At 37.8% G+C, this 144,179-nt stretch overlaps 2 protein-coding genes across 4 annotated transcripts in view; both read left to right on the forward strand.

The window, feature by feature from the left end:
* The first annotated feature begins 28,861 nt into the window (after positions 1–28,861).
* PLEKHA1 (pleckstrin homology domain containing A1) lies at positions 28,862–95,446 on the forward strand. Of its 3 annotated transcripts, none has more exons than XM_027839759.1 (13): positions 28,862–28,968; positions 47,554–47,714; positions 53,706–53,762; positions 63,491–63,536; positions 70,084–70,181; positions 77,154–77,285; positions 78,580–78,723; positions 83,480–83,548; positions 86,285–86,349; positions 87,204–87,267; positions 90,354–90,443; positions 92,193–92,263; positions 93,544–93,851. In XM_027839759.1, the coding sequence occupies exons 2-13, from the start codon at positions 47,574–47,576 to the stop codon at positions 93,752–93,754; spliced, it is 1,188 nt and encodes a 395-aa protein (XP_027695560.1). In that variant the 5' UTR covers positions 28,862–28,968; positions 47,554–47,573; the 3' UTR covers positions 93,755–93,851. The 3 variants fall into 3 exon arrangements, with proteins under 3 accessions (XP_027695560.1, XP_027695561.1, XP_027695559.1); XM_027839760.1 differs by having other exon boundaries at positions 92,193–92,233; XM_027839758.1 differs by lacking the exon at positions 92,193–92,263 and having other exon boundaries at positions 93,544–95,446.
* A 37,110-nt stretch (positions 95,447–132,556) lies between these two features.
* HTRA1 (HtrA serine peptidase 1) overlaps positions 132,557–144,179 on the forward strand; it is a 71,669-nt gene continuing 60,046 nt past the window's right edge. Inside the window, exon 1 of the mRNA XM_027839895.1 lies at positions 132,557–133,064. Within this exon, the coding sequence (XP_027695696.1) occupies positions 132,575–133,064 (490 nt within the window). The 5' untranslated portion in view covers positions 132,557–132,574. The remainder of the gene's footprint in view (positions 133,065–144,179) is intronic.

Here is a 144,179-nt window from a genome sequence, read left to right on the forward strand (position 1 = left end):
CCCTGAGCTTGGCATAACAACAATCCCTTGAGCTCACCCTCTGGATGAACACTGCTACAACTAAATCACGGAACGAATGGTCCCTGAGCTCAGGCAAGCACCAACAGACCCTGACGTGAAGCCTTGCTATGAATGGGCTTTTTGTCACTAGACAACCTTGCCTCACTGTCGCTGCTGCTGTTGCTACACCACACTGTTTGATTCTTTATCTAGCCACAAATATATAAATCAAAGTTTGGCTCCACTGCCTCAGCTCTCCTATTAGAGGAGGCCCCAACACACGTGTCTAATGTCTGTCTCCCCCAGTGGAATAAAGAAAGCTTTTTGCTTTTGACCTGTGTGAGCAATTTGGTATATTTGGAGTTAACAGTGGTTGCAAAACCTCAGTGATGCTTTGGTCATTTGTTACCAGAGTTGACAGAAGCCAAATCAATACAAGATAGGGCAATAGTTATTGGCTCCCAACTGATACTGGGAGATTTCCCATGAAGCCATCCTCCCGTTTTATGTAAAACTGGCCTAATGAGAACATTATATCCAGTTCTATCTAGAATCTGAAATGAAGAAAAGACAACGACAAATTGCAGAGAGTCCAGGTAACACAAAGGTGATCTTGGGGTTGGAAATGAAGATCTATAAGAAAAGGTTAGTGGGAATCTCTTATTTTGGAGGAATGAAAGACAAGACACTGATTTGATAATATGTCTTCAAGTGTATGAAAAGCTCTCATGCTGAAAACCAGTTTTCCATTTCCATTGAGGGTGGAATATGACAATTCAGTGGTATGAGGACTTTGAGTTACAGACAGGAAAGGACTTCTTAAGAGCAAACATTGATAAACCCTGGAAAGGGTAACCAAAACCAGGATAACTTTACCTGAAGCTGCATAGAACTGTGGGCTGCCTAGGTGAATAAATGAGTGAATGGAAAAAAAACCCAACATTTATCAAGCTGTTAACAGCTATTTGCCAAGCATTGTGCTAAACGTCTCCTTGCCTGCCTACCACTCTCAACTCTTTCAATGTTATCTATTTGCCCTATCCTCTTGTGTCCCTATCCCACTCTCTTCTTCCTCTCTACTCTCCTCTCTACTCTATGACAAAGTTAGAACTTGAAACCAAGTCCTCTCTCTTCTTTCTTATTCTGGAAGGTTCTGTATCTACTGTGCCAATGGTTCTTAAAGTGTAGTCCCCAAACCTTTTGAGGGCATCCACAAGGTCAAACCCATTTTCATAATAATACTAAAATATTTAAATTTCTAGTACAGTAAATATTGGTAGCTATGACCCATAAAACTTTTCTTTGGGGGGAGGGGATTCTCAATCATTTTTAAGAGTATAAAGTAGCCCTGAGACCAAAAAGTTTGAGAACTACTACAGAGTGTACCATATTGCCTCTCATATTTTATCTATTCTTTGTATTTACTTACTTGTATGCATGTTTTATTCTTCCAGTAGGGGAGAAAGTTATGTTTCATCATCAGTTCCCTAAGACCAAGACTGTTCATTATAATTAATTAAAGTTTGATTGCATTTTAGTGTTGTTATAGTTTACATTTTTAATGTAACCATTGTGTATTTTGTTCTTTTGAATCTACCATCTTTCCTTTGAATCACATCATACCAGTCTTCCCAAGCTTCTATGAATTCCTCATTTGTTCTATCTTATGGTTTTATAAACATATATATATATATATTCCATTATACTCATATACTATAATTTGTTCAGTCATTTCCCAATTAGTGGACACCTATTTTGTTTCAAGTTTTTGCTGCTGAAAAGAATATCCCTACAAACACACATATATATATTTATGTTATTATTATTATTATTATTAATTATCCCTCGGAATATTAGGCCAATAGTGGGTTGTCTGGGTTGAAGGGTATGAATAGTTACTGATTTGATTCATGTAATTTCCAAATTGCTTTCCAGGGCTTTTAGATCAATTTGCAGCTACACTAACTGTGCATAGGTACTAAGCTATAGTGATTTTTACATGCATAGGGCCTATGAATCAGTCAAATGCTTATGGATCCAAGGCTTTTGTAATACTTCATAAGGATATTGATTTAAGCCTTAATTTTTTCAACCATAGGGAATTCTTTTTTTCTTTTCTCCCCAAAGGCATGAAACTTTTGAGTTGACTATTGCAATATGAAAAAGTTCACTTCCACTTAAAAGTTCATTCATTAAGCATTTTATAAGAGACTATGCTAAGTACTGGGGATACAGTGACCAAAAACAAAACAAAACAAAAGAAAAGGAACAATCCTTGCCTTTGAGATTGTTGTTCAGTTATTCAGTTGTGTCAGATTCTTTGTGACCCCCTATAGGTTTTCTTGGCAAAGATACTAGAGCGATTTGCCATTTCCATCTCCAGTGGATCAGGCAAACAGCGTTAAATGATTTGCCCACAGTCACACAGCTAGTGAGTGTCTGAGGTCAGATTCAAACTCAGTTCTTCCTGACTCCAGGCCCAGTGCACTATCCACTGAGCTACCTAGCTGCCTCTAATCTACCTTAATCATTTGTGAAATCAAAGGGGTTTTGGTAAATTCACAATGGTCCCACATCAACTCAATTTGCCCACCAGCAGATGGAGATTATAAACTAACTGGCTCAAATCAAAGCATCTGGATTTAAATCCCAGCTCTGCCACTTACTATTTGTTTGACCTTGGACAAGGCAATTAACTTTCCTGTGTTTCAGTCTCCTTATCTGAAAAATGAGGATCTTGGACTAGATACCCTCTGAGGTCCTTTCCAACTTTAAATCTGTGTGACTCTGCCATCCTCCTCTTTGACTTCCAGGAATGTCTAAAGAAAAAGCAGCTTGCAAGGAACTGTGGGCTCCTTCTGAAACCACTCTTTAAGCGAATGCTGAATTTATATGTAAACAACCACTGTTGCCAGCTTGACAAGCCATTGTCCTAATTGGGTAGGTTGCCCTGGTTATATGGATACAACCCATACATTATATACTGCAGACGGGTGTGTATGCCTTCTCAGGCAAAGTCCAAGTTAGGAATGGTGTTATTTCCTGATGTGGATTCTCACAATTAGCAGGATGGGAGCTACATCCCGTCTCCCCTCTCTATTTCCTACTCCTTGGGTTCAAAGTACCCTCCCCAAGCCTGATGACGTCATTGCTTCTCCAAACAGGAGCATCTTGAGACAAACAAAGCCAGAGTCTGAAGATGGTAATGTGCTAATATCAGCTGTTCCTCTTCCATGAACATTTTTGACATACATTTATATATAGAAGATTAGCTGATTGCCTGGCTGATGAATGTAATATATTCAAGTCATGACATTGGGCAAGAACAGTGCAGTGACAGGGACCTTTAACTGGAAAACTTTGAAAATGGCTTTGTTTATAAGACATTTAGGATGGAATATACTTTGATAAGTATTTCAATGAGCCTAGTTTAAGGCAACTGAAATATCATGCATTCCATTGATTATTGGATAATGTTGGATAACTCCCAGACCCACCTCACTTGGGAACACCCAGTGTTCCCTTCTCACTGAAAGCACCTCATTATCTTTCCACCAGTGATTGGTTTCCTGCTAGGCATTATGAGGTAGAGCCTGGCCAAGACCAGTCAATAAACATCTGTTATATGCAAGGTACAATATTACTGTAGGTGAGAAGAGGGCTCTAAGCAGCTTAAAGCACTGTCCCTGTTCTTAAAAGGGGTTACAGTTTAGTTGAGATAAGATCCATGTCTGTAACAAAGAATAGTACCAGCCAAGATGGAGGCAGTGCTTGGATCACTCCAAATCACTCGCTCTCTTCTCTGAACTATAGCTCAGTGTAGAAGACAGCAGGTGATTTGGAGTGATCAAAGAAGGCTTCCCAGGGGAGACCGGCTTTGAACTGAGTGTTGAAGGAAGCCTTGAAAGATTTCAGTAGGTGAATAGAAAGGTGGAGAGCATCGTAAGGAGGGGAAATGGTGTAAACAAAATTGTGGAACAGGGAAATTGCAAGGCACACTTACAAAGAATGGTCACTAGAATCAATGGGTCACATTGACCTCTGGAGAAACAGCAGGAGATAAATTTGGAAGCAAAGGTTGAGAATCTGCCTTCCCAATAGTTTAAACAAGACAGGGTAGAGAGGAATTAGCAGTGAGTTTAGAAATAGAATACCTGAGTTTCAGTCTCCTTTCTGCTATTTATTGTGTAAGTGGCCTTGGACAAGTCCCTTCCCAGCTCTGGACTCATCAGTAAAAATGAAGAGATTAGATTAGACGATTTCCATGTCCCTTTCTAGTTCTGCAACCCAGGATTCTAGAACAGGTGAATAGAGAACTCTGGTGAATAAATGCCCACTGAATTCAATAGAAATATAAATGTAGGTTGTTGTTGTTGTTGTTTTTACTTTAGAGCTGGAAGGGATATTACAGATATTAGCCATAAAAACTTTTCCTTCCATCCCTATTGAGCCTGCAATTAAATTTAATTCAGTGACTTTCAATGAATCTTCTTATATGATATTAGTGGGTGTGGGAGAGAGGACCTTCACAACTTTATGAAATAGACACACCCCAGGAGTTGGAAACCATTTAACTATGAAACTCAGCAATATTGTATGTAATTGCAAGCACCTCTTTAAGATCAGAATCACTAGTTTATTTGGAAGCAGGTAGTATTCTTTTGCTGACAGGTTGGAGCAATGGAGAACACAATCCTTCCCTCTGAATACTCCCCTTTATGGGGTGAATGCTTATAAACTTGGGTGCCCTGTGTGCGGGCGGGATGACTCAAGGACACACGCATTGTTCGAGAGAGTAGAATAGATAGACCTGTTATTTCTTGGCCAGGCCTTCTTTAACCTAAAACAAACAATGGGCTGGTACTGTTATGTGTGGGTGCTGGGGGAAAGAAAAAGTTTATAACAGATTTCAGAATAACGAGACAGGAGCACTCCAGGCCACCATAGAAAACTGAATTTGGATTTGAGAAGATAAGAATGAGGGGGAGGAGGGTGGAGAGGAGGGCTCCCTGTGGCTGTTGAACCAAGAAGCCCTAGATCACAGAGATAGGAATAGTCACTTGCTTCAGAACAGTGCACTTTGTGACTTTAAAAGAGAGACTTTTTTATGTAATATTTGGAAGGTTTTTATTTTCTAATAATTAGTGGCTACATCTTTAAGATCAATCAATCTCTCATTCAGGATTTATTAAGGGCCTACTATGTGCCAGACCCTCTGCTATGCAGAGACTTGTCTGATGAGGCAGACAAAAGTGAAATAGTCGGCAATGTAGCCAGGGGAGATTAGGTGTACATATTTAGAGAGATACAAAATAACTTTGTCGCCGTAGGCTCTAGCAGCTGGGAAGATCCTGAAAGTTTTATGTAGAATCTAGCACTTGAGCTGATCTTGAGGGAAATGAAGGATTTTTTTTTTATATTATAAGTTTTTTGAACTTAAATACTAAATAAAATAAAATTTTGTATAAATGCAGCAGAACATAAAATGAGAATTGAATATGAAACCATGACTTTCTATTTCATACTGCTGGCTTTAGAAAGAATTATATAATAAATTTCTCATTTTATTTTCAAAACTCTACTTGTCTTTACTTCTTTCTGAAATTCTTTCTATTTTCTTCTGTGAACTAAAAACAAACAAACAAAAAACAACATTTCAATGGATGGGGGTGGGGGTGGAGGAGGAGTGTCACTAATGCTAACCTTCTTCCTCAAATAAAAACTGAAAGAAAAAAATGTAAACTCATAATAAATAAGCATATTTAAGCAAATTAAATTTACCCACTAGCCACATACAAAAATGTACATTTCTTTCTACATTTGGAGTGGATGAGTTTTCTGTCACGAAGCGGTTCCTCTGGAGACATGGTCAGTCATTATGCTGATGAGAGTTCTTGAGTATTCCAAAGTTGTTTTTCTTTACAATATTGTCATCCTGATAAAAGTTGTTCTCCCAGATCTGTTCATTTCACTGTGCATCAGTTCATACTACCAGGATTCTCTGAAATTATCTCTTCCTTCATTTCTTGTAGCTCAATAACATTCTACTGCATTGTAATAAATCACAATTTATTCAGTCATTCCTCAGTTAAGGACACCAGCCCCCTTAGATTTTAATTCTTTGCTTTTCTTCTACCCTCCCCTCTTAGATCCCTTCTTCTCTTTTTTTTTATTTCCCAATGAAGTTTTATTAGTAGTGAAATTGGATCTATTGATAATATAGCTTAAGATAATGTTATTTTCTAAGTCACATTCCTCTCCTCTGCTCAAGACTTTTTTTAAATTAACTTATTCTGAGTTATCAACAATCAATTCCATAATCTTTTGAGTTTTAAATCTTTCTCCCCCTCCTTCCCCACTTCCCTCCCCAAGATGGCACACAATCTGAAATAATCATACATATATATTCCTATTAAACATATTTTCACATTAGTCATGTTGCAAGGAAGAATTAGAACCAATAGGAGGAACCACCAGAAAGAGGAAACAAAACACAACAGAAGAAAAAAATAGCAAATAGCATGCTTCGATCTGCATTCAAACCCCATAATTCTTTCTTTGGAGGTGGATAACATTTTCCATCATGAGGCCTTTGGAAATGTCTTAGATCCTTGTATTGCTGAGAAGGGTTAAGTCTATCAATATTAGTAATCGCACAACATGGCTGTTACTGTGTATAACGTCCTCCTGGTTCTGCTCATTTCACTCAGCATCAGACCATACAAGTCTTTCCAGGTTTTTGTGAGGTCAGCCTGTTCATCATTTCTTACAGCACAATTAACCTTCCCTTTCCCAATCACCAATTATTTCCCCAACGAGTTTGGCATATTTTTATACCAAATTGTGTATATGTATCCAATGCTCCAGTTAGAGGTATTTTAAAGCAGTCAGAGTTGTGAGTCTAGGGCTCAGAGATAGAGAAAAATAGATTTGGGAGTCATCAGCATAGAGATTGTGACTAAAGTCAAGGGAGTAAATAACTGAAAAGAAGAAAGAAGAAAAGAGGTCTAAGGATAGAAACTTCGTGTACACTTGCTTCAGTCAGCAGAAAAAGAATAAAGAATAAGGAACCAATTGAGGAGACAGGGAAAGGTCAATTCTAGTCTATTCAAAACAGACTACTTGCTGTCCCACAAGCACACTCTATTCTTTCCTGATTCTATCCACACTCTACCTTTCCCTTACCCTCAACTCTGCATATCTAATTCTTACCATCCCTTAGGGCCCAACTTGAAAGCATCCTTTTCCACCAAACTTTCACTGATCTCCAAGCTGGAAGGGACCTCTCTCTCCTTTGAACTGCCCTGGTATTTTATTATATTTACTTTTGCATATATCTTGTCTCCAATATAGAATATGCCTCATTCAACCCTATACCTTTCAAAGAACTTAGCACAGAGTCTTAAACAAAGTAGATGCTCAACAAATATTTGTTTCAATGAATGACAGGAGCAAGAGAGTAAGAAGACATGAGGGGACTCAGCAATGGGGGAAGAATTGAGAACATGAAACAGAATTCTTATCATTTGTATGTTTTGTTTTGTTTTGGTTTTTTTTTTTTAATACGTGCCCAGGCTTGGAAAAGCAAACCAGGAAAAGATGGGGAATGTCAAGCATTCTTGTACTCAAGTGAGTTGGGAGAACTCAGCTGAGCTTATAATAGTCCCCACAGCACATAATACAGTACTGTAGCCCTGAAACAATCACGAGTCTTTTATTGAAAGGAAATCTTGCATGAAATGCCGGTGCCAAAGACGACTATATTTAAGTCTCCCAGCCTCAGGGGTGGTCCTGCTCAGCGAGGCTTGATATTTCGAATGCTCCATGTGGTGCTGCCCCTGCCGTGCACACCTGCACTGGTTGCCTTTGGCAGGCAAAGCAGCTTTTGATCTCTTCTTGTCCCCTCAAGAAGGCAAAGGAAAAAGGGAAGGAGTTAAACAAGCAAGTCTCATTAAAATGGAGCGAATAATTGTGAATGGAGTTCAGGCTGGAAACTTCTGGGTCACACAGCTGTGGATTGTGTGGCCCATTGAGGGTTGATAGGAAAAAAATTACCCTGGGAATTCTAAGTATTGTTCAGAACTGACTGCAGCTTTCATTGTTAGACTCTTATTACAGCTTTTGTTTTGATATAAAGTACAGTTATTAAATGCCAGGCTGGAACAAAGATGTATTTACATGCAAGGAGTGAATAAAAGCACTCTATTTTGGGAGATGTCACAGCTTTAAGCCTGGGAGATGAGGCTCAGTGGAACTGGAGAGAATTGATGTTTAAATGACATTTAGGTTTTAAGTGAAAGCAATATGGGATGGGAACTCAAGATATTAGAATTTAGTACTGATTCAGACACTAAATAGCCGGCCAATCTTGGCCAAGTTATTTTGCTTCTATGAAACCTTACTTTTCCTCCTTTGTTTAAAGAAAAAAAAATGGCTAAACCAGATGACTTCTCAGTCTTCTTTGAGCTCTTGCATTCTGTGATTATTTGATTTTAACCAATACTAGGAACTTTGGTACAGTGTAATGAGAAGAAAACTGGAAGAAGACCTAGGTGCTAGTCCTAGCTCTTACACTAATTTATGTGATCTTGAGCAAATTACCTTACCATTCTGGGCCTTGCTAATTTCCCTATATGCCATTTGATTGGTTTGGACTAGTGAACTAGTTCCAAGGTGCCAAACATCCAGCCAGTGGGCCATGCAGCACAAGAACATCGGTAATGTTAATATGTACTTTTCTAAATCAATATTCGGCAACAAGGGACCCTTATGCACGGTTTTTTGTTTAGTCATTTTTCAGTCATGTCCAAGTCTTCATTCTCCCTTTTGGGATTTTCTTGGGAAAGATACTAGGGTGGCTTGCCATTTCCTTCTCCAGCTCATTTTAGAGATGAGGAAACTGAAGTAAACAGGGTTAAGTGACTTGCCCAGGGGCACACATCTAATAACACTAGATTAGAACTCAGGTCTTCCTGACACCAGGCCCAGTGTTCTATCTGCTGCATCATCTAGCTGCCCTATGTATGGTTTAGTGGTCCCCACTTCTATTTGAGTTTGACACCACTGGGGTAGATCATCTCTACAGTTTCTTTCAGATTTAACATGTGATATGATTCAGAATGTGAGTAGGTAATCACTATACTATGACAAAGTCTTATTCCTTACTCCTAAAATTAATCACCTGTAGTATGTCTATATGTTTGAGAGTCATGTTTGTCATTTTGGATTTTCCTTCTTAAAAACTCAGAGAGAATTTTACATTGAAATCAATTAAGCAAGCAATATTGATTGTAAAATTATGAACCTAATAGACACACTCCATACATATTCTTGAATAATGAGAATAATGTATTGTCTTTAGATTCACTGAAGATTTTAGTTTCTAGTTGTTCTTTGACAAATGATTTTTTAAAATTCCTTTTTCTTTGTCAAGAGGAATCCCTTGATTCCCGTACCTCCTGGTTCTATACTATAACTCTAAGCGATAAAAGTAAGATACATCTGTTTATGTTTTTAGCTTCTGGTACTATGCAGCATGTCCCCAAAGTCTTGGTGTAGTTTTAAGCTTTGATAACATCAAAAGTGTAAGGAGAAAGGAAAAATGAGAAAACTGAGACAAACAGATTAAGTGACTTGACCAGGGTCACACAGCTATCAATGTCTGAGGCTTGATTTAAACTTAGGTCTTCTAACTCCATGTCCACGGCTCTATCTACTGCGCTACTGACTGCCTAAAGCATAAGTATAAATGCTATAAATTTATAAAGAGCAACCTTTGAAAAGTTAATTATTTAAAATTTTAAAATATTTATGTGTTTCTTGTTAAAATTCAACATAACACTGTTGAGCTATATATCACTCTGGTTGATTTTTGAACTAGGTAAAAACTTTCATCAGCCGTTGCTCAGTGACTGAAAGGACTGCATTTGTAATCATAGCCTTAAGTCATCCAAAGAACAAGGTTTTGATGTATACATGGCTGTTTTGATGTGCTCTGACAAGGACAAAGTCTAATGGAGATAGAGCAGGTGACTGAAGTTGCTGTAGAAGACCTCTTCTACTGATCTATACTTCTGTTGAAATGTCATCCAGAAACTGTCACATACTCAATGAATAATGACAGGGTACCCCATCTTGTTAAAAAATTTTAAAATGTATTATTCAAAACTCACAAACTAGATAAGTGTAAAAGAAATATAAATAATTCCGCTTTCAAAAGATATTCTTGTAAGTTTGTAGCATTTGAATTTCTGAAGTTATGAAAGCTTAAAACCGTACTAAGGCTTTTGGGACATGCTGTGTGTATGCATTATAACATATAATATATATTTCTGAGAACTGTTCATAGCAAAGTGGCTTGCACAGAAGGTGTTTAATAAATATTGGTTGAATTGAAGAATGTTAATGAGATGTATAAATAACTGACATTTATATAGCAATTTAAAATTTACAAAAAAAACCTTTTTATTTACTGTATCTTATTTGAGCCTTGTAATAGATACTATTATCCCCATTTTAAAGATGAGGAAACCGAGGCTCATGGTCCCACAGCTAAGAAGGTATGAGAGGAGGCATCTGCATCTAAGTTCAATATTGTAGCCACTATACAGCACTGTCATCCTTCATCTTTTCAACTGTAGCTGTTGACATTCAACCATTAGAACAGGAACTCTCACAACTAGAAGGGAGTTAAGGTCAGTCCAACCCCTCATTGACAGATAAAGCCAGGAGTGAAAGTAATGAGCGATGCAATGAATAGGGCACTGGACCTGGAGCCAGGAAGATCTGATTCAGATCCCTCTGACACTTTTTTTGTGATCCCGGGCCAGTCGCTAACGGCTCTATGCCTCAGCCTCTCATCTGTAAAACAATGGTTGGACACCGTGGCCTGTAAGTTTCTATCCAGTTATAAAGCTACAATGGTGATATCTTGACCCAAGTCTTCCTAACTCCCTTCATCACTCTCTTCTTTACTCCATCTATTGATACGAGGTGAGAACAAAATAGTAAATGAGTTGCTTGTTTATTAAAGCAAATGGTTGGAAGATCCAGGACTGGATCTCCTGGCTCTCTCAGTCCACTGCTTTTTTTCACCATGCTAGCCTTCAGGAATAGGTAGGATTCAGCCATCAAGAACTCTATTCTAATAATTCACCTAGTGAGAAACATTTAACTATGCATCCCACTTCTCAATTTTGAAATGGAAAATCAGAATAAATCCCAACTCAGTATTTCCTCTCACCTCCTCCCTATCCAACCTTCTCTCCCACAGCTCCCCAACATAAATCTATCTCCTCAACCTCTCACACCATGTCTATTCTCGCCTTTACTCCTGCTGTTTCCCTTTGCAAGACATTATTGCTTGGTAAAAATGAACTCTTATGGCAAATGGTAAAAAGAGAGCACATTAAATATTAATGAAAAACCTGGTGACCATTCATGCATTCAAGAAATATTTATTGACTGCCCACTAGGCTTAAGACTTTTGAAGTAAAAGTTCATATGGGGAGCTAGAAGAGTCTGGAGATGAAAGACATACAGCAGAAATTAACATGGGTATAGAAAGGAATTGAGCTAAAAACAACAGCCACAAATCTTCAGAGATTGTAAACTATGAACCTGGGTTTTCTAGGACCCTCTCCTGGGCCCATTAGGGAGTGGCCATCATAACCTCAAATTGTAAACCAGCAAGCTGTGGCCCCGATGAGTAGCCTGGATTCAGAAAATCTTGCCTTTCAAGTTTTCAGGCCACTGGAGCAAGAGTTTACATGTTTGGATGATAACAGACATTCTGTGCAGGGCAACTGGAGGGTTTACAAGCAGTGAGTGAGAATTAAACAAGGAGGCTTCGGATAATTAAAGTCTGATCTAATGAGAGAGCGTTTAATGAGTCTGTGACCCTCACTCACCAGGACCCAGAGACCATCTCAAGCCCGTCTCCTGTTATAACCAGGGCCTTCTCAGCCGGCCAATGGATTTTGTTACATACTTTCAGCCTTAGCCTGTATCATGTGCTACGTGGCAGATTAGAGTCCTAGTGAGAGTAAAGAGAGAGAGGCAAAGCCAATTCTCTAGAATTCTAGGACAGAATTATCTCCTCTACATTTCTTAAAGCTCTAGGAATTTGGGCCGTCGGCTGGCCTGATGAGAATTCCTTTCCCTTGGCTTTAGGGAGCATGGATTGGGAATGATTTTCCATATTCCCAGGAAACTGACGTAGCTGCTTCTTTGCTGTTTCCTCAGGGCAGGTCGCATTCCCAGCCTGACTGCCACAGGCATTAGTAATGCTTATGGGAGACACTTCAGTCTCCTGATTGGCTCTGTAATCTGGGCAGGTCACTTAATTACTCCCTACCCTGCAAATAACTGAGGAAGGCAATGTGGGGGGAGTCCCTTTCCCTATCTTAAAACAGCTCACATTTACATAATGCTTAAATTCCTAGAATCATAGACTTACAGCTGCATTTTAGTTCAACACGCATTTTTTAAGCACAGACTATGTGCCAGGTACCATGCTGAAGGTCATAGATCATAGATCATAGGTCAAGAACAGGAAGGACTTTAGAAGCCTTGTAGTCTAAGCCCCTCATTTTATAGACAAGGAAACTGGGGTGAAATAAGGTAGTGTAAGGGGCAGGATAAGAACCCAAGTCCCTTTGATTCCTGAGCTAGTGTTCTCCTCTGCACTATACACAAAGATAAGCTCAGTCAGTCAGTCAGTCAACAAACATTTATTAAGTGCCTATGATGAGCTAAGTGCTAGGGATAAAAAAAAAAAACAAAACCAAAACACAGCCCATGCCCTCAGGGAGCTCACAGCCCTAAGAGAGAGACAATAAACAAGCTATACACAGGATGAATAGAAAATAATTTCAGAGATTAAATTTGCATTCCCTTTGGGCACAGCACAGATAAGGGGTGTGATATCCTATGTGGAGAGAGAAGGAAGGAAGAAAGGAAGGAAGGGAAGAAGAAAGAAAGAAAGAAAGAAAGAAAGAAAGAAAGAAAGAAAGAAAGAAAGAAAGAAAGAAAGAAAGAAAGAAAGAAAGAAAGAAAGAAAGAAAGAAAGAAGAAAAAGCAGTCCCTAGTGGGCAGCTCCTTCTCTACTCACAGAAGTTGCTGTTTGTCCTTCAGTCTTGAAGAGGACTGTGACGTCAGGGAGGTGATGCCATGACATGCAAGTGAATTGGATTGAAGTTTTGTTTTTTGTTTTTTTTCTTCAAGACCATCCTTAACCCCAAATCATTCTGGTTCCAGACCAAGCGCTACTTGGTCACTGTTTGGGCCCTTGATTGGCTCAAATGAACGTAAAAAGCCAATTGTTTCTGCTGTTTTGGCCAGAAACCCTGAGGGTCTTTCCCTCCCAGATCTTTTTTTTTTTTTAAGAGGCTATTCTTGGCCTTATTTTTTAGTAAGCCTTAATTACTGAATGGACCCTGACTCAGTCAAACTGAGACCTGTTAAAGACCTTAGCTTGAAAAAGTCAAGGTCCCCCACTGCATCCTGGGCCATCTCCAGTCGTCCTGATCTATATCTGGCCACTAGACCCAGATGGCTCCAGAGGAGAGAATGAATCTGGTGACTTTGTACAGCCCTCCCTCACTTTAATCCAATTCACTTGCATGTCATGGCATGACCTCTGTGATGTCATGGTCTTCTTCCAGAATAAAAGACAAATAGAAAATAATTAAGAAAGGAAAGGCACTAGAATTAAGAGGGATTTGACCAGGCTTCCTGCAGAAGATAAAAACAAAAACAAAAACAAAAAACCCAGATGCTTAATAAATTCATGTTGATTGCTTGATTTAAAGAAGTTTCATCATTCTGTGTACTCAGAGTAGGGTGGAGATTCCAGTCTTGCCATTTCATTTGTGTAGGGGTCTGCAAATTAAGGAATCCCCTCTAGCAATGTAGGTTTGCAACTGTGCTACAATTTAGTCTTGAGTTGTCTGGGGCACTGAGAGGTCAAGTGATTTGGCTGGTGTGACTTAAACCCAAGTCTTCCTAACTCCTAGGTCATCACTCTCTCCATTACTCCATCTGTTAATACAAGGTGGGGAGGGGAACATTTAACAACATTTAAAAAGAAGAAAATAGTAAATACATGAGTAAATAATCTGCTCAATCCCTCTATTCATTCCGCTATAGCATAGTCACATGATGAATGATCATAAGCAGAAGGGCTACTGGAGCTGGCTTGCACCAACCAACTCTTGAGAGCCAATCTTTAGATTTTTCAGTCTGAGTATTTACACCTCAGAAATTAACAGACTTCAAATCAGGACTGATTTGTTGTTTTATTCATTGTCTAGATTTAAGAAAGTGATGGGAAAATGTAAATAATGAATATTAATCTTAAAAGTGTGCTGTGGATACATCTTTGTTTATCTAATAGAGTTGCACCTGGCATTTTCCTAAATTGAAGTGAAGACACAAAATCAAATCTGTGTCTGAGAATTTGGGAAAGAAAATCAGAACACTCATTGAGATAGTTGGAGATGCTGGCAGCATGATACAGAGGAAAGAATTGTAAAATAAGCATTAGGAGATTTGAATTCTATACCTTAGGCAAGACAATTTACCTATCTGGTAGTCACTCTCCTCCTTTGTAACATAAGGGGTAGGAGCCAAACTTTACCACTCTACGATTCAAGGCCAATAATAGGATTAACTGGGGTGAAAAGTAGTCTCCATCCTTGTAGATTGTGGGAGTAGACCTTTTGTGCCAAGGACTATGAGAAACCAAATCCCCTTCCTCCCCATCTTAATCTACTCAGTATTAACATTTTGTCCTGGGGCTAAAACTTTCTGATTGGTTGGTGAATGAAGTGAATATGAGTGAGAACTCAACTGACACACAGCTATCTGATTGACCCCAGACCATGCTTCATAACTGAGCCATCCACTCACCAGCCCTACCCAGTTTGGGCATCTTGCCATCTTCCCCTGCCCCAGAATGTATACTGTCCCACCCTCTTCCATATCTTACTCTTGCTCTGGAAAAAATAATCGAATTAATATTACCATTGATATCGGAAATGGCATGACATTCTGTATTCCCTATAAAAGGCAATTGGTGGCACAGTGGAATAGAGTGTCCAGCCTGGATTCAGGAAGACCTGATGTGAAATCTGGCTTCAGACACTTACTTAGCCATGTGACCCTGGGCAAGTAACAACTTCTACCTGCCTCAGTTTTTTTCAGTTGTAAAATGAGGATAATAATAGTACCTATTTCCCAGGGCTGTTGTAAGGGTCAAATGAGATAATATTTGTAAAGCATTTAGCACAGTGCCTGGCACACAGCAGGTACTATGTAAATGCTTATTCCTTTCCCACTATGGTTCCACTCACAATCCCTGTGACTGTTAGAGCCTAGACCAAATCACCTTTTCCGGGTAAGCACTCCTCTATCCTTCTAAGGCAGGGGTTTTTAATCTTTTGTGTGTGTGTCATGGGCCCCTTTGGCAGTATGGTGAAGCCTCTGGACTGCTTCTCAGAATAATGTTTTTATTTTTTTAAGTTTAATTGATGTATTTTGTTTTTATATTACATTTACAGATTGTTCTCCTCCCCCCCCCCCCCCCGCCATGAAAGGCCTCTTGTACAAACTAAACGAAACAAACTAGAACAAATAAAATTAACAATATGGTGACCTCATCTAAAGTACATGTAGCATTCCACATCTGTAGTTCTCAACTTTTCTTTCTTTTGTTTTTTTTTAATTAACAGAAATCTATATTCTCTCCCACCTCATTGAAAAACAGAAAAGAAAAACAAACTTATTGACATATATGCAGTGAAACCCAACAAATTCTCTTACTATATACAAATATAGATGTGTGTGTATGTATATACACATATATTATATATACATATTAGATGGATAGATAGATGAGAGAGAGATAGATAGATAGATAGACAGATAGATAGATAGATAGATAGATATTTCCCCTCATTCTGTACTCTAAATCCATTGCCTCTCTATCAGGAAGTAAATAGTGTATTTCATCATCAGTCCTCTAGAATCATGGATGGTCATTGCATTGATCATAGTTATTATAGTTCTCAAAGTGTCTTTACAATTTTTATTGTATAAATTGTTCTTATTTTGCTCATTTCATTCATCATCAGCTTATAAAAGTCCTCAAAATAGTTCATTTTTCTAATATTTGATGTTACCATATAAATTGTTCTTCTGGTGCTGCTCACTTTATTCTGCATCAGTTCATATGAATTTTGCCATGCTTTTTTGAAACCATCTTTCTTCATTTCTTACAGCACAATTGTATTCTATCACATCATATACCACAAAATATTCAGTCATTTTTCAATTGATGGACATCCCTTTAGAACTGCTATAAATATTTTTGTACCTATAGAACATTCTCCTATTTCTTTGATATTTTGGGGGTATTGGTTTGGATGGGGGCATGGCAAGGTCAAAGGAAAAGTACTGTTTAATGACTTTTAATATATAATTCCAAATTGCTTTCCAGAATGGCGTACTCATTCACAGGCCCACCAACCAGTGAATCAATGTACTTATTTTCCCAAAGCCTCTTCCAACATTTGTCATTTCCTTTTTTTGGTCATCTTTGCCAATCTGATAGGTGGGAAGTTGAACTTCAGAACTGCTTATAATTTGCACTTCTCTAATTAGTAGCATTCCCCCCCCCCCATAAAGCTATAGATCACCTGGGTTTCTTTCCTAGAGAAATTAGCACCTGTTCACATTCTTAGACCATTTATCAATTGAGAAATGGCTGTTTTTGTTATAAATTAGATTCAGCTCAATGTATCTCGGAAATGAGACCTTTATCAGAAAAAAAATGCTAGAGATTTCCCCATCCCCCTCACCAGTTGTTTTCTTTTTAATCTTAGCATTGCTGGATTTGCTTTTGCAAAAACTTTTTAAATTTTACATAATCAAAATTCTTTTTTTCCTCTTCTACAATCTTCTATACCCTTTTTTGGTTGTTAGCTTTTTTTTAATCCATAGATCTGATAAGTAATTTTTTTTCCATTTTCTCTAATTTGCTTATGATATGACCTTTTGAATTTAGGTCTTGTACCCCTTTGGAGCATTGTTGTTGTTTAGTCATTTCAGTTGTGTTCAGCTCTTCATGACCTCAATTGAGGTTTTCTTGGCAAGGATATTAGACTGGTTTGCCATTTCCTTCTCTAGCTTCTTTCACAGATGAGAAAACTGAGGCAAACAGAGGTTTAGTGACTTGCCCAGGGTCACATAGCTAGCAAGTGTCTGAGACCAGATTTGAACTCAGGTCTTCCTGACTCCAAGCCTAATGCACTATCCACTGCACCACCTAGCTATCCCATCACTTGGAGCATATCTTGGTTTAAAGTGTCAAGCATTGATATAAATCTGATTCCTCCCGTACTGTTGCATGGAAGTAGTTTTTGTCAAATAGTGAGTTCTTAATCTAGTAGCTGTTGTGTTTGAATTTATTCAATACTAGATATTTGCTTCCATGTATTATGTATCTAATCTACTTCACTAATTGATCCTTCAAATTTTTAACCAATATCAAATTGTTTTGAGAATCACTGCTTTCTAGTGTTGTTTTGAGATCTGGCACTGCTTGGCTCATTTCCTGCTCCCCATTATGATCTTTTGTTTTATGATAAGATAATGTATATGTGTATACACATAACCAAGAGCTATCATTGTATGTACAATAGTCAAAGTAGAATTCTATCTAATAGAAAGATAAACTAAATAAGCTAGAATCCTTTTCAATAAAATCAAGGTTAAAACAAGGATCTCCACTGTCATCTCTTGTATTTGACGCAGAACTAGAAATACTGGCTATTGTAATGAGCATAGGTAAAGAAGAAACAAATATACCACTTATTGCAGATCATATCATGTTGTAATTTAAGGAACTCTAAAAAGTCAACTAAAAATTAATTGAAAAATAACTCTAACAAACTTTCAGTATATGAAACAAATCCCCATGTCATCAACATTTCTATATAATACCAATAAAACCCAGCAGAGAGAAATCTCATTTAAAAAAATGACATAATTCTAATGTACTTGAAAGTCTGCCTATCAAGATGTACAAAAACTAAATAAACACAGCTATAAATCACTGTTTATGGAAATAAGACAGTACTAAATAATTGGGGAAATATTAATTGCTCATCGGTAGTACGAATCAATATAACAAAAAACACTACCTATTTAATTTACTTATTTAATGCCATATCAAACTACCAAAGGATTACTTTACAGAACTAGGAAAAAAAAAAGAATAACAAAATTCATAGGAGGGCAGCACAGCCTCACTCATATTTGTAATGGGGCACCTAGCATGATGCTTTTGAAGCAGTCCACAATTCAAAGAATTAGCGCCTTTATTTGGTGCATTCTCATGCTGCACGTTGGAAGTCAGAAGACCTGGTTTCTTTCTGAATTCTGCTACTAACCAGATGTGTGATTCTGAATCAAATCACTTCTGCTTTCTGGGTCCCCATTTTCCTCCTCTATAAATTGCATAGGTTGGATCAGATATTCTCCAAGTGTCCTTCCATACCTTGCATTCTATTCCTTTAATTGTAGAAGGCTGTGCCTATGGAAGGACTCCATGATACAACAATATCTGGGGCCAAGAGAAAGCCTTGCTGATTGGGGAAAATTCTCATCCTGAATCTCTCAAAAGGTTGCGCTTAAATTTAAATAAGCCCCACAGCCTGACTACCTTACCACCATACCAACATTGATTGGCTAAATACATTTCCAGTGCAGGCAGCTTAAAGAAGCTGTGAGACTCTTACCGAGGTAGTTGTAGCTTCCTATGACAATCAAGAAGCCCAGTTGGCAGAACAAGGAGATGGGATGAAAGAATGGCTACTTCTACATCATGCTGAGGGCATGGACGGAGGCCATAAAAGCCAGGCTGGCATGGAAGCCAAACAGAGGATTTCATATTTGCTTCTGGGAGGGAATGGAGATCTGATGGATTTATTGAATAGGGAGGTGACATTGTCAAACTGTAGGAAGTTCAATTTGCCAGGTGAGAGGAGAATGGGCTAGAAGGGGGAGAGACTTGAAATGGACATGGGGGGGAGAGTAAGAGAGAATGAGGAGTGGAGGATGTCTCCTCGGCTGAGAGCATGGGTGACTGGGAGGATGGTGGTGCCCTTGGACAGTAATAGGAAAGACAGGAAGAGGGAAGGGCGGACGTGGGGAAGATATATGAGGTCAGTCTGGGACAGGACAAGTTTAAAGTGACTATGGGTTGGAATAGCTGCTGACTCAAAACAGGATTCAGAAGTGTTCAAGGGTCCCAAAGCTGTATGGAGACCTGAGAAAGTCCCTGTTGCATACTGAGAGCTGACATTTATATAGTACTTCCTCATTTACAAAGCATTTTATGACAATATTTCCTTTGATACTTATAGCAGCTCTAAGAGACAGGTACTACAAGCATGATGATTCCCATTTTAAGCCAACAGACCCAGTGAAGTTAAGACTTGCCCATGGTTACACAGAGCTAGTAAATGTCAGAGGTGAGATTCCAATCCAGGTCTCTCTTGCTTCCAAGTACATTGATTTTTTGCTCACTATCCCGTGAAAGCTTAAAAAAAAAAGCATGATTGAAGAACATCTCAGTTATCCTGGATTGATTTTTCAAACTATTTGCTTAATCTTGCTATACTTTGCTGACAGCTATGATGTAACATCTACTTGGGTTTTGGTAAACATTGAGCAGAGTAGAAACTTGAAGAGATGGTAGAGTTAATTGGAGAAGATGATTAGAAATGATATCCAACTAGAAGAGATTTTTCTGTGAATAAAACCAGCTACTTTCCAGCATATTACAGAGAGAAGCTCATTATCAAATCTTCTGTGGTATATGGCCTTTCGGATGACTCATTTTTGAGTTCATAAACACAGTGTGGGCTCACATCTTCCCAGCCTACGCTCACCAACCCCAGAAATAAGTAGTGTACAGATGCATAAATTTGCTATTTGAAATTGCCCCACAATGATTTAATGAACACTCCTATATAGTAAAAATATTTTTAGATTATTTGAACACCAGGACTCCTCTTTTTCAGGTATATATGCATAACCTGCTATGCATAACTTTCATATACGTGACTTTTCCCTTTGGGTCAATTGACCCTAAAGTGCACGAGAGAGATTTTGTACTTCTTGTTTCCTGTGGTCAAGCAGCTCTGGGCTCCTTGAAATATCTTTATCTTCTTAAATGCAGAGGACAGTCAGTTAGTGTGGTTGGTTGACTGACTGACTAATTCTAGAATCTATTCGTTTCCCTCCCCTTTGCCAGAGGCAAAGTAGGTTGATTAGACTGTCTCATTGCCAGTTCTGGCTGGCTGGTAAAAGCATTAAAAAAAAAAAAAATCCACTTCCTGTAGCCTCACCCAGCTCTGGTCCCTAAAGTTACTGGAAAAAAAGAAAGTGCTGACCAAGTATTTGGATGGAATAGAAAGGAGAGCCGACATCTGGAATGAATGGCATTAGTCTGCTGGAGTTGCAACTCAACCTGAAAATTCATTACCGAACCCTGAGCCAAACCAAAGCTTAATTTTTCTTTTCTTTTCTTTCTTTTTTTTTTTTTAAGGAATGAACAGGTTCAAACTAGAACGAAAACTATGTATTTCTCAAACTAACAAACCAGGGCAAAACTGAGACATGAAAATATTGACAAATTGAATTGATGTTTCATTCATTAAATTCAAATGTTTGACCAGAAGAAATCATAGACAAGCAGAAGCCACTCTGCAAAGTCACTGTCCTTCATCTAAATTGATCCAGGTTTTCAATGCAATTATCTTTCCTGTCCATTAAAATATAATCAGTTTTATTCTTTGTGATGTTATTTGGTGCTCACCAAGGCAAGCACCTTCCTATTCTTTTTCTGAAGAAAGTACATGATATAGAGGCATCAGGTTTCTGTATAATCTATAAGTTTTTAACTTTTCATTTCTTTCTCAGGAACCATACTTTCCAATAGGTTTCCCTTCATCCTCCCTTTTCCCCATTTTTGTGTTGAAATCATCAAGTATCAGAATATATATTGATCTGCTGGAGGGTCTTATCATTTCGTAGAATTTGTGTGCCACTTTGACTCCAGCAGCTGATATTGGTGAGTAAGCAGCGATCATTTTCATTGTGCTGAAGACTCAAACAGGGCAGTACTCTAAGTGACTCAGGAGATTGCCTTGAGTTGGGCTGGCCGCTAACATGATTATCATGGTACCTCTCTCTCTTTTTTTGAAAATGCTTATATCAGTACTGCAATATGTGATGATTAAATGCCCCACAAAATAATATTTCTTGTAGCTTTTGTGAGTACAATAAAATTGATTTTGCCAATTCTTTTCTTTGACTCTCCAAGACATACTGGTGAGGTCCCCTTTCATCAAGCTGTAACTTCCTTCCTTCTTCTGATGTTTACATTAAGAATGTGTCAAGATTGGTATAATTCAGCTCCTGTCATATGTCCACTCATTGGTCATTGGATGAGGATCTCACATTTAGAGTACTAACACTCAAATGGAAGTTTATTGGTGGTCTAAAAACTGTACTTCTTAGTGCCCTTTGCCCCATCCCGCCCCTTTGTCACCATGACCACAGAAATGTTAGTTGGGCACACATGGCTGAGGTCATTTTTATCTGTCTTTGTTTCAGGGGGTCAAAAAAATTTCATCAGTAGTAGGTGGCCAGACTAGAGTTAATGTGTCTCTCTGTGGCTGGTCCTAGGAAAACAGGGCTATACTTGAAGTCTTTCTACTTCAGTAGAACCTTCCAGAGCTTCCAATCCACTGACATAATATTCAAGAACCCAGGGTCACCTCCATGCCACTATGAGGGACTGGAATAAGACTTTCTGTAGGCTTTTTTTTTCCTTCTGAGTTATCACTTGTTTTTCTCTTGGGTCTCCATTTTAGCCAATATCATGTCATTTTAGAAGACAATTGGGCTTAAAAATGTAGTGTTAGGTGCAAAGTAGTTGCCCTGCCTTTCTTCCATTCCCGTGTGTAAAGTTAACCACTCTTATCTTGAAAGAAACCAATGACATTGTGACGTTGGATCTCACACCGGCTCTAAACAAATTAGCTGACCAGTCTAAACATTTTATAAAACAGAATGGTTAAAGTAATATACAGTTATCCCTTCCACATCATAGGGGTAAAGGGGCATGGCACCCCTGTGAACTGGAAAATTCCCATAAAATTTTTTGGCCTTCCCTTCATACCAGAGAAGTCTGGATTTTTTTTCCTTTTTCTTTTATGGATGTTTGCAGTACCTTATTGTAAAATTTGAGTTAAGTATTTGGTCACAGGGTCTGTGTCGTCTGCTGGCCTTCATGTGTCATCTGTGGTTTCCGTAAAATGCCCCAAAAATTCCCATCTCATTTCCTATGCTGACCTGAAATATAGTGAAACCTCGAGGGGGAAAGTTGGGATGTGGAAGGGAAAACTGTATAATTGACATAATATTTGTAAAGTGCTTTGCAAACCTTAAAGTGCTATATAAATGCTATCTATTATTATTATTGTTGTTACTAAAGAAGGCTGTTGTTTTTTTTTAACTATAGCTTTTTTGAATAGTTGATGTGATATTATAGAAAGAACAATGGATCATCAGGAGCTGAACTGTAACTAGGACAGGACAACTAGGACTTTTCTAAAGGTTACAACCTCTCAGGAAGGCACTCTTCGGGCAGCAGTCCTCTGACTCACTCACCGAGTTTTCTTCAGTAGTCTATGTCACAAAGCCCAACTGACCCTGCTCCTTCACTCAAAACAGTGCTGCCATGCCCAAGGTTATACTGCCACTGCATCTATCTCATCCTCCCACTGACTCCCTCCCCCAATCTCCTCCTTGGATTGGGGGAAGAGGAGCTAGTATTGCCCGTGCAATGGGGGCACCAGCCAGTCTCTCTAGGGTCTGGTCCGTTCTATCTTGGTACAATTGTTTCTTGGGCAGCCTGTTCTCCATGCATTCCCTCCAGAACAACAACAATGAGATTACTGTGAGGAAAGTGCTTTGTAACTCCTCGAGTGATACTAAAAATTGGGTTGTTATTACTCTTTCTTTTTTTTTTGTTTTTTTGTTTTTTTGTTCTTTCTACGAAAATTACAGGAGCCGAATTGATTGAAATGAAATGGGAGTTCATCTGAATATGCAAAATGTCCCCAGAATTCTGGGCCAGCAGAAACTTGAGAGAACATACATACGACACCTACTTACTTAGTTGGTTCCCTGAAGAAGAAATACTGTCCAAATGCATCATCTATTATTGATTCTATCACTCTTGGGATATTTTCAGAGTTAATAGAACTTGTATGGCTTAAGCTAGAATGACTTTTGTCATTATGTGATTTTATCCAAGACAATGAAAAAAATAGTGGCACAACACAGGTCTTCACATAAATCCCTGCAGCACTTTGCTAAAGACCTCCTTTGAAGCTGGAATTGAATTATTCATGATCAGTCTAATCACTCAACTAGTACTAAATTCACCTAACTTGTCGATTGACTCTAGACCACATCACAGTGTTTTTTCCAACAAGAATTGTACAAGACTTTTTAAAAGTGCTTTCTTAAAATCTAGGTAAACTATATCTCCATAATTATCCTGTTCTAGCAGTCAGTTAACACCTGAAAAAGAAAAAAGAATGTTAGTCTGACTTGTTCTCAACAAAGCCACACTGGTTTTCTGTCATCACCCTTTTCCTAGAGGTTGATTAACTGTTCTTTAATAATATATGTTAGAGTTTTTACCAGGCATCGAAGTCAAGCTCAGTGGGCTATAGTTTTCAGGCTCCCCTTTATTTATTTATTTATTTTTGAAAATCAAGTCATTTTCCCTTCTGCAAATCCTGAGGTATTACTTCTGTTTTCCACAAATGTTCAAAGGTCACTGTTGCTGACTCAAAAATGAAATCCACCTGTGTTTTCTGCACCAGAAGACATAGTCCTATCCTTTCTTTGATGTTTTTCTCCTTCTGCCAATATAACTAAACAATGAAACCCTGTTTTTGGTTGCTGTAGCTTCATTGCAAGTCCAATTCTGAATCTTAGTCCTTCAGAAATTTTTCTTATAGGATCATGCCAGGTGTGATAGGACCACTATCTAATAAAGTTCCCCTACTACATATAACAGGCTAGTTTTTTTCCCTGAAAGAAAACAAATAGTCCTTAGTACTGAACTGCAACAGAGGTCTAAGGCTAAATTGCATCTACCTTGAAGGAAGTTTCCTGATGGTCTCTGGACAAACTGACATGGCTTCTTGGTCACTCAAGGACATAAAAAGGCCCAACCACGTGGAATCAGAGTCCTTCACAGTTGACGGGCATCTTAAAACTCACCACACCCTTCCCCACAAATCAGATACATTTCTCAATTTCCATGTAGAAGCAACAGGGATTGAGTCTACCCAGGCTAAGAGCTTCAGCAAACTTGTGGAATATCCTTTTTTTGCTGTGGCTAAGTAAACCTTGATTTGTTAACCATTGACCTACCTATGAGTCTCATTTCATTCCAATATGGAACCTAAACTAACAGGAGACTCCTGAATCAAGCCTCCCCACCACACCACGCTTTTGTATTTATCCTCTATTGTCTGCCTTTGTTTCCATTTTCTTTCTTTTTCATATTTAGGTTGATAGCAGTGATCTCATGAGATATGTGTAAAATGTTATGATTATTAATCCATGAATAGTTACTGAAATAGTGCCTAAATTGAGATTATAGATGTGATATTTAAAAACATGGAATTGTTTTAAGTTTGGATGCCTATGATTTTTGGTATCTTTAGGGTCACTCTAAATGACATAGAATTTGACAGTTATAGAGGATTTTTTTGTGTTTGTTAGTTCAGTTCTCTCTTTTCCTGTGCACAAATCTATTTTATAGAATTTTTGACAAGTGATTATCTGACTTCTGTTTGAATGCTCCAAGTGATGGGGCATTCATTATGTTTCCCAGCAACCCACTCCAATACTTCCTGAGGAAGTACTTCCTTATATCAAAGATGAACTGTTTCTCTGTAGCTTTTATCTGTTGTTTTTATTAGTTCTATCCACTTGTGCTAAACAGAATAAATCTTATCCCTCTTTTACACATGCCCCCTTGTATCAGAAACTTCCTACTGGCCCAAATAACACTTTGGGGACCTCTTCACTTCTAATATGGAATTTATCAGCATTTTGGTACACCCAAAAGGTACACCTCACTTCTCCTTAAAAGTGCTCAATCTCATAAGGTTCAAAGCAATTTTATTTACAAAGTCATGAATACAGAAAAGTACTCATCCAAGCCCCCAAAGAGTCATCACCTTCTCTCGCGAACAATGGGTGACCCTCCTCCCAGAGGCAGGTATAATCTCTGTGACTTATAATAGTGGGCTGGGTGAGGCTTCAGCAAATGAGGAGGCTGGGGCTTTCTCCACCCTGGTCCTCTTCACTCTTTGCATCTCCTCTCTTAGCTTACAACAGGTGCTTTTTGCAGGGCTGATGCTTGTCCTTTATGGTTCTGCTTCTTGTAGCACGTCACCCCCCCCCCCCCCTCCCCATCACCTCCAGGATCACATATAAATTGCTTTTTGAATTGGCATTCAATTCCCCTCCTCCCTCTCTAGCCTTCTGACTCCTATTACCCAACACATACTCTCTGATATAGTGACATGGGCCTTCTTGGTGTTCCACAAACAAGAAGCTCCTCCTCTTAGCTATGGGCATTTTCTCTTGCTGGCTTCCACATCTGAAATGTTTTCCCTCCGCATTTGCCTCTGGCTTCCCTGTTTTATTTTTTTGTCTTTTCAAAGACCAACTAAAATTCCATCTTCTACATGAAACCTTTACCAACCCTTCTTAATTCTAGTGCTTTACCTCTGTTAATTATTTCCTATTTATCCTTTATATAATCTGTCCTATTTGTTTGCTTATTGTCTCTCCCATTAGATTGTGAGCCCTCATCTTTTGCCTCTTTTTGTGTCCCTAGCTCTTAGCACAGTGCCTGCCACATAGTAGGTGCTTTGTAAATTCTTATTGACTGACTGACTGCAGTTTAGGCCACAACAACCAATATAGCTCCCCTTGGAGGTCAACAGGATACAGTGGAAGATGTGCCAGATCTAGAGTCAAAGGAACTGAATTCCAGTCCTGTCTTGGCCACTTATTTATTACTTGCTTGATATTGGGTGGATCATTTAACTTCTCTGAGCCTCAGTTTCTTCATCTGTAAAATGGGGTAGATGGCCTCTAAGATCTTCCAGTTCTAAATCTGTGATCTTATGACCTTCTTTGCTGGCTTCTGTAGAATACTATTCTCTTCCATATGGTAATTTTCATTTTCCATAGGCAATAGGCCTGTTCAATATAGAACTACTCTAGTGTTTTTTTTGCCAAATATATTCTATTTGAAAATCATACCTCCAGGCCTGAAAAATCACACCTCTATTCTGTTAAAACTTTTTTGTAACTTAGAGCCTGTAGCCCTTCCCTTTTCATTCCAAAGGTCTCTTATGATTTTGGAAGACTTTTTTCTTTTTTATTTATTTTTAGAATGAATTTATTATTAGAATTTATTTATTTATTATTTATTTGCTATTATTAGAATGAATGTTTTTCTCTCTAGCTTGTGGTAAGTTTACTCTTTTTCTCATTTCTCCCTAGCGCCTGGTGGTATGTCTCCTGCTTTCAAAAGCATCTCCCACCAGAATCAGAGGTTTAGTGGAACATTCTCACTCTCTCCTTCCTTGTTTGCTTGTACCCCATTTCCTACTGGGGCACTTGGGCCAGGGAATACAAATTACCCTAGAGCTCCTGTGGGAAGCTCTCTAAAAGGCAGTCAGGAGGAGGCAGAGCCTGCTGCTAACAGGCCAAAGAAGAAGGTGTACATTTGTGGTCTTTGTTAAATCCACGATAGCCTTTCACCTTTCCGACAGAAATCATCTCTTGTTTACACGAAACACCTCCCACTTCTCCATGCTCCCACTTTACAATCCAGCAGTTCTTTGAACACAACACTTCATCTTCCTTTCTGGCTTTGTACTGGCTACCTCCCACACCTGGAATGTCCTGTTCCCCTCACCTCTATCTCAAGTTTCTTGGCTTTCTTTAAGACTCAGCTCAAATCCTGCCTTTTGCAGAAGGCCTTTCCCAGTCCTCTCAGTCCTTAGTGCCTTCTCCTGCATGTATCTTCTACATATCTAACTACTAATACGTTGTCTTTCCCATTAAAATGCAAGTTTATTGACTGCAGGTACTTTTTTTTTTAAAGCTTTTTCTTTTTTATCTCCAGCACATACCTGGTACATAGTAAGTACTTAATAAATGCTTGTTGCCCTACTGTTTGACTTCGTCCAGGACTCCTGGAATGTTTTTACCCTCCTCTGCATATATTCCAGCTTGTTAACGTCCCTTTTAAAATATATTCCCCAGACCTGAACACAGTATTGCCAGATGTGATCTAGCACAGAATATAGTGGAACTCTTACTGGACATTATACTTTTATTAATACAGCCTAAAATTACATTAGCATGTTTATGTTCGTTGACTAAATGAACTTGTTCTAAACCAAGCTAAAAATTTAGACTATTTTTCTTGGTGTGTGCTTCTAGCATCCATTTCGATTAACAGTTCTCAATTAGTTTGGGTAATAATATCTACAATGTAGGGGAAAGAAGGCTGGATTTAATGTCAGAGGACCGTGTCAAGTAAAGTAGTCAACAAGAATTTATATTAAATGCATAGGGCTCGGGATGCGGAGAAAGGTAAAAATAGCCTCTGCCCTCAAGGAGCTTACAGTTTAATAAGATTGACCCCCGTGACAAATAACTAAGTACCCAAATTGCAGGCAATCTCCCAGGGAAGTTGTAACATTAAAGGAGACTGGGAAAAGCTTCTTGGGGAAAGTAATTTTCCTTCTTGGGGGCTGCAATTTCCTCATCTCCTTTCTAGCTCCAAATCTTGTGAGCTTTTCTTCAGAGTCCTAAAGCCCCTTATTACTCTCTTTTATGTCTTGCATCACTAACATTTCTCTAAAGATTTGTGTTATACGGCTTGGGGTGGGGGGAAGGGATGGAGATGAAATTGAATTCAATTTAACCAACATCCATTCCCAGTGTTCTATTTGGAGATAGAAACCCTTAGGAAGAATTAAGGTATAAAGAAGTTACGAAGTTTATTTCCAAGGGTCACTCAAATCTGCTCTAGCCACGGCTCTTTTCTCCCAGTTACGGGTCAGCGCGCAAAGCCCTAACACTGATGACAGACAGGTCGTTGAACTCCGTGCTCCAGCCAGGAATCCAGCCGCCTCCTTCTGGCAAAACTACAAATCCCGGCAGGCCAGGCAGGGTTCAGCGAGGCTCTCCTTCCTGGTGGATGGGAGGGGTAATACCCTCTGCAGGGCGGACTCCGACTCCCGAACAGACCACATGCTCCCTCGCCCTTTTCAGGGCAGGGAACTACAGAACCCAACAGGCCATGCCGGCGGGATCTGCGGGCCTCGGCGCCGCGCTGCATGCCGGGACTTGTAGTCTCTTTGGAACGGGAGCAAGAGGGTGGGAGGGAAAAACCGGCTTTGAAATCTCAGCTGCAGCCTGAAGTAGGGAGGCGAAGAAGAGAGCCGGCGCGCCTGCGCAGCTTTCTGGGTTCGTTCCGCCGCCGCACCCTTCGCTCCTGCTCCGTGCCTGTAGGACTCTGGCGGCAGGGGGGGGACTCGAGGCGGAACGGATGCTCCAGTGCGTGCGGAGGGAGCTAATAAAGTTTTTGAAGGAGGAGACAGCGCGGGGGGGTGGGGGGGAAATCCATACAGAGGGGCGGGGCTGGGGTGAGAGGGGCCGGAGGCTAAAAGAAGAGAGCCCACGGAACGCGGGCGGGAGGAGCGCCGCCGAGCCTAGCCGAGGCGCCGGGGATCGTCCCTCTCGTCCCCCTCTAGGAGAACCGGCCCGGGACCCCTGGTGAGTGCCGGGGTGGGGGCGGGGGGCGGTGGCGGCGGCCGCGCTGCCCTCCCCTTCCCCTCCTCCTCCTCCACCCCCTCCCTGCCGCTCCTGAGGCGAGGGGCGGGCCCTTCCCGGGACGCGCCGGGGCCCGGGGGAGTGGGGGGAAGGTCGCGGGCGGGGCCATCCCGGGCGGAGCCGCAGTCTCCCGGCCCGCACCCGGCCGGTGCCCGGGATCCTCCCCCAGAGGAGGCAGCCATCCCTCATCCCTCCATCCCGCCGTCCCTCCATCCCTCCCGGCGCTCCTCGAAAAACTCCTTTTCTTCCAAAAACAAAACAGAAACTTTGCCACTGCGGTCATCCGGGAGAACGGGGGGAGGGGGTCGCATCCCGGGGTCGGGGAACTTGTTTTCGGTTGGATACTGTAGTCCCTGTGTTTGATTTTGTGCTTGTAAGTCCCGAGGAGCGCCCGGCTGCGGGTTCAGAACCCACCCCTGCCTGGGCTCTGAGAGGCTGCAGCCTGGACTTCCCTGAACCAGATTCGTGGAAGTCCAGGCGAGGGCTCGAAGCCTCCTTCGAGCTGGAGAGAGCTGCTCCTGCCTCTGGTCCGCCAGCGGTCGTCCTTATTACTACTATTATTATTATTCTGACATCACCTTTCTTAGCTGGCTTCGCAGAGACTAAACTCCGTGGAGGGAGGAAGGGGGGAAACGTGACTTTTTCAGCATAGAACTGAGATGGGCAAGAAAGTTGGCAAATAACTGCACGAGAAGAGGGTTTTGTTCTCCCATCAAGGAAATACTGTTAAGTACTGTATGCTTATTTTTTTCTGCTTCATTGACAGAGGGTTCTGTAGGTGTATGAATTTTGCTGGAAGGTTGTCTTATGCTTATTTTTTTCCCTGCTTCGTTGACAGAGGGTACCTTAGGTGTATGAATTCTGCTGGAAGCTGTTGAGCTTTTTTTTCCCTACTTCATTGACACCAATTGACATTGGTGTGTGAATTATGCTGAAAGCTATGTTCAGCCTTTCCCCCCCCACTTCATTGACAAGGTTCCATAGGTATATGAATTCTACTGGAAGCTATGTTAAGCCTTTTTTTCCTCCCTATTTCATTTTCCCTATTTAATTCCCTGTTTCATTCCCTATTCCATAGGTATATGAATTCTACTGGTAGCTGTGTTAAGCTTTTTTTTTTCTACTTCATTGACAGAAGGTTTCTTGGTGTATGATTACTGATGGAAACAGGTTCCTAGGTGTATATGATTGCTGATGGAAGCTGCTTCTCCACCCCCACCCTCCAAACCCCCCCACTTCATGGGTGTATGAATATTGATGGAAGTTGCGTTAAGCTCTTTTTTTTTTCCTATTTCATCGACAGAAGGTTCCTAGGTGTATTAATTCTGCAGGAAACTTACTCTATTTTTTTTTTCCATTTCATTGATAGAAGATTTCCTAGGTGTATGAATTCTGCTGTAAGTTGTGTTAAGCTGATGGAAGCAGCTTTTTGCCCCCCTACTTCGTTGACAGAGGGTTCCCTAGGTATATGAATTTTACTGGGAACTGCTGTACTTTTTTTTCCTACTTCATTGGTAGGAGAGTTTCATAAGTATTCTACCAGAAGCAGTGTGTGCTGGAGCAAAACTTGTCTTCGAGTGTGTGGGTAACCGTCAAACTATTTTTTGTTTTCATTTTAGGGCGTTAGACTTGTAGGTAGACTCTTCTTTTGAGCTTTGATTATCCTTTAACTGGTCCAACGTCCATGCCATTTCTGTTTCGTAGGAGAAGATAGTCCTTACTCAGTCCCTACCCATTCTACAGATGAAGAAATCGAGAGCCAGAAAAGTTATGCGATTTGCCCAGGGCTGGGCTCTTCCCAAGTGTTAGAAATAGAATGACTCAATTCAGGGCTCTTTCCACCTAACTGAGATGTGCTAGGATCTTCCTCAGTGGTTTGTGGTTTTTTGAAGCTGTCTCTTGATCCTGGGTAAATCAAGACAGAAGAGGCATTATGACTGTGAAAGTGACCTTATTCATAATGGGTATTTTTTGGTTTGTTGCAAAACCTAACATCTGTGCCATGTATCATATAAGTATTGGTAATATTGGTTGTTGATTGATTGAATATTGGAGCAATCAATTTTTGAGAGCAGGATGGAAAAAGAAGATTTAAGGAAGGAAAATTGTTAGCTTTTTTTGTTTTTTTTTCCCCCCTACCCATCACTTTTGCTCTCTTGGAAGTTAATTATGGTGGTATATATATCTTGTGGTTTCTTTTCTCTCCATTTACCTTTATCAAGGTGTCTTTCTGCAGTGATTTAACAAAATGGCCTTTATAAATTGGGATTTTTTGTCATAAAAGTTTTTGTATGTGTCCAGTGTTTGGAATAAGTGATGTACTGTGGCATTTGTACAATTGTCTCAATCCTTAAAACTAGTCAGTCAGATACTTTTTGTTTGGTTCCCTAGAAAGAGTGGTAGATTTGGGGTCAGAGGACCTGGGCTTAAATCTTGCCTCTGATACTTAAAACCCCAGATGTAACCTTAGGCTAATCATTCAACCCAATGATCCTTGGTTACCATATCTATAAATGTGAGGGAGGGAGTTGACTACTTGACTCCCCCATGGTTCCTTCTAGCTTTACATCTGTGATCCTTAAATACAGATTTTTGCGTACTTTTTCTGTTGTACATAATTGTATTGAAATTCATTGTAAGCTTCAAATAAGCATTACATGATTAGGAGAAAAACAAATTAATTTGCAAAATTTTACCTTTCCATTTTTAACTGCCCTAAACTGAGTATCTTTTGCAAAAGGACATCTTAAATAATATTGGACTTTAAGCATTATTTTCCATACTTGATCAAAACTGATGCATTGATAGCAAGAATGAATTCCATTCAGCAGAGATGGTTTCTCCAAACATACTCAGTTCTGTTAATTAGTATTTTCATTGCTGCTTTAGAAAAAAGTTGAGTAACAGACTGGTCTATTTTTAGTGACATTGGGATATTAAAAGTAGAGGGGTTATATAAAATTAAAGCAGGTTAGTTGTGTATGAGTTAGCTTTTTTTTCTTATGCAATAGTTTATCAACCAGAATAAGAAAGACAGTAAAACAGGATAGCGATACAATTGTTAGGAAACTCCCATGAGCTCATAATCCGGAAGGACTTTTTTAGAAGGACTTAAGGATGTTGTATTTTTTTGTCAAGATAGCTACATATCAAGTGCTACTTGTGAACATAAAGAATCAATTTTAAACCATGGAAAGTTTTTAGAAAAAAAATTAAGCATTTAAAAATGCTATTAAGAATCATAAAATATTCTGGAGTCTCTTTAAGAGCAGCTCTTGTCTAGTGTCTTTAAAAGTATTATACATCTGACAAGTAGGAAATACTGATAATTACACAGTTGCTTTGACATTGTGATACTTTGTGATACTGAATGGCATTACAAATTATGATAAGGTACTTGGTTTAATAATGTGAGAGACTTTGACATTGAAATGCATTGTTTTTAACTAAATAAATCCTTATACTTGCTATTGTCTCAATTCTCTTGGAAATGGGTAAGTTTGGAATATAGCAATTATTCGAATGTTAGTCACTATGGTCCCTGTTACATAGTAGCAACTACAGAATTTGGAATTTTCAGTCTTACAGCAGTTTTTACAAGGAATTAAGTTCCTTTTGAGTATGAAATTGTTGATAATCCTAATATTAAAAAATATTTTTGAGTTCCCCAGTTTATTTTTTACTGAGCTTTATTTCCTAGATAAAATAAGTAATTGTTCCAGCTTATTTGTATTTAGGTATACATATTATGTTTTTGCTTTCCTTTAATTGTATTTACCTAACATTTAGAAGTACATGAAACTGAATATGAAATTGGTGTTTGGGATAATGGAAATATTATTTATCAGGGAGTTAGACCTGGAAGCTTTGATATGTGATATGTGTATGTGATGCTAAATTATTTTTAGAAACATAAAAATATGAATGGGATATTTTCTTTGAAAAATAAGACCTTCCTGTTGGGGTTAGTTAGAGCCAACAGGAATCTGTTACTCTAATGAGAGGAAGGAAACTTTTTTTTAAAACTGCCTTAACTCGAAGTATTCTTTCCTCCCTTAAAGTTGCAGGGGTGATACAGAATGTATGGGTGTTTAATTTCTAGACGGAAGTATATAAGCATATTTTCTTTTGCAAACAGGCACTTTAGGAAGTCTTTTGTTTAGTTCTGAGTTGCTCTGATTTAAAAAGTTACTCTGCCAAATATAAGTTCTACTTTTAATCTCAAAAAAGAAATTAATGGCTCCCCATGTGATAGTTATACTGTTAGTGTACTTTGAGAAAACACAGAATGGCAAAAAAGCTATTGTGAATTCATTTACTCTTTTAAAATGAAATTATATTTAATTCATTGCAACAGCATTTGGTTGCTTTAAGAAAAAAAAAGCAATATTTTGTTTGTATGAAACTATTCAGTCTACAGAAGGCGTATTTGCTTAATTATTATACTGAGTTAGTGAGCTGACCCATGCAATAATTCTGCACCCCACAATCCTTGACCCACAAATTGGGAAATAAGTATAAACTTTCTTTGGATTGGAGCTTTTGGCGAATGTGAAGAAAGCCAGAAAGTTTTGGGAAGTTGCAGTAGTTTTAAGTAAATGTGAAATAAATATTTTAAGTACTTTAAAACCTTGGATATATTAGTTATTTTTTAATAGTTGAACTTTCCTGATAGCAGAACACAAAACCTTTAACTTTAATCACTATGGATGGAGATCTTTTTCAAATGTTATGCTTTTCTTTCCTTTTTAAAACGTTCTACTGGCTTTTTCTTTTGATGTCTCAAGGTCATTATAGTGAATCGAAGTTATTATACTCTATTATCTAGTGATATGCTTAGGGCTTATTGGGGTCTAAGAGGACCTTTTGATCCCAGACTTAATGGCCCTAGAATGCTGTCATTTTGGGAGTTACATTTTTAGAGTATTCTCCTCTTCTCTGCCCCCCCAATTCTCTCAATTACTTCTTCATTGCCTCTAGTACTTTGTATATCCACATCTCCTTGGCTACTTTTAATCTGTGGTAGACTTAGGAACTGAAAACCAGTAACAATAACTTATATTTATATTATGCTTTTTACAAAGGGTTTCCTCACAACAATCATGTTAGTTGGAATAGTAGGTGTAAGCATTATCATTCCCATTTCACAGAAACCAAAGTTCAGAGAGCTTATGTGACTTGCAAATGCTGTGCACAGCTAGTGCCTCTCAGTTCTGGGATTTAGGACTGTCTACTGCTTTGTCTACTGCATGCTGCTGCCTGTCAAGCTCCACTTGTTTTTAAAGCTACAAATAACTAACTTTCTCAGGTATCTCCTAAGAGTAAAAGCACAGAGCTTTAGTGTATGGACTTTGTGACATCCATTTTTGCTGCTTAGAATCTTTTTTTGATTAATTCCTGTTTCTGAACTATATTCCATATAAATGAGATTATCACTTAAGAGCTTTGGATGGGTGAGCCATTTCTGTACAGTCTTCATCTCTTTTATTTAATTCATTTGCCTTCTGTTTTCTGATTTCATTGTTTAGTTAGATCAAGGTTTGGATGAAAGAACTCCAGTTAATTCTTGTATGGTAACTGTGATTGTGGATGACATTTAGAATCATGGGATCTCATAGATGTTGAGAAGGAAGAGGTCCTTAGAGATTATCTAAGCCAACCCTGTTGTTTTAAAGTTGAGGAAACTGAGGCCCGGAGAGGTTAAGACTTTGCTTGCTCAAGGTCACAGACCTATCCAAAGCCATGATTTGAACCTAGGCCCTGTAATTAAGGTCCTAATGGTCTTTTATCTTTTGTTGAACATCATTCAATAAGGAATAGCATATGATTATTCATGTCAATAAATAAGAGCTTAAAAAAAAAGAAAATAATGAATAAACTTCTTGACTGAGTAGATTTTTAACTGAATAGTAACCCTGCTCCTTCAGAAAAGGATCTCTTCTCAGTTGGATTAAGGTTTGCTTCCTCTGACAAGAGTTTGGTCTTGAAGGACTATTGTGATTTGATTGGATGGCCCAAGAATTGAGTGACAGTGAGTGGCTTCCAAACCTTGCAGCCATGCCCATGTGTAGCATTTTATACCCAGTGATTCACTTTGTTATGCGAAACATTGGGCAACACTATTTTAATGTAGAGTTGGAGTATTTGTGTAGGCTTCTCTTTTATAAATACATATTTATGTATTCCTCCTTTATAATTGATTACTTATATTTAAGATTCTCCAAATTATTTGGCTAAAGGGTGCAATGGATAGAGTGCTGAGCCTGGAGTCGGGAAGATCTGAGTTCAAATTCGGCCTTAGACACTTGCTAGCTGTGTAATCCAGGCAAGTCACTTCACCCTGTTTGCCTCAGTTTCCCTCATCTGTAAAATGAGCTGGAGAAAAAAAGGGCAAACCACTACAGTTTCTTTGCCAAGATTACCCCTTATGGGCTCACTAAGAGTCAGATCTGACCAAAATGACTGAACAGCACCAACAAATTGTTCAGGGCAAAGTGGCAAAGATTGGATAAAAAGCAGTTCTTTACATAACAAAAATGTATATAATAGTTCTTTTTCTTTTTTTATAATGTAATTCATTATCTGCATTGTGACTTAACCATGTGAGGTCCCAGTGCTTTTGCACTCTGGGAACCATTCTTGGTTTTTTCTCCTGTACTTTAAATGGATGTTAGTGTTTAAGAGGTCACTGTTTTGCATGCTGTGTTTGGGGAGACAGTATGATATGAGCTGTCATCTGAAGGATTTTATAGTTGTCTTTTTCAGTATAAGAATAATTATGTTTGGAGCCACAGAGACCACTGCAGAATTCTGCCATCACCATACAGCTGCTTTGTTGTTTTCTGTCAGAAACTCTTTCCATAGATGTTCAAAGTGTAACACTGAACCTAAAATCTTCTATTCGTCATGACCAGCACAATTCAGTTCAGGGGATCCATTTAGGAAGTTTATTGAAAAACTGGAGAAAATGTAGAGAAGAGTAACCAACTTGGTGAGGGGCCTCAAACCCATATCAAAGGATGATTGATTGAAAGATCTTGTGAATGGGGGGGGCAGGGTCATATCATTGGTCTCTGAAGGCAGTTGAAAGACTGTCATATGGAAAAGGGATGAATTGTGCTTTTTTGGTCTCTATGGGTAGAACTAAGAAAAATGGATAGAAGTCATATCGAAGGGCAGGTTTTCTCTTTGCCCTGTAAGAAAAAATTGAGCTTTACAAAGATGGAGTGGGGCTGCCTTGGGGCACTAGTTTTCCCTACTATTGGGGAGTTTTTATGTGGAGTCTGGGATTAGATGCCACCTCTGAAGTATCTTTCAACTCTTTGATTCAGCATTTTCTGTGTCTATTTATTATAAATGTCTGTAAGTCAAATGGTATAGGCACATTTCCATTTCAAGTCCCAAACATGACTTAAGGATCCATTATGTACAGAGCACAGTTCTGAATGTCAGAATTGAAAATTTCCTATACTTACAAATGGAGTTACAAATTTCCTTTTCTTTTCCCATGGATACTACTCCAGAATAAGGAAGTAAGTTGCCCTGGGCCATAGGCTTGAAATGAGGGGCCACTCTGTAGGCTGTGAAACCCAACAGTCATCTCCTTTTTCCCTTTCTGGGAATTGGACACATGCTATGTTCTCACTCTTCTCTGCTTTTTATCACTCCCAGCCCAGTCAGGTTCTTCAGAGTCTTTCTTTTACATGAACGTGCACATCTTGTTTTCCTCGCTTCTTCCTTCACAGAACCTGAGTTGGAAGGAACCTCAGAGGCTGCTTAGAAGAATCTGAACTTAGACAATAAGCCTTTGAAGAACTGTCATCAGTTAACAGTTATTTATTAAAATATCAACTATGTGTCAGGAACTGTGCTAGGAGATGGGGAATACAAAGACAAATCAAAAGGATTCCTGCCTTTAAGGGAACTTATATTCCACCTGGGCAAGTAGCGCCTGCCCAGGAGGGACAAAATCCATCCAAAGTAAATAACAGGTGATCGAGGGCAGGCGGCTGTCAGGAAAGGCCTCTTGTGGGAGTTGGAGCTCAGGCTGAGGCTTCAAGGAAGCTGTGGCTACCTTCCAGTCAGCAGGAACAGTTTATGCAGTGGCATGATTGTGAGAGATGAAAGGAGCCCAGGGTAAGGGGGAGTAATGTGTAATAAGCCTGGAAAGGTCTCTTTGATCCCAGGAGCAGTGGGCCAAGCGTGGAACTTCTTGAGCAGGAGAATGGCATGATTGTCACGCCTGTGCTTCAGGAATATCACCTTGGCAGCTATGTGAAGAGGATAGATTAGTGAGGGAAGAGGGTATTGGAATAGTTCAGACCAGAGGTGTTAAGGGCCTGAACTGAAGTAGGGCAGGAGACATAGGAGTGGAGAAAAAGGGAGATATTTGAGAGATGTGGAGGTAGGATGGGCAGAGCCTGGCAGCTGATTGGATATGGAAATTGGGGAGGTGAGTGGTGAGGAGTTGAAGTTGACTCCAGGTGGTAAATTTGAGTGATTACAGAGTGGTGTCTTTGACAAATAGGGAAGTTAGGGGATGGGTTTTAGGTAAAAGAAAATCAGTTCTGTTTTAGATATGTTGAGTCTGCTTTAAGGGGAAAACCCACTTCCCTTCTGAGGCAGGTCTCTTTCCACTTTGGGATAGTTATAATTGGTGATTCCATTATGGGTATCTATTTATCAAAGGTGGAAAGTCCTCTTACAATTGCTAGGTTCTCCTTGAAGTCTATGTCTTCTTATATCTCTCTATTCCTCAGAGAGCTGAATGCAGAGTGGTTGCTCCCTAAATTTGCTTGTTGACATAGCGTGGTATACCAAAAGAACCTGTATGAAAGAGCATGTAGTTCATTTTGGATGGCACGTAAAGTGGTGGTGGTGGGGAAAGTGTGTGAGGTATCTCACAAGATTAAGCCAGGTTGTGAAGGCCTTTCATTGCTAAACTGGAACATTGGTATTTTGTCCTAAAAACAACAGCAAGCCACTGAAGATGAGTTTAGTTTTAGATATGTTGAATTTGAAATGCCTATAGGTTAGTAAGGTTAAGTTGAAGAGATGAGGACTAGGTGTGTTTGAGACTCCTCTGCATGGAGATGATGGAGAGCCACGAAAGATTTAGAAAAATGAGAACTGGAAAAAAAAAACCCCATTAGATTTAGTAGTGTTGTGGTATGAACATTGCAGGGTATTGATAAGTGAATGGGAGGTGAGAGTGGACGTCGTGTAGAAGACAGCTTTTTCTAGGATTTTGGCTATGAAAAGTAGAATAGATATGATACAGGATCAGGAATCTAAAGTACCTTGATTGTTTTTCTCTGATAAGAATTGTATTGGATTTCATGATATTTTTTCTTCTGATAGAAAAACAATGTTTATAAATATTTCCATATGGCACTTAAGCAAGTTGCTCAATCATCCAACAAAGCTTTTATATAGAAAAGCAAGATGACTTATTGACTCGGGAATGTTAGAGTTGATCCTATTTGAACTAAAGCAATTTTAGTAACCAAATCAAATTTTTGAATTCAGTTAAATATTTAGACACTTGTAAGGCACTGTTGTGCATGTTGTTTTGATGGATAGAAATATGAGAAAGATAAAGTCTTTGCCCTCAAGGAGTTTATTAGGGGAGATAAGATGAATACATAATGTATTCCAAGGAGGAATATAGTGGCAGTAGAGAGTAATGACACAAAGGACATTCATAGGAGAGAAGTGGCTTTTGAGCTGGGCATTGAAGGATGAGTTTAATTTTGTGGGCAGAAATAGAGGTAAGGAGAATAGGACAACATTCCAAGTGTGGGGAGCTGCAGAAGTCGGTCAGATACCAGTCGTAAGTTGTTTTTTCCCAATAGAGAGGTAGTGAATGATAACAAATTTGATCCTATTTTAAGTAAACAGTAGTCAGCCTCTTGAGCATTTATTGTTGCTAAATACTAAGACAGAAGCCAAACAGTCCCTGTCTTTAAGGAACTTCCACTCAAATAGAGGAGACAACATGTACACATATATTCATATACCAAGCACATATAAGGAAGATATCAGGTAATCTTGGAGGGGAAGGCATTTACTACTAGGGGGAGGAGGAGAAATAGGAACCTTCTAGATCATCTAGTTCAGCCCCCTTATTTCTCCCATGATCCAGCAGACCCAGAGAACTAAAATGACTTGTGTAACTTATAGTGGGCAAATATAGCAGATGGTAGTCTCAACCTCAGGCCTTCCCATCCCAGCCTTTCACTTTCCCTATCCTATCATACTACATCTTGAATATGGGCTTTACTGGGTTTGTATTACTGGGTAGAGGGAAACAAGCTTTCACAGAAAATGGGGGATCACTTCGTGGAGCATCATAAACGCCACTGAAAAGATTTAGATTTGGTCCAATGTAGGTAAGCTGTTGTACTGCCTTGGACAGGAGAGTGATAGCTGCCCTTAATTTGCTATGTTATGTTGTTTAAGCAAGTTACTTTTCTCAGTCTTTAGTTTCCTCCTTTGTAAAATGAGAGGATTGGGCTAGATCTCTATGGTTCCCTCTAGCTCTCGGCATTCCTTATGCCTGACGTGAAAGCAGTGTTTTAGGAAGCTAAACAGGCAATGTGTCTTAGTAGGGGAGAGCAGCAGCAGGAACACCATCATTGAAGTAATCCAGGTTGTAACCAGGCTGGCAGGCAGTTTTAGAGGCTGGGAGAATTGAAGTAGCATAAAGTGAAAATCATTAAGACTTATGATTATGCGTAGAGAAAGACAAAGAATAGGAGTAAAATATGAGGCCCAAGGTTTTGAGCTCTTTGGACTTGGAATTGATAAGCCTGTGACCAAAAAACCATTGTTAGGGAGTGAAATTAATTTTAATGTGTTCCTATAGTCTTATGTTATGCAGAACATACAAAAGACATGTTTCCTTTACTCAAGGAATTTACAGTCTAGTAAACTGCATGATAGTGATTTTCTTATTTGTTTAGTTGTTTGCGGGGAGAGGATTTAGGGTAATTTGTTTTTTTTCCTTTTCCTTTCTGGAATCTTTGTGTTGCCCTCCTTGATCTGAGTGGACTTTAAGACTGAATCTCTGAACAGAGGGAAGTGAATCTTTTTTTTTTTTTTCCTTAGACAATTGGGGATAAGTGACTTGCCTAGGGTCACACAGCTAGTTTGGTCTGAGGCCAGATTTGAACTCAGATCCTCCTGACTTCAGGGCCGGTACTCTATCCACTGCCCCATCTAGCTGCCCTGGAAGTGAATCTTGATGCTCAGTAATAAAGTAGCTGTATTTTTGTGATAAACTGTGTTCTTTGGAGTTTGTGAACTGTTTATAAATGAAAGAGACAGTAGTAATTATTTTTCAGAATGCAGTAAAATTTTGATTGTTGAATGTAAATAGAGCTGGACTACCAAAGTTGATGGAAAATTTGAAAAGTGATGAATTCTGTTTAAAAGTTATGTGAGATGAGAATTATGGTGAAGCTGAAAATCATGAGTGACATCATAGTGCAGTAGAAAGAGTGTTGGATTTGGAGTTAGGAGAACTGAGTTCAAAAGCAGTTTCAGCTGCTTGCTACCTGTGTGAGACTTACTACTGAAATTGTTGAATGTGTTGTTAGAATGTAATCTCCTTAAGGGCAAGGACTGTCTTTCTTGCTTTTGTTTGTATATTTCTAGGCTTAGCACAGTGCCTGCCCTGTAGTAAGTAAATGTTCTATCCATCTATCTTTCTGTCTATGTATCTCTCCATTCAAAAACTGAGAGAAAATGTTAAACACAAATAAACCTTTATAACAAATAAACATAGTCAAGCAAAATGAATCCTCACAGTGGCCATGCCCTCACAATGTATTTCTCAACACCTTATTTCCATCTCTCTTTGTCAGGAGGTAGGTAACATGCTTTTTGATAGGTCCTCTAGAGATGTGGTTGGTCATTGTATTTTTTCATAGTTGTTTTTCTTGATAGTATTGGTGTCCTTATATAAATTGTTCTCCTGGTTCTACTTATTTCACTCTGATTTAATTTATACCACCCAGATTTTAAAAATGTGGTGGTTTTCTTTTTTTTTTGGTCATTTGTTGATGATAGTTATCATATTCTAATTTGTTGAGGCAGTCCCCAATTGACGGATACCCCTCAGATTCTAATTCTGTGCTTTTCTTTTATCCTCCTTTTAATTTCTACTTTAGGATCAGGAAGTTTGTGATTATTCCCTCCCTTGTCTAGTTTCATGAGTTTCTGCAACAAATTGTTTGAGTGTGTCTTTGTGAAATCTTCCTTTGTTTATTTCAGGTAAGAGTGAGCTTCATCTGATCACCACTCCCCTTGCCTTCCTCCACATTTGTTTATTCTTCTCACCTGCCCCATTTAAGATAACTAAGGTGTTCCACCCCCCCCTTCTTCCACTCCCCTCCTTGATCACATTCTTTTTATCCTCTCTTTCCCCTCTTAAAGCCCTCCGAGTAAAAACAACTCCACCCCCCAGGACCTCTGTTTTTTTGTTTTTTTTTGTTTTTTAAATTTTACTCCCTCTGTGTCCTTTGAAGACATTAAAGTTCTCAAGCGAAACTTTTTCCTTTTTCCTCTATTCAGATGCTAGCACCAAATCGTCATACAGTTCCTTCTAATTGCTCAAAAATAAATGTACCTTTCTAGGGTTCTCTTGATTTGTCTGCTTCTGTCTTAGTATTTCTACTAAGTGATGATCTTTTCATCAAAAGTGTTTTGTAAATCCTGTCTTCCATTAAAGGTTAAGTTTTTCCCCTGTAGGATGAGACTTAACTTTTCAGGGTAAATTATTGGTTGTGAACCTCTCTCTTTTGTCTTTTGTAATACTGTATTCTAAAAGCTCCTCTTAGAGTAGAAGCTTCCAGATCCTGTCAGTCATTAGATTTGTGAGCTCCTGTCAGGGCAGGGATTGTCTTCTGGCTTTCTTTGTAATCCCATTCCTTATCACCACGCCTGATATATAGTAGGTGCTTAATAAATGCTTATTGATCAATTGACTGATCCCTGACTCTAGTTTCTTGGTAATAGAACTGCTTGTTTTTAAAAAAAATTTTTATTTATTTTAATTTATCAGCAATCACTTCCATAAGCTTTTGAGTTTTAAATTTTTCTCTCTCTCCCCGCCTCCCTTCCGAAGACGGCATGCAATCTGATATAGGCTATACATATACATTCCTATTAAACATATTTTCACATTAGTGATGTTGTAAGGAAGAATTAGAACCAATAGGAGGAACCACAAGAAAGAGAAAACTAAACAAAACAGAAGAAAAAAATAGCACATAGTATGCTTCGATCTACATTGAAACTCCATAGTTCTCTCTTTGGTTGTGGATAGCATTTTCCATCATGAGACCTTTGGAGATGTCTTAGATCCTTGCGTTGCTGAGAAGGGCTAAGTCTATCAACGTTAATCATAGCACAATGTGGCTGTTACTGTGTTCAACATTCTCCTGGTTCTGCTTACTTCACTCAGCATCAGTCCATATGAGTCTTTCTACGTTTTTCTGAAGTCTGCCTGCTCATCATTTCTTATAGCAAAATAGTATTCCATTTACATTCATATACCACAACTTGTTCAGCCATTCTCCAATTGATGGGCATTCCCTCAATTTCCAAATCTTTGCCACCACAAAAAGAGTTGTTATAAATATTTTTGTACACGTGGGTCCTTTTCCCATTTTTATGATTTCTTTGGGATACAGCCCTTGAAGTGCTATTGCTGGGTCAAAGGATATGCACATTTTTATAGCCCTTTGGGCATAGTTCCAAATTTCACAACTCCACCAACAATGCATTAGTGTTTCAATTTTCCCCGAATCTTCTCCAACGTTTATCATTTTCCTGTTTTGTCATATCATGTCATGCCCAATCTGATAGGTATAGTACCTCAGAGTTGTTTTGATTTGCATTTCTTTAATCAATAGTGATGTAGAGCATTTTTTCATATGACTATAGATGGCTTTAATTTCTTCATTTGAAAACTGCCTGTTCTTATTCTTTGACCATTTATCAATTGGGATATGACTTGTATTTTTATAAATTTGATTTAATTTTCTATATATTTTAGAAATGAGGCCTTTACCAGAGACACTGGTTATAAAAATTCTTTCCCAATTTTCTACTTTCCTTCTAATCTTGGTTACATTGGCTTTGTACAACAATATTTCAATTTAATGTAATCAAAATTATCCATTTTGCATTTCATAATGTTCTGTATTTCCTATTTGGTCATGAATTCTTCTGTTCTCCATAAATCTAATAGGTGAACTATTCCTTGCTTTCTTAGTTTGCTTATAGTATCAGCCTTTATATCTAAATCATGAACCCATTTTGACTTTATTTAGGTATATGGTGTGAGATTTTGATCTATGCCTAGTTTTTGCCATGCTCTTTTCCAGTTTTCCCAGCAGTTTTTTTCAAAGAGTGAGTTCTTATACCAGAAGCCGGGATCTTTGGGTTTATCAAATAGTAGATTACTACAGTCATTGACTACTGTGTCTTGCATACCTAACCTAATCCACTGATCCACCACTCTATTTCTTAGCCAGTACCAACCAGTTTTGATGATTGCTGCTTTATAATACAATTTAAGATCTGGAACAGCTAAGCCACCTTCCCCTGCATTTCTATTCATTAATCCCTTGATATTCTGGACCTTTTGTTATTCCAAATGAATCTTGTTATTATTTTTTCTACCTCTATAAAATAATTTTTTGGTAGTTTGGTATGGCACTGAATAAGTAAATTGGCTTAGATAGAATAGAGCTGCTTCTTTTAAGAGGCTTATTTTAACTTTTCTTTGACCCCAATGGTTAGCACAGTGTGCCTAGTAGGTGCTTAATAAATACCTGTTGACTGACTCTGGATTTTTTGACTGTAACATTTCTGGTCAGTTAGGCAGCAAGCATTTATTAAGCACCTGCTATGTAGGAAGCACTAGCTTAACCTTGAAGGATGCAAAGAAAGGCAAAAAACAGTCCTTATTTCTCAAGGAGCCCAGAGTGGAAAGGGAGAGACAATATGCAAACAACTACTTACAAACAGGATCAATACAAGATACGTTGGGAGTAATCTTAGAAGACAACAATGATTATAACAATAACTAACATTTATATAGTGTCTACTATGTGCCACGTACCGTGTAAGTGCTTTACACTTGATCCTCACAACAGCCTTGGGAGGTAAGTGCTGTTATTATCCCCGTTTTACAGATGAGGAAACTGAGGCAAACAGGTTAAGTGACTTGTCCAGGGACTGTATTTGAACTCGGGTCTTCCTGACTTCAGGCCTCACTTTCTATCCACTGTGTCACCTAGTTGCCCCATAAGATTAAAGGGTCTGGAAATGGCTTCTTGCAGAAGGTGACTTTAGCTGAGACTTGAAGGAAGCCAAGGAATCCAACAGGTGACAGTGAGGAGAGAGAGCATTCCAAGCATGATGGACAGGCAGTACAAATACCTGGCATCTGGAGATGCCCCTCTGGGAAGAGCGGCAGGTGACTATGTAGAGAGGGGAAAGGGAGGAGGAGACCTCATTGTAAAGGACTGTGGAAGCCAAGGAGTTTTTTTCTATTTGGTCTTGGAGTGATAGGGAGCCATTGATGTTTTTTGAATAGGGAGTGATGTGTCTCTGCTTAAGGAAGATCAATTTGATAGCTGAGTGGATGATGGACTGGAGCGTGGTTGAGACTTGAGGCAGGGAGACGTACCAAAAGGTTATGTAATAATCCAGGTATGATGCGTTCAGGCCTGAGCCAGGGTGGTGGCCTTGTCAGGGGAGACAAAGGCTGTTCAGGAAGTAGTATCCGCAGTACTTGGTAATGACTGGATATGGGGAGTGAGAGTAAAGAGTCTTGGGACTCTTTTTCCTTTTGGGTTTTTTTTTTAAAAGGGATATGATCCATAGATTCTATCTTCACTTAGCTCATAGAGATCAAGCAGTTTTTGTTTCTAATTTCTTGATACACAGCGTCCAGGCTTCAAAAAGAAGTCACGGTTTTCAGGATGTCCAGCGATTCAGAAATTCTCCCTCCTTGACCTGTTTTCCAAGTCAGTTGTTATTGACATCACAGCTTTTGGATGGGGTGGTTGTCCCTATTTCATCTCGTCCTGGGTCCCTTGGGTTCCTGCACTGACCTTTACTTCCTGAGATTAGTCCCTCATAGATCTTTGAGGTTCAGAGTTCTGGATCTCTGTGGTGTCTCAGGAAAGAGAATTCGGGGCCTTGGAACCTCATGTTCTGAGTGCTGCTGAAATAGTGCCACTGTGGCCATTGCCACTCCCCAGAGCTTCCAGGGTCCCCACCCTGAGGCTGTCTGACCACCCTGGGATCTGCCCACTTAGGGACTCAGCCCTTGCTGCTTGCAGACACAGAGCCCTGTAGTCAGTCCACAGATTTCTCACCAGTCGTGGTCTCACTGGGAGATGGAGCTTGTTTGCTTGTCCTGGTATCTCCCTTTCCTGTTGCCCACTGGTTTCTGGCTGATACTCTGTATAGTTTGGGGATAGACGTCACTATAGATACTTATCGTATTTTTTTTTTTAATCATTATTTGGTCTGGTGCAGATTTCAAGTTTTAGCTGGAGTAGATATGTCAGAACGCAGTCTGCTTTGGTTGATGGAGACTTCTTGGCCAGAAGTTGAGACTACTGACTGTTTATTATTTTTACTACCTGGGTTTAAAAAGAAAATTGAGATGGGGCCAATATTTATTATTAATTTTACTACATTTCTTATAGTTTTATATTTATTCAAGGTTCATATGTTTAATAAATATTTAATGATCTACTGTTTTCAAGGCTGACATAAATAGTTACTTGTTACTTTTAATAAAAATAGGTTAGGGAAACAGTAAATACAGATTTTATGTACTTAATATTTGTATCATTTTTTCAGATGGTGAAGAAGTAGACAGGTAAAATATTTGAGTAGGCATTGAATCATAGAACTTTAGAGCTGAAAAAGAATGTAGAGATTATTTATTTTGTATTTTTGAGGTCTTAGTTGCAAAGCCTAGTTAGTTTATTTTTCTTTTTTCTTTAAGAACTTTTAAAAAAATTCTGAACCAAAACACAAATAAAATGAACATTTTGATGAAGTTAGAAAAGAAAGAAGGATTCTATATGAAAGTGTGAGTCTCTTTTATGTGCAGCTTGCTTTTCTTTTAAGGTATAGAATGAATTCAGTGTAACTTTCCAAATTGTTCTGATTGAATGTGCTTTCTTTTTGGCCTTCTCTTCTTTCCTTTGCGTTTAAAATGTTTTAGTGACCCTCCTGGTTAGTTTATTTGAAAACCAATCATCTGATTTTTAAACACTGGAAAAATACAGGGTTCGTTTTTAAATATTCTTAGGGAGTGATTGAAACTTAGAATAAGTTATAAAAGGGAGGTGCGACTGTACATAGCAGGATCACATCCAGCAATCTCATCTATGTGGAACCTAGCGGATAACTTGGAAGTAGGCCAAGAAAGGTCTCTGAGCAGTCAACATAAATTTTCTAGTAGAACCTAAAGCATATTCACTTTACTCAAATGAAAGACTCATTTAGGACCATATTTTTTCTTACTTTATACATAAGTCTAAAAAATTTGGTTATCTGATTTCCAGTCCTGTAGCATTTTTAAAGCAATAAATAAAATCTCTCTGAAAAGGCAGTGGGTTTATTTTTTATTTTTTCCAATTACATGTAAAGACAATTTTTAACATTATTAAAAAAAAATTTTGAGTTCCAAATTTTCTCCCTCACCTCTCCCCTCCCTAGGATGGTAAACAGTTTTGTATAGGTTATATATGTGCAGTGTTAGTCATATTGTGAAAGAAGAAATAGACCAAAAGTCTATGAAAAAAATAAAGCGAAAAATAGTATGCTTTGATCTTCATTCAGACTCCATCAGTTGTTTCTCTGGAGGTGGATAGCATTTTTCATCATGAGTCCTTTGGAATTGTCCTGGGTCACTGTATTGTTAAGAATAGCTAAGTCATTCACAGTTGATCATAGTACAATATTGCTGTAATGGTGTACAATATTCTTCTGGTCCTGCTTACTTCACTTTGTATCAATTCTTGTAAGGTTTTCTAGGTTTTTCTGAAATCAGCCTGCTTGTCATTTCTTATAACAAACTTCACAGAACAAATCCCCTTAATAAAAAGATTTATTTTGTAAAATTTGGACTCACTCAAAAGGCTGCACCTAAGGACTGAGACCTAGAAGGCCACATGTGGCCTTGAGGCCGCAGATTTCCCACCCCTGATCTAAACTATTCAGTAGTTTACCACTATGGGAAAAATTCGTTTTTGTTCCCTTCCCATGGGAGGACAGATTTGAATAATCAAGTCAGTCACAGAAAATGTAATCCATAGAATTGGAGATGTGGTCCATATCTCAAATGTCCTAGAGTTCTGATGTTTTCATGTACATTGAACATTAGTCTATTAAATAGTTTCTGCAACATGTTTCTAAGACCATTGAGGAAAAACTTTGTTTCATTTCTGGCCTTTTGTAGGAAGCTAATTCCTGGTTTTATTTTTCCAGTGTAATGTTCAAGCTCAGAAATGCCTTATGTGGATCGTCAGAATCGAATTTGTGGTTTCCTAGACATTGAAGAAAATGAGAATAGTGGGAAATTTCTGCGGAGGTACTTCATCCTGGATACCAGAGAAGATAGTCTGGTCTGGTACATGGATAATCCACAGGTTTGTAAAGTTCAAAGGAGAATCTTTTAAAGCAATTTGCAGATAAGCATTAAAACCCTCAGACTAATGCCATATGTGTCCATTAATTCTCCCTACTGCCACATTGTCTTTGTTGTGACATGATTGTGACCCTGGATTCTGGAAGGCTGCGCTAAGGGGTCCCAGGCTTTGGTGGCTCATCCCATACTGCAAACGCTTTTGTTCTGGGTCTTGTGACAGACTATACATCTGTTATGAGGCCTGGCTTGATGAAATTCAGAGTCTCTTCACCAGTGTGGCCGATGAGTTATGAAATTTTTGGCTGTAGAAATTCACAAAAGATCCACCTATAAAGTCATTAAAAAGGTTGTGAGATGTGACAGTGCATGGGGCTTTTGAAGTATTGAATGTCTTGCCAGGTATCCTAGCTATAATAAATAATAGCTAACTTTTATATGGCACCTTAAGGTTTGCAAAGCACTTTTACATATATTATTTCATTTGATTCTCACAAAAACTCTATGAGATGTGGGTGTTACTATTATCTTTATGTTATAGCTGAGGAAATTGAGGTTTAGAGTTTGTCATGTAGCCAGTAAGTATCTGAGGTAGGAATCAAACTCGAGTCTTCTTGATCCCATGTCATGTGCTCTGTCCACTGTGCTCTACCAAGTTTCTTGCCTTCATTTGCCTTCTTTGCATTAATATTTTGTTTCAGAATCAGGGGATGATTAAATGGAAGGATAACTATTTAAGACTTTTTGTCTTTTAGATGGTACTATTTTTCAAGCATGGTCTAAAATTTATATTGACCTTATAAAATGATTGTGATCTATTCACAAATCAGCCACTTAGATCATAATACTTATGAGCTTGCCCTTTCACGTTCTGATATGAGATTTATATCTTCATTGTAATAAGTTGTTAATATTAAATATTTTTATTGATGCCTTTTACTTTATTATGTTCATTTCTGATTATATTCCTCTTATCTTTTTTTTTTTTTGCTTTGCTAGGCAATGGGGTTAAGTAACTTGTCCAGGGCCACACAGCTAGTAAGTGTTAGGTGTCTGAGGCCGGATTTGAACTCAGGTCCTCCTGAATCCAGGGCCAGTGCTCTATCCACTGTGCCACCTAGCTGCCCTATATTCCTCTTATCTTCCCTTAGCAAGCAAACACATCCTTTTGACAAAGACTTAAAAAAGAAAGGGGAGGGGAGTTTAGCAGAAACAACCAACATATTACCCCTGTCCAATAGGGTATTCAGTATTCCACACCTGGGTACCCCAACTTCTGCAGTGAAGGAAGAAGGAAGGTATATTTTTTCAACTCTTCAGGTCTAAGCTTGGTTATTACAGTTACAGAGCACATAGCATCATTTAAAGGTTAAATTTTACTAACATTCAAATCATTCAGGCAAATTTTATAATATTAATTTGTAAGTTAAACACTTGAAATTATAGAATTTTAGATTTGGAAGAGATACTACTCCAGCTTCCTCACTTCAGAAATGAGGAGATTCGGGCTCAGGAGACTTGTCCAGTGTCAGCCTTCCAGGTCATGGTCAGGAGGCTAATAGAGTGGTACAGCCCAGGTCTTTCAAGGCTCTTTTTCAAAAGGGCTTTTTCTTCTCCTGTTTCTACTTCTGCTATTTTTCTTCTATGATTGTTCTTTCAGAAAAGGTGTCATTAAATAACCACATTTAGGGAGATGTTTTCACAGATCCCTAAAGATTATCTAATCTATAAACCTAATGTAGTAATCTTTTAAATATCTTCTCTGACAGTCATCAAACCTGGTTGAACACTTCCAGCAATAGGAATGCTCCAGTTTGTGGATGACTTTGACTTTGATTGTTAGAAACCTACCCCTCTGTAGCTTCCTACTGCCATTCTTTGTTCTGTCCCGAGGCACTGCTAAGAGCAGGGATAGTCCTTTTCAGGGCATGGCCTTTCAAACGTTTGAAGACCAAGTCTTTTGTTTTCCAGACTAAATCTCCCCAGTCACTTCAGCTTCTTACAGCATGATCTCCAGCCCTTCCTGCTTCTTGCTGATACGTTTTTGTTTTCAGTGCTCCTCTTAACATTTGGTGTCTAGAAATTAATGTAAAATGCCATATGGTTTTGGATTGATACAGAAGTACAGTCAACTGTTAGTTTCCTTATTCTGAACTCCATTTCTGTAGGAAGTACGTATAGCCTAAGATTTGAAGGCAGCCATATCACCCTTTTGGCTCTTATTGCAGTTAGCTACTGTTAAGTCAAGTTCCTCTAATCATGTTTGTGTTCTTGACTTCTTGAATCAAAATACGTAACTTAAATTTATCCCTTTTAAATTTTATTTTGTTTCAGCCTGTAGGTCTACTTTTTCAGAAGCTGAATCTTCTGTTATTCAGTAGTTCAGTTCATGTAGTTCAATAAATGTTTTTAAAGTGCTTACCATGTGCTAGGGAAGGTCCTGCTAGGTACTGGGGATATAAAAAGAAACACAGCAGTCCCTGACAGAAAGCTTGCTCTCTGTAACATTTTGTCGTTTGAAGGTTCAGTACATATACCTTCTATGTCTTCATCTAAGTCGTTGATAAAAATATTGAAAAGGACAAATCTAAGCACAGAGTCCCTATGAATATAACACTAGAGATTTTCCTTTTGGGTTGAAATTGATATAATAAGTGACATTCTTTGGGCATAGTTTTTCAGTTGGCTAAGAGCTATACTTTTATCTAACCAACTTTTGTACTTCTTGTTCGTAAGTATATTATGAGAAATTTTGTTAGGTGCCTTTCTGAAAGCAGTTATACACTGTTAATGGTGTTCCTTTGACGTATCAGTATGAATTAATTTAGTTTGGCCTAACTTTTTCTTAAATCCATACCGTCTCCTAGTGATCATTGCTTTCAATTATTTAATAATCTGTTCCAGGATTTTGCTAACATTTATGACTTTATCAGCATTTAGTGACAGAAAGATTTGTACTTTTGGCTGAATGTGAAAATGAAGGGATTTGAAAAATATAATTTTGATAAAATGTGGTAGAAACTTGCCATATGTTGTATGGCTTGTTTTGATATACCAGCTCATTCTTTTCTTCTCTATCGTGAGTTTTAAACAGAAATCTTTGCATTTGAACTTAACAATAACTGTGATGGTGATAAAAACTAGGGTTGTTTTTTTTTTTTTTTGCATTTCCTTCATCTCCTAGCAGCTTATATTTTCCCCATTCAACTTGACTATTTTAGTCTGTGATCCTTCATGGCATTCTGCGGTTTTTCATTTCTTTCTCATACACAAAAGCTTAGGGCACTATTTAATGTGTTAGAATAATAGCCTCTGAGAGATTTAAAAGCTAAACATTTTGGTATTGAAAAGCAACCAACATTTGGAAAGATCATTTTGTTTGTAGCTCAGACTTTTTAATATTTTAGTTAAGTATTCCAGGAATGAAAGGCAGAGAGGGTGGGTGGGAAGAACAAGATAAAAATCTTTGACTTTGAGACATAATAAATCATATATTTAAAGGGAATAAAATAAAAATGATAATTTAGTTTATATTTGGAAGATGTTTCTAATCTTCATTTTAAAAGTAGCTCATTTAAATGTTACTGTAAATAGGAATGAAAGCTAAGATAAAAATAGGGAAGGTAAGAAATAAAAATAGTATTCTCACAGATGAATAAATATACGTTTGAGAAGTAATAATAGCTGATATTCTGTAAACAGTACATCTTACAAAGGTCTTTATAGTTTTTTCATTTGATGTTGCCTGGGCTCCTCAAAATTAACATGTCTAAAACCAGATTCATCTCATGTTAGCTCCCCATCCTGTTAATGGCCTCACCATTTTTCTAGTCATCTGTGGGAATTAAATGATTATCTTCTTAACTAGTATGCTTGCCTTTGGTTTCCTTCTTTGATTTATCCTGTACTCTGTTGCCAGATTATTTGTTTTTTCTAGATCGTGGATCAATCACACGACTCCTCATGACTCTTCACTGGATCTTCATAGTCTGTAGAATAAAGGCCAGAGTACTTATGCTGACTTTTAAATTCTGCCAGAATTCAGCAATAGCTCACCTTTTCAGACTGATTGTCCTCTGCTTTTCCTTCATTGATCCTTTGTGCCTGCCATACTGAGAAACCGTCATTATTAAAAACATTCCCCAAGAGGTTCTTCCTTCTACATTCTTCCTGTCTTCCTAGGTCTGGTTCAAATGTCACCTCATTAATGAACCTTTAGTTCAAATGTCACTCTCATTACCACCACCCAGAAGTGATCCCTTTTTTGTAATATGTAGCACTTCATACCATCATTTTAGCTCTTAATGTATTCTGCTTTGTATTATAATATGTCTTATCTCCCTTACTAGAAAATAAGCACTGTGAGATCAGAAAGCATGTTTTTAATTCATATTTCATAATGCCATATTGATATTTATAAAATTTAATTCTAGTCATGTAATTTCTCTTGCTCAAAAATGTTTATTCATTCTTCATTGTTAGTTAAAATGTTAAGTTTGCTTCTTTTTCTACCTTGAGCATAATAGGCTTTTAGTAAACATTTGCTGAATGAATAGAAACAAATTAAGTTTAGTAGGGCTTATGATCTTTAATATAAAGCTCATTCATTAAGTTTTCAAGTTGGAAAACTGATCAGGTCAGGGGTGGTGGATATCTCTTGAGAAGTGTGTCGAGTATTGTAAGGAAGAATTAAAGGCCCCTTTTATTTTATTCTAAAAGTAGTTATTATCTATCTATCTGTCTATCTATCTATCTATCTGTCTATCTATCTATCTATCTATCTATGTGTACATAATGAAATGAAAAGCAGTAATTAAACATTTGAGCCAAATTTAATCAGAAGCTCACTGTTCAAGAAGCTATATAGAAAGTATGGAAAAGCTGTGTGAAATACTCTATCAGAATGAAATTTGTGGTCACTCGTTTAAGGTTTGAAATTTGAGAACATTCAGGAAAAAAGAATAGAAACAGGTTAAGTATGAAGGGATCAGTCAGTTGCTTTCTTTCTTTACTCCCTTTCTTTGGACAAGCTAGAGTTCTTTGTGCTTAAGCCAGACTGGACTAGTGATTATTTTTCAAATTAAAGACCTTTAGATTTTCCACCTTCAAGGAAGCCACCATTCATGTTTATTCATGTGCTTGGAATGCCTTTCCCTACTCCAATGTAATATTCTTCAGGAATCCTTTCTTTATTCTCATCCCTCTTCCCCATGAATATGTTTTTTCTTTTTTCCTAGTGTCCATAGGCCTTTTTAAGGTCTCTCATGGCATGTTATATTGACCTGTATGGTTATTTTGAAATTTTTCTTATCTCCCTGGTTAGATCTGTAAGTTTGTAGAGATGTTTACATATTGTTGAATTCTCCATAACACCTAGTACATATAATTTTTTTTTTAAGTTGAGTTGAGGTGAACTGAATCATAGAGCTCTGTATCTTGTCTTTATAGCATGAATCACAATGTATTGGCTAAAAATTGGTATCACTGGTTAGTTTTTTTAATAGCGTTGTACCATTCAAACAAAAATGAAAGTAGATTTTCAAACCCTAAATTTACGTTTGTTCTCACAAAAGAATATTAAGACTGTTTCCATTTTTGTCAGCAACATTTTGACTTGTATGTTTATAATTTTTTTCTGCTCATTGCATTTAGTACCAGCATATTGCATTATTTATAATTATACAACTTGGTGATTAGTTAGTGCTGCAGAAGAAATATTTCAACTTTTGGGTTATTTAAGAAAAGACTAACTTAAAGATAAAAAATAATGTCTTGTAGAGCACTTTTTATTAGAATTGTGTAAGGTTCTCTTATCATAATAATAGAGTGATAATCTTTAGGGCTTAATAAGAAAACATTTGAAGTGTTGTTGTAGTCAGAAAATGCTCAATCTTAACTTCCTCATTAATTTTGAGAGTATAAATGTGGAAAAATAGCATGAAAAATTTAGTATATGTGATATTTTATATTAATCATAATCCTTTTTGTCCCCTAGAACCTTCCTTCTGGATCCCCGCCTGTTGGAGCTATTAAACTCACCTACATTTCAAAGGTATTTATTTTCAAACATATCTTATCTAGTCCAATAAATAGAACAAACCACTATGTTTTTATTTTAACAGTATTGACAATAATAATAAGGCTCTAAGGCTTACTAAGAGAATTCAGATCCTACTGAAAGCAGAGCCTGATTATGGTTGAGAGGTTATTAATATCAATATAATTAGAGGTTTATGGGGCAAAATGAAATTATTTTATGGTGGGTAGGACAGATATAAAAATTGTCATTTTTGTGAGTCTCATGCAGAAATATCAAGGAAAAAGAACTTAGTTGTTTTCTATTGTCATGCTTTATAGTAAAGGCTTCTTTGAGTCTTAAGTTTTGTTTATGGTTATGGGTTTTTAAATTATTCCTGTCATTAGGTAGCTATGACCTTTTGAAATTATGTTGTTTATATATTTTACTTTGGTGAAAACATAGACCTTTTTTATATTATAAAAGATAGTTTTGCCCTACTTTATTACTCCTTTACATTTTTCCTTCTATTCATTTTCACTTCTTAAATTATTTTAATTTTTTAAAACTAGATTTATTATTGCCAAGGTGAATGCAATCCTATTTATTTCCACTATGTTTTAGGAACCATGATTCAGAGTTCAAGGGATCCTAGTCTTACATATTTTTAAATGAGAAGTTTTGTTTATATGTTTATATATATCTGTATGCATACATACATACATACATACATACATACATACATACATATCTCCTTAATAGAGAGTTACTTCAAAAATTGAACATTAGGGAGAAAGGTAGGAGGGAAAGAAAAGAAAACAAGCTAGCAGCTTAACACAGCAAAAGAGGCATATGTGAGCTATGGTCCTTTGAAATTCACCAGGCAGCTTTTTAATTTTACATTTTATTATTATCAATTTAAATATCAGTAAACTTGGACATTTGAATATACAAAGAATAACAGAAAGTGGATTGAATGTGAAGCTGTGAGCTTTTAATTATTGTTTTTTAAGTGTATTCAATTTAACATAGTTACAAAATTATCCTGCTTGTCTCTGTCCCCTTCTAAACTTTCTTCTCCTCTCTTCTGTGTTTTTTAAAATGTTTGATTGATGTTCTGCTTTTTTCCATCACTATCCACCTATCCCTTGTCCTAAGTCCACCCCTCAACCAATAAAAGCCCTTCCTTGTAACAAATAAGGATAGTCAAATAAAACAATTGTGCACACATTGGCTGTGTCTGACGGTATAGGTCTCATTCTGTACCTTTAGCCCATCACATCTCTGCCAAAAGGTATGCTTCCTTATCAGTTTCCTGAGGTCATGATTGATCATTACATGAATCAGATTCTTTCTGATGAATCATTACTCTTTCAAAGTTGTCTTACTTATCATTATGATAGTATCTGTAGATATCATTCTTCTAGTTCTGTTCACTTTATATTGCTTCAGTTTATACAAGTGTTCTCAGGTTTTTCTGAAACAATGGCTTTCATCAGTTTCTTTGGTGCAAAAATATTTCATTACATTTGTGCACCAGTATTTTTGTTAGCTATTCTCCAATTTATGTGCACCCATTTTGTTTCCTACCATACTTGCTGTCTGTCATCTTATATTTCTTCTGTTTCTCAGCTAAACTTGAAAAAGTCATCTACACTAGGTGTCTCCATTTCCTCTAGATTTATGAACTATCTGAAATCTTACTTCTTACTTCATTGATAGTTCAACTGGAACTGCTCTCTCCATAGTTGCCAGTGGTTTCTTAATTGCAAATCTAATGGGACCTTTTCCCTGCATTTATCACTCTTGACCACCTTCATCTCCTGGATACTTTGTCTTCTCTGGGTTTTCCTGACACAGCTTTCTCTTGGTTTTCCTTCTATCTGTTCTCTTTCTCCTTTGCTAGAGTTTCTTCCTCCATGCCGTGCCTATTAACTGGGCATATAACCCAGGGCTTTGTCTGGGGCCTTCTGTAATCTCTCATTTGCTGATCTCATCGGCTTTTATGGCTTCACTGATCTCTATACAAATGACTCCCAGGTCTATGTATCCTAAGTGCTAATTCCTCCTTCTCATCATCATAATAACTTTCATTTCAGCATTTCAAACTGAATGTGCTATAGACAAACACAGCATGTCCACAACACAACTCATTATGTCTTTGAATAGAGTCCTTTTCTGGACTTTCTGTTATAGTTGAGCATCACACTATCTTTCCAGTCACCCAGGTTGTCTGTCTTGGTGTCATCCTTGCCTCCTCTATCTTATTTATTCTACACATCCAATCAATTGCAGATATTTTATGCCTTTTGTAGTTATTTTAAATGGAATTTCTCTCTCATTCTTTTGCTATCAGTTTTTGTTCATAACATACAAAAATACTGACAATTTTTATGGATTTCTTATATGTTCTGACAGAACTACTGGTTTATCTTGATTAGTTTTTTCTTGGGTTTTCTAAGTAAAACATGGTAATTATCTGTAGATAGGGATAATTTTGCTTCTTCATAAATGCCTATTCCCTCAATTTCTTTTTCTTATTTTTATACCTAGCATTTCTTGTCTATGTCAACTGAAACATTCTTGTTTTACCCCTTAGTTGTACTGGTAAAGCTTCTAGTATTTTCTAGTTAATTACAAGTGATGCTAGTTAGTGTTTTAAAATAAATGCTTTTGCTCATAATAAGGAAAAAATTCTTTTATTACTCTATACTATTTTTTAAAAACATAAATGACTACTGCATTTTGTTAGACTTTGTTCATCTTTTTGTGTATATTTAACATGATTAATGATGCTAATTATTTTCCTAACGTTGATCCATCCTTGCATCCCTGATATAAATCTAACTAGGTCATAATAAATACTTTTTCATTTTATCACAGTAATCTCTACAAATACTCAAATGAGTATTTGATTTCACCAATTTGGAAAGCTCTCTTCTGACAGACGGATCTCAATGTATCCATGCCTGAATTTTATATAACTCTAGTCCTCCCATAGGTTTACCACTGGGGAGTGTTTGGGGATGGTCCACCTAATGTGCTAGTGGCTTTCCTTGCCTTCTCCTGGCATGTCATGTACTTCACTGCCCATAACTCCTTGCACCACTTGAACACACTCTCTTCGTAAAATATAGTTTCTTGATGATATCTTTTACTTCTGTACCCCTTTGAAGTTCGTCATTGGTTATATGTGGCATGTTGCTTATTCTCATGATAAGCCTTTTCACTGATACTAATTTTTAATTTCTTTGCAGACTATTTATAGCCCTTGTTCCTTTGATCTACAGCAATATTTGTACAATGTTGGGGTTAAAAAGATGGAACTTGGATTTTGTGGGAAGCTCTGGGGTCATTTAAGGAACTTTATAATTTCTTGAAGACAGTTATTTTTCCTTCTCTTGTTCAGCTCTGGGCCAAATTCATTATATATCTTTGTTTATGAAGATATGTTTGTTTATGTTTTTGCATATACGATGGGAAGAGTACTGGTTCTGATGCGGAGCATCTGGATTCACCTTTTGCCTCTGTGTGACTTGCGGCACGTCATGTAACTTTTCTGGTGGGGCTTCGTTTTCTTATCTGTAAAATGCCCTCTGAGATCCTTCAAACTCTAGATCTGTGAGCCTATGCAAAATTTGTACTGTCTGTGCTTCACTGATGGGCAGGCTATGTAAGTTGTCCATTCAAATACATCTTAATACAGTTTTCGTCCAGTTTGTCTTTGTTGTGTGAATAGTTAGGTCTTTTACTATCCAGAGGACGACTAGCAATCTCTTTCAGGAGACTTTACTGTCTTCTGAAGCTTGATCTGCTAACAGGTGCTTTCGATGAACCTCGCCGTCCACAGGAAGGAATCTCTTTTCAACTTGAGCTCTACAATGGATCTTCTCCATCAGTGATGAATACATGTCCTTGTTTTATGCTTCATCTGATAGTTATGATCAGGGGATCATTAAATGGGTTATTCCTGTTAGAGCTTTAAAGGAATTTTAAATGATTTTGTTGTTTGGATGAGAGTCACCTTGTCTTAATTTTGCAGAGCAGCATTTTGTTTTAGTGAATCAAATGCTTTTTCATAATCAACAAACAGTAACCAGAGTGAAATTTTATATTTGCTACATTTTTAATTCATTTAGTTCATTTGTGAAATGGTAAAGATGGTTCCTCATTGGATATTGTTTACAAAAGCAGACTTTCCTCCCTAATACTGTTATGTGGTAGCTTGGTAGTTATTGGTATTCTTCCTTGTGGTCACCTTTTCTTGCTGTTAATAAGGTTCAACATTTTTTCCATTCTTTTGGTACCCTCCCCTCCTTCAGTTATATTGTAAATCACTACCTCAATAAATGCTCACACTTGTGTCACTTCCTGCACAGATACAAATCTCCTCTATATATTCTTGGGCCATTCTGGCAGCTTTTCCCATCTTTGTTCTTCTTTCCCTGTGAGCACCACCTTTGGGACTGTGATGTTAGAGGCCAAGTATGGTAGTTTCACAGTCCTTGGAAACTGTTACAATAATTTTTACAAATCTTGCCCATTTTTCTTCTATTTGTTATCTTTCCATTTTCATCTTTAATTCCCTTTGGGAAGATTTTGCTTTGTTGGATGTCATGCCAAGCTTTCTTTAAACTGGTTTTCTCCTCTACTGCTTGTCTTGTAGTGTAGTAGAATTAAAATTTTTTATTAGTAATAGTTTATCATTCTCTTTCTCTGCTTTATCCTTAATTGGTTTGGGAATCAGAGCTATACTTGTCTCATTAAAGGAGTTTGCTATATCTTATTTCTATTTTTGACAGCAATTTATGTATCAGAGGGTTTAATTACTCTTTAACTGTTTGATAGGATTTCCTTATTAATTTATGTAATGTGTGATTTTTTTTTTAGTTCGTATCTGGCTTGTTCAGTTTCTTTTTTTGAGGTTGGGCTATTTGCCATCTGTTTTCTCTGCTGTTGATTTTGATATTTTATATAATATTCATTTTTTACATTCTTAAATTTTGCTATTTAGAAATAGTAGTTTCTGTTAATGTCCTTTGTTTCCTCTTTATTCATTGTAAACTTCTTGTCTTTTTTATTTTGCCACTTTGTTTTAATTTTTCTCTTTTAAAAAAATTTCACGTTAACTAATGGTTTATTAATTTTTAAACTTTTAAAATAAAAGTCTTTTATTTGGTATGTATTCCCAGTAGTCTTTTTGCCAGTTTTATCTTTCCTCTGATTTTCAAAATTTCATCTTTCATTCTTATTTTGAGATTGTTAATTTGTTGAGGAGGGTGTTGGTCCAGGAGAGGAGAGTAGAGGGCAATGATAACTGGGCAGATGGCTAGGTGACCTGTAGTGCTTGGCTTATTCTGGAGGTCTTTGAAATTTTCAGTTTAATTTTCCTTTATTACTTGGATGCAATGCCATTCTGGGCATATGTATTTAATATTGAAAGTCTTTCATTAATTGATAATGCTTTCCTGTTTCATTCTTGATGGTACTTGTTTTTTGTTATTGTTATTTAGTCATTTCAGTCATGTCTGACTCTTTGTGACCCCGTTTGGAGTTTTCTTGCCAAAGGTAGTAGAGTGATTTGCCATTTGCTTCTCCAGCTTATTTTAGAAATGAGAAAACTGAGGCAAACAGGGTTAAGTGAGTTGCCCAGGGTCTCAGAGCTGGTAAGTGTCTGTGGTCAGATTTGAACTCGGGTCTTCCTGACTCCAGACTCAGCACTCTATCCATTGTGCCACCTAGCTGCCTTGCGTGAAATCATGATTGCATTTGATGCGTTTTGCAGTTGACTGAAGAATAGTAAATTTTATTTAATCTCCTCGTTTTACTTCTTTATGTTCGAGTGTTGTATATAGAATATTGTTGGTTTCTCCTTTCCTAATTTCTCCTTTTCTAATCCATCCTGATACTTTGTTCCCTAATATGGACAAATTGAGTCCGTTAACATTTGAGATTATAATTGTTTAGTTTTTACTTTTTCCCATCAAGTTCAGGTATGTTACTTTTAAAAAATAAATCTATACTATGTTCTGATTGTTTTGCTTACAACAATCTGATCATAGTATCTTTTCTCAACTATAATCTTTTCTGTTACCCACCCTGACCAGATTACTACTTCTACTTTTTATTATGTTTTTTTTTTCTTCCCTCTCTTCCCCCTATTTCCTCTGCTCAAACAAGAATGTAATTCAGGAGACTGCTCATCTTTCCCAGCCCTCTGATCACTTAGTCTATTTGAATGACCCTTCTCTTTGGTACTCCACATTCTAAGAAATATTCCGTTCTTCCTTCTTCCTTTTTCTAGGTTATTCTAGTATCTGACCTTTGTCATGATACTCTAGTATCATGGCCTTTGTCCATTATATTTTCCCCTTGTTCTCTCAGTGATCTTCCTGGAAGGTGAGACTTCTTAAAGATAATATTTTTGTATTTTCCTTTGTTCAGAAAAGATGAGTGTGTGGTATGAATCTCATCATCCTTTTCCTGCTTGTTTGATTGAGTTTAGTTTATGTAGCTCTATCCCCAGAAATATTCATGGAGAATATAGAATGGTATCGTTGAAGTAACATTATGTTTAGGGTTAGCTGAACTGGATGGAATCTAGGCTCATCTATACACCTTGAAACCAGCCACTCTAGTATCTGAAACCAAGAGCCAGCATTAACTGCAATGAGGATAAACCTGGGGCCTTTCCAATAAAATTAGGAGTAAATCAACGATGTTCACAGTGCTAGAAATACTAGTTATAGTAATGAGACAAGAAAGAGAAATTGAGGAAATAAACATAGGCAAAGAGGAAACAAAACTTTTTATCAGTGTTTTTTTTTTTAGAGAACCCTAGAAACAATAACTTCAGCAAAGTTGTAGGGTATAAAATAAACCCATAGAAATTATTAGTCTTTCTGTATATTATCAACAAAACTCAGCAGAAAGAAATAGAAAGAAATTACATTTATAGTCACTATGAAAAGTATAAAATACTTGGGAGTCTACCTACCAAGAAACATAAAGAACTATATGAACTGTAGGAATATAATTACAAAACACTCTTTACATAAGGCTTGCATCATTATAATAAAAAAGGCCATACTCCCTAAAATAGTTTTCTTATTCAGTACTATACCAGACTTTAAAAGAATTACTTTGTAGAATTAGAAAAATAATAACAAAATTGATTTGGAAGAAGACAAGGTCAATCTCAAGGGAAATGATGGGGGGGAAAGCAGGAAGGATTGGGGCCCTAGCATTATCAGATCTCTAGCTCTAATCTCTAACTCTACAGCAAAGTAGCAATCATTAAATGATTTGCTACTGGTTAAGAAACAAAGATGTTGACTTTTGGAACAGATTAGATGTACTGGACATATAGAGAAGCAAAGGAGCCCAAATAGCTTGGTATTTGTTAGATCCAAAGACCCCAACTACGGAGTAAGACCTCATTATTTGACAGAAACTGGGGAAACTTGAAAGTAGTCTGGCAGAAACTAAGTATAGACCAATATAACACACTGAATACCAAGATAGGTTCCACATGGGTACATGAGTTATACATAAATGGTGACATCATAAATTAGAGAAGCAAACAAGGAAGAAATTACCTGTCAGATCTCTAGATAGGGTAGGAATTCATCACCAAACAAATGATAGAGAAGATCACGGAAGATAAAATAAACAAATTGGATTATATGAAATTAATAAGTATTTGCACAAACAAAATCAATGCAACCAAAATTAGAAGAGAAGCAGGTAACTGGGGGAAAATCTTTGCAATGGATTTCTCTGATGAAAGTTTAACTTCCAAGATATGTAGAGAATGTATTCAAATTTATAAGAATAAGAACCATTTCCCAACTGACAAATAAGCAAATAATATGAACAGCAGTTTTTAGAGGAAGCAATTTCAGTTAATAATAGCCATTTCAAAAAAAAAAATGATCCAAATCACTAATAGTTAGAAAAATGCCAATCAAAACCTCTGAGGTTCTGTCTTACTCTGGTAATATTGGCAGATTTGACAAAAAAGGAGAATAACAAGCACTGGACAGGCTTTGAGAAAACAGGTACATTAATGCAGTATTGGTGGAGCTGTGATCTGGTTTGACCATTCTGCAGAGCAGTTTGGAACTATGCTCAAAAAGTTACCAAACTGTGCAAACCTTTTAACCCAGCAATTCCACTAGTAGGTCTATTCCCCAAAGAGTCCAGAGAAAGAGAAAACTGGACCCGTGCGTTCCGATCTCTTTATAGCAACTCTTTAATGGTGGCAAAGAACTAGAACCTAAGGCCTGTCAGTTGAGGAGTGAGTGAAGAAGTTACAGTATATTAATGTGATGAAATATTGTGCTGTAAGAAGTGATGAAGGGGATGGTTTTAGAGAAACCTGGGAAGACTTGTATAAACTAATACAAATTGAAGTGATTAGAACCAGAAGAACAATTTATACAATAACAACAGCATTGTAGAGAGAGATAACTTTAAAAGGTGTAACCCTGATTAACGCAGTGACCAGCCATGATTCTAGAGGACTTAGGATTAAAACATTCTATCCTCCTCCTTACAGAGAGGTGCAGATTGAGACATATTTTTTAGACATTATCAGTGTGGGAATTTGTTTTGCTCGATTGTGTATTTGTTACAAGGTCTTTGAATTCATTTATTATTTCTTCTGATCCAGTACTCTATTCACATATACCATGACTTGTTTAGCTATTCCCCAGTTGGTGGACATCTACTTTATTTTTTTTTTCTACCACAAAAAGTAGCACTTTAAGAATTACAGTTTGCTTTCTAATATGGTGAAGTGATTAGTTACAGATATTCTGATTTTCCATATGGGGAAACAGGCTCAGAGAGAGCAAATGACTTAATAGTTTCACAGCTAGTACGTGTCAGAGTCAAACCTAGGTATCTCCTAACTCCACAGTCAGCATTTTAGCCATTCATATTTTCTCATGGTAACTACCTTAAGATAAACCTCAGTTTCTTTTAAATTTTGACCCCAAATATCAGATTTCTTTTTTTACAAATCTTTAGCAATTCAGTTCATTCTAGCCATTTACTGAGTACTTAATGTGTGCTTGGTACTGGGGACATAAAGACAAAAACAAAATCATTCTTGCCTTCAGTGAGCTTATATTTTACCAACCAATAAAACATATTTGAGTAAACATAACCTAGCATGAGGAGGGAGAGAGAGCATTAAACACTTGGCAGGGTCTCGATGTGGGGGGCATAGATGTCCATTGGCTGAGCCATGAAGGAGGTTGAAGATTCTAAGGAGTAGTGTGTGAAGGGTCATAAATATAGGTTTCAAGAAGTGATCGATGGAATAATTTTCAAACTTTCTTCCAAGTACAAAATGTTTATGCTTAATGTAAAATTTACTTTATTCCTCCCATTCAGTTTTCCTTTGAGAAATAAATAAGTTTCTCTTAACAAAACATTGATGTCATTTAAAAAAAAATCTCTTAGAGATGTAACCTAGCATCTACTACATTACTTCACACTTAATAAATTCCTTAATAAATGTTGTATTAATTGTGTTTAAATTTCATTGTTATTTTTTGCTGCCTTTAAAGTGGAGCTTTAGATTGATTTGTGATACCTTTGTCAAGATTGAATGATTTAAATCACTTTGTAAACCTTTAAGTGCCGTAAAATAAGAGTTGTATAGGGAAATAATTTGTTTGTGACTTTATAATGCTTAAGGTTTAATATAGCTAATACAAAACGATATGGTATGACATTTCTATTTTTCTTGTTAGGTTAGCGATGCAACTAAGCTCAGGCCAAAGGCAGAATTCTGTTTTGGTAAGTAAGTACCATATTTTTACATCTCATTTTAGGTGAGGCTGGCATAATCGCATCAATTATTAATTTGGGGAATTGTTCTTTATAAACTATTTTGTTTTCTCTGTGTATTCTTTCTCACTCTTGGCCAAGTTCCTACAGCTCTTTTCTATGTTTCCTTTATTACTCCTTCTCTCCCATCTCACCTCCGCCTTTTGACTTCTCAGACCTTCTTCAAGTGTTAGCTCAAGTCTCATCTCTTGCAAGTATCCTTTCCTGGTCCCCCTGAATGCATTTGCCGTTTCTTTACCTTATCTAGATCATGAATGTACAGTTGTTTGCACATTGTCTCCCCAGTAGACCTGAAACTCCTTGTGGGCAGGGGCCATTTTTGCCTTTCTTTGTATCTCTAATGCTTAGCTCAGTGCCTAGCACATAGTAGTCTTACTTCTGTTCTAGTGTAACTTGCTGACAAATAGATGATTTCTGTTGGATAAGACCAAATCATTTTACTCAGTTCTCTTATATTGTTTTATTTAAGACTTGATAGTTGGATTTTGGTTATAGGTTTACTTCTTGCTTTGAACATTAGAACAAATTAGGCTAAGCATTGCAATTGACTTTTGTTATAATCCCAAAGTTGCAAGTACTATTCATTATTAAGGTTTGAACTGGTAGAAAAAAAGGTTAACGTAATTGCAGTTTACTAATAGAGGAAAAATAGTAATTCTCTTGTCGATATTTTAAAAAAGGTTTTATACTTGGTTTATCTGTACTTTTCTTTTTTTCTTTTGTTCTGAGTTCTTGTTTATGATATAGTTAGATGTGGAATCTTCTTTTTCTGTTTTTTATTTTTTCATTCATTTGGTGAGCTAATTTGGCTATCGTGCTTGGTGGGAAAATTTAAAGTACCCATAGTTGATATTACTGTGTATAATATACCATTTATATTTATAACTTTTTGTAGGAAGAACACAGAAGTAAACCATTAAATTTAATGGACAGAAAGTAGTTTAGTCCACCTTATTCTTCTTAGACCTTCTTTACTAGATAGTTTTGTCTAGCTAGTCAAGAAAGTTAACTAGATATAATAGTAACTAGTGATAACTGTTAGAGCAACTTGGTGGTAATATCAGAGTTTAGAGAAAATATATTTAAAAGTGTTAGTTTACTCATTCAATAAATATTTAATAAATGCTAGTTTAAAAAAAGACTTTCTGTATGTGCATAAGAATTAATTAGCACTAAAAGCTTGCCTACTACATTTATTCTTAATAGCATCTAGTATGTGGCTGTAGTTCTTAGTCTCCCATTCTTTTGGAACTACTATTCCATTAACTATCCCAGTCAGGAATTTGCAGAAAGTTTTGCAAGTGCTTGATATTACCTTGGTCATATGCATAGTAGTAGTGACCTGATAACCAGGGTCTGTGGGACTAACCAGGGTTGGGATGCTGGGCAAGTTAGTGTTGAGACAGTTCTCAGAAATTTCTGAAGCTCAAGAGTTCATATTAACCTGTTGCATGTTGCATTCAAATTGAAGATGTATTTCATCCTAGTCTTCTGGTTGGAGCGGATGTCTCTTGTTTTGTATATCCCTGGAGCTCATTTTTGGTCCCCCGGAGCTGACTCCCTGGTCACCTACTTTTCTTCCAAAAGCTCAATGTCTGCACTTGTTGCTTTCAAGGCAGAGTTTCTTGTTTTCCCTGACTCATAGTTGAACAGAATAGTCTCAATTTTCTAAGGAATTCTCTTCTCTAGCCCCCTGTCAACTCCACGGTGTTGTTCTACCCCCTAAGTTCTCCCTTTTTATCAGTAACACTAGAAGAGAAAGATGAAGTTGTATCTGGGTATCTCAGTTAGGCCTGAGGGTCCCTGGTGTAGGTTTGGCACTTCCGTAACAACCTATAACTCTTTTATTGTTATTGTAGAAGAATACAGTCAAATAGGTGTTTAAAGATACGTGGAACTGAGAGCTGTGTGTGGCTTCGTGAGGCCCTCTCTTCCTCATGGAGGCTCAGCTGAGGCTTCCAGTTACAGCAGGCTGCATGGAAATGATTCTGCCTGGTTGGGGAAGTCCTCTTCTCTTCTGAGACTGTTTTCATTCCCCTCATCCCCCCCCCCCCCCCCCCCCCCCCATCCAGGTGTCATATCAACCGAGGGCTATTCACACAATTAATAGAAACACAATGATTAAAGTAGACACAATGATGTGTGGTTTATGTGTTTCCACATAAACTTCTCTAGTGCATTACTGCCCTTGAGGTATTTCCTTATTCTGATTCTATATATGTAACTGGGGCTTAGTGGTCTTAAGCAGAGCCTGGCCCAAATCTGACAGAGCACCTAATGCAAGATCTTTATATATAAGGGCTGGAGTAAGTTTTGGCTACATTTTAGAAATTCCTGTTATCTAATTTCACTGGATCCTTACAGCTTGCTCAGTTTGGCCCCAAAAGGTAGATCTAGATGCAATGTGAAGAAGTGACAAAAAGGTAGATTTAAGCTAGATGTCAGGAACTATCCAAAAGTGGAATGGGAAGTGATAGGTTCCCCTTGGGGCTCTACAAGCAAAGATTCAGTAAATACTTGGATATGTTGTACTCGTTCTTTTTCAGGTGTAGGTTGAACTAAATGAGGCCTGCACAACCTTCAGCCCAAGGGCCGCCTGAAATCCTTTGACAGGCTGTTAAGTGGCCTGTGGGCCGAAGGTTGTGAAGGCCAGAATTAGATAATTGCTAAGGTTTCTTTCAATTCTGAAACTTTGTGCTTCTATTACATGACTGTTCTTTTACTCCTCACCTTTAGGCTTTCTTTCATATTCCCCACAGCAGCTGTTCCGAACCTTCTTTTTTTGTCCCACTTGACTACTTGCACCTTCCCACATCTCAGGAGATGACGTTAGTTCCCACTTTAATAGGAAGCAGAGAATCAAGACCATCTAGTATTGAGTTTCCCTCACCTCTTCTGCTTCATACTTCCATTGCTACCCTCTACATTTTTACCTTTTCTCCTCTAGTATCTGAGAAAAAGATGACTCTTCTACTGCTTCACTTGATCCCATCATTTCCTATTTCTTTCTGGAATGTATCATACTCATCTCCAGTCTTATCTTTCTTTTTTTTACTGGTTCCTTCCTTGCCACCTACAGGGTTCCCCCAACCTGCATCTTTAAGCAATAAAAAAGGAAAAGAAATGAACTCTACCACTCTCAAACTATAATCTTTTGTCTCTCCTCTGGACTGTTAGAAAAACATCATCTCCTCTTGCTGTCTTTACTGCCTCCCTGCCCACTCACTTTTCAGCCCCTGAAATAATAGCTTCCAACTCCTTATCTCTACAGGACCTGTTCTCTCCTCTCTGAATTTACCAGCAATCTCCTGCTGAATCCAGATTGTCATTTCTCAGTCATTTCTCCACTTTTCTGCAGCTTTGGACTCTGTTGACTACCTACTCCTCCTGAATATTCCATCCTTCCTTAGCTTTAATGATGTTTTTTTCCTGCTCTTCTTACTCATTATGACCCTTGCTTTGCCGTCTCCCTTTGCTAGTTTATTATTTTCAGCTTTGTCCTAGGCACCTTTTCTCCCTTATGGTGATCTGGTTAGCTTCCTTATATTCATTCGGTTGTTAGTTGTGATTGTCTTGAGTTAGAGTTTCTATAGAATTGACATTTGGAGCCTTTTGCCTAGCCCTGATTTCTCTCCTGAATACTCCACATGGATAGCCCATTAGGATATCCAACTCAATATGTCCACAACAGAACTAACAATCTTTCCCCCAGGCCTGCTTCTTCTCAGTAACGTCTCTGTCGAGGTTACTAGCATTTTTCCATTCACCCACTTTCATGACCAGAATCATCCTTGATACCTCCCTTCCCTTCTCTTAATTTTCCCCCACCTTTTTCCTACCCTTTTCTGCTCTTACCTCTCCAGTACCTCACATAGAACCTTGCATACAAAATGAATGCCATGCATGAGTACCGGACTGGGCACCAAGTGGTTCTGCCATCTTCTTCCTCCCCACCACCCAAAGGTACCCAGTTCCCACTTACAGATTTCCTGCCAATTCTCCTTTCCCCTTTTCCGTCCTGACAGGATACTGACCTCACCTCACCTTATTAGATTCACAATCCGGATTCCATTCTGACCTTAGGCTCATGACTCCCGTTCCTAGTGGTGATGGTCTGGTCCCCTTCTGGGTCTCCTCCCTACAGCTCAGATACCCTAATGCCCCCTCAGTCTTCCTGGCCTTGACCATTGCCCTGGAGTTACATCCCGAAGACCTTGAGGTTTTTCTTCTCTGCAGCAAAATCCTCCATTGTGTGTTATCTCCCCCAGTTAGGGTGTGAGCTCCTTGGAAGTAGGTACTGTCTTATTTTTCTGTTGGTTTATCCAGGACTTAGCACATGCTTGGAACATATTAAGTGGATAATAATTTTTCAGTCATTCATTCAGTAAATGTTTATTGAATTGTTGACTTGCTAATATTCTAAGATTCTTTGATATTCATTACATTTTACACAATTTACTCTCTGTAGTTGGAAATCTTGGGTCCTTAATTCATTTTCTTTCTTTTTTTTTTTTTTGGTGAGGTAATTGGGGTGAAGTGACTTGCCTAGGGTCACACGGCTAGTAAATGTCAGATGTCTTTGGCCGGATTTGAACTCAGGTCCTCCTGACTCCAGGGCCAGTGCTGTATCCACTGCTGCACCTAGCTGCCCACCTTGAATTCATTTCACTTCAACAGATTAACACATGTAAGGGCCTATTATGTGCAAGACATATCCAAGGCATTGAGTTCCAAAGACAAAAAAAAAATCAGAAACAATTTTTGTCAACATGGAACCTACATTCCTCCATCACGGTTTTTTTTTTTCCCCCTGAAACTAGTCCTAAAGCAAACTAACGCTGACTGATGCTCAAGTCTTGCTCATAGTAAGTATTCGGTATTTGCATGAATAATGAGAAGGCTTTGTTTTCTGGGATGAGGAAAGATTGTAAGGATCTCTTGATTCAGTGCTTAGAAAAACATTTTTTTCCCAAGCATATTAAGTAATGTCCTAGTTCAATTATTAATATATCTTTCTGTTTTATCATGAATCTTAACAGCCTCACTGCTGCCTTCCAGGAAGCCTTAAAATCTGATCTTTAGGAGATTGGTTCTTTAATACGTTTCTCAAGTTGTGTCTTTAGTCAGATTTCTCCCACAGCTTCATTTTTAAGACCTTTAGCTCAATTCAAAGAAGCTTGAAGTGACCCGATACGAAGTTGGTGAGAGGAGGTCAAAAGAATTGGAGTAGGTCATGGGAAGGCTCGGATTGTGATGGAGAGGGAAGTTTTTGCTTACACATCGGGGCTTTCAGTTTCACTGGCATTGAGAGAGCAGAAGGTGGTGGGAGTTTGCTGCCCATAGGACGCTAGGCCCTGAAGAACACCAGAAGATCCAAGCAGCTATTGCTGAGAGCAGGGAACATAAGACAGAGAGCTTAGGGTGTGATGTTTTTTTAGCTGCACCTGTGTAGGACCTGCCCTCAGGGTCTCTCAGACTGAGCAGGTCCTGCCCTCAGAGACTTTAGCGGTGGCATCCCTATGTCTGTTCACATGCCTTAGCTTATTCTGAAAAAACATGTTTGCCAAGAAAATAAATGTACTGTAGAAAAATTTTCTTTCCGTGGTTGATGTTGATAATTTGCACATAACTAGCTGTGTAGCAGTACTTTGGTTTATACAGAGTTATGTTTCTTAAAAGGTTTGTATAAACAAAATCATGATAATTTACATTATATTTTGCAATATAGTTTATAGTAATTTCCAGTTCTTATCTCAGCTTCTCTGTCATATAGTAAATGATTTACAACCAAGCAATTAAACATAGATAACTGTTGAAAGTAACCCTGCTGGTTTTTTTAAGTGAAAAAACTTTCATAATGAGAAGACCCTCTCCCTTGATGCTTGGATTTTTGTATGTTGAGTTGTCTTAAAACAGGGCACCATTGTAAGTGGCAGTTACTTCTGCCATTAATTGAATGCATACAAGGCTTTTGAGAGCGAGGATTCTGAGCACTAGAACTGGGGTCAGAGTATCGAGTTTGAAATTCCAGTTCTGCCACTTGCTTCCTGTGTGACTTCAGCAAGTTGCTTTACCTCTCTCGGTCTCCGTTTCCTCAACTGTAAAATAAAAGAGGTGGATGAGATATTCTGTAAAGTCCCTTCCAGCTCTAAATATATAATATGTATAACAATATATTATATGTAATGTAATATATAACAATAATAGTAATATATTAGTAAAAAGGTCTATACATATTGACAATTTACTTGAAATTCCCAGGATCATAGATTTAGAGCTGGAAGGGACCTCAGGGACCCCTTAGACCAACCCCTTCATATCATAGATGAGGAAACAAGCCCAGCAATGACTCATGACTTTTTCAGGATCCTCCAGGTAGTTTCAGAGGTGGAATAAGGTAAAACATTAAAACATTTTTCAATTATTATAGTAACATAGACTTTAAAATAGCTTATTTGGTTGTAATTTAATTTAGTCCTTCTTTTTGTCTTAATAGTTATGAATGCAGGAATGAGGAAATACTTTCTACAAGCCAATGATCAGCAAGACCTAGTAGAATGGGTAAATGTTTTGAACAAAGCTATAAAAATAACAGTGAGTATTCTTATTCTTTCTTAAATGTCTTAATATCCAGAAGAATTCTACATACCTTTTAAAATTCTAGTTCTGTGACACAGTTATTTACTAATTTTTATTGAAGTGATATTTTATTTCTCAGTATTTCCTTTGAAAAACAGTTGAGTACTGAAGTACATTTTATAAACCCCTTGTATTCTCTAGTTAACGTCTGAAAAGTAAATAATTTCATATTTATATGAAAACCATTTATCCCAACAATGAGTTAATATAACCGAGCTTTTCTCAGAGGTTAAACTGCATTTTTTGTCTTGAGCTAGAACAGCTTGTTACCACATGACAGCAAACACCCACACACGGCATCTGATCTCGACATGAAGCACAAGTTATTTTTAGGATTTTTTTCTCTGTGTAGTTTTAGGGAAGCAATTTCATGGACTGATTCAGAAGTGCATATTCTTCTAAGAGTCTGACTGACCACACAGGGCAGATACTCTTTTAGCAACTATTTGCTTATTTTTATTTAGGAAAATAATTTCTAGTAACTGTTTCTGTAGAGCTTCATTTATGCAATTTGTCATGTTAAAGCACTGGTTACTTAGTCATACTTTAGATTTTTAAAAAGCAGTAAATGATTTTAGAAACCTTTTCTGCTACTTTAGTGTTCTTTGCATCTGAGCTCCTATAATGTCTGATATTTTCTAAGTCACAGTTTGTAGTGGGAATAATAATATTTTAAAATATAATTAAATAGATATTACCATCACTTTGCTTGCAGCTTTATCTTTCTCATGTTCAGAACTTTTTTTTTAGCTCTTAAGAGGCATTTAGTAGTGATTGCTATTGATGTTTTTTATTGTTTCCATTTAGAGAAGATTAATATGAAGCTTGGGACAGGTAGGTAGTGCAATGGATAGGGTGCTGGACCTAGACGTCAGGATGACTCATCTTCCTTAGTTCAAATCTGGCCTTAAACACTAGCTGTGTGACTCTGGTCAGGTCACGTAATCCTGCTTGCCTCAGTTTCCTCATCTGTAAAATGAGCTGGATAAGGAAGTGGCAAACCACTCCAGTATCTTTGCCAAGAAAACTCAAGCGGGGCCATGGAGAGTCCAGCATGACTGAAAAATAGTTGCATGACAACAAAACATAAAAGTTTAGGAAACTTGCTCGCACAGAAAGTGGTTCTAGTTGCATTAAAATGGATATATCAGGAATAATTTTAGGTAAAATTATTTGACAGCGTTTAACATAAAATAACTTTGTAATGCGAAGTTACCCTAGAACAGTTAGACCAGTTTTATTAGTGCAGTGAAAATATACATTGAGAGGTTGCGTATGTTTTTAATTAGCTGTATTTTGTTAACTTTGTTTCTTTAAAAAAAAATAATAAATCTTGTAATTATTTTACCTTTTACGTATACATATATGTATTATCTATGTATGGAGAAAGAGAGAATATAATTTGGATCTGTAAATATATTGAATTATGAAATCTACAAATTCAGACTTCGCTTATGAGAACATTCTTTTAAAATGAGAAGTTCATTGTTGAAGCTACTGTGGGTTAAAATAATGTGCACAGTTTAATAGACTTTGGGATTTACTTTTCTGTGGGAAAATTCCAAATAATTTTAGCAGTGTAGTATTTTATTTTTTAGTGATCTGCAGATATTGTATAACATAAATGTTGAAATTTTTTTCAAAACTTAAAATTACATTTGTTTTGGAAGTGTGTGGTTAAGGAAAGGGAAAGAGAATAGATTGTTTGACCATATTTTAATTACAGTGTCTTGCCATCCTTTTGGTCTGTCCACCTACATAGTCTCCTGTATCTTTTCTTAGATACTTTATGTAGGCCTGTGTGAATGCTGGTGGGTGGTTACCTTTTTTTTTTTTAATTTCTTTCCTCCTTATAAAATATGTGAGAAAATAAATGACTTAAACTTGAAGGCATATATAACTCAAGAATTTGAAAGATGAAATTTCAAAGTAAATTGGCCTTTAGCTCATTCCCCTTATAACAATGATAATCTTTTAAGGGGGCCATTTCCAAAATGCAAATCACACCAATCAAAAAAATTTTTTTACTAAACATTTTAATCTACATTTTAAGAGTCTGACAATAAAGCTTTTAAAAATGTTGTCATAATTCCCCACTCTGGCAGAAAAAAAAACCCCAAAAAACCCAACAAAACAAAACCCTCCATTAACTGCCGGGTATTTTAATTTTGTCATAGAGAAATGGGAGCAGAACGGACAAACAGGATGGTGGGGGTGGATAGTGTTGGAGTTGAAGTGAGGAAGATGTGGGTTCGGATCTTGCCTCTCACACTAAAATGTGTGGTTTTCCACAAGGCGAACTCTCTGACCCTAGTTCCATCATCTGTAAATTGCGGATGAAATATATGGTTCCTGCTTTGAACGGTTTTTGTGATTCAGATGTGATAACTATGTGAAGCACTGTGCAAACTTAAAAGTGCTATGCAAGCTTCAGTCACTGTTGTGGGTAGCCTGCCTGCTGGGCCCTTGACCCTCTTGTCATTATTTTATGCCTGTTCTCCCCACTGAGGGTGTCAAGCCTGCAGCTCTCCTAGCAACCAGACCTACCTGAGGAATAAACATTGGAGTACTTTGATTCTGCTTTAGTGATTTTGGTTCTTGATATTTAGCCCATATAATATGCAGTAAGCTGTCTAGACAAACCTTTCTAGTGATGTTCCAGAGTCATTAGATCTGCAAAGCTTTCTTTCACAGTGTAGATCCCTTCCAGCTCTAAATCTGTGATCTTAAAATCTTTCCCTGCGCAACAGTGCTTTTTGTTGTTCATTCGTTTCAGTTTATGTCTGACTCTCTGTGACCCCATTTGGGATTTTCTTGGCAGAGATACTGGAGTGGTTTGCTGTTTCCTTATACATTCCCTCATTTTAGAGATGAGGGACTGAGGCAAACAGTGTCAAGTGACTTGCCTAGGATCACAGAGCTAAGAAGTATCTAAGGCCAGATTTGAACTTGGGTGTTCCCAGCTCCAGGCCCAGCACTATATCCTTTGGGACACCTAGCTGCCTCAACAATGCTAACTGGTTCCAAGAACACATGAAGCTAGGTGAAAGAACTTCAGTGGGGTTGGGTCAGAGGGATTAGTTTCATAGAGACAGTGTTATAAATATAACTATTATGACAGTTTTATAACTATATTGTAGGATTTATTTTATATATGTATATAATATATAAATATATATGTGTGTGTGTATATATATATATATAAAATATAGTATATTATAAGGCAATGACTTTAATCAGAAACATCATTGATTAGGGTGACTTCGTGAGATATAGGGTGCCTATGTAGCATGATTCTTTTTTTCCTGTCTTTTCTGCTGTTTACTGTGTCTCAAGGTAAGGGAACAAGCATTTCTTTGTAGAAATATTCATTTTTACACACAATCACAGATTTGCATAACAATTTTTTTAAAGGAATTGGAATGAAATAAAATTAAGGTACATTTCTTTGATGCTAGTTAAGTAGTTCTCAGTAAGGTTATTTTCTTACTTTCATTAAGCAGATGTTAAATTTCTTTTACTTCTGTTTTAATGGGTAATTTAAAACTTTAATTGGAGGTATTTTATGATAAAGATTGAAGTATAGTCAAAGATTATTTCGTTAATATGGTCCCCTTATTGCTTAGGAAATAAAATGATCAGAACTAGTTTATTTCTTGCTATTTGGTATAAGATTGTTGCCATGGAAATTGTGCTTTATTTAACATAAGCTTTTTATTATAAGGACCCATAGGAGAAGCACAGGGCTTAAGTCCATTGTTTCTTTATTGTATCTTTTTTTTAAACATAGCTTTACTATGGATAAAGGGAAAATAGGAGGGCAACATGAGGTTCCCAAGATATCAAAATATTAAAGTATATTAAATGTATAGTTCAGAAGCTCCTTTTCATATGAGATACTCAGATCTAGAGTATGTGTCTACTTTCAACATAGATTATCCATCTTGTCTCTTAATAAGTACATTTATCTACTACAGTTGAATAGATCTTTCTGGGATAGGTTTGTAGTAACTCCATTTTCTGTTCTCAGGAGATAAGTTCTTCACTCTCCATTTCAAACAATCAAAGGCCGTGAAGTATCCGTTAGAAATTGTTCTGACTTATATCAATGAAAATAAAGTGAAATAAAGTATCATCTAGCAGCAGGATACTGATTTTCAGAAGCATTCTAAAAGATTCAGCCTTTTAGAATTACTGCAAATTGTTCTTTGGACCCAAGAGTCTTTGTATTAAAAATTTCCAGAAGTATGATTGGTACATTTTGTTTTTATAATTAAAATTGTTATACTGTGACAAGTGGATGGACAGAACTTTTGCTAATTTTTTTTCACTTAGGAGTTAAGCAGCAAATTGATTGATTTAAGTTGCAATGTTTCTTACACAAGCTGTAAAGTTATATAAAGCTTTCATTGAAACTTTATCTTAACACTAGTCATTAGGTAATGCTGAAAAAATTGAAATGGCAGAGTTGATTTTATCTGAATAAACTTGATCTCCCTGGCAAGTTGGCCCTTTTAAAATGGGGGCTTCTACAGGCAGATCTGTTTAATTCTACAAACCTTTATTTAAACCACTAATGCTTGTCATAAAGCCCATAAAAGTATTCTGGGTACCAGTTTCAGCCCCTACACAAACCATTGTGTCCTGTGCTTTTCCTCCTCTGCATCAGCCACTTCTGTCTGTTGACATTCTACCAGTCCATCAATACCCAGATGGCGTGATTTCTCTTCGGTGAAACCTTCTTTGATCCTATCCTGTCAGTTGAAAAAGCAGCAACACCATGGTGTCCCCAGAATTTTAGTGTGTTTAAAGTTTAAATAAATTAAGCAGTCTAGATGCTGCAAACTTACAAAAAAAATTTGAAAGGTTAATTATTTTAAATTTAAAAATATTGATATTTCTTATTGTAATTCAACATAACCACCATTTTGTATTATATATCACTTTAGTTGATTTTAGAACTTTGTAAAATCTTTTATCAACTGCTGCTCAGTGATTGAAAGAATTGCATGTGTAATCCTAACCTTAAGATTGTCCAAAGAATGAGGTTTTGATGCCGAAAATGGTTTTGATGTGACCCCACAAGAAAAAGTCTAATCGAGATAGATCAGGTGACTGAGGTGGCCAGCTTGCGATAATTTCCTTTAGAAACTATCACACGCAATATCTTGTGACAGAGTGTTCTGTCTTTTTAAAATGAAAATTTAAAAATATATTATTTAAAATCACAACTTAAATAAGTGTTAAAGAAGCTTGACTATTAAATGATTTTTGGGGTAAGTTTATAACGTATATACTCCTGAAGTTATTAAAGCTTAAAATTTCACTAAGCCTTTTGTGACACCCTATATGTGTAACATATTTAAAGTGAAGTTCAGTTTCTTTTAAAAATGTAAAAATGTTATCTGTTCTATAATGTTTCATGTATTTTCCAATCACAAAGAACAGAGAAAAATGCCTGGTACCTCTTCTAGGGGCAGTTGTTAGGAATAAACTCTGCCAACACATACAGAAATTATGGAGGTAGATTCTACAAAGCTTTTTAGCTCGATATGAAGAAGAGGGGAAAAATCAAAGATCACAGACAGAAACAATCTCCTATAATATTTTATCATGTATTCATATTGTTTTCTAGTGTATTTGTTCAAGTGTCTTCTTACCAAATAGATTTTTAATTCCATGAGGGCTAGGGTTGCATCTTACTTATCTTGGCCTCTCCCTAAGCACATATAAGCGTATCATCTGTGTGTTGATAAACCTTTTGAGCAGGACTGGGTCAAAAACAGACCTTGGTGGCATTCTGCTAGATACCTACCCACCTTGGGCTGGACATTGATCCATTCCAGGAGACCTAGATTAAAGTACAGCCTCTGCCACAGACTCAGCTGTGTGAGCTTGGCTTCACTTTCTTTGTTTGTACTTGAACCTGGATGAACTCTGAAAGTCCCTTCCAACTCGAGCATACTATTCATTTGTGGCATATATGGTCATTGTATTTACTTGAGGGTTCCATTACCAGAGCAACTTATTTTGAGACCACAGCCCTACAAAATACTAAATACAGAATAAATATGTTCAGCACCTCTGGAAGTTTGTTGGGATTTTAATTGCCAAATTCAGCTTTTGCAGTTATATTCTGGTCTAATTTAAATTATAAATTATATTATTAAATTATAAAATGTTTCATTTATCTTCCTTGTGTCAATTCTTAATAAGAATTTTCTTAGAGTACATTTTTCACAACCCACCCCCAATGCCAATCAAAAGACTCCTTGGGTAGGTTCCTCTAAATATTCTATAATTTTAAATATACTTTTTGGTGTATTTTTATCACATAAAAATGTTTAATAATAATAATAATACTTAAATGTTATATAGCACTAGGTTTGCAAAGCACTTGACAAATTTTGTCAGTTCCAACAGCTCTGGGAGATATATGCTATTATTGTCCCCATTTTTCAGATGAGAGAACTGAGGCAGACAGATTAAATTACTTGCTGCATCTAGTGTCTGAGGCTGTATTCAAACTCAGATCTTCCTGACTCTGGATCAAGAACTCTGTCCACTGCATCACCTAGGTGCCTTCAAGAATTTAGGATTTTATTAATGTGTCTAGATTACAAAGACTCTGTGCCTTTTCAAATCATGAATTGCTCAATATAGAAAAAAAATCATCCCTTATTGACCAATCTTTTACTGTTGAACATCTCAGAAGATGTTAATTGAGGTTCATCCTCCAAGAATAGGTATTTCATGAGTTGTTGGAATATGCAGTTTAGCTTGTGTTCTGCTGGCATACTTGGAGAACCCAAAATCACTTCCATTTCATGATGTGTGGGACTTGACTGAAGGAGAATGTTATTACTAATTAAAAATTCTAGCTAAAAAAATGTTGTCTTCATAATGACAGAATTTTTTTTTTTTAAGGTACCAAAGCAGTCAGATCCACAGTCTCCTTCTGATAGCTTAAGTCGCCAAGTTGAAACTCCAGGTGGAAAAAAGCAAGTGTCTTACAGGACAGAAATTGTGGGTGGTGTACCTATTATAACACCAACTCAGGTAAATAACTTGAAACTAATAACATTTTTTCTTCTCTGTGACTATTTAGTTCCTGAATTCATTTTATAACACTAGTAGAAAATTAGCTACTTCTTCCTCATCTTATTAAAGGATTTGTGTAAGTTGCAGATTATATTGGAGGTTTTGTTTTTTAACCTGTTTTTCTGAAGAGTGCTTTCAATGTGTTTAAATGAAGAAAGTCTATGATATCAAAGCCCTGAACTTTGTTTCTGACAGACTTAACAGTCCCTAGGCAAGAAACGTCATCTCTTCTAAAGTGTGGCTATAATAGGCCTCAAAAGGAGATTGGGAACTGTGTATTTTGGAATGGTTGGAGAATTCTTTTATTTTGATAGGTGTTCTAAGTGCTTAGTGATCCTAATATCTGGATGTTTGTTGTATATTTTATTGATATGCATACATAATGATCTTTTTATTATCTAGATGTTTGGTGTATTATTTCATAACATATGGAATATTTTCTTGAAATTACATCCGGTAACTTAAAGTCCTTGTATTGCTTCATGGCATATGACATGCTTTAGAGTTCAAGTGAAATTATTGGCAGTAGAGAAATTATAGATTTAGAAAGAGTTGTTTGACCTAGCCAATCTTGATATATTAATTCTTTCATGAGAAACCTTGAAAAAGAGAGGAAAAGTGTCATTTACTCTTCAGAGGCCTAAAATTTTGGAAACCCCATAATAATTCAAGTTTTATTACATACTAGATTTTGAAAGTCTTTTGACCAGGGAGAGAGAGTGGCTGAAAGAGAGAATTCTTACTCTGCCTATCTTCTCCAGGGTCTGGACCAGACCAGGCCAAGATTATGTGAACTCTTTTATAGAATTAGTGAACTAATATGATCTTACAGATATAAAGATGCAGTTAGACTAAGCTTCTAACAGCTTTGCACTTTGTCCTGCTTTAAAGTGAGAAGGAGGTAAGAAAAGAGATGGATAAAGAGATGAGAAATTTTTAAATAATTCAAGTGAAGTTATTTGGATGATGATAAGCTTTCTGGATCAAGCAATATATAGGAACCTTTGAGAATGGCTTTAAGGCCCCATGTTAAGGTTTAGGGTTCCTTAGGGAATAATATCTTTTGGTATGTGTAAATAGATTAACTGGGAAAATCTTAACCTAAAATCTGATACACTTCTAGATGAAATTGAGATGGGATTTAAAGAATGTTTTATTGCATTAGAATATGTATCAAAAATAGCTTTTGTACCGTAAACACATAGCAAAAAAAAAAAAAACCAAAACCTCCTTCATCTCTGTTTCATTTTAGAAAGAAGAAGTAAATGAATCTGGTGACAGTACTGACAGGAATAATCTGAAACGGTCACAAAGCCATCTTCCTCACTTTACTCCCAAGCCACCTCCAGATAATGCAGTTATCAAAGCTGGCTATTGTGTTAAACAGGGGGCAGTGGTAAGTAATTACAATTAAGTCAGCTGCTGTAAGTGAAGATGGTAGTGCAAAATAAGTAGCCTTTATGACAGTGGATCTTAACACTTAGCTTACGCTGTCATCTAAGTTATTTTTTTAAAGTTGAACAGAATTTTTTTCACATTTGCCTTTCTGCTTTAAGATACAAGGACTCAAATAGAAATGCATGCAGAGAGGAAGTAGGAAGCTCTGTAGCTGTGGTGGTCTTTTTGGTTGTTGGGAGGGCACAGGAAGGAGAGTATGTTCTTTGGATCAGTGCTGTGGCCTCAGGGGGTTGGGTGAAAGGAAGCTGAGGGCTCCAGGTTCTCGGCTTTTAGTTCAGACACTAAAGAGAGAGCCCAAGCAGAATTCTCTTTCAAAAATCTGCCCAGTTCTAAGTGGAACTTTGTAAGTGAAATTTTAGTATTCTTTGGGGGACCTTTATTGTCCTGGTTCTCTTTTACTTTGTAATCTAATAATATGAAATACATGATGGCACAGTTTAAGCAATATATCACACTTTTTTTTTTTTGACTCAAAAAGATCCCTGTGGTATTCTTTATATTCTTTCAAGAGATAATTATTGAGATTGTTTTTGTCAATAGTCAGTAAATATGAAAGGGTGCAGGTGAAATAAGTTTAGAATAATTTTATTTTTAAAAATTTCCTTGTTATTTCAAGAGCCTAGATGCAGCTCGGATCCTTCCAACACATAGGTACCTAAGTGGTATACTGAATGTAATGTTTGACTTGCTATCAGGAAGACTTGTGTTCAAAATCCTGCCTTCTACACTACTAGCTACACTTCTAGTTGTGAAGCCTTGGGCAAGTCTTTTAACCTATCAGCTTCAGTTTTCTCATTTATAAAATGGGGTTACTAATAGCACCTACCTTACTAGATTGTGGTAAGAATTAAACAAGATAATATAAAGGGCTTGGCCATCCTTAAAGTGATTTGTAAATGCTAGCTTTTATTAGTCTGTCACTAGACATTTTTCAGGTGTTTCTTATGTGTTAGGCACTATGCTAAGTGTTAGGGATACAAAGAAAGGCAAAAGGTAGTCCCTGCTCTCAAGCAGCTCGAAGTTAAATGAAAGAGATGGTTCAGACAAGACAACAGAGGGAAGGCACTAGCATGGAGAAGGATTGTTAAGGCTTCCTGTAGAAGTTGGGATTTTGGCTGGGGCTTGAAGGAAGCCAGGGAGGCCTGAGGGTAGAGACTAGGAGGGAAGGAATTCTAGGCATGAGGGAACAGCCAATAAAAATGCGCAGAGTCTTGAGGTAAAGTGTTTTGTGTGAGGAACAGCAGGGAGGCCTGTGTTCCTGGATTGGAGAGTACTTGGTGGGGGATAAGGTGTAAGAAGATGGAAAGATCGGGGCTGGGAGAAGTAGGTTTTGAAGGCCAAAGAGAGGATTTTATATTTGCTCTTGGCAGTGATAGGAAGCCCCTAGAATTTATTGAGCAGAAAGGATGACAAGTCGGTTAGACTTGACCTTAGAAAGATACTTTGACAGCTGAGTGGAGGATGGACTGGAATGAAGAGAGACCTTAGGCAGGGAGATAGACCAAAAGGCCATTGCATTAGTCCAGGTATGAAGTAGTGAGGGCCTGTGCCAGAATGGTGACAGTGTCAGAGAAGAGGAGGTATATATGAGAGATCCAGACTGGATATGGGGGGTGGGAGAGAATGAGGAAACAAGGATGACCCCTCGGTTGTGAGTCTGGGTGACTGGGAGGATGGCGGCACCCTCAGCGGTAATAGGGAAGTTAGGAAGAGGGGAAGAAGGTCGGAGGGAGGAGGCAAGAGTTCGGTTTTGGGCCTGTGGTTCAAGATGTCCGTATGACATCCAGTTCAAGATCCTCAATGAACATTTGGAGATGGGAGCTTGGAGGTCAGCAGAGTTTACGGTTGGATTTGTAGATTGGAGAATCATCTGCTTCGAGATGACAGTTGAATCCATGAGAACTGATGAGATCACTGAGTGATATAGTGAGGAGGAAGAAAAGGGCCCAGGACAGAGCCCTAGGGGATGCCCTTGGTTAGCAGAGATGACGTGGATGAAGATCCAGTAAGGAGACTGAGAAGGAGCAGTCTAATAGGGGAGACAAGAATCAGTATAGGACAGAGTCACAAAAACCTGGAGAGAAGAGAGTGTCAAGGAGAAGAGAGTTATTTACAGTGTCATAGGCTCCAGAGAGGCCAAGAAGGATGAGAATTGAGAAAAGGCCATTAGATTTGACAATTCAGAAATCACTACTGACTTTGGAGAAAACAGTTTTGGTTGAATGATGAGGATAGAAGCCAGACTGTGGAGAGTTAAGAAGAGAGTAAGAGGAAAGGAAGTAGAGGCACTTATTGTAGATGACCTTTTCAAGGAGTTTAGCCACAAAAGAAGGGAAGAGAGATATGGGCCAACAGTTGAGGTGGATGGAGCAAGGGAGGACTTTTTTGAAAATGGAGAGATGTGCATGTTTGTAAGCAGTGGGGAAACAGTCAGCAGACAAGAAGTTGAAGATAAGTGATTGGGGGTGATAGAGGGAACCAGCTTTTAGAAAAGATAGGGGGGCAGCTAGATGGCACAGTGGATAGAGCACCGGTCCTGACGTCAGGAGTACCTGAGTTCAAATCCAGCCTCAGACCAAACACGACACAAACTAGCTGTGTGACCTTGGGCAAGTCACTTAACCCTGATTGCCTCACTAAAAAACAAAACAAAACAAAACACACACACACACACACACACACACACACACACACACACACACACACACACAAAAGAAAAGATAGGATGGAATGGGGTCCCTTGTGCATGTAGAGGGATTAGCCTTGGCAAAGAGAAGGGCCGCCTCTGTCTTTGAGTCAGAGGTAAAGGAGGACATAGTGACAGAAGGTATCTGTGATTTGCTCTGAGGAGCGGAGAAGAGGGAACTATTGGTGATTGGCTTTTTTTTTCCAGTGAAATGTGAGGCAAGGTTGTCAACTGAGAGGGAAGGGGGAGGGAGGGTCATGAAAAGGTATAGGAAAGCAACTGTGTGGGATAATAAATCAAATAGAATTACCTTACTTCAGTGAGGGCCCAGTTGAAATTATGTAGTATAAATTTGTAGTGGATCCAGGCAGCATGATTCATGATTTTCATCAGTAAGATGTGAGTTAGGAATGAAGACCACAGATGGTGGGAGTAATATGGGACTGAGGCTTGGGAGGGCAAAATAGATGACAAGATACAGAGACAAAGTACTCAAGGGAAGAGAGCAGTGAACAGTTGAACTGACTCATTAAGAGGTACAAATGGGGAAGGAAGGACAGTGTAGTCTAGTGGAGGGGTGACAGCCTGGGAAAAAACTGAGAGAGGTCGAGGGATTGGAGGTCAGGGGGAAGAGGAAGAATGGGGTTTGGGGTTGCATGGCAGAGAGAGAAGTGGAATGGCCACAGACTGATCAGATAAGGAAATGTCAGAATTCATGAATGTGAAAGTGGTGCATTTGTGGGTGATCAGAGGTATGACCATCTCTGTAGCTGAGGTGGGCTATAGAAATAGGTCATGTGAAGAAGTCTTAAGTTTAGGACCTGTGAGGTTTGGTGTTTGAAGGAGTTATCAGTACATATGTTGAAGTCCTCTAGTATGAGGGCAGGAGTTGGGGAGGTGAGAGACACCATGAACCATTCCCTCATTGAATAAAGAAGGGGAGTCCTGAGTGGTAGATGTAGATTGAGGAAACCTCAAAGGAGGAGAAGTTACTGGGAGATGATGGTAGAGGGAGAACCTGGAAATGACAGTGGGGAGCAAGGAGTATTCCAACAGTAGAAATGAGTAGAAGTGCAGCTAGTGCTCTAATGGGAGGCCATCAGAAGAGAGTCTGGTCTCAGGGAGAGCCAGAAGATGAAAGGAGTGGGAAAGGAGAAGATTCAGGATGAAAGCAAATTTGTTGCCTATGTAGCAGACATTTCAAAGGGCACATTAGAAGTGGTGGATAGCCCTGGAGTGGGCATTGGGGAATTGGGTTGAGACAGATAGGAATAAGGGAGTGTACAGCGGAGGATGGAGAACAGGGTTTGAATAGTTGAGTCTGGGGGGTTCAGAATCATTGAGATAGGGAAATTATGACTAGATGAGAGTTTGTTAATAGTTGATGAATGAGTTCAGGTCTGTTATCAACATCACTATGGGTTTGGCTTCAGAGTGTTGTAGACACTAGAGTGGAGGGACCATTAGGAAGAGCTAATGGCCTGACACTTTTTTCCTTTCTCTGTAGTCAGGCCAGGAATCATTATACCCAGAAAATTCATTAGACGTAATAAACTGTGCAAGGCGTAGGGAGGTTTTCAAAGAAAAATCAGAAATGAGTTCTTACCTTCATGTAACTTAAGTAGATGATTTTGTATTTCAGATGGAAAAACTGAAGACCTAGTGGTTTAATTTTCTGTACTTGTTCCAGTAGTATATGGTGAGGAAGGAGGAGGTGGAGGGAATCGGCTTATTAAAGTTTGGAAAGCCTATCAAATTTCCAGTTCAGTTAATTCTCTAAACTGTTTGTAGCACAAGAACTGAAAGCTGGCATCTTTTATTTTTCTGAGTTTTATTAAAACCTCAGGCTGAAGTAACATGAAAGATATCATTTATATCTAAGTTGGAATAGAGATGTTTTTCAGCCTTTGGTATTTCTGACTTTTGTGTTCATGTCAGAATAATTAAATGACAAACATTTGACATTCTTAGAAACAGAAGTCTTACTGTTTGTTTTCATCTCCGGCAGATGAAGAACTGGAAGCGAAGATACTTTCAATTGGATGAAAATACAATAGGCTACTTCAAATCTGAACTGGTATGTTTCCCCATCACAAATTTTGATGTAAAAAGTAAGTATTTAGAACAGACGTTCCTGATCTGGGGTCCGTTGCCCCTTGGAGGGATCTGTAGATAGATTTCACAAGGTCTGCAAATATTTTTTTATATTGCAATAACTTCTCTGTATTTAAAAACATTATTTTGAGAAGGGGTCCATAGGCATCATCAGATTGTAGAGAAGTCTGTGACACAAAAATGGTTTTAAAAAAAAAAACTTATTTAGAAAGACAGAGGAAGTTTGGCATGGTGGAAGAAAGTCAGCTTGAAGCCAAGAAGAGTTGAGTTCAAATCCTGCTTTTAACACATACTAGCTGTGTGAGCTTGAGCAAGTTCTAATCTGTCAGTGCTCTAGACTAGAGATGTCAAATTTGCTTAGATCCCCCCAAAACTCTACCAGATTAGTAATTGGTAAATATTGAACAAATAAATAAAAGTACAATATAACATAGATACTGTTAATATGTGGTGGTAAGTATGGGTTTGCAGCTGTCCTTTTGTATTTAACTTTGACATCACTGCTCTAGATGAGTTGCAAAGACATGCCAGCTTGCTTTGGGAGAGGGAATTTCCTATCCCAGGATTTCCCTGTACTGTGAATTTATCGAGTCAGTCCTTATCCCTGTCCCTGTATTATAATAGCCACACTTCTCGTTTCTTGTGCTTCCTTGGCGTTCTGAGTAACATATTCAAGCCACTTTTGAATGTTGTTGTTTGTATGTATTTTGCTGATGTTATTTATATTATATATCTGGTAAAAGGATCATAAAAACACAAAGGGCAAGACAGGGTGGTATAATGGGTAGAGCCAGGAGGAGCTGACTTTGTATCTACATGACCATGACCGAGGCACAGCTTCCCAGTGCCTTCCCCTTAGCTCATTGTAAGTTATACATGAATTGGCAAATTTCTTTTGATGAGGGAGATTTTCACAATGTGAGTTCCCCATTCCAATAAATTCATAGATCCAAACCAAAACACAATTGAAGAGCCACACCAGAAAGATAAACCTGTATAGTAGGTCAACAGAAGGAAAAACAATAGTTATCACTGGAAACCAATATTGGGCACAAGGTTATATTGCCTTATCTTTACCCTCTTCCTTTTTCTTCCAACCCATAAATCTGTCTGTTTGGGAAAAAATAGATGAGATTTATTGTAGACTGTTGAAGCTTTCCCTCGTTTTAAGTTCTTTGCTATTTATCCGTAGATGGTTATATTGTTTGATTTTAGACATGTAAACAAAATTAAAACTATCTTTTGACACACTTGAATAATCTTATTTTAAAATACATAGTGTGACATTTACTGACTTATTTAATAGCTAGTTTATGTTTTGTATGTTTAGGAAATCTCTCTTAACAGCTTAGTTTAAACATAAGTGGATTTATACCTTGTTAAAGCAACTGATTTTTAGAAGTAGTGTGCTGTGACTGGTTTGCAAAAAAAAAAAGTTAGGTTTAAAATTTAACTCAGTAAACAAGTGGAGTGGTCAGTATTGCTTGACAGAGTAATGCTACTATCTCACGTTTCTATAGGACTTCAAGGTTTACAAAGCCCTTCATGCTCGTAGTCCCATGAAATGCACTGTGCGTGATGCATGTGCAGGATATGGTGCAGTAGCATCAGAAGATGTGAGGTTGAGTCCTGCTCCTGGTATTTCCTACCTCGGTGACAGTGGGCAAGCCATTTAACCAAGCTTCCCTTTCCACAGCTATAAAATGGGGATAGTATTTACATTACTTAACCTCCCAGGATTGCTGGGAGAAAAGTGCTTGGAAACATCAACTACTCTGAACTACCTCTCTGATCACACCAAGATGGAGACTCCCTTCAGTGATGGGAGTTACCCCTTATCTGCAGCTGCTTTTGCTCCTCTTCTGTGTTCTCCTATAAATTTGCCACTGGAGTACCTTTGACATTATAAAAGGGGACCTTCCTCACTTTCTCTTGATATCATGAGGACTCCAGTGGAGCATGTGGGCTGTCCATTGGTTATTACCCCACTCTCACTACATGACCAGCTCACATCTTTCACTTATATGTTTCTTAGAGACCTTTTTTTTTTGACTCTGATTCTACTTGATAGTATATATTTGTAATGACTCTTCTGATGGCCTCCCATAAGCCTCTTTAATGGGAGCTACTATTTTAAGTTTGCGATATTCAAAATTAAAAAAAAACTTAAAATTTTTTTATGGTTTCTTAAAATTTACAAGCATTTATTTTCTCTTCCCTCCTATTCCTTTCCCCCCATTAAGCAAAATGTTTAAAAAAAAAACCCTTGTAATGAAGATACGTGGTAAAGCAGAGTAAATTCCTTTATTGACTGTCTAAAAAAGTATGTATCATTCTGCATCTTACCTTTCTGTCAGAAGGTGGATAAGATGCTTCATCCCAGTCCTCTGGAATCATGGCTTATAATTGCATTGTTCCAATCTCAGGTCTTTGAGAGATGTAGGAAAAAAACCTAATTAGTTAATTTAATAGTTCAAAAGTAAGCCAGGCTTTCATTAAAGGCAGGCATAAGACATGTGAGGGATTATGTGCCAGTTTTCCCTTCGTAGCGTGAAGTTTTGTATTAGATTTGTAGTGATCATATTTTGGATGGCTAATAAGATTATCAAGTTTTAATATAGATTCCCAAGGAAATAGCTAGCCCTGAACATGATCTTAAAAGAAAAGTTATATGTTGGTTTACATGTTATTTTGGCAGGAAAAGGAACCTCTCCGGATAATACCACTTAAGGAGGTTCATAAAGTCCAAGAATGTAAACAGAGGTGAGCAATACTAATTCAAATGCTCTGTTGTAGTTGAATAGGTAATGTGTCTTTGGATTGTGATAGCCAGTTGCTAACTTATTTTTTTTTATCAGTTACATCATTTAGTTGTTTATAATTGAGACATTTACTTCATATCTATTTTAAAAATCACATTTAAAGGGTTAGATTTTTCCATGGTCTTCATGACAAAACAAAGTATTAGAAATTTACTTTCAGCTTATTTAAGCTCTTAGAAGAATAATTTTAATAAAAATAGTCTATAATTAGCTAGCTTGATTTGAAAATTTTATATTTTAGGTTATTTTTAGTACTCATAGGCACTACAAATGTGGCTTGCTTGAATAATTTGTCATCTCTGCTGATGTTTCTCCAAGGATAAAATAGAAAACAGCTTTGAAACTGAAACTGACATATGGAGGAGGGGGAGGAAGGTATGCTTAATCAGCAGATCGGGCCACACACAGCTAATCAAGAACTTATATAACAGCTTGAAAACTGAGGTCCTTAAACATAAGCATTTTTATTTGCATCATAAATATAATATAAAAATGTGCCACAACTTTCTGTTCTTCGAATGAGATATTAGTAAGGCACTTGGCACAGTAGTCCCTATATAAAAGCTTATTTCCTATCCTTTTTCCCCAAGACAAAAACTGAAATGAAGTTGAAATAATAGTTGCTAATTTGAGTTTGTTTATATTCATCTAACACTTTCATTATTGACATTTGTTTATTCTTAAGGAAGTTTTCTTTTTAAAAGTCTTGGTTTCTATTTACTTATTGAAACTTGATGAAAGATGAGCAGCATGAAGAATCAACTGTAAATACATTTGGATATTTTGTTTTCCCAGTGACATAATGATGAGAGACAATCTCTTTGAAATTGTAACAACGTCTAGAACCTTCTATGTGCAGGTAAGACAATTATTTTGAGATTCTGCAAGAAAATGTAAGGCAGTATTAATTTGATAAAGCATATATTAGAATCTGTCATTTGTGGGGTTAAAAAAATTATACTCCACAAACATAACAAAAAGATTTTATATGGAAGGTTGTTTTTGAGCCATATCCTTAAGAAATAGAAAATAATCTTTCCATTATTAATAAAATTAAGTTACATTAGAATGGGAAAAATGCCATTAGAATTTGAATTTTGTGATTCCTTTGCTACCTAATGATAGCTATTGATTCATAAGTCCTGAAAACTATTTTTCTTAAGTTGGAATGTGTGGTACTACGTTGTTCACTTTTTAATGGGCCTTTAATTTTCCATTTTTCCCTTTATTGTAATTTTATAATAAATTATGATTCATATTAGAGTTAATTATTTGCATTTAAGTATTTAGATTTTCATCTAAATACTTAAAAGTTAAATGAATTATAGGGAGAAATAGACAATAAAATTATAATAGTGAGGAACTTCATTTTACAAGCCCTTTCAGACTTAGATGAGTCTAACCAAAAATAAGAAAGATGTTGAGGATCTGAGTAGAATTTTACAAACGTTAACATCTGTTACTTCTCTGGTCGTTACTGAATGGGCCTAGAAGGAAGCATAGCTACTTCTTAGCTGTTTATTGCACCTTTACAAAAATTGAGCGGGTATCAAAACATAAAAAGCAATACAGAAAAGTATTAAAAGTATTAAACATCTTTTATGTGCTACATAATGCAGTAAGAATTAAATTTCATAAGGGGAAACTGAAGAAACAATTAAAACTTCATCAGAGACCATTTTTATCTTTTAAAATGGGTGCATCCAAAAACAAATTATGGAAATAATCAGTAATTTCATTTAATGAAAATGACAGCAGTGAAGGAACATACCAAAAATTTTTTGATACAGTCAGAGTATTCCTTATGAGAAAATTAATATTTTGAAACATTTTCACTAGTAAGAACAAATCAACGAATTGGGCATGCAACCAAAAATATTAGAAAAGCAAGAAATTTAAAACTCCAATTAAACACCAAAGTAAAAGTCTTGAAAATGAAAAATAAAATTGAAAGCAAAAACCAAAACAAAACCCCAAACCATTGAATTAATAAAACTAGGAGGTACTTTAAAAAAAAAAAGCAATAAAAAAGAGAATTTATTAGCTAATTTGATTGAAAGAAAAACAAAATTACCAGGATTAAAAAATATAAAAGGTAAATTTACAACAAATGAAAAAAATAATTATTAGAATTATTTGCCAATAAAACTAATGGATAAGTATTTTAAAAAATATAAAATGCCCAGATTAATAGAACAAGAGGATTTAATGGAGGACTTTACCCAATCTCAGAAAAAGAAATAGAACAAACCCAAATTCAGCACCCAAAAGGAAAAAAAATGAAACCAAACCCAAAACCACAACATGGGAACGGTTGGATTTACGGGTGAATTTTACTAGACATTTAATGAACATTTAATTTCAACATTACATAAGCTTTTGGGGAGAGTAAGAGGGTAGGAGTATGCTAACCATGGGAATGATTCTGATCTGATGGGGAGAGGTCCACTTGAGAGGTAGACAATATTGCTTTGTTCTGTGAGGCTTTCAAAAGCCCATCTCAGGAATGATGAGCAGGAAGAAATATATATGTCCTGGCAAGTTTGGTAGCCTAATTAGAAGGCTAGAGGTAACATTTCCCTGGCCAGTCTCTCCAGCAGGCACCAATAGGACCCAAGCCTAGCTTACGACCTGGAAAGCTTCTGGAAGTGACCTAGAAGCAGAAGGTAGAATATCTGGCCCTACCTCTTGGCAGCCACAGGCAGGTCCTATTCTGGTGTCAAGGGGGTGAGAAGGTCTCTAGAAGCAGCCAGAAGTCATTATAAAAGAAAAGTTATACAGGTGAAGTATTGTAAGATTGCCATTGGATGAACAGATGCAAAGTGAAATGAGCAGAACCAGGAGAACATTGTATACAGTGACAGCAATAATGTACAATGAAGAACTGTGAATGACTTAGCTATTCTTAGTGATACAATGATCCAAGATAATCCCAAAGAACTCATGATGAAACATTCTCTCTGCCTCCAGAAAAAGAACTGATATTGTCTGAATACAGACTGAAACATTCTTTCCTCCTTCCTTTCTTCCTTCCTTTCTCTTTCTTTGATTTTGTTTGAGTCTTCTGAAAAAAGAATTACCAATGTGGAAATGTTTTACAGGATTATACAATGTGTAACCTGTATCAGATTGCTTGCCGTCTTAGGAAGTGGGAAAGGAAGGAGAGAGGAAAAGAATTTCAGATTCACACTTTTTAAAAATGTAAAAAATTGTTTTAACTTTTAACTAGGGGAAAAATAAAATATTTTCTTTAAAAAAGATTGCCATTGGAGAAATTTATGACCCAAAATAGATGTACCAGTCACATATCTAGAGTGAGTAAAAAACAAACAAACAAACAACTGAAAGTTTCATTAGTAAATTCAAAATATATAGATAATGTGAGGAAGGCCCAATCTAGCACATGGATGAATTTCCTGTAGAAGATTTCCTGGAGAATATGAATAAAAGTAATAGAAAATGGGCATGGATAGGTTTAAACCATAGTAGTGGAGGACTCAGTGTTGTGCATTAAAGAAATTCATTAAGTGATGACAAAGTTATCTGAAAATGTGATTATTCATCTAACATGCCCTTATGTCTGTGGTGACTCACTCCTCAGGATCTGGACTTAGAGTAGTAATTCCCTTGCCTGGGCAGAGTTATGGAAGGGAGCCTTGGCATGGAAAGTCAGAAGGGAATTTAAAGATTGAGCAATTAATACAACCTCCTTATTTTAAAAATGAGGAAATTGAGGCCCAAAGATGGGAATGGCTTATCCAGGATTATCTAGGTAGTAAGTAGCAGAACCAGATTTGTTCCTGAGCTCTAAATCCAGTGCTATTGCTCTAGTATCTTTTGATCATTGCACTTGATGAGGACACAATGTAAACTAGTTCATATTTTATTAAGATAGAAGCTTCTCTTGAGAAAAACATGATAAAATATTTTCTTCTCTTCTCTTAGGCTGATAGTCCAGAGGAGATGCATAATTGGATTAAAGCAATTTCTGGTGCCATAGTAGCACAACGGGGACCTGGAAGATCAGCAACTTCTGTATGTTTGTGAGCTTTCATTGCTTTCTAAGGTTTATTTCCATTTTATGAAGTTGTATATCCTTTCCTTCCTTTTAATCCTTCTTGTCTTCCTATTGTAGTAAAGTATATTGCATGATAACTGTCATACCAACTAGACTTGCAAAAATAATGCATTTCTAATTTAATGCTTCCTGTTAGTGTTATGTATTTGTACCTTTTTGTGTGCATTGTATTGTCCTAAATGCACAATCAGGAAAACATGTTTTCCCAGGTCTATTGATCTTAGGAAGTGCTAGGATAAAATTTTAATAGCTATTGATTTAGTACAACCAACTAATTCTTAGCATAAAATCATTTTTCAGATTTTTTAAGACTTATAACTCATTTGACCAATTGTGTGAATTAAGACATTTTTACTATCCTGAGGACCAGTTTACATCTGTCCTGAGGTCTTTATCTTCTATGCTAGAGGTACCAAATTTTAATCCAAACACTTGTAAATTTGTGTCTTGCAGTATAATTGTGAAAATTAATTTTTGTTGTTGGGGATCTATTTTGACTCTTCTGGGTGCAAGTCTAGCCCTAATATGTCCTTAAGTCCATGAAAAGAATTAAATTGTTTATTCAATAGAGTCTCCTTGGATAGAATATTTCAGTCAGTTTGCATTTTGATCAGTATCCAGTCAAAATCTAGATCCATAAGACAAGGGGTGGGGTATCTCAATTCATATATATAAGTAGAATTTCTTTTTCATAGCGATAATTTTAAATCATTTTTATGCTATATAACATATGACTGTATTTATTTGGTAATATCACAGGGTATTCTTTGCCTAAAGCAAATAGGTTTGCCTAGAAGGTAGCCTTATAGTGATTAGAAATTTTTTTTTCATATATTTTCAAGTAGACTTTATAATGCATAGAGAAAAATTAGATCTAGAGCTTCAAATACTGCATAAGTACTAAAAGATACAGTATGGGTTTTCCCCCTCATCAAAAACACTAAAACAAACTCCAAAAACCCAACCCAAATTTTTTATTCGTAGTAAAAAAAAAAAAAAGGTTTTTTTTTTTTGGTGAGGCAATTGGGGTTAAGTGACTTGCCCAGAGTCACATATCTAGTGAGTGTTACGTGTCTGAGGCTGGATTTGAACCCAGGTCCTCATGACTCCAGGGCCACTGCTCTATCCACTGTGCCACACCTAGCAGCCCCTCACAGTAAATTTTCAATTATTTATTTAACCTGTGTGAACAAGGAATAAGATTTGGTCAGTTATTTTTCGTAACTGTTCTTGAAATACTATACCCCAATCTCAAGAATTTTGATAGTGTCATGTCCCTCATATGTAGATTTATCATGCAACAATCATAGCTCAAATGTTGATTTAGTATGAGTTTTGTATTTTCCTGGTGGTGGTACTTTTTTTACAAACAGATCAGTACTTAGAAACCAGTTTTTGCTTGTTCTTCAACATTCAAATCATCAGATATATATAGGTTTTTTAAATGTGAAGGTGAAATCTTATGTAGGTGGTAATTTTTTTAATTGCCTAATGTTCCATGTGAACTTTTCAGCATTGAAGTATGAGTCTTTCTGCAAAAGCAATGGGTGTCGGGGCAAGGAAAAATTGGAGAAGGGTGTTTGTGCTTTGTGGTGGGGGCAAATTGGGCATTCTAGCTATTCCTGTCTCTCAGCAACACTTTTTCTCTTTTCCTCCCTCTCCTAAGTATAGGTTAACTCTAATCTTAGCTTTGCACTGTGTTCCAGATGCGGCAGGCCAGAAGGCTGTCGAATCCTTGTATACCGAGGTATACATCAAGAACTGGTGAATGCAGCACGTATGTGGGCTCTCATGTAAACTTGCCTTCTTAACAGAGGGCTAGGACTTACACACTACTTACCACTTATCATAGAAAGTTGAGTTAAACTAAACTATCTCTTGCAGTTATCATAACTGCTTTTTTCAACACTAACCAGTCATCAGGTTTCATATATGTTGGGAAACATTTAGACAAGCAATGGAAGAAACCCATACATTAGTTAGGATATACAAAATGTACATCTTGATAGATAACAAACTGTGATAGAGTTTAAGGGGTAATTAATGCAAAATTAGTTTGATGAATTCCCATGAGAGTTCCAGTTTTTACTCTGTTCTTCATACCTCATTCACTTCTGACCTAATGACCAGATATGTGCAAATTCATGCTTGCACATACCTTTGATAAACTGAATATTATAATAATCGGCATGACATTTTAAAAGCTTAAATGGAGCCGTAATTTTTATCATCCTTTTGTTTTCAAAGCCATGAATGTTGTAAATGAACATAGTATGTTTAAGCTATACAGTTTTAGCCAACTGAATGGCATCTTTAAGGATATCCACTGATGAAATTCAGTAAGAAATGTATGAAATTTGTTTTAATAAATATTTTACTTAGCTGTTTCTCTATCACTTTAAAATATATGTCTAGATACATAATTAATAATTCTAATAGTAAGTGGAGTAAAAATTCAGTGAATCAGGTTGCCAAATAATGATCACCTTTTTAAAAACAAAACAAAACAAAACAAAAAACACAAGAATTGATGATTCCTACTTGAAGAAGCAATGGAACTGTATTTCTCTAGTCTATGTTTTTATGTTGAACTACAGAGAATATTTATCCTCTGTAACGTTGTGTAGAAGCTATTTCCCATCATCAAATTAGGATATAATGTTTTTATTTAGATGAGATCATTCTGTTAGGCTCCAATTAAAATACGTTTTTTCAGTTATCAGTGGAACACTTAACTAATTAGAACAGCTTAAGTTGGCAAAGTTCTTAAAGTTTCTGGAGCTGCCAAGACCAGCTTTAGTGAGATATATACATATATATGTAACTGGTTTCTTAGCTGAAATGGTTGTTCGCTCTCACTGCTATATACTCACCCCTAAAAATGCATTGCTTTGGAAAAGCACCTGTTTATTTGTGCTGTCATGGCTCATGCTTCGCTTTATGTGTGTGTGTGTGTGTGTGTGTGTGTGTGTGTGTGTGTGTTTTGTTCTTCAGTCTCACACTGAGATACTGCGCTTGTTACTAACGAACATATTTGACCAATACTATTCTTTACAGGAGCATTCCAACTGTTCTTCAGAATCCAACTATGCTTTCCGTTCTGCCAATGCAACAGCAGCCACCTCACATTCCACAGCCTCTCGCAACAACTCTCTGGGCTCAAGCTTTACCATGGAGAAGCGAGGATTTTACGAATCTCTTGCCAAGGCCAAGCCAGGGAACTTCAAGGTCCAGACTCTCACTCCAAGAGAACCAGCTTCCAAAGTGACTGTACAAGCCGTGCCGAAACCTCAGCATCACAATGGCCCTCAGGAAAGAGAGAACGACCTAGTGGATCTGGATGATGCAAGCCTTCCAGTTAGTGATGTGTAAGAATGGAAACACTTGGAGAGAAGGATCCACTTGTTAAAAGCTTGATTTCCTTTTATAGGGGCTTCTAGCCAAAGATGAGATGAGAAGGAAAGGGAGATGGTAAAATAGATTTGGGGAAGATTTACATGAAATATACTGCCTCTAACCTGTTTTTCTTATAGGCTGGTAATCCCAGGTAATCTAGAGAATGGCCAAACTAGAACCAATCTCTTAAAATACTAAGAATGTGTTTCAGTACCAAGGATCTAAATTCAGATACTGATGTAAGCACCTACTTAGAAATAAAAATGTTTTATGTTCTCTGCTGAGTGATTAAACATTTGTGTAAATCACTCTTAGAAAATTTGACAATTTCATACATACCAAATTAAAAACATTCATTTTTTGAGGGGGTGGAGGGGTTATATTGGCCTTGTTATATTGGTCTTCTAAAAAAAAGGTTGATGTGAACTCTTAAGTATTTCAGTATCCATATCTTTTGATTGATCAGCATTATCTATTGAAAAGTTACCAGACTAAGATATCATTTGCATCTTAAGTCTGTGGTGCTGCAAAATTTTCTTTAGAATGTTGATAATTTTAAAAATTAGACCTTTTTTTTTTTTTAATGCACTGGTTCTTAAGGTGAGTGGTAACTTTTGCACATCAGATATTATTGGACCATCTTTATAAGGGTTTTGGTTGGATTGGTTAAGGGAAAAAATGGCAACTCAAACTACTATATCCTAGACATTTGAACTAAATCCATTTTATATTGTATTACATCAGGCCTTGCTTTGTTCAGTGTTGAAAATTACATTATTTGGTATGAGTTTTTTGAGAGATTTGATTTTTCTTATCAACATTTTGTGAATAATTCTTGTTTCTATATTTGGATCAGTGAAAGACCTCAAATTTATATGTAGAGACATAATGAGAACCTCTCTTAGTCATTCAATTGTGGCCTGTAACTTTTGTCACTGATAATCTATATTAAAGTGCCTGTGTTTTCTCATTTTGTTTTGAAACATTTTGAGATCAATGTGTTCATGACCCTACCTTACTGGTTTAAAACCTTGGGATGAGATTGTTTTTGAGTAGTATAATTTGTATTAAACTATTTAAGATAATGTCTTATGCTAGGGATATCAGAATACTGATATTACATCTCCTAGCTGTGCAATATGTACATTTCTAAAACTGAATTCTGGATATACATTATATTATACAATGTCATAAATATAAACAATACTTCTAAGGAATCTTTAAATTTCAGATATTTAATAAATTGAGCATGTACCATTTTGTGATTCAGTTTTGAAAACATTTGCTTTAACCAAACAATCTTGAATTTTATGTGCTGCTATTTTTGTGATTAAAATTTGCCATTTTGCGGTAGCTTGTTTTCTGCAAATTAATAGATAACGTGTCATGTGGGTCTCTTTTCATTTTCCAACTTGACTTCTTGTCTATGAAATACTGAAATTTTCTACTAAAATAGTGGGATCTAAGGGTCACGTAATCTTCAGAATGCCAGAATTAAGTATAACAATTTAAAAATCAGAATGGATAAAGGATGCCATTGTTGAGGGTTTTTTTTTATTCATAAGCTAACATTTATAAAAGTTGTACATGTAAACTATTTTCATTTTCTTTGTCAGATTTTTAAAAATTTTGTTTGGTCCAGACCTATGATTTCATTGGTGTAGAGAATTCCCAGTCCCTCTACCAATGCAAATCAACAGCTGTTCTCCAATTTATAGCCTTAGAGTTAACTGCCTGGGGCCCTGAGATGTTAAGTGACTGCTTTTGGTCACCAGTCAGAATGTGTGAGAGGTGAGACTTGAACCCAGGTCTTCCTAGCTCTCAGGCCAGCTTTCTGTACCATGCTACATCTCTCTTGACAAATACCTATGAAAGCTAATTACAGAATTGAACTCTGTTAAAGCAATTTAAAATTGTTTAACTGATGTGTCAAAATAGAAGTTATTTTTGAAAATTTCTGGAAGCCTCCCTGTGAAGAACAGTTTTCATTCTAGACCTGAACTTAACTTTCTTTGGTACAACTTTTACCTTGCATGTTCATTTTAGTATATTTCGGTATTGGCAATTTGACATATTTGGTGGAGGCAAAAGTTTAGCTCCATTTTGGGACTTTTTATAGAACTACTATGGTAGTTCATTAGCATAGGAAAATGTTCTTGTGGTTGATAATTGTCAGGGTCTCCTAATATTTATCAATACTTTTATAAATCTATGAAAATTGTTAAATTATTTTAGAACTTGTGCTGTTTCTTGTAAATATGTCACATTTTGAATTGTCAATAAATTAGTTTGGATAACTTAATAGTTGCTGCATTTTTTCATTATGTTTCATAATTCTTTCAGAATTGGGAAAATATATTTATCTGTTCTTCCTTCTTCCCCAGTACCTTCTCTCACCTGCCTAAGCTTAAGTTTAATTAAGTTTTTTTTTTCCAGATTGGTTGAACATTTTAATGACTAGCTAATAAACAGGTCAGATTGAATTTCTCTTCTTTGTTGTTCATTTTGGTTTCCTTAGCTCTTCTATAGCATAACAGCCAGAAATAGAAGTTATGTTCAGTTCATTGTCTTGAATTTCAAATTTTAGGAATATCGAGACCTTTGCTAAAGTATTTTGCCTAATAAATGAAGATAAGCTTCAGCTTTAAGGTAAGATTGTTGGACCATAGCGTAATGCAAAGAAAGATAATGATTTAAAAAAAATTAGCCTGCTAGTTATCTTGTAACATGTAGAGTTAGTTTTTATCATCTTTCATAGCACAGTGTATTTTGAATAATATGGGCTGGTTAGCATAACTGTGTAGGGAAGTACCAGTATAGTTAAAGTTCAAATTAAGCATTTAATTCCCATGAGTCATTTAGCAGAAAGAAAAAAACCATTCTGGGACCACAGACTACATCCTTGTGACTCTTGGCCTATTAACTTACAAACACTCCATTGATCAAGAGGGACATTAGATAAAAGGTTAATAGTTGGACTGGTATAAGCTAGCATCACTGATACTTCAGCAAAACAAAATCTAGCATGAAAAAAAGTTCACGGCACCCATTTTACAGTACAATAAACACAGTGAAGGAACTTTATATTCAAGTCAGTGTGGCATAATGGTTAACATTCTGAACTTGGAGTCAGCAATATCTGGATTCAGAGCCTTCCTCCACAAAAGAGGGTTTCATACACTCACAGCATGAAAATGGGTGAAGAAATATTTCAAATTCAATAGGAAAATGGTAGGGAAGGGGCTTGAGAGGAAGGCCAACACAGGTGAGGGAATTAGCAAAACACTTCCTGATCCTGAAGAAGAGGTTCAAGGGAAAGGCGTAAAGACAGGCCAAGAAATAGAATTTAAAAGGGTGTTCTCATCATTTGGGGAATGGCAGCACAAATTGTAGATGAATGTAAGGGACTGTTATTGTGCAGATATGGAATATTGTTGTGGCAAAAGAGATGGTCTAAGAGAATCCTACGTAGTATGAACTGATACAGAATAAAGTAAGCAGAAGCAGAAGAACAATTTATACATGGACAGCAACATTATAAATTAAAGAAAAAAAAACTTTTAGTAACTTAAGGATGATGATTAAACAATGACCACCCACAATTCCAAAGGACCTATGCTGAAGCATGTCACCCACCTCCAGACAGATGATAGAGACATATTTTTTGACGTAGCCAACTGTATGAACTTGTTTTGCTTCACTATGCTTATTTGTCATGAAAGGGGCTTTTTTTCTTTAGGTTTTTAATTGAGGATAAAAGAGAGGTTAGTAATAGTGGTGCCAAAAAAAAAAAAAGGCACCTTGGATGTTTAAAATAAAAGGACAAAGAAACACAAGTAGGACAGTTTTGAAAGTTAAGTGTGGAATTTATTACACTTTAAAAAGATATAAAATGGAAATTAATAGTCTCATATACAATCCTATTTTTATGTTCTAAGACTATGAAAATACTTTTTTTGGTGTTTAAGTTCAGAATAAAAAATAATTTAAAAATGAAAGCCTTATCCTGACATTTATGCAATGTATGACCCTGGGCAAGTTGTTTAAAATCTCTGATCCTCAGTTTCATCTTTTGTAGAATGGGGGCCAATCCCTATAATATTTGCTTCGTGCCTTAAAGCTTACTAATGATGGGTATGAGGAAGGGTGTTTGCTGTGGGTCTGGGTAGATTTTAAATATCAGTTTGATGCATGTTGTAATGGCTGATGACTGATTCATGAAAGCTCTCTTCACTTTGCTATTTGCTTTGTACACGTTTCTAATTTTATTACTTTATACCCTTTTATGCCTTTAATTTTGGACATGTCACAGATGTGGCTGTCCTACTCTTATGCCAATATCATTATATAGTATTTTTTTAAAGGCAGGTAACATGGTGTACTAATTGTATTATTTTGCCCCTAGACTGTGGTCTCCAAGGCTTATCTAAACTGTACCCCTCACCCCTTTGCATGGAGTAGATGCATAATATATATGATGAATGAATAGATTTAAGTTTGTAATGCCATATCTTTTCCCCATGGCCTTATTCCAGATAATAGTTATTTCTTTACTAGTCTTCCCAACATCCTCCCCTTTGTGCCTCTAGTAGGCTTGGAAGACCTTATTCCAGGCATCACTTAGTTGCTACCAACCTCAGAGGGAATGCCCCCTCTGGCTATTGCTTTGATTATCCCTAAAAGTCTCTTTGGAGACTCTCATTGACTTTCAGTTGCAATTTGGAGTAGAACCAAGGTATATGTGGAAATAGTTTAAAAATCATAAAGCAAAGGAATGTACATTTCTATCCTGATTCTCACATTTGGATTCAAGAATGTTCTAGACTAAAATGTGTCCCTTGCCTTTCCTTCTCTCCTGTGTTTTTCTTTTGTCCCAGACATGTTTATTTGGTGTCCTTTGTATCTGTGTGATCACCTTTTCTTCACGTCTCCCATGCCTTTCCAAAGGAACCTCTGTTCCTTTAACCATTCAAAAAAATTTTTAAATCCTAGTTTTTTTTCTGGGAAAAAGCCAGTTTACCAAAAGATGTAGAGTTTCCTACACATAATATGTACGTTTGATGCTTCTCTCAAGAAGGAAGTGCCGAGACATTCAGAATAGTCCCATTTTGGTTTTCTTTGGTACTTTTGGTACAGCTTCTAGTCTACTACTGTTTAGCACTTTTATAAATATTAACAAAGATCCCGATCATCTTTATCACTATCACTTCCTTCTGGTGCTTTGATTGTTACTTTCGGGGCCTTCCATGCATCAGTGTCCTAGTGATGTTCTGACCAGTAGTAGACTAGAAGATCATAAGTTTAGAGCTATTTGTGTGTGTCTTAAAGACCATCTAGTCCAATCTCTGGCAGCTAGGTGATGCAGTGGATAGAGCACTGAGCTTGGAGTCAAGAATATATCTTCCTGAGTTCAAATCTGATCTCAGGCTCTTACTAGCTCTGTGACCCTGGGTAAGTCACTTAGCCCCGTTTGCTTCAGTTGCTCATCTTTAGAATGAGCTAGAGAAGGAAATGGCAAACCATTCCAGTATCTTTACCAAGAAAACTTCAAATATAGTCATGAAGAGTTGGACACAACTAAAACGACTGGAACAGTTTAGTCTCCTCATTTTACAGCTGAGGAAACTGAGGACCAGAGAGGCTAACTAACTTGCCCAGGGTTATAAATCTGTTAACTTGCTGAGGTAGGAGTTGGATCTAGGTCTTTTTACCTTAATATTTATATGATATTAATCCCAAGAAGATTCCAGTGCTAATGATGGGGGATATTTTCTCTTAGAATTTATTTCCTCTTGTGTATTAGTATTTATTTTACTCCTCTTACTCTAAGGGTCCAAGAAGTTATAATTCTCTTTATGAGTAGCAATTTTTTGGTTGTTTTAAAAAAACTATGCCCTTTATGAAATGAGGCTTGATAAATTAATTAAAAGAAAGGGAAGACATCTTGATCCCACTGTTGCTCTTCTAATTTGCTGTTGGGAAAGCACCTCTCTAGGTCCTAGATCCCCAACTTGTTAAATATGATTAGTCTTAAATGACATCCCAGATCACTTCCAATGTGAACATTTTTTGACTTTATTATTGTGTGACGCCTCCTTAGCAACCTAATAAATCTAATCCCTGTTAGCTTTGTCACATGTTAACTAGTACAACTTTACTTTATTTTTAACCCACTGAAAAGGACTTAAAAACCATACATTTGCAAAGTAAGGCATATGAAAGGAAATATGGAATCTTCAATTTGGATGTTTAAAATAAAAAAATCTCATTAGTTTTCCATTCTCTTGTATATGGAGTCCAGATACTTTGATTCTTAGTATTTTACTTTATGCAGTACATCGATATCAAGTATATACATTTTTTTCCCCTTTTATTCAAGTAATTGAAGTAGGTGATTATTTGTATCAAGCTCATCAAACAGCAGATTTGGTAAAGATGTCTCCGTTGTCTTTGAAATAATTGGTTAATTTTCCAGATGCCCATAAACATACAGGTATGATACAAGATGTGTATAAATTATTTTTATTTCTCATACCTGCTTTTTCATGTGTGCATAAATTAAATGTATCATCTGATTTCAGCATAACATAAAAATTACATTTGTCTAAATATTAAATAGGACAAAATTATTTCTTCCAATATTGCCAGGTTGAAATAGCCTTTAGAGTTTTGATTATTGTATCTCATTTAAAAGTAGTATTCTGCTATTAAGGTGAATGGAGAGCAAATTTTTCCAATAAACTACGACTCCAGTACTATAATATTGTAATACTGCTATGGTAATAGCACCACCTTCTGGTCATATGACAAGTCTCCAGGTTTTATAATGTCAGAAGGTCAATTTACAGTAAATTATTTAAACTGCCTCCCAACAAACTTATTTTGCTCAATAACAGTAAAATTTAGGGACAAAAATTTTCTATTGCCTAGCATGTAGCTCGAATTTTAAAATAAATCATATTTTCTTGAAGCCCCATTTATTTCCAATCAGGAATTGGATATAGTGCATTCAACATTGACTTCCCTCAGAGTTGATTGGTGTTTGAAGGAAGGGGCTTGAACTCTTTAGCATTAGTGAATTCAACAGTTCTGGTGACAGAGATAGCCAGAGATAGACATGAAGTTGTTTACAATTAGAATCTGTTATTTCCCCAAATCCCAGGTGACTATCTGGCCTGTTAGCAATGAGCACTGGTTAGTTTTTGTTGTTGTGTGGTTTTGTGGGCTGTTGGAAATTTTGTCCAGTCTTGGCTGCCCAGCAGTAGTAGGCACTTCAGGGCCCTGTATTTGCTTTCATGAATGATGAACTCATTTGGTAGAAAATCACTAGATAAAATTTAATTTAAAATACTAAACCAGGACAGGCCTCTAGGATCAGTTTGCTTAAATCACCTGCTGGCTAATCTTAGCATTAGGATCCAGGAACAACAACATTTCTGTTTTTGTCTCATTGAAAGTCTAATCTATAGGTTCCCAAAGTGTGCAATATTGCCTCCTCGGGGTCCTTGGAATGATGGGGAGTGTGGCAGTAGTAGCCTTGGGTACAATGGGGAGGGGGTGCATTAAATAAAAATAAGGGTTAACTTAACCTAATGTCAGGGGGGTGCTGAGTAATTTTTTTAAAAAGGGGACCGTAGGCCAAATCCATTTGGGAATCTGAATCTTTTTGATGTCTTCATCATCAGGGATGCTATTTGTCCCAAGTGTTTAAATAATACTTTGAAGCACAATGGTGGAAGGCTGATACTAGTGCTGCACTTGGAATCAGGAAGACCTGAGTTCAAATCTTGCCTGCAGTACTTACTGTGTGACCCTTCTTAGGTCAGTTAGCATTTCTGGACCTCAGTTTCCTTATCTGCACAGTGAAGGGGTTAGATTCCATGATCTCTATGGTCCCTTCCAGGTCTAAATCTATGATCTTATACTTTCTCTTGGGAATGCATTCATTTTACCACTTTTAGGGGACACAGATCACTTCTCTGGAATTAAATGATGTCAATCCTAAAAACAAATGATCACAGAGCCACAGCAGTTCTGCAACTGCTATTAACTCTTATTTTATTTTATTTTATTTTATTTATTTTTGGGTGAGGCAGGTGGGGTTAAGTGACTTGCCCAGAGCCACACAGCTACCTAATGTTATGTGTCTGAGGCCAGATTTGAACTCAGGTCCTCCTGACTCCAGGGCCGGTGCTCTATCCACTGGGCCACCTAGCTGCCCCTAACTGCTATTAACTCTTTAAAAAAACAAACAAACAAACAAACCAGAGAGCTCACACAGATTATCAAAACCGCAGTTAACTGTAAAAACAAAACAAAATAAAACCAAAGAGATAACAGTGGTTATAAGCAAAAAGCTTTCTTTATGTGCCGTATGTGCTATGCCCCAGCCTTCAGTAGGAGACCCGCATTAATGTGGAGAGATCTCAGTACTTATACCAATGGCTACGCAGTGAGCTGTAGCCCTGACAATGAGGGGTAACAGCAACAATGAGACAAGTTGGATTCTAATGACCAGAACATGGGTACCATAGATGCTTGTCCAAGCTCAGGGACCACCTGGTGCTGGTGTGAAACAATTCTGAGATTTTGCTGTGGCTGAGATCATCCAGAGAGTGAGCCTCAAAGGATTGTTGTTATGCCAAGCACGGCTTACTTGCTGGGTCTTAGTTCTGGAAAGCATGGTAAAAGGAGAGAAGCAAAAAAGAGAGGAGTGGTCTTGGCAGAGGGGTCCTGAAAATGGTAAGCCAGATAAGTTGGGATATCTTCAACTTAAATCCAGTAAACATCAACACTGACTATATGTAAAGGCACTGTACTTTAATATTAGTATTTTTATTTTTTATTGGAAGTCTTTGTAAACTTTTTAATGTGCATATGGTTCATATATCCGAAATAAATTTGTTTTTGACAAGTTTTACATTTGCATTCTTTTAAAAAATTATTTTTCCCAAATTACATGTAAAATAATTTTTTAACATTATCTTTAGTTCTATCCCTTCTTCCTTCCCTTCTATCCCTCCCTGAGATGGTAAGCAATCTGATATAGTTTATATGTGTGTAATCATGTAAAACATTTCCATATTAGTCATTTCTGGCAAGAAGACTTTAACCAAAAAGAAAAAGAAAGAAAGAAAAAAGTGAAAAATAGTAGATTTCAGTCGTATTCAGACGCCATCAGTTTTTTTCTCTGGAAGTGGATAGCATTTTTCATCATGAGTCTTTAGGGATTATCTTGAATCGTATTGCTGAGAATAGCTGAGTCGTTCATAGTTCTTCATTATACAATATTGCTGTTACTATCTACAATATTCTCCTGATTCTGCTCACTTTACTTTGTATCAGTTCGTGTAAGTCTTCACAGATTTTTCTAAAATCATCCTGCTTGTAATTTCTTATAGCACAATAATATTCTATTATAATAACATCACAACTTATTCAGCCATTCCTTAAATGGTGGACATCGCTTTGATTTCTGATTCTTAGCTGCCACAAAAAGCTGCTATAAATATTTTATACAAATAGGTTCTCCCCCCCCCTTTTTATGTCTTTGAGATACAGACCTAACAGTGGTATTACTGAATCAAATGATATAGGCAGTTTTATAGCCCTTTGGGCATAGTTCCAAATTGCTCTCCAGAATAGTTGGGTCATTTCATGACTCCATCAGCCATGCATTAGTGTCACGGTTCTCCCACATGCCCTTCAACATTTATCATTTTCCTTTTTTGTCATATTAGCCAATCTGGTAGGTGTGAAGTGGTACCTCAGAGATGCTTTAATGTGCATTTCTCTAATTAATAGTGGTTTAGAACATTTTTTTTCATATGATTATAGATAGCTTTGATTTCTTTGTCTGAAAATTGCCTGTTTGTATCCTTTGACCATTTATCTATTGGGGAATGACTTGTATACTTATAAATTTGACTCTGTTGTCTATATATTTAAGAAATGAGGATTTTATAAAAAATTCTTACTGTAAAAATTTTCCCCCAGTTTTCTGCTTTCTTTCTAATTTTGTTTGCATTGGTTTTGTTTGTGCAAAAACTTAAAACATTTTTATATAATCAAAATTATCCATTTTACCTTTCGTAATGCTCTCTATATCTTGTTCGGTCCTAAATTCTTTCCTTCTCCATAGATCTGACAGGACTATTCCATGCTCTTCTAATTGGCATGAGATGTTGCTCTATACCTAGTTTCTGCCATATTGTTTTCCAGTTTTCCCAGCAGTTTTTGTCAGATGATGAGTTTTTGTCCCAAAAGCTTGGATCTTTGGCTTTATCAAACACTAGATTACTATGGTAATTTGCTATAATATATTGTGTACCTAATTTATTCCACTTATCCACCACTCTATTTCTTAGCCAGTACCAAATGGTTTTGATAATTAGCCTTTTATAATACAGTTTGAGACCTAGTGAAGTTACACTACCTTCCTTCACATTTTTCTTTCATTGATTCTCTTGATAGCCTTGACCTTTTGTTCTTCCAGATGAATTTTGTTACTATTTTTTCTAGCTCTCTAAAATAAATTTTTGGCAGGTTTATTGGTATGGCACTAAATAAGTAGATTTAGGTAGAATTATCATTTTTATTATATTGGCTTGGCTTACCCACGAGCAGTTAACATTTCCCCAGTTATTTAGATTTGACTTTATTGTGTAAAAAGTGTTTTGTAATTGTGTTCATCTAGTTTGTGGATTTGACATGGCAGGTATACTCCCAAATATTCTATATTGTCTACAAGTTATTTTAAATAGAATTTCTCTTTCTGTTTCTTGCTTCTGGATTTTGTTGGCAATATATAGAAATGCTGATAATTTATGTGAGTCTATTTTGTATCCTACGACTTTGCTAAAGTTATTAATTACATCAACTAGTTTTTTAGTTGATTCTCTAGAATTCTCTAAGTATACCATTATGTCATCTGCAAAGACTGATAGTTTTTGTTTTCTCATTGCCTATTTTAATTCCTTCAATTTCTTTTTATTTTCTTATTGCAATAGCTAGCATTTCTAGCACAGTATTGAATAATAGTGGTGATAATGGGCATCCTTGCTTCATTCACCCCTGATTGTATTGGAAAGACTTCTTATCCCCATTATAGAAAATGCTTACTGATGGTTTTAGATAAATATTACTTGTAATTTTAAGGTAACTTCCATTTGTTTCTATGTTCTCTAGTATTTTTAATAGGAATGAGTGTTGTATTTTGTCAAAGACTTTCTACATCTAGTGAGATAATCATATAATTTCTGTTGGTTTTGTTATTAATGTGGTCAATTATGCTGATAATTTTCCTAATATCAAATCAACCCTGGATTCCTGGTGAATCCCACCTGGTCATAGTGTATGATCCTTGTGATATACTGCTGTAATCTCCTTGCTAGTATTTTATTTAAAAATTTTGCATCAATATTAATTAGAGAAATTGGTCTATAGTTTTTTTCTTCTGTTTTTGCTCTTCCCAGTTTAGGTATCAATACCATATTTGTGTCATAAGAGGAATTTGGTAGGATTCCTTCACCTAGCTTTCTAAATGGTTTATATAGTGTTGGGATTAATTTTTTTTAATTGTTTGGTAGAATTCACTCGTGAATCCATCTGGCCCTGGGGATTTTTCTTCAGGAGTTCACTGATGGCTTCTTCAATTTCTTTTTCTAAGATTGGGTTATTTAAGTATTCTATTTCCTCTTCTGCTAATCTGGGCAGTTAATGTTTTTGTAGATTGTCAGATTTGTTGTCATATAATTGGGCAAAATAGCTCCTAATAGTTGTTTTAATTTCTTCTTCATTGGTGGTAAATTCACCCAAATGCTGGTATTTTTAGAGAGAGCCAGACTTCATTAGAAATCCAGATATGATGACTATAACAACATAAGAGGAAAATCCAATACCCAAAGTGAAACTGAATATTATGTAATCATATCGATTAAGAGTAACCCCAAAGAAAAGAGGACAAAATGCTCCCCTCTCCCTTCTTTGGGGCCTCTGAGTGTGGAACATTGAACATACCATCAGACTTGTCTGATGTGTTGTTTAGTTTTGCTTAACTGTTGTTTTTTCTCTTTGTTAAAAAGAAGGGATATGTTTGGAAATGAAGGTGACGTACAAGTAAGATATTAAAATATTTTTAAAAGAAATTTATGTGTACTAGCATACGTTACTTAGTGCTTACTAACAAAGTATATTTCAACCATTTTCACCTTGTAAGACTAGTCAGAAATATCAGTATAGTTATTAAGAGCTGTCCTAGCTCTATCAAAAAAGCCCTATATATTTTTATTCAGTATCTAGAAATGTAAGCTCCTTTAGGTCAAAGACTATTTCATTCTTGCCTTTGTGTCCCCAGCTTCTAGTATGTGAGTGCTTAATAAATGTTGGATTGGACCAGTCAGTTCATTGAAGAAATCAAACTAGTTGTTGGACCAGTAATTAATCAAAATAGTTAAATCAACATTTTTACATTGACATTGCCATGTTGTTGTTCATCCTTTGTTTTTGAAGAGGACCAATGACATCAGGGTGATGTCATAACTTGTGCATGAATTGGATTTAAATGAAGCCATTGCATTTATTTAAATATAAGAAACTACATAAAATTTGTTTAAGTGTATTTCTGGATTTCATGTAATGTAGAGAGAGATGACATAGTGTACTAGAAAAATCGTAAGACTATAGATTTAGAATGGGAAGAGATCTTAGACATTATCAGATTATTATAGGTTCTGGAGTCGTTGGACCTGGAGTCAAATTCTGCCTCTAATACATACTTTATGTGTGACTTTGGGTCACTTTAATACTTTCCCCTTCCCCCGCCTCCTGCTTCAATTTCCTTATCTCTAAAATGAAGGATTTGGATTAGATGATTTCTGAGGTCCTTTCTAGGTCTGGATGTATTATCCTATGATTTAGTCTAACCTACTTATTTAACAGATTAGGAAACTGGAGCTGAGAGATTGTGGTATGCATAATCTAGAACTTTGAAATTCCCCTTCTGGTCATCTATTCTCTCATCTTTCATTCTATTTCATTCTTTCTTAACATTTTCTTTTTTCTTACCATGACCTACTTTGGCCTTGTCTTTCTCTTTTCATAGTCTTGATTGATCAATTACACTGTCCTCCATGTTGAAATCTCCCTTCACTTACCCTGACCTGTACCCAGTTTTCAGTGCTGGATAACACCTTAAACAACTACTTTCTCACATTCCTGACTAGTTGGAAGAAATAATAGAGCCATTTCAATTGAATCTACTCCGAATTCTTAATAATCTAATCTTAATCTGGGCCCTCATTGTTGCAAGGCAGTTTTTTTCTTCTCTGATTAACTATCACATGCACCTCAGAGACTGTTCCAAACCTTCTCCTGTCTCCTTGAACACTGTACACCTCCCCTATTCCTACTTTCTCAGTAGATGTCTTTTTCTCTTTCACAGAGAAAACTGGGCTCATTCACTATCTGTTCAAATATCTTCCCTGTTATTCTATACATCAGAATTCCTCAACAAATTTAACTACCCCCTCCTACTTTGCTCCAGTTTCTGAAAAGATAATCATTCTTGTCAAAATCTATCCTTCTACTTTGTGCTATTGCTCCCCTGCCATTCCATCTCCTCCAAAAACATTAGTATCTCCTTCTTTGCTGCTCACAGAGGTCTTTCCTCATCCTTAAACTTCACTTTGCACTGCTAGTGCCTCAAGCTATCTTATATTTATCTTTTCCCTTTCACTACTAAGCACCTAGAAAGAGTTGCCTGTTCTTGTTGCTTCCATTTCCTCATCACCCACTTTCTTTTGGACCTCCTACAATCAGACTTCCAACCATACTAGTCTACTGCAATTCCTCTCTTAAAGGGTCTTAAATGCTAAATAAAGTGATGTTTTCTCAACTATCATCAACCACTGACTTTTCTGTAGTTTTTGATCATTTACCCATCTCATTCGTCTGGATATATTTTTTTCTTGGTGCTCTCCCATGTTTTCCCTCAATCTGTGTGATGCTTCCTTTTCACTCTTCTTTTTTTGGTTCATCATCCTTCTTCTACTCCCTTTGTATGAGTGTCCCTCAAGGGTCTATCCTGGGTCCTCTTCGATCTACACTCATTAGCTATTTTATGAGCTTTTATAGATTCAATTATCTCTGCACAGATGACTTCAAATATGTATACATTCTCTCTGAAACTCTACTTATGCATTATCAGTTATCTCCTAGATATCTGTGTTTGAATGTCCCATCCACATCTCAAAATGGAATTTATTTTCTCTCTGCTTTGCTATTCTTCCTGCATACCAATTTGAAACCATAAAGTTATCCTTAAATGTCCCCTCTCCATTGCCTCTTCATATCCATTGGTTTTCCATGTCATATTCATTCTACATCCACACCATTTCTCAATAGTTCTCTACTCCATTCTTATGGCTATCACTCGATCAGGTCCTAATTACTTCTCTTCTGAACTATAATAATAGCCTCCTACTGTCTCTGCTTATAGTCTTTCCAATCCAACTTCCATGTAGTTGTGAAAATAATCTTACTACAACACAAGATTGACCACACCCTTCATGTTCTCAAAAATCCTCAGTGACTACTGCCTCTGTGACAAAATACCAACTGAACTGCCAGGTATTTAAGGCTCTCCACAATTTAGTTCCAACCTCCCTATCCAACTTTATAACACGTTATGCCTCTTCATTCACTTTATGTTTCAGCCAGACTGAACTGCTTAACTGTTCCCCAAAGTAAGTTTTCCATCTTTTGCTCCTATACATTTGTCTTAGTCTGTCCTTCATGATTGCAATGTAATCCTTCCTCATCTTTACTTCTCAGCACCCTTATTTACCTTTAAGGTTCAGCTCAGATCTTACCTCCCCTGGCAAGTCTTCCCTGATTCTCCCAGTTTTTAGTGTTTTATCTTTCAGGAAGCTAATATTACCAGAATTGGGGGCGGGGAGTAAACGAGAGTATTTCTTCTCTTTGGGCTACACCTGCCAGAAGCCCATGTGTTAGCCCTGTAGCATGACTAATTCAGCATGCATTCTAGTTGGAAAAGTATTAGTCCAAACAGAGAGCTTGAAAAAAGATGTTGGAGAGGTACAGATACAGCTGTGGAGAGAGATGGGAGAGAGATGTTGGCAGTGGGAACAGCTATGTAAGAGGCTTCTGTTTCCTGAGAGGAGTTCCGTATTCCCAAGAGCTGAGTGCACTATTTTAGCCCCCTGCCATGACTGAACTGACCTATCCTTTTCTTGCTATGGTGCAGACAGCTCTCAGGAGGCATGCTGGAAGAGGTAGCTGTTTGGCAATAGATACTGAGAACACTGAAGACCTAATTCAAGAGCACTGATTCTAATTCCAGTTCTGCTAAGTAGCCATATGACATTGGGCAAGTCACTTTCCCCTGTGAGTTCAGTTTCCTTCTCTTTATAACATTCAGGAGGGGTGGGAATGACAGAAGAACAATTTATGCAATAACAACAAAAACTCTGATCAATGGAATGGCCAATTACTATTCCAGAATAGTGATGATGAAGCATTTCTACCCACTTCCTGACAGAGGTAATGGATTCAAGATGCAGAAAGAGACATATATTTTTAGACATGGGCAACAAGAGAATTTATTTCACTTGATTATGTATATTTGTTACAAAGACTTTCTTCCCTTCAGTTTTGGATACAGGGTGATGAAAGGAAGAGGGAGGTTAGGTATAGGGTTGCCACAAAGCAGAAAGAAGAGAAGGAAGGACAGGGTGAATTCCAGATGAGTAGAACAGATCTGAAGGCTGCATGTTAAATATTTATTACTTATTTTATTTTTATTATAAAGAAAAGTAATCTTCACATAATAGAGATCCACAGTTTCTTGTAAAATCTTCTTTTCTGCATATAGCCATGCCCATTTCATTTGGTGCTGGTTAAGTTTAGAATAAAAAAAAATAAATAAAATGAGGGACCTTGCCTATAATAATGATCTATAAAACATAATAGCTCTAATTACATTTATTTCAGATAACTTAGGGACTAGTAGCCATGTTGGTAGCTATGAAAATGGTTAAGAATTTCTGAGGAATTTTTAAAAATTAATTTATTTTCAGTTTTCAACATTCACTTCCACGAGATTTTGAGTTCCAAATTTTCTCCCCATCTCTCCCCTCCCCACCCCAAGACGGCATGCATTCTGAATACCTCTTCCCCTGATCTTCCCTCCCTTCTATCACCTCCACCTTCTCTTATCCCCTTCCTCTTCTATTTTCCTGTAGTGCAGGATAGGTTTCTATACCCCGTTGCCTGTATATCTTATTTCCCAGTTGCATGTAACATTTGTTTTTAAAACTTTGGGTTCCAAATTCTCTTTCTTCCTCCCTGCCCACCCACCCACCCTCATTGAGAAGAGAAGCAACTCAGTACAAGTTATACATGTGTAGTCATGCAAAACACTTTCATAATAGTCATGTTGTGAAAAACTAAGTATATTTCCCTTCATCCTATCCCGTCCCCTGTTTATTCTATTCTCTCTTTTGACCTTGTCCCTTCTCAGAAGTGTTTGCTTTTGATTTCCCCCTCCCCCAATCTGCCCTTTCTTCTATCATCCCCCCCTCTCTTATCCCCTTCCCCCCTATTTTCCTGTAGGGCAAGATAGATTTCCATACCCAATTGAATATGTATGTTATTCCCTCCTTAAGTCAAATCCAATGAGAGTAAGATTTACTCATTCCCTCTCATCTTCCCCCACTTCCCCTCCACTGTAAAAGTCTTTTCTTGTTTGTTTTATGTGGGATAATTTACCCTATTCTACCTCTTCCTTTCTCCTCCCAGTATAATCCTCTCTCACCCCTTAATTTTATTCTCCAGATATCACCCATTCATCTTCAACTCACCCTGTGCCCTCTATCTATCAATCTATATACTTTTTTTCCCTCCAACTACCCTAATACTGACAAAGGTCTCATGAGTTACAAATATCATCTTTCCATGTAGGAATGTAAACAGTTCAGTCTTAGTAAGTCCCTTATGATTTCTCTTTCCTGTTTACCTCTTCATGTTTCTCTTGAGTCTTGTATTTGAAAGTCACATTTTCTATTCAGCTCTGATCTTTTCATCAAGAATGCTTGAAAGTCCTCTATTTCACTGAATGTCCATTTTTTTTACCTGAAGGCTTATATTCAGTTTTGCTGGGTAGGTGCTTCTTGGTTTTAATCCTAGCTCCTTTGACTTGTGGAACATCATATTCCAAGCCCTCTGATCCCTTAATATAGAAGCTGCTAAATCTTGTGTTATCCTGATTGTGTTTCTACAATACTTGCATTGCTTCTTTCTGGCTGCTTGCAATATTTTCTCCTTGACCTGGGAACTCTGGAATTTGGCTACAATATTCCTAGGAGTTTTAATTGGTGGGTTCTTTCCATTTCTATTTTACCCTCTGGTTCTAGAATATCAGGGCAGTTTTCCTTGATAATTTCTTGAAAGATGATGTCTAGGCTCTTTTTTTGATCATGGCTTTCAGGTAGTCTAATAATTTTTAAATTATCTCTCCTGGATCTATTCTCCAGGTCAATTGTTTTTCCAATGAGTTATTTCACATTGTCTTCTAATTTTTCATCTTTTGGTTTCATTTTATAGTTTCTTGATTTCTCATAAAATCATTAGCTTCCATTTGCTCCATTCTAATTTTTAAGGAAGTATTTTTTTCAGTGAGCTTTTGGACTTCCTTTCTCATCTGGACAATTCTGCTTTTTATTCTTCTCCTCATTGGCTTTTTGGACCTCTTTTGCCATTTGGGTTAGGCTATTTTTTAAGGTGTTATTTTCTTCAGTATTTTTTTGAGTCTCTAGCAAGCTGTTGACTGGTTTTTCATTATTTTCTTGCATCCCTCTCATTTCTCTTCCCAGTTTTTTCCTCTACTTCTCTTACTTGCTTCTCAAAATCCATTTTGAGCTCTTCCATGGCCTGGGACTGATTTATATTTTTCTTAGAGGCTTTGGATGTAGGAGCTTTGACTGTGTTGTCTTCTTCTGGTTATATGTTTTGATCTTCTTTGTCACCAAAGAAAGATTCTAGGATCTGACTTTTTTTACTCTGTTTGTTCATGTTCCCAGCCAATTACTTGACTATTAAACTCTTAAGGTAGAGGTCTGCTTCCAGTGTGGAGAATGTACTGTCCCAAGCTTCAGGGACTTTGTCTTTAGAGATATCTCTAAAGACCTGTAAATTTTCAGTTCTTCCAAGGTGGTATGATCAAGGGCGAGGTGTTTACTCCTTTCCTGGCCTGTGCTCTGGCCTGTGAGTGATCATGAGCACTCTTTTCTGCCTTGGAACTGTGAGGAGGATTCCTTCTCCACCTCCGCCACAAACTCCACCACTCTCCTCCTCTCCTCAGGATCATCACCCAGGACTGCGACTCAGATCCAAGCACGGGGCAGGCAAGAGAATCCTGCCTCAGTACTAGTGAAGAGATCCCTGCAATTCCCCTTTGGTCAGCTGCTCAATCCCCCCTCCATCTGTGGGCCAAGAGCTCTGGAAGCAGCCGCCACCCCTAGGCTATACGAGGACGGGGGGCTGGACAGAGTTCCTCTCTCGCTGAGGTCCGACAGACTTTTCCTACTGACCTTCTAAGTTGTCTTTGGCGTTTATGGGTTGAGAAGTCTGCAGACTGCCACAGCTGCCCTTGATTCAGTCCCCTGAGGTTCGCTGCTCCAGGTTCGCTGAGGCCTAGTCTTTGCCTGTGTGGCCCATGCTGAACTGTGGTCCTCTCCCAGCCTGGCACAACGGACCTTTACAGTCAACCATCCAGGTTGTCTTGGGCTAGACATGTGTTTCACTCTGTCTTTTTGTGGGTTCTGCTGCTTTAGAATTTGTTTAGAGCCATTTTTTACAGGTATTTGGAGGAGTTTGGGTGAGAGCTCAAGCAAGTCACTGCTTTTACTCTGCCGTCTTGGCTCTGCCCTATTTCTGAAGAATTTTATTCCCTATCCTGAAAATTTTTCCCCAAAAGAACTATACTGTTGTTTTACAGAGACTAGATCTTCTGTTACATGTGGACAATTTGTTAACATGCTGCTGACTTTGAATTTTTAACCCGTGTTATCTTCGGGCAATTTAATGCAAATCATACATTTGTTAAAATCAGTAATATTTCATAGATAAGTATCATGGATTTTTGTCAAGATTCTGTTGTTATTAGTAACAACAATATGAAGGTGCTAATGTGTAATTGGAAATGTGATCAGGACTTAATGTAAGGCCCTATAGCTCTAGGAATATGGAAATGGTATATCCATGAGCTTATAAAAATAATTCCACATAATTTTAACAGCAAAAATGAATGGTGTAATTCAGAAGGCCTATTTTGCAAAATCTTAAGGGGTCATGTCTTCATATTTGTTGAGATAAGAGACCTATAAGTGATTAGCTATACATAATTTTGCACAGTTCATGGGCTTTTAAATCAGCTTTTTTTTTTTTTTTAAGGTAAATCTTGGTTAGGTATGTCCATGAATTAGCATGAAAATTTTCTATATAGCCAGTCTGGAATTTGAGACTAGATTGATAAAGTGAATTATAGCATATATCAAACCACATCAAACATTTTGCTGCCATCATAGTTTGTCCTTTGGTTCTCTGCCCTTTGAGGAAACATGTCAACATTTAGTCCTCTCAGGAAAGGTAATTGGAAAGGGATGTTTTAAAATAAGTGGTATGTTTTTCAATTACCTCTGCTTTACTTCTGCTATTGGTGGCTGAAGATGCATAATTCTGTTCATACCCAATTTTCACTACTGTTTTTGGTAGTCAAAACACACTCTCGTAACGCCTATATTGTACATTACTTACAAATTTATAAAATAATTGTGAAAAAAATTACATGTGGTTTTCTTGAGCCATCACTGAACTTTCTGGTGTAAAAGAACAATAAAATGGTTACCAGCTGAAATGTATCTATTAACAGGGCTGTTAGTTTTGACTGTAAGTTGTCACATTTAATTTGGAGAATTTACTTTAAATTATCTGATGATTCTTCTGGTACAAGATCTGCCAAGTCCCTTTTTGCTGGACATTTGTCTCTGGAGAGTGAAAAATTATATGAGGCTTTTAGAGATAGTTTGGAAGGGCAGATGTTATGAATAAAATGTTCTGTAGTTTGTATTAATTTATTACTTTGTGATCATCTGAGGAACTAAACACTTATGAAAGGGAACGAAGTCTTGGTGTCATCTGTAATTTAGAATTCTAGATCTGGCAGGAACCTTAAATGCAGTATAGTCCAACAATTTCATTTTACAGATGAATTGACAGGGTCGTAGAGGTGAAGTGACTGGAATAAAGTATTAGCAATACAACTTGGATTTGAATTTAGGGCATAGAAATGCTAGCTGCTATACTTCCACATCATAATTACACTTCTGAGAATGACTCTTCTTTGAAAATTGAGACTTCAATGTAACCAGACTTCCTATGGGAGATCAATTTTCATCAATCGGTCAAAAATTTCCAAAGCATATAGTAATTCCATTGATATGTTTCCTTAAGCATACTTTTCAGCTCATCCCAGCCAACCCTCAGGACCTATACAGAACTTCTTAAAGGTTTTACGCTATTTAACTTAACGTTATAAATTAGCAAAATTCCTGGATTATAGTATGGTGAAAATAATACAATGGAAATGACTGAACGGTGGTGAATGGTGGCATTTGAAATACCCAGGTTGTGCATGATTCTACAGGAAATGGTAACATTTATCTCAGTATGTGTCAGCATTGATGACAATAAGCTTACCATCTCTATTTCAGGTGAGTTCAGACAGTTAAGTGTCTACTGTGTGCATAGTTCTGAGTTGAAGACAATATGAGGGTGTCCGTTGCAGGGAGCTTAGAGGCTTACACCTAAAACTGCTAGGGGAAAAAGAACAAGACAGTATGTAAAGAAATACTAAGTCATGTAGTTGGATCTGAAATGTAATAAAAACAGAGAAGGAAAAAAATCACTGAAGGCTGGAAGTGTTGGGAGGTTTGGGGGAAGAAGTAAGATTTGAATGGACTCTTGAGTGATGGTGAAGGAAAAGAAGAGGGATACATACAATCTGTGTAACTGTTAACTTTGGCAAAATCTCTATACATTTTGATAGAAAATCTAAAATGTCTGAATTGACAGGCAGAACTGAAATTAGATGTTTAGCTGTCCATTTTCAGTTAAGATTTACCCTCTGATGATGAAGTCTTTTTCTTCCTACCTTCCATTTTCTCCCTCTCCAATGCATCTTGTGTAGAGAGTACTACAAGACTCATCTTCCCAAGAGGTTACTGTAAAAAATCCACAGTAACTCCCCCTTGCTAATTGTGTAAAGCTCATTCTTCTATGTGACTTTAAATTGTTTCTAAAGAGAGAGGGAGGAGGGATAGAATTTGGAACTCAAAACTTTAAGTAAAAATGTTTAAAAAAATTGAAAAAAATTGTTTCTATGTTTTGACTCAGCTGGTGCTGTTCAACTTGATTTCCCACTACTGCGAGTCCTCAGTTTAAGGTGCTTTACATACAACAGATTAATCCCTACCTGTGTTCAGGTAATCACTCATTTTTCTCTATCCAAAGTACTCTTCCCTTCTTCTTTTCCCTTATCCAAATCTTATCCATCAGATTCTGCCTCCTTCATGAATCCCATCCCAACTATTCCAGGCTCCCATAATTTCTCTCTTTTGAAGTACTGTTCTAAACTAAACTTAAAAAAGTAGCACAATTCAATTTGTATCTTGGTCTCTAAGTGGGCCTCATGTCAAATGATCTGTACCTTTCTTAAAGGTAAGAATTATGTTTTCTTTTATGTTTTCCAGAGCATGCAGTACAGTTCTAAGCACATAGTAGATTCTCAGTAAATTAAAGTAAACAAACATTTTTTAAGTGACTATGCCCAAAAGTACCATGTAAAACATAAATATTACAAAGAAAAAAGATAAGAGATAGTCTTCCATCAAGGTTACATTGCACTAAAGGTGGGGGAAACAACATCAAAGACAGTTAAATTAATCTGAGGTAATACTTATTTGATTTCTGACTTTACCTTACAGATATTTTTAATTTGGTTAATTGGTACCTGAATGATTAATATTTTACCTTGGAAAATCTGGGCTGATTTAGTAGTTTTTCTTTCTTATCTCCCATCCCTACTGAAAGTAAATTACCTCAGAATCTTTAAGGGTTAGAAAATGGAGACAATCCAAGTCTAGCATTTTGTTAATCAGATTGGCATCAAAGACAATAAAAAAGAAAATCTGGCACTTATGGGTAATATAACTTAATGTACTAATGAAACATATGATTTGGAAACATAGCCTATAAAGGAAGACTATTCCTGATGCAGGTTAGGACCTAAAGTGAAAGGATGGAAAACGATTATTTGTATCTTCTTTACATGTTTCCCATAGTTTATGAAAGGGTCACAAGATGATGGGAGAGAATTGGTGGATCAGAGAAGAGCAGTAAAAGCAAAAGGATTAAATTATTCTGTAAGAGGCACATGATGGAAAATCTGGAAATTCTTAAAGAAAGAGCATGTATACAGGTATCTTATGTCAGAGCTAGACACTGAAGACTGTTTATAGTTGAGAAGTACAGTTGCCAAATTCACGAATGTGTTTAACTTAGAAGTTTAGAGGTTTATTTTTATATATTACTAAATCATCCTACCTCTGTCTTTCTCCTTTCTACAATAGTGTATTATTTTTACCCTTCCTTCTCTTTTTACCCTCTTTAAGCCTTCATTACAAATCCCATTCACTCCTAAGGCCTCTGTTTTTATTTTTTCCTATTTAAAAATTTTCCCTTTGAAGATATTAAGATCTCTTCAGAACCTTTTTCGCTCTTAAGGGTTATATACTCAGCTTTATAGGTTCTGTTATTCTTGATTGTAAATCTAACTCCTTTTGCATTTTGTAATATTTTATTCCAAGATCTTCTCTTGTTTATAGTAGAAACTGTCTTGCTTTGTGTGATCCTGACTGTGGTGTTCCTTGGTAATAGAATGCTTTCTTTCCATTTACTCACAGCACTTTTTTTCTTTGATGTTGGAGCTCTGGATTTTGCCTGTGACATTCCTGACTTTTATTTTTGAGGTGATTATTTCTATCTTCATTTTGTGCTCTGGTTCTAATAGATTTGGGCAGTTTTTATTTATGTTTTCTTAGGGTATCTTTTTTTTTTCATTTATCTCCATTTTACAGGTGAGGAAACTGAGGCAAACAGAGGGTATGTGACTTACCCAAGGTCACACAGCTATTGAGTGTTTGGGGCTGAGTTTAAATTCAGGTCTTCCTGATTCCAGAACCAGCATTCTATCCACTGTACCTGATATGTAAGAATAGCAGCCATTCGCCAAAGGATAGACATATGCACTTCTCAAAAGTAAAAATTTAAATGATGAAGAGTAATAAGAAAATCACTATTAAATTAAAGAATTCAAATTAAACAACATTGAGGTTCTACCTCACACCCATTAGGTTGGCAAAGATGATGACAAAGGAAAATTTATTTTTTTTTCTTGGAAAAATTGTTGGAAGGCAGGCACACTAGTTGCTGGTAGAATGATGAAATGATCTAGCCATTCTGGAAAGTAATTTGGAAATACGGCTCAAAATTCACTAAACTTTCCTTTGATGCAGTGATCCTACTACCATGCCTATACCACAAAGAGATCAAAGAAAGAAGGAAAAAATCCATTTGGACAAAAATACTTATAGTAGTTCTTTTTGTTGTAGTGAAGAACTGGAAACTAAGGGGGTAAATTTCAGAGAATTGTGGATAGGATGAACTGATATGGAGTGAGGTGAACAGAACCAAGAAAACCACTTATTTAAGGACAGCAACAGTGCAAAGAAAAACAACTTCGAAAGACTTAAGAATGGTGGTCAATGCAATGATCAACCAGAGCTCTAAGCGTGATATTCACCTTCTGATAAGTGATACAGGAGACATACAGTTTTATACATGTCAAATGCATGGATTGGCTTTGCTTAACTAACCTTAGTGGATAAGCTGGACCTGATCTGGAGTCAGAAAAACCTGAGTCTGAATCCAGTCTGAGGCACTTACAAGCTATGCAACCCTAAGCAAGACTCTCAATCTCTGCCTACCTCAGTTTCCTCATTTGTAAAATGGGGGTAATAATAGCACCTACCACCCAAGGTTGTTGTGAGGATCAAATGAGATATTATTTGGAAGGGATTTATAAACCCTAAAGTGCTATAGAAATGTTATTATATTATGTTTTTCTCTTTTTATTGGGGAAGGGATTTGGTAGTGAGGAAGGACCTAGCAATAGTGATAACTCCCAAAATGAGGAAAGATATAAGAGAATTATGGAAGCATCTTAAAAAATGCACAGAAGGGAACACAGAGAAATTCAGAGAAAAACACAGATGAGGAGGTCAGCTTTGAAAGTAACATTTTGGATTTATTATATATCAGCACATTTAGGCTCTAGATTTACTTTCCCAATTTTCCCTCATACTAGTAGGCCTGTTCCCCACAGCAAGGCTACTATTCTATCTCCCTTATGTGCCTTTTAATTATTAACAAGCCAGAATTTAATGTGCATTTAAGAGGCTACAATTGAGGAACTCAATCTCTCTCTCTCTGTCTCTCAATCTCTCTCTCTGTCTCTCAATCTCTCTCTCTCTCTCTCTCTCTCTCTCTCTCTCTCACTGCTTTTGAGTGAGGATGAACACTCTGGGATTCTGGGTTAGTGAGAGGGACACACCAAGGAACTTGATGGGCATTCTTCTAATGCTATTACTCTCAGCCCAGATCCAGTGTGTTCCCCCCTATTATTTGATTAGTTAACCTTCCCCCAGTATCATTTAACCATTGCTTAGTGTGCAATATAATCTTGACCAGTTGATATCTACTCTATATCATTGATAACCAATTAGCATCAATTAGCTTTTACAAAGGGATATTTAATGATAATTTAATTTAATATGACAAGAATTGAAGTGCAGAAATGTCCCCCTGAATTAGGATAGAGTTGTTGCTTTTCAATTTAATCCCTGGGGAGTGTGGGCTCAAATGAAAGTGGTTGCTACAAAACATTCCTCCTATCCAGTTTACTTATGGGTGCAGCATAACCAATCAGTGGGCACAACAGGAAGAATTAGTGATCGCTATCTCCAATGGGAGGAGGGAGGCAGCTAGGTGGTATAGTGGATAGAGTTCCAGGCCTGGAGTCAGGAAGAGCTGAGTTCATAATCCAACCTCGGACACTAGCTGAATGACCCTGGAAGTCATTTAACCTTTATTTGCCTGAGGAAATGGCAAACCACTTCAGTATCTTTGCCAAGAAAACCCCATGGACATGTGACAGAACAACAACAACATTTCCAGTTGGGCAGGTTTCCTCTATTTCCTTTTTTGTTCAAATTCCGTGTTAATAAAACATTGACGTGATCATACAGTGAGAATCTAGATATTAGAGCTGATGGAAGAGACCTGGGGGAATGAATTACCACAAAGACATGGGAGGCTGGTGCAAAAATATCAATTTCACATTTTAATATTTTATCTGTATTTTATCCTCTGTATCAGGACTCTGGGCAGCAAGGAGCTAAAACATGTTTGAAAGGGCAAAAGCTGTAACTATCACTATGTGAAGAACAGCCCAGGTGTTTGCAAACTTGAATATGTTCTAGGAGTCAATGGGGATATTTCAGCCCACTTAAAAAAAAATGGCGAGGCTTCCTGGGGCATATGGGGAAGAGCAACTCAGTAGACTGCCACCTGTTGGCTGAGGCAGACATTGCAATCTGAGTTCATTCATACCCCTTTGCTAGAACTCCAAGTGAATAAATAAACCATGTGTGAATATTTGTCACATATAAAATGAAGTGGCTTGGATGGTCTTGAGAATCCCTACCACCTCTAAATCTAGGGTGTTGCAATCAAACTGTTTATTAGTAGGATTAATCTGGCAGTATTAAGAATTGAATTGAATTAAGGTCAAATTGAAGAATCCTAAATCATTGCTTATCATGCCTTACTACTTCCCTATTTCTACTATCAAAGCTAATTTTCAAAACCCCAAGAGGGTCTGCCTTGATTGTCATTACCAATATCAATAATAATATCTGACATTTATATAATGTTGCAAAGTTTACAAAGTGCTTTATATCTATTATCTCATTTAATCCCCACAACATTCTTACAAGATATAACTAACTAGGTATTTTTAGTAAATGAAATAATTTTTTATATTTTATGAATATATTGGATTTTCAAGAGTCTGACATTTTATTGATGGGAGCCAAGATAGCTCTAACTCAATTTCCCTAAAATCAATTGTACTAAAATCTATTTGCTTGAAAACAATTTGCCTAAAACACCAAATATTGATGCTGTGAGTGCCAAGGTGAGGACTTTGAATTTTATTTATCAGGCAATGGGCAGCAATTAAAGGATACTGGATTTTGAGTAAGAAGGCCTGGGTTAGAATTTCAGCTCAGCCACTTAATCACTACCAGTTTGATCTTAGTTAAATCATTTACCTTCTCTGGGAGGGACTTAGTTTCCTCATCCAAAAAATAAGGGAGTTGAGCTGATTGGTTCTCATGCATTTTCCATTTCTAAATCTATGATTCTGTCATGAGACCTGTGTATTAGAAAGATTAATCTGGCAGTGTTGTATATAATAGATTGGAGAGGGGGAAAAGCGGGAGAAAATGGGTGGATTATGGTGGTAGCTTAGCAGAGATGTGGTAAGGCCATGGCCAAGACGGGCTTTGGTGAGGATGGAGCAGGGCCACATGTGAGATACTGTAGAAACAGGAAGCATGTGACACATTGTAAAAGAGTCCTAGATCCTAATCCTCCAAAGAGTCTTGATCTGCGAGTCAGGAAATTAGTATTAATTTTAGGCTCAGTCACTAGCCTCATGATGTTGATAAGTCAACCACTCCAAGCTTCAAGTTCATCATTTTAAAATATGGGAATAATAATAATGCATTACCTACTTCACAGTTTATTTGTTTATTCTTTTTGGTGAGGAAAGTGATTTTTAAGCCTTATGATGCTTTATAAATATGGCTTATTATTATTAGAATGGACTGAATTTAGCAGTTGTTTGCAGTCATATATTCAGCTAGGTGGCACAGTGGATGGAGTACTGAACTAAAATTTGACCTCAGATACTTCCTAGCTATAGGATCCTGGTCAAGTCACTTAACCTTACTTTGCCTCAGTTTCCACAGATGTAAATAATAATAACACCCACCTTGCAGGGTTGTTGTAAGGATCAAATGAGATAACATGTATAAAGCCCTTAGAATAGAGCCTGGCATATATAGAAAGCACAATATAAATGCTTATAACCTTCATCTCATTCCTACCTCCAGCTAACTCCTGTTTAGCTCAACAGTCTCATGCCCAATTAGTTAATAAAAAAAAAGTCAAATATTTATTAAGCACCTACTATGTGCTTGGGACTGTGTATCTTTTTATATGTATCTTTTTAATGGATATTAAGTCAAATAATTACATTACTTGGCTTTTATAGTTCCCCAATACTTACCCTCTTCTCCCTTTCTTGTGCATGTATGAACATTTTCCCCTTTCCTTATGTTACCCTCTCCTATTCATATTTTCACTGGTAGGAATACAGGTTCAGAATATACATTTATGCTGCCATTCTTAGTCATTTGCACCTTAACATTAAGGATTACCAAGATCGTGGCATCACAGATTTGGGATTGGAATAGACTACAAGATTGTTTTCGAACTTTCAATTCTGAAATGTCACAGAATCATAAAAGCTCAAAAATGAATCAGTCCCAGGCCATGGAAGATCTCAAAAAGGACTAAGATAAGAAGAGGAAAAAACTGGGAAGAGAAATGAGAGGGATGCAAGAAAATCATGAAAAACTTGTCAACAGCTTGCTAAAGGAGACCCAAAAAAATACTGAAGAAAATAACACCTTAAAAAACAGCCTAACCCAAATGGCAAAAGAAGTCCAAAAAGCCAATGAGGAGAAGAATGCCTTCAAAAGCAGAACTGGCCAAATGGAAAAGGAAATCCAAAAGTTCACTGAAGAAAATCCTTCCTTAAAAATTAGAATGGAGCAATTGGAAGCTAGTGACTTTATGAAAAATCAAGACACTGTAAAACAAAACCAAAAGAATGAACAAATAGAAGACAATGTGAAATATCTCATTGGAAAAACAATTGACCTGGAGAATAGATCCAGGAGAGATAATTTAAAAATTATTAAACTACCTGAAAGCCATGATCAAAAAAAGAGCCTAGACATCATCTATCAAGAAATTATCAAGAAAAACTGCCCTGATATTCTAGAACCAGAGAGTAAAATAGAAATGGAAAGAATCCACCAATCACCAAAGAGATTCCCAAAGGAAAACTCCTAGGAATATTGTAGCCAAATTCTAGAGTTCCCAGGTCAAGGAGAAAATATTGCAGGCAGCCAGAAAGAAGCAATTCAAATATTGTGGAAACACAATCAGGATAACACAGGATTTAGCAGCTTCTGCATTAAAGGACTGGAGGGCTTGGAATATGATATTTCACAGGTCAAAGGAGATAGGATTACAGCCAAGAATCATCTACCCAGCAAAACTGAGTATAATCCTTCAGGGGAAAAAATGAACATTCAGTGAAATAGAGGACTTTCAAGCATTCTTGACGAAAAGATCAGAGCTGAATAGAAAATTTGACTTTCAAATACAAGACTCAAGAGAAACATGAAGAGGTAAACAGAAAAGAGAAATCATAAGGGACTTATTAAGGTTGAACTGTTTACACTCCTACATGGAAAGATGATATGTGTAACTCATGAGACCTTTGTCAGTATTAAGGTACATCCTTCAGTCTACATCAAAAAACTTGCTTTTACAACTTCAATCTATTACCCTTATTTCTACCCTCTAAGGCTAATCCCTTTTCCACAAAACAGCCCTTTGGATACTTGAAGACGTCTCTGATCTCTCCTTCCCCAACCCCAAGTTTTTTCTTCTCCAAGTGATCATGAGCACTCTTTTCTGCCTTGGAACTGTGAGGAGGATTCCCTCTCCACCTCCGCCACAAACTCCACCACTCTCCTCCTCACCTCAGGACCCCCACCCAGGACTGTGACTCAGATCCAAGCATGGGGCAAGCAAGAGAATCCTGCCTCAGTACTAGTAAAGAGATCCCTGCAATTCCCCTTTGGTCAGCTGCTCAATTGCCCCTCCATCTGTGGGCTAAGAGCTCTGGAAGCAGCCACCACCCCTGGTCTATACCAGGACGGGGGCCGGACAGAGTTCCTCACTAGCTGAGGTCCGACGGACTTTTCCTACTGACCTTCTAAGTTGTCTTTGGCGTTTATGGGTTGAGAAGTCTGCAGACTGCCACAGCTGCCCTTGATTCAGTCCCCTGAGGTTCGCTGCTCCAGGTTCGCTGAGGCCTGGTCTTTGCCTGTGTGGCCCATGCTGAACTGTGGTCCTCTCCCAGCCTGGCACAACGGACCTTTACAGTCAACCATCCAGGTTGTCTTGGGCTAGACATTTGTTTCACTCTGTCTTTTTGTGGGTTCTGCTGCTCTAGAATTTGTTTAGAGCCATTTTTTACAGGTATTTAGAGGGGTTTGGGTGAGAGTTCAAGCAAGTCACTCCTTTTACTCCGCCATCTTGGCTCCATCCCTTCTTCCCCCCACCCCCCAAACTAATTGTTAGGAAATTATACCATATCCTAAACTTAAATTTGCCTCTTTGCAACTTCCACTCGTTGCTCCTAGTATATAGGAGGTTATGGTTGAACCACACAAGAAGTCCAGTGAGTAAAAAATAGAGCAAAATTTTACCAAAGTGTAATAAGGCACAGAGAGTTTAAATGATTTACCTAAGATCCCAGATACACCTAGAATTTGAACTCAGATCTTTTCAGCTCTGAATTTGGTAATCTTTCCATTATATTTTATCTACTAAGTTCCATCCTGTGGCAAAGCAGGATAATCCCAATTCCTTCCCCACATGATAGTTGTCTTCGAGTTTTTGGAATGCTCTTATATCCTTGTCTAAGTATTTTTCTTTTCCAAGGCTAAACATTCCCAGTTCTTTCAACTGTTTGAATAGCATGGTCTCTGGGTCCCTTGGCATCCTGTCTACTCTGTTCCAGTTTTTCAATGTCATTCTTAAAATGTTATGGCCCAACTAAATACCATACTACAGATGTAGTCTGAGTGGTCCAAAGGACAAGTCTATCACTTTTCTTATCCTGGAACTTCTGAATTGGGAACTTCCGAAATTTTTTTTTTTTTTTTTTGCGACGCAATTGGGGTTAAGTGACTTGCCCAGGGTCACACATCTAGTAAGTGTCAAGCGTCTGGTCTGAGACCAGATTTGAACTCAGGTCTTCCTGACTCCAGGGCTGGTGCTCTATCCACTGAGCCACCTAGCTGCCTTAGAATGTCTAAATTTCAATGTAGCCTAAGATTATCTCTTTTTTTTTTTTTTTGCTACTAACTCATTGAGTTAGCAGTCTACTAATGTCTTTTTTTTTTTCATACAAAACTAACCATACCTCATCCATTTGGTACTGGTTAAGTTGATGTTTTGAGCTCAGATGCAGGTCTATATTTTTATCCCTATTACATTTCATTTTATTGGATTTGGGGTCATTTTTCTAGACTAACAGAATCTTTTGGAATCCTAACTTATTCAATGTCTTAGCTATCCCTTTTGGTTTTGTGCCATTTGAAAATTTGATAAGCATTCCATTGGTATCTTCATCCAGGTCATAAGATATGAATTTTGAACAGTAGAGTACCAAGGACAGCCCTGGAATGATACTCCATTAGAGACCTCCCTCTAAGCAGACATTGATTCCTAAATGGCTACTCTTTCCATTTGGTCACTCAACCAAGTCCAAATACACCTAATTGTATTATGATGCCATTTTCTAGTTGATCCACAAAAATAATGGGAAAGATTTTGTCAGATGCATAGCTGAAATCTAGGTAGACTATTTCTGTGTATTTCCTTGACCTACCTGTCAAAATTGATCAAATGGGTCAAAAAGTAAATGAGGTTGGTCTTATTTGACCCCATTTTAACAGTCATATGGCCTCTTAATCAACATTTGTCTTTCTAAATGCTCACAATTTGTTTCTTTAATAATATTGTTGTGAACATCTTGTAAAAGGTGACAATATTTGTACTTTTCTTGACACAAATTCTGTTCAGCAACTATTCACTAAGAACATGCTATTCAATGACCTTGTAGTTGGTACAGGGAGAGAGACAAAGCTTAGGTAAGACAATTTGACATTCTCATGGAGTTTACGATTTATTTGGTGGATAAAATACAAATGACTTTATTTTTTAATTAGTGTATTAGGCACAAAACAAAATGCTATTAGGTCCCAGAAGGAGAAAATGTTGGGAGAGGGCAGAGAGGAGATGAATCATAGGAGGATTAATGGAGGAGGAAGTGGGATTTGAGTTGTGATTTAAAGAGATAAGGAGGAGATTCCAGTCTCTGGAAACAGCATTCCGTTTGGCCAGAGTCTAGAGCATGTAGAGAGAAGTAATATGAGAGAAGGCTAGAAAGGTGAATGACAGGAAATGGGCAAGCTTCAGTTGGGTGTGCTGGTTCAGTTGGCCAGTGGTATCATGTGAGCTTCTGTCTACTCCAGTGAACCAGCTGTGAGCCAACCTATTTGATTAGTGACAATGAAGAACATGAATCATTTCTGCAGCAGATGTCAGTGAGGAGGTTGTCTTTAAATAAGAACCCAAAGCTCTTATAAACTTGCTCAAGCAGTTATGTTGGAACTAAAAGACGGCAGAGTTTTCGTTCTGACAAAAGGCGTTATGGAACTGGGAGGGGAAGAGAGAGAAGGGTAAAAACAAGGTGAAGCTTAATGCAAGTAAGCAAAGGGCTGACTTTATAGAGGTCCCCAGAGATCTCTCTATTTAATGAATTGAGAAGGATGGTTTGTGGTTTAAGTATTACAAATACAAATTGGGGTGGGGGCAGCTAGGTGGCACAGTGGATAGAGCACTGGTCCTGAAGTTAGTAGGACCTGAGTTCAAGAATGTGGCCTCTTACGTTTACTAGCTGTGCGACCCTGGGCAAGTCACTTAACCCTGGTTGTCTCCCTCCCCACTCCCTACCTCCCCAATACAAATAAGATATAATAGAACATTGTCAATAGACCTGACTTTCAAGTCTCAGCTGTGATGCTTACAAGCTGACAACCTTTGGCAAATCATTTTAATCATGTATCAAATAAGGTCAGTTAGATCTGCCAGTAGATCCTACTTCACAAGGTTGTTAATAGGGATCCCTAGCTATCAACTAGTTTAACCCCCTCATTTTATGGATAGAGAAACCAAGGACCCTGAAGTAAAGTGACTTTCCCAAGGTCACATAATCTTTCAAGGAATTAAATCCAGGTCCTCTTATACCAAAACCATTGTTTTTTTCCCCCCTGTACACCCCACTGCAATCAACCTAATGTATGTGAAGTCCTTTGTAACTCTGCACTGTTAGCCAAATGTAATTTATTATGATTGTAATTTTCAAAATGCTTTAAAATTGTCTTCTTAAGCATTTTGTACATTGCCATTATAATATTAATTTGCACTGTCTTTCAGTAGTCCTGCTCCAATGCCTCATCACGGTGTGGAGGTCACTGGGTTTTTCTAGGTCATGCCAACTAATATAAAAGCTCAGATATGCCAGGTCAAGGTGGAAAGATTTCAAGTTTCAGTCTGTTGCAGAGCTTGTCACTCAGTTGAGAAAGATCTAGTCACTAACAGGTTGGCCACCATGTGAAGAATTTGTATTTTTTAAATTTTACTATAGCAGTTCTTGAAGATGGTGTATTAGGGCTAGGAGGGGTTTTAATCAGCACTGATGGGAGGAATACTCATGTTGTTAAAGCTCAAATCATTTAAGTATCCCAGTGAGTTGTCATTATTATTCAAAGATATCTATATTTATATAATTAAGCCCACTACAGGTTACAAAGTAGTTTCTTATTTCTTCCTACCCAATTCCCAAAGATTGTTATCCTTTTTTGACCAAGGCTCAGACAGGTGAAATGCCAAGGCTACCTCACAGTAAGATGCTGAGGTAAATTAAGAAATGCCTTTTTGAAATTAAGCAGTGAAACAAAATTAACTTTCATTTTTGTGCCCACCTTTTTACAATATGGTATCAAAGACATCACAATTTATTTTTATTCCCCCCAATAGGACATATCTCTTAGCATTTTTCTAATTCTATAAGAGATACATTAGAGTAGGCTAACAACTAGTACAGAGGCAAACAGTGCTGGACAGCATCAGAACATATGATACCCACTCTGTGTCATCTTGTAACTGTTTCTTGTTATCTGGGTTTCTATATCCTCATCTGAAAAATGAAAAAGTTGAGCTGAATGATCTCAAAGCCCCTTCCAGCTCTATGATTCTAAATTCAGAGACTGTCTACTTTCTTCCCCACCCATTCTTTGCAGCTCTAGATTACACCCCCTTCTCTCCTCTGACACTGCCACCCCTCTGGAGCAGGCCCTCATCACCTCAAGTCTGGACCATTGCAATACCTGCTGGGGGGGTCTGCCACAATTCTCTCCTATCCACCTTTGATTCAGCTGCCAAAAGTTATTTTCCTAAAGTGGAGGTTTGACCATGTCACCTTAGTGCTCAGTAAAACTCCAGTAGCTCCCTATCACCTCCAGGATCAAATAAAAAATACTCTATTTGTCATCAAAAGTCCTTCATAGCCTTCCAACACCCCCACCTTTCCAGTCTTCTTATACCTTGCTGTTGACAAGTCATGTCTGACTCCTTGTGACCTCATGGACCATACTGTCCATGGGGCTTTCTTGGCAAAGATACTGGAGTGGTTGGCCATTTCCTTCTCCAGTGGATTGAGGCAAACAGGTTAAGTAACTTGACCAAGGTCACACAGCTAGTAAGTGTTTGAGGTTGTAATGGAACTCAGGTCTTCCTGACTTCAGGCCCAGCTCTCTATTCACTGAGCCATCTAGCTGCCTCTCCTCTTACCCCCACAATGTATTCTCTGATCTAGTGACACTTACCTCCCTGCTGGTCCAGAAACAAGACAGTCCATCTCTTGGCTTTGGGCATTTTCTCTCCCTATCTCTGCCTTCTGGCTTCCCTTACCTTCCTTCAAATTCCAATTAAAATCCCAACTTCTACAGGAAGTCTTCCCCAATTCTTCTTAATTTTAGTGCTTTCCTTCCGTTGTTTCCCATTTGTCTTGTTTACAGCTTGTTGATACGTATTTATTGCTTGTTATCTCTCTCATTAGGTTGCAAGCTCCTTGAGGGCAGGGACCGTCTTTTGCCTTTTTGTATCTTCAGTGCTTATCATAGTGCCTGACACATTGTATGTGCCTAATAAATGTTTATTGATTAACTGGCTTGCTATGTTTGACCTTCAGTAGGCTACATACCTTTTCTATCATAATTTCCCCATGGGCATGACAGCATAAATCTTTGAAGTACTATATAATTCTTGAAGGGAAAAATATTAAATCATATATTATTGGTTGTGATTCTACATTGCAAAAATATATAATTGCTACATACTTAATTCTCCAATAGGTTCAAGGATATTCCAGAAGACTCTAGACTCTTCCCATTTCTTTGTGGGATAACCTGAATAATAACTAGCATTTATGTAATGCTTTCAAGATTGGCAAAACACTTTACACATATCTCATTGATCCTCACAACAATGCCATGAGGTAGGTGTTATTATCCCCATTTACAAATGAGAAAATTGAGGCTGAGAGACAGTAAGTGACTTGGTGACACAGTTAGGAAGTGTTTGAGGCTGGATTTAAACTTCAGTGTTCCTGTTTCCAATTCCATTACTCTATCCACTATGCTACCTAGTTATACTTTTTGCCCCATTTGGAAAGCTATGAGATAGTGAGGCATAATAGATAGAGAATTGGACTTGAAGCCAGACCTGGGGTGAAATCCCACCTATTTCATATCCTGGCAGTATGATCCTGAACAAGTCAATTTATCTTCTTTGTTGTTTACTCGTTTTCAGTTGTGTCCAACCCTTCATGACCCATTTGGGGTTTTCTTGGCCAAGATACTAGAGTGGTTGCCATTTCCTTCTCCAGCTCACATTACAGATGAGGAAACTAAGGCAAACAGGGTTAAGTGACTTGCCCACGGTCACAAAGTATGTCTAAGGCCATATTTGAACGTAGAAATCAGTCTTTCTGACTCCAGGCCCTGCACTCGATGTATGCACTATGGCTCCACCTAGCTGCCCCAGTTAACTTCTATTTGCTACTAACCTACATAAGGAGTTATCTCACCCCTGGAGTTCATGGTACTAGTGAAATCCCAATTGCCCTATTCAAAAATAGAGTAGAAACAATGGTTTCACTTAAGCCTAGATACTAACTTTACTCCACCTCATATCACCTGGATTGTCACTGTGTTTAGTGGTGGCTATCCATTCCTGTTTACCAGTGTGTGGTGTGGAGCACTAGTTCTTACCACTAAGTCTGCATGAGACCCCCTCTGGGCCTCAGTTTCCTCATTCTTGTAAAATGAAAGTGGTTGGAATAGATCACCAAAAGCCAATTTCCTTCTAACGATCTATGACAGGGGTGGATGGGGAGTTTCTTAGATTAAGTACTGTTACTTTTTGTTTTTGATTCATTTTTTAAAATTATTAAGTGTTTTTTTTCATTGTTTCAAAACATCTCCCTCATACTACCACTCTGGGAAAAAAAGCAATACAAAATCCTCTTAACAAATAAAGGTAGTAAAATAAAACACATTTCCATATTAACATCCAAAATTGTCTCATTCTTCGTACTGGTCCATCTTCTCCCTGTTATGAGTAGGGCAACATTCTTCATCATTAATCATTCGAAATCATGGTCATTCATATCATTGATCAGGGTTCTTAAGTCTTTCAGAATTGTTCACTTTTACAATATTGATGTTATAATATAAATTGTTCTCTTGGTTTTGTTTACTTCACTCTGCGTCAGTTCAAACGAGTCTTCCCAAATTTCTCTGAAACCAACTCTTCATTTTGTACAGCACAACACTATTCCATTACATTCATACAACATAGTATCTTTATATTATTTAAATCCTGCTCCTTCCCAGATCTGGGAATTTTACCCTATGACTTTTGTTGAAGAGACTAAAGTAGTTTATATCAATTATAGATATGTCAGCATGCTGAGGCCCAGGGAGCTCCAGATTGTTATACAACTAATATTGTCTATGTTCAATTTACTCAATATTCATTAGGCACCTACTTTGTTCAAGGTGTATTACACCCACCTTTCTCCTTTCACTTTGCAACACAGAATATGTTATATATTGTCAATAAACATTTATTATATGCCTACTATGTTCCAGGCACTGCAGTGAGCACATCAAGGATTTCACTTGCTTCTAATCTTAGAACTGTTGAGTTTTAACAGTATTCTTTAAGAGTACTCTACTCTTTAAGATGCTTAAAAGCTCATGAGCCCCCATCAGTACAATCACGTTTAATGGTCAGACAGTAGACAATTAGATCAAAGCAAAGATTATATAAGAACTACAGCTACAAAGCATTCCCCCATAAATGTTAGAGGGGATAGAGTTCACTTTACCACAAATACACAGTGTCAATGTGAAGAGCTGCATAACCTTAAAGTATATTGTTAGTGAAGCAAAGATATAAGGAACACAATGTGGACAAGGCAATTTGGTCAAGTATTGCAAGGCTCCCAATATCGTCATCATACTGCTCCCTTAATGTATCTCAGCTTGGCAGTTTGCTCATTTGGGCTATCTTGGTCTCGTCTTCCTCCTGTCTTCTAGAGCTAATTTACTCTTGAATTCCTGGTTACTTCCCTTCTCTACTACCAAACACACACTCACTCACTCACTCTCTCTTTCTCTCCCTATCTATCTATCCATCCATCCATCCATCCATACCGTAGCTAGGTGTCACAGTGGATAGAGTGCCAGGCCTGAAGTCAGGAAGACTTATCTTCCAGAGTTCAAATCTGGCCTTACACACTTACTAGCTGTGTGACCCTGGGGAAGTCCTTTAACCCTGTTTGCCTCAGTTTCCTCATCTGTAAAATGAGCTGGAGAAGGGAATGGTAAACCATTACATTGTCTTTGCCAAGAAAACCCCACATGGGATCACAAAAAGTTGGACACAACTGAACAACAAAAACAACATGTTCATGTATATTTATATTCATTCTCCTCTCTCTCCTGTCTCTGTCACTGAGTAGGTTTGCTGTCAAATTCTGTGGCTGATGGAGAAGCCCTCCTCTCTTCTGGTATAGGATGAGGGTTTATACTTCACAAAAAAAAATTTTTTTTATACCTTCATTGCATCTGATTTCACTCTCCTGGTTGGCAAGCTTGCTTCATAAGGGCCACCAAGGGTATGGCAAAGCTTCAGCTAGCCAATTGCAAGGCTGCTTCTCTAATTCCACTAGGGAGAAATGTTCACTTTGTAAAAGGGGCAACTGTGTCCTACGTTTTCATTCCTGTTTCAAAGGACATGTATCTATCCAAAAAATATGGAGACTAAAAGAGGGATTTTTGAGGTGGATTGTCTATTGACATTATGCCAAGGGGAAAATTAACTTTGTAAAACACAGATGTTACTTCTATTTCCCTGATTTGCTTTTCTTTAAGATTTTAGGTAAAGTATTCATTTATACCACCACGTAACTGATCACGTAACTGATCAAGCACGGCTCAATCCCGTGTATATGCTTTTAACTGAGAACGGCTGGGAGAACTTTTCTGCCTCCCCTTCTTGCCCCACCCTTCTGACCTACTCACGTTCCTCTTTGCCGAGAAAAAAAAAAAACCCCAAAAAACTTAATTTTTTTATGAGCCTGAGTCATGGAGAAGATGGAACTGGAACCGCTCTAAAAAGATGAATTGGAACCGAGGTTGCAAAAATAAAATCCAATTTCAGGTTGCATTTAAAGTGTGGCCTCCCTACCTCTTACCCCTTTGTCTCCCCACGCCTCACCGGTGCCCTTCCCCCTTTTATCATCCCCGTCCTCCTCCCCCATTCTCTCAGAGTTCTCTCATAGCATCTCACTCTGATTCAGCCCTGCCAGTCTTCCCTTGCTCAGACCCGCCTGGCATCCCTCTCTCTCTCTCAGTCCCTCCTCTTCCTTCCCCCTCCACCCCCTCCCCCGCCTGCGGGCGCCGGGCGGTCCTCAGCCGAGCCAGGAATCCGGCCGGCCCCCTGGCCAGCGGCGCTTTAGGCTTCAGCCTCTAGTGCCCTTCCCAAATCCTAATCGTCACCGCCCACAGAAGCCAATGAGCTCGGCCCGGCTCACGCAGATATACACACGAGATTGTTTCCCCCCTTCTCTTTCAATCGGTTTAAAAAGCAAACGCTGTCCCGATTCGGAGAGATTTGGAGTCTTGTCCTCTCCACGACTAGTCTTCCTCTCCTCCTCCCCGGCGCGCTTGGCGCAAGCAGCTCTGCTCTTCGCAGGGGCCTCTCCTCTCCTCTCCTCTGCTCTGCTCTGGGAGAGTAGGGAAATTCTGAGTTCCCGACGTCTTGCGTCTCTGCCTGCCCAAGCCCCGGGACGCCTCGCAGATCCCTGCTCTGTGCCTCCGTCCAGCCGCTTCGCCGTGCCCGCTTCGCTTCTGCCTCCTTTGGGCTGACCATGCCTACCCGCGGTTTAGGGGCTGCGCTGCCGCCCTTGCTCCTCCTGCTGCTGCTGCCCCCAGTGCCCGGAGCCGCCCAGCTCTCCAGGAGCCGCTACGAGGCTGGCCCTGGGCTCTGCCCTGAGCGCTGCGACAACGCGCGCTGCGCCCCGCCGCCGGACGACTGCGAAGGCGGCACGGCTCTGGACGCCTGTGGCTGCTGCCAGGTGTGCGGCGCCAAGGAGGGCGAGGCGTGCGGCGGGGGAGCGGGAGGCGAGGGCCCGTGTGGCGAAGGGCTCCAGTGCGTGGTGCCCTTCGGTGTAGCAGCTTCGGCCACAGTAAGAAGACGCGCCCAGGCCGGGCTGTGCGTCTGTGCCAGCAGCGAGCCGGTGTGCGGCAGCGACGCCAAGACCTACGGAAACCCGTGCCAGCTGAAGGCAGCGAGCCGGCGTTCCGAGAAACTCGGGCAGCCTCCAGTCATCGTCATCCAACGGGGCGCCTGTGGCCAAGGTGAGCGCACATCGGCAGACGTAGAGGTGGACCTACAGTGAAGAAGTCTGGGAGGGGAGACCTGCCTCCTTGTCGTCCCTGATGTGCTAAGTGGATGTGTGGTTGGTCACCTGTGGTGTGAGGCCTCCGTTTGAGACGTTAATGCCCCTTTTATAGAACTATAGGAGTTGGGGCACTTATTTTGGTAGGAATTACATATCGATCTAGCTCAGTTTTCTTAGCTTTACAAATGAAGAAACTGAGGCCTACAGTGTGACTTGGTGTGAAGGTACATAAATATCAGAGTTTAGATCCAAACGCTGGTTCTCTGACTCCAAATCCAAAGCTCTTTCTGCTCCTTCTTTATTATCAATAGCAACTTACATTTGCATGGCACGTTACAGTTTTCCCAGGCCCTTCTTATCTTTTATCTCATTTGGCAACAACCTTGGGAGGGGTAGGTGCAATGTGAATTCATATTAAACACGTTTTTCAGCTGAGATTTAGAATTCATGTGACTTGTCCAATCTTACAGTTCAGTGGTAGAGTCAATACTAGACTTCAGATATTTGCTTCTGGCTCCTAATGTGATGCTCTTCATTACATTGCTTTCTTATTGGAAGGGAGCAGGAGCGTTAACTTTTGAATTGGTGCCTTGGCAGGCTATGCCAACCTCTGTGGCATCAGCCTGGTACGGGGTAATGAGGAATGAAAGGAGATCAATGGGGCAGGCTAATGGAGGAATGTGGAGGGTAAAAGAACAATTAGAATTCCCGTGTTTTCATTCAAAACGTTCCTCGCTTCAAAACGGAACTCATTTTAAAAGGGTACACCAATTTAATAGTTGTGTTGGTTTAACAGTGGAACCACTGTGTACTTTGCTGTTTTTAGTCTTCAATATGTGCCCCAAAAAGAAGAGGGGAAAAAAATAAACTGCCTATTTGAATATGGAGTTCTGGTTTAGAATAGCTGATGTATAGAGAATTATGGAAAAGGGGTGGATTTAACTCTTTGTCTTCTGCCCCATTTTCAAAGTAATTTGAAACAGAAAAGTTGGAAAAGAAACATGGGGCTTGTTGAGCAGGGGGTGAGAAGGGAATTTGAGAAGAAAAAGAGTTTGCATTTCCAGGTGGGTCCTTAACATGAAGTGTTTCTTATGGGGGGGGGTGGAGAAAGGAGGATGTAAAGGAACCTCATGGAAAAAAATCCATGAGCAGCATAGAGCTGGCAAGCCCTCCTCTGAAACCAGATGTTTCTAATTGAATAAAATCTGTCAGTCTAAGTACAGTTTGGCAAGAACCTTTCTGCTGTCACCCAGAGCCAGATTTGCTTGTACCAACTGTCAAGAAAGGGGGATAGGGAAAGGAAATAAAAATAAGAGGATTTTGTCCAAATTTTCTTTTTAGGAACATAGTTCAGTATGGTAAACCAGGAATATTTAACAGTGTGATATACCTGAGAAATCATTTTGGGATCGGGTTTTTGAACTTCTTTAAACACTTTATAAATGAGTATAAAACAGGTCTTGCCCTCAGGGAGCTTGCAGTCATGGGGAGCCAAGATGGATTTACAAGAAAGAGTAACCAACCAACTTATTGTGGAATAGGTGGTACAGAAATTAAATATGATAGGAGTTTAGATGATTGGACAAGGAGGCTGTGGGGGACAGTTAAAAGAGTGGTGGAGGGGGCAGCTAGGTGGTGCAATGGATAGAGCACCGGCCCTGAAATCAGGAGGACCTGAGTTCAAATGTGGCCTCAGACCAAACACTTGACTCTTACTAGCTGTGTGACCCTGGGCAAGTCACTTAACCCCAATTGTCTAAAAAAAAAAAACAAACCAAAAAAACTGAGCACTAAAAGAGTGATGGATTTGAAGTCTGAAGACTAGGTTTCAGTTCTTAACTTTCAGCCTCAGTTTCTTAATCTGTAACAATAAAGATTTCTGTAGTGCTTTAAGACTTGATCTCTAAGGTCTCTTCAAGCATCACAGATCTATTTTAGGGGGAGATTTTAGCTGAATTAGAAGGAAAGAGAAAAAGGAAGGACTTCCCAGAGGTAGGGAACAGCATGGACAAAGGACTGCAAGTGGGAAAACACAAGAGATGTTTGTAGATCGCAGTGAGATGACTAGTTCAGTTGAGCAGAGAGCAGTGAGTACATGGAGATCATTCGTGAGATCTGAGTCTGGAAAGGTCTGCAGTTTAGATTGTGGATGGCCTTGAATTCCTGGCCAAGTACAGACGTTGGACTTGATCCTGTAGGCAGCAGGGAGTTAGCAAAGATGTTTGAGCTGGAGAGTGACATAATGAAAGTGATGTTAAGGATTAATCTGGCCAAGTACTTAGAAGTGCTGGGGGTGGGTGGGGCTTGGTGGGATCTGTGGCCAGTCTGAGGGAAATTATAATAGTCTTGAGTGTGAGGCAACAGATTTGAAAAAGATATTTTTAGAGAGCAAGCCAACTGTCACTGTTTGTATTTTAATTGCTCAAAGGCCTTAAAAGTCTCAAGGTAGCAACAATACTCAAGCTATTCTAATTTATCCTCAGCTGGGAGTATTCACTTAACAAGCTTTGGAATTCACCTAGTTATTAACACTTGGAAGCAGAGAGCAGCCACTTGCTTACCTAATTGCCTTAGACAAACACTGGACTGGAGTCCCCTTCTGCCTGCAGCTTTGGAAAAAGAGGTGTTATAAAGAGGCTGGAGAAGTGTGGGAGAGTCAGATAGACCTAGAAGCCCCAGGTAGTTGTCTAGACTTTAAATTCCCCAAAGGCATGGATGTGTCTGCTGGTATACCCTGTTAATTGGTGAGATAAAACAGGAGATGATTGCTTTTCCAGGAGTAATGTGATAAATGTATAGCTAGGGATACCATTTGAGCTGGGATTGGTTATCAAGTGGTAATTAGAGGAGTTCTGGTGAAGTGATATTGATCGGGGCACTGCCATGCTGGGAATGTACTAAGAATAAAAATAATGGCTGGAATTCATGGAGTGTTTTAAGGCTGGCAAAACACTTGACCTCCATTTTGGCCTCTGATCCTCTCAGCATCCCCATCAGGCAAAGTTGGCTTTGTCAGTGTTCACAGAGTTTGTGTTGAAGGGAGAGTTTGAATCCAGCTGTCTGGAAGAATGTAGAATTGCTGCAGGGCTTAGTATGGTATTGTGTATTCTACTAGTCATTTAATGGAGGCAGCAAAATGATGGTGGAAAGGGGATGGAACTTGGAGTCAGAAGATCTGGATTTGATTCCCAGCCCTGCCATGTATTCAGCATGTAATCTTGGAGGCAAGTCACCTTTCCTAGCCATTTTTTCTCATCAGTTAAAATAGGGACAGAAGTACTTTTGCTGTCTCCCTCACAGGGTTGTGAGGACCAAATGAGATACTGAATGTCAAGGGCTTTGTCACTACAAAATGCCATACAAATGTAAGCTATTATGATGATAATTCCCAAATTTCAGTAATTCAAGGAAATTTTTTATTTCATTGGTTTGGGTACTCCCAGTCTTACTATAATTTAGCAAATGATCTTTGAGAGTTTTTATAGCAAAAATAATTTATTACTCTGGGGTGAACCTGTTGATAAAACTTCCTACTACTTTCCTACCTTCCACATTGCCTGTGATCCAGTGAGATTGACTGGCCTTCTTGCAGGTCTTCAAAGAGGATATGCCATCTCCTGACTCCAGGAATTTTCACCAATTGTCCCCTATGCCTGAAATCCTCTACTGCTGCATCTCAGTCTTCTGGTTTCTTTCAATCTTAGCTAGCATTCAACCTTCTACAAGAAACTTTTCCTAGTCCCTCTTAATGCCAGTGGCTCCCCTATAAGATGATCCCCAATTTATTCTGTATGTAACTTCTTTGTAGATAGTTCTTTGTATGTTGTCTCCATTAGACTGTGAGCTCCTTGAGAACAGAGACTGCCTTTGACCTTTTTTTTGTATCCTCTGCACTTAGCACTGTGCCTGGCACATGATAGGCATCTAGTCACTGCTTATTAAATTGACTCTGAACTTGGCTAATTCAATCTCCCTAGCTTGATGTAGGAGTTGTGAGAACTTATGCCCTGCTGGCATTGCTTTCAGGAACGTTCAGGGTCACCTCCTCACCACAATGAGGCATCAGAGGAGAGTTTAGTGAAAGATCATTGCTATTATTCTGAAATGTTCGCTGAATGAGTCTGTTCCCTGGGTGGTAGTGGATGGGGAGGCAGCATTTTGTAAAACCAGGAGAACTTCTACCTACTTTTGACATCAGCTTGCATGCAGAGGAGCAATAATTAAGTGCCTTCTGTATGCCAGGCTCTGGGCTTAAGTGCTGGGGATACATAGCAAAAGTGAAAAACCAAAAAACAACACACACAGTCCCTGCGCTAGAGCGTTGGTATGAAGCTTTGTCTTTCTTACTTTCCTGTCTGTGGGCAAGTTTTGGTTTATTTTTGAAGGGAGAGAATATAAAAGGTCACCCTGAATTTTATGTTAAGTATATTTCCCCTAAAAGGAATCAAAGAGAAGGAGGGGAAAAGGGAAATATGAATCCAAATGTGAGAGACAGATGGGGTGGAAAAAAGGGAAAAAAATGGGATGAGGAGGATCTGAGAGATCCAAACTGTATTTGGAGCCAGGATACATGTTGAGCAGTGGGCAGAGAGTTTCAGAGGAAATGATTTTGGTTAGTCTCTAGGTACATAACTCATTGGGAAGAGCAGCGATGGTTAAGAGTGTTTAGGTGAGAAGTAGAAGCATTGACCTTGGGGGAATAAGTTGTCCTGATCCATACACCTTAATGGATCTTCCTTTCTGTTGCTCTCACTCAATATTCGAGTTTTATAAATTTGTAATGGGCTTGAGAAAATATCAAGTGACATGTACTTTGTTGCTTTTGAAATAGCTACAGCAGTGCTCAAAATAACTATGTATTCAATAAGCAATTAGAAGGCATCATGAGCTAATTGTGGTCAGAACTAGTGGCAGAGCCAGGGATTTTCGGCTAGTTTTTGACTCCTTTTTAGATTTATGTGATCTAGACACCTCTGGGCCTCAAATTTGTAAGTAGATTTTCCATGAGCTTATATTTCAAATGAATAACCCTAATGCCCATGCTTAGTATTTTTTTTTTTAATGCGACATATCTTGGTGGTGCTTGGGATTTCTTCGAGGACAGATAAATAGCAAGCAGGAACATTGAATAAACAGTGGGGGTTGTATGATATAAATTCCAATATAATAGAAATAGTTTACATCTATCTAATGCTTTATGTCTAAGCAAAACTGTGAGGTCCAAATGAGGAATTATAGGTTGACTCTCTCAGAGTCACATGTACCATCTGTATTGTGAACAGCAGAGTCAAGATTTGAACCCCAGTCTACTCATTATATCCAATGTTCTGTTCATTATATCATGATACTTGTGTGTTAAGGACTGAATTAATGTTTTCCTCCCCATTCATATAGCTAGGGTGGTGCAAGGGATAGAGTGCCAGGCCTGGAATCAGGAAGACCCTGGTTCAAATCTTGCCTCAGACACTTACTAGCTGTGTGACCATGGGCAAGTCAGGTAACCCTGTTTGCCTCAGCTCCTCATCTGTAAAATGAGCCAGTGAAGGAAAATGCAAACTATACCAGTGTCTTTGCCAAGGAATCCCCAAAAGGGGTCACAAAATGTCAGATATAACTGAACAATAACAACAACAAATTCAAATTACATATACATGTAATCAAATATAAATGTAAATATTAAAGATGCCTATGTAATATTGTTACATTATACAGGTTACATATTTATATGTTTTGGAGAGCGGCATGATCTAGGCAGTAGAGAAGTGACCTTCATATCAGGACGAACACATAGTGGCTGAGTGACCTTGGGCAAAGTTAACCTTTCAGTGCCCTGGCCTAGGGAGCTCTTTAAGACTTTAGATTGCAGAGAAGCTGCCAGCAGGCATTGGTAGAGGGAATTTTCTAGTCCAGGAGTTCTTTATAACAAGGAAATCGCAAGTCCAGTCCTAATCTCAATATTTTAATGTTGTTGATGGTTGAAATGACATTTAACTTTGAGTGGATATGACTCATTTTCTGCCTGATTGTATTTTAAAAGATTTTTTGCTGGCAAGATAATTTTTGATTGACATTTAAGGCTCTTTTATGCCCCATGTGTTATGGTGACCATATTTTCCGAAACAAAATCTGGACACATGGTCTGATTAAAGGATATTCCTTTTGGAAAGCCTCATTAAAAGTGCAGTGTATTTTCTTGGCATTGGGACTCTGTCTAAGAAATTTGGGTGCTTAGGATTATTGTAAACATGGAAGGAAGGGTACTGTAGCAGAAAAAACATTGGAGTCAAGTCAGGAGACATGAGTTCTAAACCTATTTCTGCCACTTCCTAGCTACATGGCCTTGGATGAGTCATTTCATCTTGATGAGCCCCCGATGTTTACTTATTATCTATGAAATGGAATTAGATGGTCCAAACTAAACATTACCTATGACTTAGTCTAGCTGGAATGCTATATGATCCTAAGAGTGAGGATTCCAAGTAAATACAGGAGGGAGATGAATGAGAGGGAGATGCTTTCCTTCAGGCAGTGCATTGTGCTTTCTTTCTAAATTACAAACTGCTTGGCTCCTTGCCCCAGTTTCTCCCAAACCCTCTTTGCATCCTCCTTCCTTGGTAATTAGTAAGTTGTGGATAACTTTCCCCTACATGAGTTGGGGCTGGGATGGTTGCTGAAGTCTGACAGATGAAGACTATGAACTATTTGAGATATTGAGACTATTTCTCAAAGAATTTCCTCCTTCTCCCCTTCCTTATAGACAGACAACTTTGGGAATTCAGCTCTATCATATGGATTTAATAAAGATAGAGGAATAAGGTAGCCTTTGGAAACAGACAAGGCCACCCCATCAATTTAAGGTTCCTGTAATTAGTTGTAGAACATAGTTATTTAAAAAAAAATCTCTTATCGCAGGGTTCCCAATCTGGGGTTTGAGAATCCTTCCCTCCCTCCCTCCCTTCCTTTCTTCCCTCCCTCCCTCACTCCTTTCCCTCCCTCACTCCTTCTTTCCCTCCCTCCCTCCTTCTTCCCCTCCCTCCCTCCTTCTTTCCCTCACTTCCTCCTTCCCTCCCTCCTTCCTTCCTTCCCTCCCTCCCTCCTTCCTTTCTTCCCTCCCTCTCTCCTTCCTTTCTTCCCTTCCTCCTTCCTTCCCTCCCTCCTTTCTTCTTCCCTGTCTCCTTCCCTCCCTCCCTCCTTTCCTTCCTTCATCCCTCCCTCCCTTACTCCCTCCCTTCCTTCTTCCCTGTCTCCTTCCCTGCCTCCCTTCTTTCCTCTCTTCCTTCCTTCTTCCCTTTCTCCTTCCTTCCCTTCCTCCCTCTCTACCTCTCCCTCCCTCCTTCTTTCCCTCCCTCCCTTCCTTCCTTCTTTCCTCTTCCCTCTCTCCTTTCCTCCCTCCCTCCTTCCCTTCCTTCCTTCCTTTCTTTTCTCCCAAGGTTTTAATTCTTTTTATAAATTAATCTCTTTATTTTAGTTCTTGTGTGCATATGCATAGCAAATTCCAGAACTTATTTCCTTTTGTATTGACTAGCAGGACAGGAAGATTTACTTGAAGGGGAGATGGAGACTAGAAATGGTTGAGAACTCTTATGGCCCATGGGTGAACACAGAAATCAACATGAAGTCATGATAATCATGATTCCCTGATGGTCTTGGGTTTATTGCTGGAATATCTGGTAATTTCCAAGTTTAATAATCAATCATTCAACAAGCATTTATTAAGCACCCACTGTTGTGCCAGGCACTGTGCTAGGTGGTGGGGAGATAAATGCAAAGTGAAATAATACCTCCTCTGAAGGAACAATAATTGCTATTATTTATCTAGCACTTTAAGATTTCCAAAACATTTTATAAATATAATCTAAATTGATCTTCACAATGACCCTTGTGAAGTAGGTGCTATTATTATCCCCCTTTTACAGATGAGGAGATTGAGGCCACATTTACGTGGCTAGTATGTGTCTGAGACAGGATATCAACTCAGATCTTTCTGACTCCAAGTCCAACACTATCTGCTGTACTACCTGGCGGCCAGGAGAAGCCTACATTCTAACCATAATGGATCAACATGTCTTGATCAGTCAGGACTTTGTGCATAATTTTCCAAGCTTGGAAAACCCTTTCTTGCTTGTTATGCAACAGAGTTCTGCAGAAAGAACAGTGATCCACTTATAATAAACCTCCTTTTCAGTTTTGTTATGGGGTTCATTGCATGGGAGAAGATTTGATGTGGACTTCGTTTTTCTAGTATCCTCCAAGAGCTGAGTCATCTTTGTTCCACGTAAATTGGAGAGCTTTCGGTAGGCTGCCAGAATATTAAATGGCTAATCAGTTCTCAGTGGGGGAGGGTAGATGATGCTTACAGAAATTCCTGCCAATTTTGATCCACCTGGAAAATGACTGCCATCAGGAGACTGTAGGAGAAGGCAGTAACATTCACTCACAATTTCTTGGTGGACAGGGAACCCCAAAGAGGAGATCCTTATTCTATCACATCTCCCCAGTAGTAAATTCCCTTTGGCAAGGTGTGGCAATAAGATGTGGTACCTTGTCAGGACTCCTACCATAAAGCATATATGAATCAAAAGTTTAAGTTATAATATTTTCCCGTTACTGATGTGTCTTAATGTCCTAGAGGTTTTTTTTTCCTTCTTCCTCCTTCTTGACGGTGTGAGGTTTAATAGCCTGTGAGAGCTCTTTGCTTTGTTGATTTGTCATTATGTTGTCTCTCTCACAGATGTTCAGAAGTAGGAGTAGAATTGACCAAGGTCATCCAGAAAGAGCCGTGATCCAAAAAAGTTCATGATTCATTTATTACTGAGTAGCATGTAGAATTAAGGAGTTAGGAGATCTGGGATCCAGCTTTAGCCTGGTTGACTTTGAGCAAGTCACTGTAGTATGAGAGGTTTGAACAAAAGAAATCTCTAAGGTCCCTTTTCAGCTCTAAAAATCTGTGAAACAGTGAAAAGTCCCTCCATTTGACAGTAAGCTCTTGGTTGAGAAATAAGTAGGGCCAAAGCCACAGACTTGTCAGCAAAAGAAGGAAGGGCATCATAGACATCATTTGGGAAGTTCCAACCTCAAAGTCCCTGAAGCTGTTTGCCTAGTGGGAGCTATGATTTTCCATGCAGCCTTTAAAAAAAGAAAAGGAGCTGAAACGGCTTTTAAAAACTTCCTTGACCTGAAAGACTTGTAAAAAGCTATTGGTCTAGGACAACTTTGCCTCCCCCCACCCCTCCCCCACCAAAAGTTCTAAGCTCAAAAAAATGTCACTGAACCATAATTACAATGTTAGGCTGGAGAAGAACAATCAGCACAGGAATTATAATGAATGTAATAAAGTTAGTGAATCGGGGCAGAAATGTTTCAAGTTCTTCTATAACCTCATCAACCTTTCTTTGGGACAAAATGACCAACCTCTTAAGTCACTGAAAGCCACAATGACCAATAAGAAATCAGTCTTAAACTGGAGCAACTGGTATAGGGTAAAAGTCACTCTATACTCGGTTATTAAATCGTCGTCTTCAGCTTACAAGTCTTTGCAGTTAGTGGTTGTTCTTGACTTTGGAAAGACAAAATATGGTATGATGATCTGTGGAAAGAAAAAGGCAAATCTAATGGAATGATGCTTTTGGAGCAGGGGTTTGAATAGAATCAGAGAATATTTAAACTGGAAGGGACCCTTAAGATTTAGTCCCACCCATTCATTTTACACTTGGGGAAACTGAGGCCCAGAGAAGGTGACTCTCCAAGATCACACAAAACTAATGAGTGGTGGTTGTTGGTGGTCCTTCCTTTTCAAAGAGGACCAGTGACATTATGGGCGATGTCTTGAGCTGCACGTGAATTGGATTTAAGTGAGGCAGAGTTGCACAAAGTCATCAGCCCCATTCTCTCTTCCAGAGCCATCAAGTCCAGTGTCAATTGTCCAGTGAGTGGTAGAGCCAGGGTGAGAGCTTATGTGTGATGGCCCCCTGTCTCCCATGGCTTCTTCTGTTATACCAATGCAGGCATAAGCTTGTTCAGAACAAATGTTTACTAAATGCAGTGGAAGTATATAGGACAACAGTTTTTTTTTTACTTTTCATTTTTTCCTTCTTGCATCATCTTACCCTAAAAGTGTTTTTCCATTAAGGTCCCTGAAAGCAGTTTTTGAATTCAACGTTGCTAAGACTTTTCTCTTAAATAATTGGTTCTTATAAGGAAGAAAATGAATGTAGCATTAAAAATAAGAATATTTTAGAGAAATGGGAATTATGCATCAGGTAGATAAAAATAACTGGACTTTTACAGTTTGTTAATCACAGAATGTTAGTGATGCCTGGGGCTTTCAACATTTTCTAAACCAATTTATTTTAAATATTTGGAAATTAATGCCTAGAAAGGGGAAACAACTTGCTTATGGTCACACAGCCATTAGAATATGACCTTGTGTGACCCTGGGCAAGTCACTTAACTCTGTTTGCCTCAGTTTCCTCAACTACAAAATAGGGATAATAATGGCATCTACCTTGCAGGATTGTTGTCAGGATCAAAGCACTTAGCACAATGACTGATGCATGGTAGGTGCTATATAAGTGGTTATTCCCTTCCCTTACCCTTAGTGGCAGAGCAGGGACTAGAATCCAGATCTTCTGAACCCTATTAGTCTAAGGAGGTTGGTTTTAATGTTCCTGAGCTGATTATTTGAGCCAGAAATTACTTCTGGCATTTGCCTGCTTTTTGCTAACTTCCTCTTCCATTCCCCCCCCCAACCCAGAAGCTCACCTTGTTCCTTTCTAAATCTTTGTTTTCTTTGTCCTGAGAATATCTTATCAATCAAAACATTTTCCTTCCACCTGTACCTCTGGTTCCTCACCATTGCTCAGCTGCACTCTGACTCCTTGGCTTTGTACTAACTGGAGAGGCGGCACGGCGGGTTCCAGGATTGGGGAGAGATGACCTGGCTTTATCATTTACTACTTGGTAACCTTTAGCAAGTCCCTTTAGCCCAATGGCTTCTACTTTCTCATTTATAGAATTATTGGTTTGAATTAGATCAAGAGTTCTAGACATTTTTGTGTATTAGACCCCATTG

This window comes from Vombatus ursinus, unplaced genomic scaffold, assembly GCF_900497805.2.
Source record: "Vombatus ursinus unplaced genomic scaffold, bare-nosed wombat genome assembly UNPS02014833.1, whole genome shotgun sequence".
In the NCBI taxonomy this organism is placed as follows: domain Eukaryota; kingdom Metazoa; phylum Chordata; class Mammalia; order Diprotodontia; family Vombatidae; genus Vombatus; species Vombatus ursinus.

Excerpts from the sequence above, each read along its gene's own strand:
- PLEKHA1 (XM_027839758.1), top strand. The coding sequence starts at position 47,574 with ATGCCTTATGTGGATCGTCAGAATCGAATTTGTGGTTTCCTAGACATT. Across the intron at positions 86,350-87,203 it reads GTCCAAGAATGTAAACAGAG|TGACATAATGATGAGAGACA; the intron begins GTGAGCAATACT and ends TTGTTTTCCCAG. Across the intron at positions 90,444-93,543 it reads CTGGAAGATCAGCAACTTCT|GAGCATTCCAACTGTTCTTC; the intron begins GTATGTTTGTGA and ends TATTCTTTACAG.